The following is a 137,452-nucleotide window of genomic DNA, read 5'->3' on the forward strand; positions in this document are numbered from 1 at the left end:
GTTGTACGAGATCTTCAGTTTCTTGGCAATTTCTCGCATGGAATAGCCTTAATTTCTCAGAACAAGAATAGACTGACGGGTTTCAGAAGAAAGTTATTTGTTTCTGCCCATTTTGAGCCTAATCGAACCCACAATTGCTGATGCTCCAGATACTCAACTAGTCTCAAGAAGGCAGACCCCCTGGTTCGATTCCAGGCTGTATCACAACCGGCCGTGATTGGGAGTCCTATAGGGCGGCGCACAATTGGCCCAGCGTCGTCCAGGTTTGGCCGGTGTAGGCCGTCATTGTAAATAAGAATTTGTTCTTAACTGACTTGCCTAGTTAAATAAAGGTAAAATAAAATAAAAAATTAATAAAAAAAGGCCCGTTTTATTGCTTCTTTAATCAGCACAACAGTTTTCAGCTGTGCTAACATAATTGCAGAAGGGTTTTCTAATGATCAATTAGCCTTTTAAAATGATAAACTTGGATTAGCAAACATAACGTGCCATTGGAACACAGGACTGATGGTTGCTGATAATGGGCCTCTGTACGCCTATGTAGATATTCCATAAAAAATCAGCAGTTTCCAGCTACAATAGCCATTTACAACATTAACAATGTCTACACTGTATTTCTGATCAATTTGATGTTATTTTAATGGACAAAAAAATTGCTTTTCTTTCAAAAACAAGGACATTTCTAAGTGACCCCAAACTTTTGACGGTAGTGTATGTTTCAGTAAAATTGGATTTTTAGCATTTATAGCAATGGTTATTAATTGTACTGCAGGGATGCAGCGTAAGTCGAAGAAAATTGAGGTTGTGGTGGCAGCTGCAGAGAGGTATTTGGGTGGGCGAGACTTGACATCGGAAGAGTTGCAGAGAGTGTTAAGTGGTGATGTCCCATCATTTCAGGTTGAGGGCAAGAGGTAGGAATGAATATATTTAAATAGTGGAGTAGGGTGGTGTTAATTATTAATAATATTTTTGAATTTGTGAGTGTAGTGTTAGATGGTAGAGTATTTTTTATTTTTATTTTTCAAGCAAAATATAAGGGAGTTGTATTCCAGTCTGGTAGGTTGCGGTAATGCAACAAATTGGATGCCAACCGCCGTTAAACCTCATCGAAGAAGAAGAAGAAGAAGAAGAAGAAGATTGAGTGCGATATCTCTTCACACAGAACGTCTTTGACCAAGCCATCAACAACGAATGCTTTGGGGGAGAAGTGAGAGCAGTGACCGCTAGCTGCATGTCAGCGAGATAGAGAAGAGCTAGGAAGGGTAATATCTAAAGGGGGGTTGTGTACAGGGATTTGGGCTGTAACATTATCTCTAGCTATATAGATCCAAAATAACGATTGTAGCTAGCTACGACGAATACGAGGGGACCACCACTCAACAGTGTAGCTAGCTAACGTTACCACGATCTCCCGCATTTTGAGCGATCACCGTGTCTTCCAATACGATGGGGAACACTGCTACTGCCAAGAAAGGCAACGAGCTTGAGAGCGGTGAGTTGGGATGGTCGCTGAGCATTATCAATACTGCTAACGTTAGCATGCTAACATTTGCTAATGTAATGTTGACATTTGCAATATTTTATGGAGAACAGTTTTTTGACAATCGGGAGTGTGCACAAGCTCACTTATCCCTGATGTTGTGCACATTTACATTAATTACACCCTCCCCTACACATTTTGCGATGCAGGGTATAGTAATTAGTTTGTGAATTAATCCTAGGTAGCTAGCTAGCGACAAATGAATGTGTAGCTAAATCAAAGATGGTTTAGTAACTATGTGGCTAAATTGTTACAACCTGATCCAGATGCCTATCTAGCTGCTAACATTATAGCTAGTTAGTAAGTTAGCTAGTGTGGGACGTTTTTAGCCCGTTCTCTATTATGTTGTCAGTGGCAACCTTTTTCGGGGCAGGGACTCACTTGGATGGCTACTGTTAGTTAGCAACCAACGAACTAGTTCGCTAACGTTATCTAGACATGGGTAATGTGAACTATGTAACAACAATGTTGCTAACTAGCTATATAGTTATTACCGGGCAACCAAAACGCAATTATCATGCAAGATAAGATTGTAGCTACCTAACGATACCGGGGGATTAGCTGGGAAAAGGCCTAACCATAGCCTCTATATTGGTATCTAGACAGAATAGGTTGCTAGCTAGGTAGATAGCTAGCTATCGAGTTGTATTGAATGCCATTCTGCTGTCAGGAGCTACCTAGGTAAGGTCAATGAGAGCTAGTTTCATGTCAGCGTTAGCTAACGTTAGCCACCACCAGGCCCGTGAGACATCACCAAGCCAGAGTAATGTTTAATGCCAGCTACTGTAGCAGTAACGTTAGCTTTATAGCCAGTCAGCTAAAGTCTTGACCATTTGACGGATGGCGGTCTCACGTTCTTATTGAGTAGTTATGAAGGCCTGTTGTTTTGCTATTGCATTTGTAGGTTCCAGAGAGCTGTTTTAGCTAATTTGTAATCTTACTAGCTAAAGTAAAGAGATGATTTATTAGCAACCAGAAGTTCACTGCACTCCAATGCTGCAAATATAAACGGTATACTTTTTATTTATTTATTACATGTTAGATTAACCACACTAAGGATAAGTAGTTTGAGGATAAGTAGTTGTTTTCAGTGATCAGGCTCTGCCTCTACCTCCACATCTCAGTCTTGAGGTGCTACATATATACAGCTTTCCCTCTACCCCCTTGCGCACAGCTAAACAGTGACCAAATATGGTGAAGAAATGACAAATGCCCTCTTCCCATTCATAAAACCAGGCCCGTAATACAACCTCCCCAAGTGATTTATCTCACAAGTATTTTTTGTCTTTGTTTAATCTTAGTGATGTGAAGGTCCACACAGACACAGATACACACATACACAGCACAGTTTGTCATTGACTGGAAGGGCTTGTCATCAGACCTTCGTCAGAGGATAAGGGGTATTACAAGCTTTGACGCAACTAGCCCTGGGGTTGTATTAATTGGTAATGGTACGCTTATGACGTACGTATGCTGTTAATCAATGCACAGCATACTGTGATAAAACTTAAATGTTTCCCCATGAAGGCCTATACAGTCAGGAATATGGAGACATTGGTTTGTGTACAGATCTACATTTGTGTGGATTGCATGCAGCAAAGTAATCTCACGCAAGTGAGTCCAGGAAATGTGACTGACTTCCATCCACTTCACTTTTTGTAGACTAAAATGTATGGTCATATTTTAACATGAAACATATTTATAATAGGTAGCACTTTAATGCATCTGGGTTGTTTAAAAGCTTTGTCACTTTATGATGCTGTTAATCTGCTCATATGAGATTTATTGAACTGTTGGAAGAGACCAGGCAGAGGCACATGAACCTGGCCAGCCTCTGGTATCTTCCCAGTTTCAGGAATCAAGCAATGTTCTTTGATCTGATCAGTGCAACCAAAGCCTGCACTGTGCTGTCTGTTTTCCTGCTAGTGTTGACATGACATGAGCCCCAGTCTCCCAAGCTTCTAGTGTTAAACCTGTCTAAGCTGATACAGTTCCCTGAGCTGCTGCTGCTGCTACAGATTTGTCTGGCCTGTTGCTGTTCACAGAGCCAGCAACCTGGTTCCTGATAATAGCCAATGTGTGTGTTGCGCTAGCCTGCTAACCACCTCAGCACCTTTGACTCATTGTCTTGGCTCTTGGGAGATGTCAAAACACTCCCAGTTTGGCAGGTGCATGCTGAATAGGCTAATTCTGATACTGAATTCTGAGGCTTGTTTTCACTGTTCCATGTCACAGCCTTCCATATTTTTAAATATGTTAGCCTCACATTTTCAATGGAAAATCATTACATTAGCCAACCATGTTCTTGAAATATTAGCTTAGTGGTGCTCATCTATAAAAACTGTTCTGTACTACTGTACTCAGGTGTACGTTCTACTATACAATACTGGACTTGGTGTAACAGATGTGATCGCGGGCCTCCCGAGTGGCGCAGCGGTCTAAGGCACTGCATCGCAGTGCTTGAGGAGTCACTACAGACCCGGTTTCGATCCCAGGCTGTGTCGCCGCGACCGGGAGACCCATGAGGCGGCGCACAATTGGCCCAGCGCCGTCCGGGTTAGGGGAGGGTTTGGCCGGCTGGGATATCTTTGTCCCTTCACGCTCTAGCGACTCCTTGTGGCGGGCCTGGCACATGCACGCTGACTTCGGTCGCCAGTTTCCTCCGACACGTTGGTGCAGCTGGTTTCCGGGTTAAGCGAGCAGTGTGTCAAGAGGCTCTCGACCTTCGCCTCTCCTGAGTCCGTACGGGAGTTGAAGCGATGGGACAAGACTGTAACTACCAATTTGGATATCACGAAATTGGGGAGAAAAAGGGGTAAAAATAAATAAATACAGATTTTATCGTACTTCTTAACTCTTGTGTTGTGTAATAAATAAATAAATAATTTCTAGACAACGATCCCAGTTGATTGTTGTTTATTCCTGTGACAATAGACAAAGGACAGCACATCAGATGTGCATAGCTTGATGATGTTGATGGCTGCAGATTTTAGCATGGAAACAACTGTGTATTAGCTGGGAGCTAATGCGACCATTACATTTTATAACATGCTAGCTAAATCACTTGTACAGCAATAACATGCATACAAAAGCACATCACTGGAAGCCCCCAATATCTAACGGGTACTGTACACGTGTGTGTGTGTGTATATATACATCAGGAAATGTACATAGTGAACCCGTACAAATTGTAAATTCGTAAATAGAATACATTATTTCACAACGTGACCTACCTCTTGCATGAATTATCAGACTGGGAAGAATTTACGTTCGCGATCTCCCCCTATCTGCAAGCCTAGCCAATGACATTACACCTTATTGACATCTGACTTGAACCAACCGGTTAGAATACATAAACATTAAATACACATTTCTGCAGTGGTAAGTGGAAACATAACCGTTACATTAGCCTAGGTTGGATTCACATTCTGTACAGTAAACCATAACCAGCTCTGGTGCCTTGTCAAAAATGTAAACATTTACATTAGCTACGTGGTCGTATATTGTCTTCTTGAATGTCATACAATACAGTAGGGCAGGGATGATACCAGTATCGCGATACTCCGTAGCATCGTGGCAAGGAAACAAAACATGAAGTGGATGTACTTCTATAGGGAAACAGCCCTAATGTTGGAAATTAACATACTTATGTTGTCATCCAGAATCACATGGACAGTGGGGAGAACAAGTATTTGATACACTGCTGATTTTGCAGGTTTTCCTACTTACAAAGCATGTAGAGGTCTGTAATTTTTTATCATAGGTACACTTCAACTGTGAGAGATGGAATCTAAAACAAAAATCTAGAAAATCACATTGTATGATTTTTAAGTAATTAATTTGCATTTTATTGCATGACATAAGTATTTGATACATCAGAAAAGCAGAACTTAATATTTGGTACAGAAACCTTTGTTTGCAATTACAGAGATCATACGTTTCCTGTAGATCTTGACCAGGTTTGCACACACTGCAGCAGGGATTTTGGCCCACTCCTCCATACAGACCTTCTCCAGATCCTTCAGGTTTCGGGGCTGTCGCTGGGCAATACAGACTTACAGCTCCCTCCAAAGATTTTCTATTGGGTTCAGGTCTGGAGACTGGCTAGGCCACTCCAGGACCTTGAGATGCTTCTTACAGAGCCACTCCTTAGTTGCCCTGGCTGTGTGTTTCGGGTCGTTGTCATGCTGGAAGACCCAGCTTCGACCCATCTTCAATGCTCTTACTGAGGGAAGGAGGTTGTTGGCCAAGATCTCGCGATACATGGCCCCATCCATCCTCCCCTCAATACGGTGCACTCGTCCTGTCCCCTTTGCAGAAAAGCATCCCCAAAGAATGATGTTTCCACCTCCATGCTTCACGGTTGGGACGGTGTTCTTGGGGTTGTACTCATCCTTCTTCTTCCTCCAAACACGGCGAGTGGAGTTTAGACCAAAAAGCTCTATTTTTGTCTCATCAGACCACATGACCTTCTCCCATTCCTCCTCTGGATCATCCAGATGGTCATTGGCAAACTTCAGACGGGCCTGGGCATGCGCTGGCTTGAGCAGGTGGACCTTGCGTGCGCTGCAGGATTTTAATCCATGACGGCGTAGTGTGTTACTAATGGTTTTCTTTGAGACTGTGGTCCCAGCTCTCTTCAGGTCATTGACCAGGTCCTGCCGTGTAGTTCTGGGCTGATCCCTCACCTTCCTCATGATCATTGATGCCCCACGAGGTGAGATCTTGCATGGAGCCCCAGACCGAGGGTGATTGACCATCATCTTGAACTTCTTCCATTTTCTAATAATTGCGCCAAAAGTTGTTGTCTTCTCACCAAGCTGCTTGCCTATTGTCCTATAGCCCATCCCAGCCTTGTGCAGGTCTACAATTTTATGCCTATTGTCCTTACACAGCTCTCTGGTCTTGGCCATTGTGGAGAGGTTGGAGTCTGTTTTGAGTGTGTGGACAGGTGTCTTTTATACAGGTAACGAGTTCAAACAGGTGCAGTTAATACAGGTAATGAGTGGAGAACAGGAGGGCTTCTTAAAGAAAAACTAACAGGTCTGTGAGAACCGAAATTCTTACTGGTTGGTAGGTGATCAAATACTTATGTCTTGCAATAAAATGCAAATTAATTACTTAAAAATCATACAATGTGATTTTCTGGATTTTTGTTTTAGATTCCGTCTCTCACAGTTGAAGTGTACCTATGATAAAAATTACAGACCTCTACATGCTTTGTAAGTAGGAAACACTGCCGATTTTGCAGGTTATCAAATACTTGTTCTCCCCACTGTGTTTATTTTCCAAGCTGTAGCACACAATCTTTTACATACAGCAGGTTTTTTAAGTACCAAAGAGTTTGGTCTGCTTTGGGTTTTCATTTTTGCCATGGAAAAAATATTGTGATACTGGTATTGTTCAGGCCATACAGTATAGTCTACTTGTCAGGCCAGGGTAATGTGGGATATTTAGGGGTTCAACACACAGAGTAGCCTATATAAAAATAACTTCACATTGATTGAAGCATTCTGTGTACTACAGTAGATCTTTGTATTTGTACAGAATTTTCCATACGATCCTAGTCACGTAATTTTGTCATGTATGTTGTGACTTTTTCATACCCACAGGAGTCCGTTTAATAACCTTTCTTATTACAGTCTTGTGTTTTTCTGTGTCAAACTAAATCACAGGATAAAAATGACAACTCTCTCTCTTACTGTCTCTTTCCTTCGCTGTCAACTTCTGTTGTTCTTCACTGCATATGGTCCATGTTTGTTGATCTGATATACTTGTTAGTACATAAATCTATCTCTCTCTGTCTTTCTTCCACATCATCCCATCCATGTGGGTGATTGTTCCTGCAAATCCTTGGGTGATCTATAGAGACTTTTGGTATGCCCATTCTTCCACTAGATGCCCAAAATGACAGAAGTCCGAAGTTCTGAACCTTGCATGCATTGATTCTATTGTAAATGAACCCAATCTTGGCTTGTAGTAGAGGTTCACTATATGCTTCGATCTATGTTCTGCCAAAACCATTACCTAAACCTGTATGTTTTTGTCATCTGCATTCTGTCATTCTGGATATCTGCTATGTTTTTCCATGTATGTTGGTTTGTCCTTGCTCGTCAAAAACAATGCTGCGAGTGTCAAAGCCTTTCCCTGAACAGTATTAGGCCCTAATGCACAGTCAGTGCAGAAAGAAAGTGATGCTCAAGAGCTCTTCATGCTTCATGAGAGACCAGTCTCTCCTCCTGTCTTAGTGAATTCTTACATCCCCCTCTCCATTTAAAAAAGAGAAACATGACATAGTGCTCTTGGCATCACTTCTTACTTAGACTGCCTGTCTTGGTTGGTGTGTGTGTGTTTTTTGTATCATTAGAAACAGAACTGTTTTGTTGTTGCGTTTCCCTTTACTCCGTACATGTATTTTGTGGATGTTCAATGCAGATGGGCATTTGGTTAGTTAGACCTTACCTGTCTTTGTCGCCATTAAGTCCCACTTCATACTGATTTTGTCACTATTGATCCCCAGCACTGTTCTAGAATTCCCACATAAGGTTCCATTAAGATTTCCTTTGTACTTTGTTGCCCGCTCCATGCAATCCAAAGTCATTAAATAGGAATCAATCATTATGCATTGACCGACAATTCCTTCCGGTGGGCTAATTGTGCCTGTGTTTCTACCTTTCTTCCATACAGTGAAAGAGTTTCTAGCCAAAGCCAAAGAAGACTTCTTACGGAAATGGGAATGTCCACCACAGGTGAGATGTTTTCAGTGCTCAGAGGCCTTGCCTGGAGCTACAAATCCAGGGTTTGGGGACTCTTTCTCATTTACTTTTTCTGCTATTCCTCACATTCTATCTCTTGGCCTTCTCAACCGTATTGGGGGAGAAGGTCCAAGGTCCTTCACCAATGTGTTTTGAGAGTGGATGTGAAGAATATCTAAGTTGAACTGAGTAAAAGCCTTGGACTGCTGCTGTGGTCTATCCATTAGGTAGGCCTAAACCACTTCCTATGATTTGTGTTACCCATTCCAGAGCACGACGGGCCTAGATGACTTTGACAGGCTAAAGACCCTGGGTACAGGCTCATTCGGAAGAGTCATGCTGGTCAAACATAAAGGAACAGAGCAGTTCTTCGCCATGAAAATACTGGACAAACAAAAGGTGGGTGCCCAGTGGAAAATAGCTGGCCTTTTGTAACATATTGCAGGATGGGTAACTCATGTATATTTGCGCAGACTTGGCAATTTATCACCTTGCTACGGGAAGAGGATGAAGAGATGCTATTTTAGGGGATAAAAGGGGGCAACAAGTGCAAAGCCGTGGTCGAGTGGGTAACATTCCCGGCAGCAAGCACATGTATGCATCCCTAATGAAAACCAGGGTTCAATCTCTGTCTCCCCCCTTCCACCTATGTCTCCCTCAGTGGAGGCTGCAGAGGGGAGGACAGCTCATAATAATGGCTGGAACGGAGCGAATAGAATGGCATCAAACCATGTGTTTGATGTATCTGATACTATTCCGCTCTAGCCATTATCACACGCCCGTCCTCCCCAATTAAGGTACCACCAACCTCCTGTGGTCTCTCTCCATACTCCCATCCCATCAGTTTTCACCTGTCTAAATGAAGCATTCAAAATATACTAAAAGATAGCGTGCAATTCCACTCCCTTTAAAATAAAAATAAAAGGGGGCAACAATGATATAAAACACTGTAGATGTTATATGGTAGCATAACATAAGTACTGTATCATTGTGTAGTGTAATGTCTGCCTGGCTCCTCCCATCACTAGCACACATATGATCTGACCTGTGAGTGTCTGGATTATTATTATATCATTTCTCTTTTAATTACTGACATTTTAAAAGCTGCCCCCCTCCCCCAACCTCTGTACTGTTTTGTCATGCCATCACTAACAGTAAACAAAAATGTAATTTGTCGGTCAAGACAGTTGTCTGATGATCACTTCTTTGTCTATTAGGTGGTGAAACTCAAGCAAATAGAACACACGCTAAACGAGAAGAGAATATTGCAGGCTGTGTCTTTTCCCTTCCTCGTCAGACTTGACTATGCCTTCAAGGTACAGTTCACACAAAAAAAGGCTTATAGTGTTTTTCAATCTGGCCATTGAGATCTGGCCTCTTTATTAGGCTATTCAGTTATTATCATCTCAGTATCTGTATGGATTTGTTTACATCTGTTTGTGTCCCTCCACAGGACAACTCCAATTTGTACATGGTGATGGAGTACGTTCCAGGAGGAGAGATGTTCTCACATCTAAGACGAATCGGAAGGTTCAGGTGAGTGTCTGTCTGCTGAACTTTCTGTGCCTCAATACAAAACAAGGTTGATTCCAGATTGTTTATAGATGATTGTTGATTGAAAATTTATATTTTGGATAATTTTGTAACCTATACTTTGTTTATTTCAGTGCTTATGTAGTTGGTAGTTAATTAAAACTCTTCATTTTCTGCCATTATATCATCAGTTAAACGGGTTCTTCTGTCTTTTCTTCCATCACAGTGAACCACACGCACGGTTTTATGCAGCCCAGATAGTACTGACGTTTGAGTACCTCCATTCACTTGACCTTATCTACAGAGATCTGAAGCCTGAGAACCTTCTAATCGATCACCACGGCTACATCCAGGTATGTGGGACCGGTGCTTGAAGTGGATCATTTTTATTTTACAGCACCACTGTTCAAATTTTAGAGCCACTATTTCATAAGAGATGCTGGTATTCGAGCAGTAGAACATTTGAGGTGCCAGTACTGTATACCGGTGAGCACAGACCCAACTCGAGCACTGTGCGTGACACATCACTCCCTGTGGACTGTACTGTAGTGTTGGGTTATATTTTCTCTGCTATGTTGCTTTACTGACTGTACATGTTCTTGATGGTCAGGTGACCGACTTTGGATTCGCAAAGAGGGTAAAAGGCAGAACCTGGACGTTGTGTGGAACTCCAGAGTACCTGGCACCCGAGATCATCCTCAGCAAGGTGGGAGTCCTCACACACACACAAAAACACACACACAGTACATGAAATTACTCCATTTGAAGACATGGAACATAATTTGTTGCCCTGGATTAGATATGTGACTATGAACTACATTGTCATTGTGCTTTGTGTAGGGTTACAACAAAGCAGTGGACTGGTGGGCCCTGGGGGTCCTTATATATGAGATGGCTGCTGGATACCCTCCCTTCTTTGCTGACCAGCCCATTCAGATCTATGAGAAGATTGTGTCTGGAAAGGTAAGGACAAGTCCATTTTACAACCTGGCCAACCCATTTCACCTGCAGTTTAACACATTTTGAACACCTGTCTTGTTCTCATTAAGTAAGCTGAACTCAGTGGGAGCCTGAGTGGCGCAGTGGTCTAAGGCACTGCATCGCAGTGCTAACTGTGCCACTAGAGATCCTGGTTCGAATCCAGGCTCTGTCGCAGCCGGCCGCGACCGGGAGACTCATGGGCGGCGCACAATTGGCCCAGCGTCGTCCAGGGTAGGGGAGGGAATGGCCGGCAGGGATGTAGCTCAGTTGATAGAGCATGGCGTTTGCAACGCCAGGGTTGTGGGTTCGATTCCCACGGGGGGCCAGTATAAAAAAATAAATAAGTATGTATTCACTAACTGTAAGTCGCTCTGGATAAGAGCGTCTGCTAAATGACTAAAATGTAATGTAAATGAGTTAACTGTCCAATGAAGGCTTGTCTGGCTTTTGGCTTATGTTTGTTGTGAAAGCCTCTTCCGTCTTAAATCAATCACTTGCTTTAGAGGGCTAACGAGGAGCAAATGTACATTTGTCAATACATCACCATTTAGACAAACCTTAACATGTGTCCCCCTGTAGGTCCGCTTCCCATCCCACTTCAGCTCTGACCTGAAGGACCTGCTGAGGAACCTGCTGCAGGTGGACCTGACCAAACGCTACGGCAACCTGAAGAACGGCGTCAACGACATCAAGGGACACAAGTGGTTCGCCACAACGGACTGGATCGCCATCTACGAGAGGAAGGTACGTCAAGGCTATGTTGGAAGATGAGGACAATCAATGCAAAGTTAAATTGCTCTTTATAACACCTAACTTTTATGAAACACACTATTTTATTGATATCCAGTAGCACTTTCTTGAGCATTGTAGGATTGGGCCATTTTTACGATTGCATGTTCACCTTTTCTGCCCCAGAGTAGCGAACTCAGCAGGATGATGGACTTGTAAATGTTGACAGAGGTTTGTAGTCTGTCCATCCTTTGGCCTGATAAACTTTTTGCATATTCTGCAAGTGGCTTCGGTCTGCTGGCTCACCTTTATTATTTGGCCTGAAACCGAACAACTGCCAAACAGGCGAAGATGTGCTTTTTTTCCCCCCACCAAGTCAGCCATCGTTTTTTTCTGATTTAGCTTAAGGCAGGCTATACTATAGTTACTAAGGGAAATCCCTTCACAGTCAAACTGTCGGAAAGTAGCCTTATCATTTTAAATTTTAGTAATTTAGCAGATGCTCTTATCCAGCGCGACTTACAGTTAGTGAGTACATACCTTATGGAGAAAGAATGTCGCAAATGCACTTACTCAGATGATCAAGATGAAATAACAATAGCCTACACTTGATGTGGCTTTAATATTCATTTTTTTTAATGTAGGCTAATATAACTGATATCCGAGTATTTTTATGGACAAGAGAAACAAGCCCTACCGATTTGATACTCATTCTGCAGCCTAGACTAGATTAAAAAAATAACTAGGCCTAACACTTGTTTTGAACAATGATTTAATTAGATTGTTTGTGGCTTTTGTAACAATTTAAATGAAAATAATGACATTATGCACCAAATCACAGTTATGGTATGTGTCCTTTATATTGCGTTCTTTCCGCCAATTGACCCCTCTGAAGAAAAACATTTGACGATACTATCGTATATCAACGATGTTTGGACAGGACGATGGGATGATGTCATTACAGACATTGCCCAACCCTAGAGCATTGTGATCTTGCAACAATAGTCTTTATGGAGTCATAATAATGTTTTCTATTTGACTCACTAGAATAACTTCATAAAGTAGTTTGCTGAAAGGAGGCCTTACCTAGGCATCTCTAGAAGAACTGGCTTTGTTTCCTCTAAGGCAAACTCCCTCACTCTGCTCCTGGTTGTGCTGCTCTCTGTGTTTTCAGGTGGAAGCCCCGTTCATACCAAAGTGTCGAGGCGCTGGAGACACGAGCAACTTCGACGACTACGAGGAGGAGGAGATCCGCGTCTCCGTAACGGAAAAATGCGCAAAGGAGTTTTCCGAGTTTTAGCTTGTGCGAACGTGGATATATCAGGGCTAAAACACACATGAAAAATAAGGGGATCTTTGCACTCTTCTAAAGACTTTGGGTTGGAGCAGAGACCATTGTTCAACTATTACTACGTAGTTCCTTCATTCCACAAGGCTGAATGAGGTCGCCATGATCCTTGGGTGCCGATGATAACACCTTCACTGTCACACACACTTGCATATTAAAGCAGACACGTCACCTTTCTTTTTTAAACCCCTCTACCCACTCTGTTTTTGAACTTTGTAGCAGTTGTTGTTGTCATGGATGTTGTGCTCCCCTTTACAGCTGTGATAGTTTTTGATTTAGGAGGAAAACCAGAAACCAGATTTATTATATGAGACAAAGGCCAATTGAATATTATAAGTCCACGCAGTGTAACTTCAAACCGATTTGCCTGTGGCAATATCGCACATGATTGTGTGGTTTTGTAGGGCATTGCCTCTAGTTGTCAAACGTTTATATTCTTAGTCTGTTACAAGTCTGAGATGGTTTTCAAGAAAAAAATAGGACAATGTTTTGGCCATCTTTCAGAAATATTATTTGTCCTTTGTGTATAATGTTTGTCACTCTAAGACATTTTAAACACCCTTGAGTGTTAAGAGCATGACCAAAATACAACTCATTGGGTGACCGAGGAAGAGAGGTCCCTTCCTTTCTTTGCCTTTTGCCTTAGAGAGCCAATTCCAACACCCCCACAAAGTGCCCATTCTCTGGGTCATTGGTATTCTGGCCCTGTAACAGGGAAGTCATTGCAGAGAATGGCGAACCCAATTACAAACAGAAATTAACAAAACTGTGATTGTTGTTTCTGTTTGTGCCAGAGAAATTCTAGAATTTGTTGAATTTATAATCTCTCCTTTTAATTTACCATATTTTAATCCATGGATTAAAATTGAAGGCTTTTTGGTCCCTAAAATGTAAGATCCGCTAATAAAAAAGGACCCTTTTATAAATTAATCTGTGGAGCTCCAAATGCGTAAGTGAAATATGGTGTACTCTTTAAATTGATCAGTTCAGTGTGTATAGTGTTGTGACTTTTGCCTCAACATTGTTAGTGGACCCAGTACACACTTCATAACAATATATTGATGCTAAGACGTTTTACAAGCTTCTCAGAAGGGATCGCAAAACAATTTGTTTTCCATGTTTTTCCCCTATTGCTGTTCTTGACCTCTCTCCTTTCCTTGTTTGTTTCATTCTTATGACAGAATGTAGAGTTGCAACTTATAGGTATGCATATTGTTTAAAATGCTTGATTTCAAGGTACATGTTTTTTCTCACAGACGTACACTGGCAAAAAAAACTACTAAAAACAAGACTGCTCCTTTGTATCACATAATCCAGTCATTGTTCAGCTCATTACATTATACGTACAGTATATGCATTGTTTCATATGTTTTTATTTATACACATTAGAGATGCTAATAAATTTTATTTTTTAAAAGTGTCAAAGTTTGGAACGTTTTTTTTGCCCATAACAGCATACTGCTCTAGGAGTGTTCATATGTGGGTTTTATTTTTGTCAAACTATAAATCAGGACAACATCCAAGAGGCTACATTGGATACATCACACATCATGACTGAAATGTTCATGTACTTTTTAATTACTACTACATTTACCAAATATGAAGTATTCTAGCTGTATTGGATCATTTGCGCATATGCCCACTTAGTTAAATCGCATAACAATAGCAATCATTTCAAAGAGCGGCGGCAGGTAGTTTAGTGGTTAAGAGCGTTGTGCCAGTAACCGAAAGGTCGCTGGTTCTAATCCCTGAGCCAACTAGGTGAAAAATCTGTCGGTGTGCCCTTGAGCAAGGCACTTAACCCTAATTGCTCCTGTAGGTCGCTCTGGATAAGAGCATCTGCTAAATGACAAAAAATAAAATTAAAATTAAACCAAATATAAAAAATTAAATAAAAAGAGTTTGGCTATAAATGAAGAAAGTAATTCAGAGGAAATTGTGTCAATCTTCGTTTTACTGTTTACAATTCACAAATGTTTACCTTTCCTGTAAAAGCATTTGTATGGTAATGGAAGATGTGTTAAATGTAGAATTCAAGCTGAATAGAAGCTGAAGTAGTAAGGATAGTACTGTATGTATGGTGGGTCTGATAACTTTAGTACACCGCATTCTATCAACAATGAAATATGCCTAAAACATGCTTTCAGTGGTGCTATCCAACTCCTGACACCAATGTAGTTAATTAGGGGGTACCCTGACAGGGACTCAAACCCTAGTCACTGTGACTAGTTCCAAACCAAATTATACCCAGGGTAAACTGTTTAAGAGTCAAACTGAAGCAAACAGAGCAAAATGAACGAAACGGGGAGCGACCTACCCGAATTTGTCCAATAGAAACTCTCGTTTTCGTTGCAAAACGTTTCCCGTTTGGATTAAACGTTGGAAAACGTTTTGCAACAGAATCGGCGCAATGAATATACCCCAAATCTCTTGGCGAGGACGCCAAATCGTCTTTGGTTTTGTTTTGAATGCCTAAAGCCACCGTATCTACTCGTGGGCGTGTGGGTAATGTCGTCTATAACACACGTGCCTAATTTTCTTATGCCAGTTCAAACGTTCAAAGATGGCAGGCCTGGAATTATTGTCCGACCAAGGATATCGTCTTGATGGAAGAAAAGCTACTGAGCTGCGCAAAGTACAAGCTCGTATGGGTGTATTTGCCCAAGCTGACGGGTCTGCATACATAGAACAGGGAAATACCAAAGCGCTGGCAGTTGTGTATGGCCCTCATGAAGTAAGTTTCTTGCTAAGCTAGCATGTTAACTAGATAGATAACAAATAAAATACAATTTTATTGACACGCTAGTTTGCATAGAACTGAGATGTATTAACTATGGAAATTACTTTAGCTCGGCTAGCATTTGAGCTCAGTTTATTTATCCTAAATATAATATTGTTCCTAACTAGCTACATAGCTACAAATGTGTTCAGCCTCCTTGTTCTAGTCTAGAGCTAAACTAGCCAGTCTGCACACTTCCACCTCTGCCTAGGGTCCAGACCTCTTGGCAGACATGGTAGTATACTCACATACAGGGAGACTACACTCTTCCACTTATGGAGAACTTGGGGCTATCTTACTGCTGCCACCAATGCAGCGATTGAGAAGGAACAGTTGTATCAGGACTTGAAGAACCAGTGAGGTTGCAGGCCTCACTCACCTGTGTGCATTGTCAAATCAAATCTTCTCTGTTCTCCAGGTGCGAGGGTCCCGCAGCAAGACCCTCCATGACCGCGCTGTCATCAACTGCCAGTACAGTATGGCCACCTTCAGCACAGCGGAGAGGAAGAGGAGACCCCACGGGGACCGCAAGTCCACAGAGATGAGCCTTCACCTCAAGCAGACTTTTGAGGCAGCAGTGTTGACTAATCTGTACCCACGCTCTCAAATAGACATTTATGTCAAGGTACCACAATATTTCAGATCTGAATGAATTATGAAATTGGTTGTGGTGGAATCTGCACTATTAATAAAATGGTGAATGAAAGTGGTTGTATATCCAGTCTTTGGGATTTGGAACTAATGTTAAGTTTTACTCTGTTAGTTTCATGTTCTCAGGGGTGTATTCATTAGTTGTTCAGAGTTTTTCTTCTGTTGCATAATGTTTTGCAACGGAAACTATTTATCGTTGACTCTAGGAACCAAACAGAAGCAAACTGAACAAAATGGGAAGGGACCAACCTAAATGAGTCCAATAGAAACACTCACTTTTGCAACAGAATCCAACTAATGAATAGTGTAGAGGTTTCTTCATCAAATTGAACACTTAGACATGGGGCTTGATAAGTCAACCTGACTTGAATTGAAACACTTCACACTCTCTCTTCCCTGTCAGATCTTGCAGTCAGACGGTGGGAACTACAGTGCGTGTGTGAACGCCGCCACTCTGGCAGTGATCGACGCGGGTATCCCCATGCGTGACTATGTGTGCGCCTGCACTGCAGGCTTTGTGGACGAGACGCCGTTGGCAGACCTGTGCCATGCTGAAGAGAGTGGAGGGGGCACATCACTGGCCTTGGCATTGCTTCCCCGTGGTGGGCACATCGCCCTGCTACAGATGGACGCCCGACTCCACCAGGACCACCTAGAGACACTGATGGAGGCGGCCATGACGGCCTGTAAGGGTGTCAGCAAAGTGTTGGATGAGGTGGTGAGACAGCATCTTCAGGAGGTGTCTGCACTGACCGGAGAGTGATGTGGTGTAGCTTGGACTTTGTGGTAGATTGGCCTATTTAGTCATTTAGCAGACGCTCTTAGCCAGAGCGACTTAGTTAGTGAGTGCATACATTTTTCATACTGGCCCCCCGTGTGAATCGAACCCACAACCCTGGCGTTGCAAGCGCCATGCTCTACCAAATGAGCTACAGCCTATAGTGAATGGCCTGGGGAGGTGGAGGCGCAGATAGAGGATTAATGTTGTATTTTTTTAATGTACACTCATGCTCTGCTTTTGTATGAAATGCCTTATAAACAATTACATTTAAACCCATTGATGTGTTCTGTCTGTGTTTGAGTGATCCATAAGTGGACCGAGAGGATTTGTGGACAGAGCGAGCCATAATGTAAGTCTACATAAGAATCTGGGATCGGATAAATCAATCAGTCAGCAGAAATAAAACTGTATTGGAGTGTAGCATCATATGGGGTGTATTCCTTAGTCGAATTCCGGTGCAAAACGTTTGGCAACAGGATCCGACTAATAAATACACCACTGAATTAGTTCTGTTAATTTATTTAGGTAATTCATCTCCAAACCAACATGGAGAGTCAGTCACAAATGCCAATGCGGTAATCTCTGTTTTGATCGTTTATTGGCTAAAGCGGAAGTCGGTCCGTCGCACAATAGTCCGATAAGAAACAAGGAAAAAAGACCGGTGGAAAATCTATAGTAGTAAGGGACAGGCTAGCTGCACCTGTCAAATATTGGGCCTTTCCCTTGTGCCCGAAAGGTAGGCTCTGATAACTACACATTTTGTAAAGGTACTAAATTCATTGTTTAGTTTAAAATAACTGAGTTGCGGATATCTGCGCGTGCAACGTAGCTGGGTCTCTGCTGCTTAGTTAGCCAACTAGCTAGCTAGCTAACATCTGCTAATCGATAATCATGGACCATATTTCTTAGCACTGTTTATTTATTTTTATTCTGAAGGTTAGCAGGTAGCTAGCTAGACTAACACTGTAGATGCCTACAATGGCGCGAGGGGATGACTAAAAACTACATTAATATTATTGAATGGGGCTTTGTTTCCAATGGTCCAGCTGAGCCAGTCTGAGAGGTACAAGGCAACAACAACATGGGACTGCTGTCTGACCCAAACCGAAGGCGAGCCCTGACCAACCTTCTCACCCGTCTCAATGCACCAATATGGTGAGTCCTTCCTGGCAGAATATCAATGATAGAGTATTGAAGAATTTGCTGGGGAAGTGGAATGTAACAGGGCATCCTCTTCATGCACCTAATCCACTTTGTACCATTTACCTCTAACTGTGTATGATGCAAATGCTTTGAACTGATATAAAGATGTCTCCCCAGTGTTATGTGCTACCTGGCGGGTGTGGCATGGTTCATGGGCTTGGCCTTCGAGCCGTTCACCCTGCGCACCTACATGTCAGAGAATGCCATGGGCTCCACTATGGTGGAGGAACGCTTCCCAGCAGGCGAGAGGGCTCTGGCCACCGGCAGGGAGTTTGCTGCCCACAAGAAGAAAGTAGGGTGAGTCAGACTAATAAGCCTTCGTCGTATAGCCTATCACTAGTGTTAGGAGTTTATCTTGTTCATGTGACCAGGAAAAACTCTCACCCCTAGTGATCACTAACCCCAACTTTGGGATTCAGTGCTTATCCTACCTATCACAAATCCAGCTATAATAATGATAACCCCTCCCACAATATTCCTTCTGTGTTTCACCAATTTTCTTCTCCCTTCCTCTCTTCTCTCCGTAGTGGGATGCCGGTGGATTGGCTGGTGAAGACCATGCAGTCTCGAGGGCTTGAAGTGTTCACTCAGAGCTTCACCCGCAAGCTTCCCTTCCCAGATGAAAACAAAGAGAGATATGTGAGTGTGGGCAGAGACAAAGATGTCTACATATTAAACATAAGCTCCTATTTTATCTTGGTGCACACACACACTCTCACACAGACACATTCCTTCTCTGTATCTCTACACAGGCTTTAATTTCTTCTCTTTCTCTCACTCATCCTTCTCTCTGTTTGTCTCGGTCAGATGGTGCGGGGCACTAACGTGTATGGGATCCTGCGGGCCCCCAGAGCCCCTCGTACTGAAGCCCTGGTGCTGAGTGCCCCCTGTAGTGAGGGAAACAACAACAACCAGGCAGTAGGCCTTCTGCTGGGCCTCGCCCAGTACTTCAGGAGTAAGCATACTACTATTACTTACATTTACACACAGACCATTGCCAAAGCTTGAATTGATCTGTCAATGATTGGTCTCTTCTCAGGTCAGATCCACTGGGCTAAGGATATTATCTTCCTGGTGAATGAACATGACCTGATCGGCATGCAGGCCTGGCTGGAGGGATACCACCACACCAACACCACTGGTCAGTACACTGGCAGTACCTGCATCTCTGTAATGATGCAACATTTACCTGGAGCTAACCCTGCAGATAGCACTACTGGGTGATCTGAAAAGTCATAGTCAATCGATCAATAATAATAATAATACTTTTTACAATCTGTAGAAACAATGAGAATAAAAGGGTTCAGAACTTTTGTGAAACATCTCAGTACAGTTGAAAAATATATGGCAAATAGAAATCCAATATGGATGGTGTTAAGAGATAGATGGGAGGTGTTGACTGGGGCTGAAGGATGGTACTAATAACAACTAATAACAACAAGATAACTAATGTAAAGCATACTGTGGCCATAATAAGTATATAGGTTACAGGTTGAGAGCTTTTGTGAAAGAGCACAGTTAGAAAGATATGGCATATAGAAGCAAACCCGATGGACATCATGAAAATGATTGGAGAGGTTGAGGGTGGAGGAGGTTCAGGAGTAAAAACAAACAAAATGGAATTATTGTAAACTTGACTGTGTATATATTTATATATATATATATATATATATATATATATATATATATATATATATATTTATATATATATATATTTATATATTTGCAAAAAGAACATGGGGGATTGGAAGTGATGCAGACAATTACATTGATGGAAGTTACAATCCATCTGCAATATTAAAGCTGATCTACCCCCAAAATATTTTGTGTTTTTTTTAAAAGTAAAAATAAATGATGTAACCCTGTAATGCACCAGTCGTAGAGACACCATTATGGACTCTGTATGTATTCTCAATGTCTCTATACCAGGGCTCTCCAATCCTGTTCCTGGAGAGCTACCGTCCTGTAGGTTTTCCCTACATTTCTAATCTAGCACACCTGATTCTAATAATTAGCTGGTTGATAAACTGAATCAGGTTAGTTACAGCTGTCCAGGAACAGGGTTGGAAAACCCTGTTCTATAGAATCAACCCTGGCACCACTGTGCCTCTCGCTGGATCCCCCAGGTGGTGACTGGTCTCCACTGCAGGGAAGAGGTGGCTCCATCCAAGCAGCTCTGTCTCTGGAGCTGAGCAGTGACGTCATCACCAGTCTGGACCTGGTTCTGGAGGGGCTGAACGGCCAGCTGCCAAACCTGGACCTGGCCAACCTCTTCTACGCCTTCTGCCAGAAGATAGGGGTCTTATGTACCATCCAGGGCAAGGTAGGGAAGAAATCCAAATGCCAGTACTTATTGAGTAAGTAAGGTATTTGACCTAGTTGCAGAAAGTACATACTGTAGATGTTTAATGCTTTCAGAGAGGCCTAATAATAGCACACCATAGACGTTTTGTCTTGTGACTTCCTCTATGCCAGGTAAGGAGAAGCCAGTAATGACATGATGTAATAACATGTTTAATTGCCTGATTGTCATGCTGACTGTCCTCTCTCCATCCAGCTCCAGAGGAACGACTGGGACACCACATCGGGCTACAGCCACGCGGCCCAGACCATGATGTTGATGGTGTTGAAGCAGGCCAGTGGGCGGCCCTGGGGGGACCACGGCCTGTTCCTCAGATACCACATAGAGGCCGCTACCATCAGGGGCATCAATAGCTTCAGACAATACAAGACAGACACCACCACCATCGGCAGGTCAGCTACTGATGTCCAAGCTTCAATTCAGATGATCAGAAAACCTTTGAATTCATCTCTTGTCATTTCTATGGAGACATTTTCACAGTGAAAATTCCATGGAAATGAACCTCTGTGTGTGTCCCTCAGGCTCCTGGAGGGGATGTACCGGAAGCTGAACAACCTCCTGGAGCGTCTGCACCAGTCCTACTTCTTCTACCTCATGCCCTCGCTCTCTCGCTTCGTCTCCATTGGTTACTACATGCCCGCCTTCGGCCTGCTGGCTGTCATTCTGCTGTTGCGTGTATCCTTGCACCTCTGGGACAATAGGGGATTCTATTTTTATTTAACTGTTATTTAACCAGGTAGTCCCATTGAGGTCAGAATACCTTTTTCCCAAGGAAGACCTGGCCAAGAGAGGTGGAAGGTTGAGATGCGCTTGTGTTGGAATTAAATGGACATAAAGGATATTCATTTTGGTCTATTCTCTATATTAGTCAATTACATAAAAAATACATTAGGTTAGTCAAAAGGCCTGATGGGGGTTCATGATATGCATGCGTAGTTAAGCTGAATGTTCAACTTAATTAAAGATGGAATCCGCAGTAGGGGAAACAGTACCACTGTCCGCCCCAATGCCGTTGTTATTGTTTTTGTTTTGTGAAGGTGAGGAGCGTCGCACAACGTGGTAAAAGAAATTGCAGTACATTCTGCTCTTCAGCGCGCGTGCGATGATGTCCATGGGGCAAACGGATGTGGCAGTTTCACCATTAAGGATTCCAGCTTTAAGTCATGATGAGATTGCGCTGCATGAGGCTGTGTATATGTTGATGATGGTTTAATGTACTGGTGCTCTGGTGCCTATCAGTATTGTCCTTAATGGCAGTAACAGGCCTTAGACCTGTGGGTTCAGCTAGGTGCTTCTCCACCAGGAACAGAGGAGGGGCTGGCTGGGGGAGAGCAGGTCAGTCATGGAGTAATAAACAAGCTGTGTGTGTGCGCGCGCCTCTGGCACATGTATGTAATGTGTAACTATAGTATCTACCTTTTTATATCTCTAGAAGTCAACAAAACCAATTGGTCTATGTCAGTATAATTGACTCTTTCCTCCGCTGTCTCCATCAGCCCTCCAGCCCAGGGGTCCTGTCTATCCTGACTCCAGTAGTGATCAGTCACATGACAGGGGTGGCTCTGTACACCCTCCCTATCCTCTCTCAGGAGATGGCTGTGCAGCACTTCCCTGTGTCTGAAACGGAAGCTGTGGTCCTCACTGCTATAGCTATCTACACAGCAGGCCTGGCCCTGCCACACAACACACACAGGTACACACACACACCCTCTCATCTCTCTCACATATACAGACATACAAAAACACAACCTGCATCAGCCATTTTATCTCACAGACTAAATATGCATATAATATGCCAGGTTTGAATTTTAATTTAGGAGCACCATTATGCCTAGAACAAAATCACCCAGATGATAATTGTTGCAACGCTTACTTCACTGTACTTGTTACCTCAAATATTTTTAATTGTGCTCCTACATTTCTTTGTGTGCTCACATGCTACTTGTAAAAAAGGTCAGCGTAGAGCCCTGCAAGGTTTTACGCGTATTAAAATGTATTTTATCCGTCCACTGTGTCCACATTGTGAGCAGATTATCTAGTGCCTCCCTGTATGCAAATTATTTGACCGAAATTCTTTCAAAATAATATGAATACATTTATTTTAAATCAATTACTGTATTGTGATACCTGTCAATGATTTTAGAGGATGGTATAATGATGATTTAAATGGTTTGAACATCCAGATCTGTTTACACTTCATTGATATCCAGACACAATGCATGCCTGACTACCCACGGAGGTGGCCAGGAAGTTCTGATCACAATCAGATCACGATGTGTCTTTTAATCGTTTACACCTGTCTATAATTTTGGTCACAATCAGAATGTGGACAAGATCAGGACAAAGGGCGCATGTTAGCACCAGGTATAAATGGGGCTTTTATCTCTCGCTCTCTTTCTCCCCCAGGCTTCTGCAAGGAGAGGGCACAGAGCAGGGCTGGAGAGTGCTGAAGCTGGTGGCTCTCCTCTACCTGGCCGTGTTACTGGGCTGCACTGCCCTTATCAACTTCTCCCTGGGCTTCATCCTGGCTCTGTCCCTGGTGCCCATCGCTGCCTTCATCACACCACACACGCCCAAGTAATATTCTCATCACTCTCACACACCCACAACTTTCTCCCGGTGTTGGGTGATTTCTTATAGAAGTAATAATTCTCAATATGTTGTGTTCTCAGTGATGTTTCACTCTCTAGTTTAATGTCTGAGTGCACAGTGCAGTGTTAGTTCTATTGTCCCTGTGCGTGAAGATAGTGTGTGTGTGTGTGTAATGGCTCCCTCCCCCTCTTGTCGACTGTCTGAGTGCTGTATTAATGTTTCTCCTTCCAGGGTTCTGTAGTAATGTCTTTACCCTCTCCCCAGGGCTCTGTCTGCAGCCATCATGGTGCTGTTAAATCTCTCCCTACCAGCGTTGTGTAGTAACATCTTTACCCTCTCTCCCCAGGGCTCTGTCTGCAGCCATCATGGTGCTCCTGAGCCCCGGCTGCACTCTGCTCTACTGCGTCTTCCTCTTCCAGGAGTTGCAGGAGACCCCTGTCTCCCTGCAAGACGGTTGGATGCTCTTCCTGTCCGTCATCTCCCAGGGCATCCTGGACCACGCCCTCTATGGCTCATTGGTCTATCCACTCCTGGCTCTGCTGATCTACCCCTGTTGGTTGCTGCTCTGGAACATCCTCTTCTGGAAGTAAACAACAGGTAACTGGGGGAAGACTGGTCCCAGACCTGCCTTTATATGGGAACTATCTATCCTGAGATGTGAAACTGGTCTTGCCTTTATGGAATGAAGGTGTTTCCCCAAGGAGTAGACTGACTTGCCCAGAAGGAATAGGAAGGGGGAGTGGTTAAGTGTATTGGGTTGGGCTTGTGTGGCGGAATTACAACTAAAAGGTAATATTGGGTTCAGGGCTTGTGTGCATGGGATTGGTTTGGTTTGGTTTATGGTACCTGAAGGAATAAATAATGCCCTGTTTGCTTTTTGGTTATGTTATTGGGCCTGAGTGGATATTCTAAGGGATGAAACTGAACAAAAATGTTTAAGGAAGCAGCATCCTTAAGCCAACCTCTTGTGCAACTGAAGCCCTCCCGAAAACGTCCATAATATACTGTATGAACTAAGAATTGTCTTTGCTTTAAAAGTTTTTTTATACTTGTTTGTTTCAATTAACTTTATTTGAACCATGTGTACAGACACTCATTTATAAATGCTCAAATAAAAACGTAACTCAAACTTGATCAACGTATGTTTATTCAGCCAACACCATTTTATACAGACATAACATTCCGTCACTATCACAGTTTAGACAGAGAAACGTATGACAAGTAGGTGAAACGCATCAACATTAATATCGCCAAACATTGTTAAACACTAAATACAATGTTATACAAATAAAATCACTTTAAAACCCTGTCACTCCGAAAGACTTGCCTCATAGCAACCAATACCCCTTCTACCATCAAACCAAATGTCACCAACCAATGACCAGCAAGACCTGGGCCTGTATTCACAATGTATCTCAGAGTAGGAGTACTGATCTAGGATCAGGTCCCCCATCTATATAATTGTGATCTTAAAGACATCTGATCCTAGACCAGCACACCTACTCTGAGAGATTGTGAATACGGGCCATGATTTTAAACTGCACTTTCAGTACTCAAAGTATCAACTTTCCCAGTTAGCCAACTTAAAAATATACCATATTCTCTGATCTGAGATATCAGGGATGAGGGAAGCACCACCCACCCCTATGGAATAAATATAGAACTATTCCACTCCTCCCCCCCACAAGGCAGAGGTTTCCGACTGCCATCATGTCCACAGAGGAGAGTCAAAAGCCAGCTCTCAATGACTATACAGGTAGTTCCTTTTGTGAGCCACTGCAAGTGGAGTTCCATATGTGCTGCAGCGTCAATACAGCGTCCATATACCTCTAGTGTCCGTCAGGCTGTGAGGTTTGTCATAGTATGTCAGTAGTGGGTTTTCACCTAAGAAGCAGTAAATTGGTGTGTCAGTTGTATAAGTGTGTGTGATCAGTCGTCCAGGCTATGGTATAGGTTGCGAGGCAGTCAACTGATCAATGCACCAATCTCCCCCTGCTCCACTCTTCTTCCTTTCTCCTTTAACACAGACGGAATAAAGACAATACTGTAGTTTAGAATGTAGGTGATGTGTTCTGTCTACTCTATGCCATAGATACAGTACCTGTTGTATGAGGCTGTGCTCCCCCGAGTCAGGTCTGGCTGTACTGCAGATCTCACAGCCTGGTCGGGAAGGCTTGTTGATAAAGGTGCAGGAGGGACACGCCCATTCTGTCTGCATATCAGACGGATAGAGAGAGCGAGAGGATGAGTGAGTCTTTCTGTTAGTGTATTACTTGAAGTGATGTTCAGTATACTAGCTATATGGAACATAAGGTTTCTATCAGGGAAAGTATGTCCTCAACTATCATCTTGCGTAAAACAATGAAAGGGTGCTCGAAGCCAAGAGCCGATCACATAAATATGAAAACATTGGGTTTGTACCTGTGTTTTACTGGCTTTGCAGGGTTGATCTGGTTTATTGTTGATCTGCAGAGTCTCCAGGTTGAGGGCCTCTTGGATCTCGCTCATACCCAGCCTGTCAGCCGCACCTCCGGTGCTCCCTACAGCCAATCACAACAATGGAAAATGAGTTTGGTCAACCCCCTTTATAATAAAGCATCACATGCATCTATAGTTGCATGGTGACATACAGTTGAGCAGACACGTTTTTAGGATTTCCACACATGCAGCGTCTGAAAAACTATTGGCCTTTTATAAATGCATTTCATGCAATTCTACGTCCTTTACATGATAGACATTAGCAGAACATTTTTTAATACCACACAAATAGCCAAATGCAGCCTACTGTGCAACTCGCTATTCAGGTAGGATGCAATTTTGGAACTTTATTTATACTTTCATATCATTGTAGGCCTATTTATTAATCTAAACCAGTTCTTTAACCCTCTATGGCAGGGCTCTCCAACCCTGTTCTCGGAGAGCAACCCTCCTGTAGGTTGTTTTCTTTTCAACCCCAGTTGTAACTAACCTGATTCAGTTTATCGGACAGCTAATTATTATAATCATGTGCACTAGATTAGGATTGGAGCGAAAACCAAAAAAGAAACCAGCCTTCAGCCCTGCTCTAGAGTCTAAACCTGGGGGACGGTTCTACTAAGCTAACATATGGAATTGTTGGTCATACCAAGGATCATTTAGATATTTTATTTAGAATTTTAGGACCCCTTTAGGTATAAAATATATTTTTTAATTATTTGATGAAACATTGAATTTGGCCTTACTGCTATTTGCCCATAGAAATGCATTGAATAACAGATTCATACATGGAAAAACAGTTCCAAAGAAAATCTAAAGGAAGTTTGTTTTGAAGTGTCTGTCCTATATCAGAGATATAAGATCAGGAAACTATTATTTTTATTGGACAAGTATTTAACCCCTTTTTTTTTTGGCACTAAACTACACTGAACAAACGTATAAATGCAACAATCTCAAAGATTTTACTTAGTTACAGTTCATATAAGGGAACCAGTCAATTGAAATGAATTAATTAGGCCCTAATCTATGGATTTCACATGACTGGGAATACAGATATGCATCTGTTGGTCACAGATACCTTTAAAAAAAGGTAGGGGTGTGGATCAGAAAACCAGTCAGGATCTGGTGTGACCACCATTTGCCTCATGCAGCGCGACATCGCCTTCGCATAGAGTTGAACAGGCTGTTGATTGTGGCCTGTGGAATGTTATCCCACTACTATTCAATGGCTGTGCAAAGTTGCAGGATGTTGGCGGGAACTGGAACACGCTGTTGTACACGTTGATCCGGAGAATCCCAAACATGCTCAATGGGTGACATGTTTGGTGAGTATGCAGGCCATGGAAGAACTGGGACATTTTCAGCTTCCAGGAATTGTGTACAGATTCTTGCGACATGGGGCTATGCATTATCATACTGAAACATGAGGTGATGGCGGCGGATGAATGGCATGACAATGGGCCTCAGGATCTCGACACGGCATCTCTGTGCATTCAAATTGCCATCGATAAAATGCAATTATGTTTGTTGTCTGTAGCTTATGCCTGCCCATACCATAACCACACCACCACCATGGGGCACTCTGTTCGCCCACACAACGCCATACAAGCTGTCTGCCCACTGCCCGGTACAGTTGAAACCCAGGATTAATCTGTGAAGAGCACACTTCTCCAGCGTGCCAATGGCCATCGAAGGTGAGCATTTGCCCACTGAAGTCGGTTACGACGCCGAACTGCAGTCAGGTCAAGACCTTGGTGAAGACGACGAGCACACAGATGAGCTTCCCTGAGACGGTTCCTGACAGTTTGTGCAGAAGTTCTTCAGTCGTGCAAACCCACAGTTTCATCAGCTGTCCAGGTAGCTGGTCTCAGACCATCCCGCAGGTGAAGAACCCGAATGTGGAGGTCCTGGGCTGGCGTGGTTACACGTGACGTACGGTTGTGAGGCCAGTTGGATGTACTGCCAAATTCTCTAAAACAACGTTGGAGGCGGCTTATGGTAGAGAAATGAACATTCAATTCTCTGGCAACAGCTCTGGTGGACATTCCTGCAGCCAGGATGCCAATTGCACACTCCCTCAAAACTTGAGACATTGTGGAATTGTGTTGTGTGATAAAACTGCACATTTTAGAGTGGCTTTTATTGTCCCCAGCACAAGGTGCACCTGTGTAATGATCATGCTGTTTAATCAGCTTCTTGATATCCCACACCTGTCAGGTGGATGAATTATCTTGGCACAGGAGAAATGCTCACTAACAGGGATGTAAACAAATTTGTGCACAACATTTGAGAGAAATAAGCTTTGTACATATGGAAAATCTGTGTTCTTTTATTTCAGCTCATGAAACATGGGACCAACACTTTACATGTTGTGTTTATATTTTTGTTTGTTGTACTTCCATATACAGTGCATTCGGAAAGTATTCAGACCCCTTGACTTTTTCCACATTTTGTTACATTACAGCCTTATTATAAAATGGATTAAATAGGTTTTTTTCCTCATCAATCTACACACAATAACCCATAATGACAAAGCAAAAACAGGTCTTAAAATAAACGTAAATATTACATTTACATAAGTGTTCAGACCCTTTACTCAGTACTTTGTTGAAGCACCTTTGACAGCGATTACAGCCTCGAGTCTTCTTGGGTATGACGCTACAAGCTTGGCACACCTGTATTTGTGGAGTTTCTCCCATTCTTCTCTGCAGATCCACTCAAGCTCTGTCAGCTTGGATGGGAAGCGTCGCTGCACAGCTATTTTCTGGTCTCTCCAGAGATGTTCGATCGGGTTCAAGACCGGGCTCTGGCTGGGCCACTCAAGGACATTCAGAGACTTGTCCCAAAGGCACTCCTGCGATGTCTTGGCTGTTTGCTTAGCGTCGTTGTCCTGTTGGAAGGTGAACCTTCACCCCAGTCTGTAGAGCATGTTTTCATCAAGGATCTCTCTATACTTTGCTCCGTTCATCTTTCCCTCGATCCTGACTAGTCTCCCAGTCCCTGCCGCTGACAAACATCCCCACAGCATGATTCTGCCACCACCATGCTTCACCGTAGGGGTAGTGCCAGGTTTCCTCCAGACGTGACGCTTGGCATTCAGGCCAAAGAGTTTAATCTTTGTTTCATCAGACCAGAGAATCTTGTTTCTCATGGTCTGAGAGTCTTTAGGTGCCTTTTGGCAAACTCCAAGCGGGCTGTCATGTACCTTTTACTGAGGAGTGGCTTCGGTCTGGCCACTACCATAAAGGCCTGATTGATGGAATGCTAAAGAGATGGGAGAACCTTCCAGAAGGACAACCATCTCCAAAGACAAACTCTGGAGCTCTGTCAGAGAGACCATCGGATTCTTGGTCATCTCCCTGACCAAGGCCCTTCTCCCCCGATTGTTCAGTTTGGTCGGGCGGCCAGCTCAAGGAAGAGTCTTGGTGGTTCCAAACTTCTTCCATTTAAGAATGACGGAGGCCACTGTGTTCTTGGGGACCTTCATGCTGCAGAAATGTTTTGTTACCCGTCCCCAGATCTGTGCCTCGACACAATCCTGTCTCGGAGCTCTACGGACAATTCCTTCGACCTCACGGCTTGGTTTTTGCTCCGACATGCACTGTGGGACCTTATAGAGACAGATGTGTGCCTTTCCAAATCATGTCCAATCAATTGAATTTCGAGTCTCATAGCAAAGGGTTTGAATACTTATTTACATAAGGTATTTGTTTTTTATTTTTAATAAATCTGCTAACATTTCTAAAAACCAGTTTTCGCTTTGTCATTATCGGGTATTGTGGTGTAGATTAATGAGATGTTCTTTTTTTAAAATCCATTTTGTAACAAAATGTGGAAAAAGTCAAGGTTTGAATACTTTCCGAATGCACTGTATACTTCCATTCATTTTTTAAACTGGCACCAGGCTACCTTCAGGTGAGGCTTGTGGGCATACTAGAGCAAAACAACCGACGTATGTGTTCATGAGAGACTCACTTTTCCATAGAGGGGTCATATTAGTGTGTAGCCCAAACCGTTCGGACGCTACTGGCAGATCGGCGGTACCGACTTCAGACGAGTCCCGTGACACTTGTGGGGGTAGTAGAGCAAAACCACCGACGTGTTCGTGAGTCTCAACTCTCATAGTTTCTAGGCCAAACCGTTCAAACGCTAGAGATGTTTCTTCGTGAGAAGACTGATTTTCGGGATGTCTCATGGTCTAACAAACACTGCTGTAGCTCTGCCACCTTTCACCGCAGATGTGGAAGGTCGATATCGGTGTTTTTAGACCCATGCAGTGGATTTAGACCCATGCAAAACACATATCTCTAGCTTAAACAGACAGATTTTAATGGGGATTTTTACATTATGCCAATTAGATTTCTGCGGGGCCACGGAAATGGACTCGAGGGTTAAATATGCAAAACGTGTTTTGTTTCATTCTGTTGAGACATTTTCGTTGGCTAAATTGAGTTAGATCTTTTTAATTGTGTGCTCTGTATTTAGTTTAAGATATTATAAGTAGGCCTTTTGTTAAATAAATATAATTAGCCTATTGCTGTCATTTGTTGGGTAAGGTGGGCACTAACCTGTTCAAAACTTTTTTGTGAAGCTTTAAACCAGTTCACAAGTGTTTTGTTTCATTCTGTTGAGCCATTTCTTTGGCCAAATTAAGCTCCAACAGTAATGTGTGTGCCACAATATAATATCCTGCTCGTATTTTCCCTTGCTTTTGATATTACCCTAATAAAGTTTAGAAATGTTTGTGAAGGTGTAGTGTGGCTATTAGCCTATTATACACTATATATACACAAAAGTATGTGGACACCCCTTCAAATTAGTGGATTTGGCTATTTCAGCCACACCCATTGCTGACAGGTGTAGAAAATTGAGCACACAGCCATGCAATCTCCATAGATGATTATTAGCAGTAGAATGGCTAGTAGAGTGACTTTCAACGTGGTACCGTCATAAAATGCCACCTAAAAATGGTTTGGGGCTGTTTTTCATCGTTCGGGCTAGGCCCCTTAGTTCCAGTGAAGGGAAATCTTAACACTACTCTAGACGATTCTGTGCTTCCAACTTTTGGACAACAGTTTGAGGAAGGCCCTTTCCTGTTTAGCATGACAATGCCCCCGTGCACAAAGCGAGGTCCACACAGAAATGGTTTGTCAAGATCGGTGTGGAAGAACTTCACTGGCCTGCACAGAGCACTGACCTCAACCTCATCGAACACCTTTGGGATGAATTGGAACGCCAACTGTGAGCCAGGCCTAATCGCCCAACATTAAATAAAATTGTATTGGTCACGTACACATCTTTAGCGGGTGTAGCGGAATGCTTGTGTTCCTAGCTCCAATAGTGCAGTAGTATCTAACAATTCACAACAATACACCCATCTATAAGTAAAATAATTAAGAAATATATAAATATTAGGACGAGCAATGTCGGAGTGGAATTGACTAAAATACAGTAGAATAGAATACAGTATATACATATTAAATGAGTAAAGCAGTATGTAAATATTATTAAAGTGACTAGTGATCCATTATTAAAGTGACCAGTGATTCCATGTCTATGTATATAGGGCAGCAGCCTCTAAGGTGCAGGGTTGAGTAACCAGGTGGTAGCCGGCTAGTGATGGCTATTTAACAGTCTGATGGCCTTGAGATAGAAGCTGTTTTTCCAGTCTCTCGGTACCAGCTTTGATGCACCTGTACTGACCTCGCCTTCTGGATGGTAGCGGGGTGAACAGGCCGTGGCTCGGGTGGTTGATGTCCTTGATTATCTTTTTGGCCTTCCTGTGACATCGGGTGCTGTAGGTGTCCTGGAGGGCAGGCAGTGTGCCCCCGGTGATGCGTTGGGCAGACCACACCACCCCCTGGAGAGCCCTGCAGTTGCGGGTGGTGCAGTTGCCGTACCAGGCGGTGGTACAGCCCGACATGATGCTCTCAATTATGCATATGTAAAAGTTTGTGACGGTCTTAGGGGCCAAGCCAAATTTCTTCAGCCTCCTGAGTTTGAAGAGGCGCTGTTGCGCCTTCTTCACCACACTGACTGTGTGGGTGGACCATTAGAGATTGTCAGTGATGTGAACTTGAAGCTTTTCACCTTCTCCACTGCGGTCCCGTCGATGTGGATAGGGGCGTGCTCTCTCTGCTGTTTCCTTAAGTCCGCGATCAGCTCCTTTGTTTTGTTGAGGGAGAGGTTATTTTCCTGGCACCACTCCGCCATGGCCCTCACCTTCTCCCTGTAGGCTGTCTCTTCATTGTTGGTAATCAGGCCTACTACTGTTGTCATCTGCAAACTTGATGATTGAGTTGGAGGCGTGCGTGGCCACGCAGTCATGGGTGAACAGGAATTACAAGAGGGGGCTGAGCACGCACCCTTGTGGGGCCTTTGTGTTGAGGATCAGTGAAGTGGAGGTGTTGTTTCCTTCCTTCACCACCTGGGGGCGGCCCGTCAGGAAGTCCAGGACTCCTGTACTCCCTGTTCACCCATGACTGGTGACCCATTCCCGACCTCACTAATGCTTGTGGCTGAATGGAAGAAAGTCCCCGCAGCAATGTTCCAACATCTAGTGGAAAGCCTTACAAGAAGAGTGGAGGCTGTTATAGCAGCAAAGGGGGGACCAACTCCATATTAATGCCCATGATTTTGGAATGAGATGTTCGACGAGCAGGTGTCCACATACTTTTGGTCATGTATTGTATTTTTTTTATATTAGTATAATCCAGTAGTCTATGCATAAAATGCCCTAATGCATTTAGTGCTCAAATCTCTGACAGCTGAAACATAAAGTAGACAATTATTGTTTTAGGAAAGTAAAAACCAATACAAAAATAGGCTATAAAGTTTTGCATATGCTACACATCGAAACACAAGGATTAGTGTTTTTGTAATTTGTTATAGGCTGTTTTTAAGGACATGTAAATGTGGCTCATTTGGCCAATATCCCTCATTTATTGATGTACACTGGCTGCGTGGGTGGACGCCTTAATAGGTTACTCACCCAATGCATATGGATGACTGGTACATTTCTCCAATGTCTGAAATGTTAATATTACCTAACGGAAACCGTGATATATATAGTACATACACTGAGTGTACAAAACATTAAGAACACCCACTCTTTCCATGACTGACGACATGAATCCAGGTGAAAGCTATGACCCCTTATTGATGTCAATTGTTAAATCCACTTCAATCAGTGTAGATGATGGGGAGGATTTTTAAGCCTTGAGACAGGTTGTGTATGTGTGCCATTCGGAGGGTGGATGGCCAAGACAAAATATTTAAGTGCCTTTGACCAGGGTATGGTAGTAGGTGCCAGGCACACCGGTTTGTGTCAAGAACTGCAACGCTGGGTTTTTCATGCTGAACAGTTTCCTGTGTGTATCAAGAATGGTCCACCACCCAGCCAACTTGACACAACTGTGGAAAGCATTGGAAAGGCAAACTGTCAGCCAACCATATAAATATAATCCATAGATGGCAGGTCCCATTTAAAAATCAGGACTGGCAGCTATTGCTAGTGTACCCATGAGTTTAACAGTCAATGTGCCAGGGTTAGAGGTTCCTAAATCCTTCTATGGATTATATCTATGGCCACAACGCAACAAGCTGTAGCCTATATTTGGTGCGTGTGATAACTTAATCCACTGCTATTTTTTAAAAACCGATTTATCTTCTGTAGCTAAATTATGCTCTCTGGTATAGTATTTTGAATTATTTTGTTCAGACAAGAGTAATATAATGTTGGGGCAAAACAATTTTGTATAGCCTAATTTTGGCAAAATTATTTCAATTGACTTCCCGCGGCTATTAGTATGTGCACTGCTGTGTGCGTGCGTCTGTCGGTCTATGTTTGTGTGTGCGTGTAAGTGCATGCCAATAGGTAAACTTACCCTGGGAGTTGTGGCTGAGCCTGGAAGGCAGGGTGCTGTAGCCCCTCCAGTCCTGGGACGCAGGCCTGTTGCTGGTAGGTGGAGGTGGGGTGAGTAGGGCGCCCTCCTGGTCCTGCTGGAACAGTTGGCGGGTGAGGCGGGCATGGCGGGCTGAGACCAGGTAGAGGTAGGCCATGTCCCCATCCCTCTGGACCCCATACGAGGCCAGGGACCTGGGCTCTGTGCACAAACACTGCCCTATCACCCAGCGCTGCACGCAAGGGTGGAAGCCATACTCCAGAAACACCTGATAGAGAGAGAAACGCACAGACATTAGAGGAGAGAGATTTGTGAACATTTACATTTGCCTATGTAGCCCAAGTACTCAAGCAAACAGAAGACCACAGAAGTTTTGATCTGACCTGCTGCTTGAGTGCTGCGACGGTCATGTGTGGGAAGACTTTCACTGTGACGCAACATGAAGAGGAAATGTCCTCCACTGCCACAGACAAACTGCAATACAGAAATGGCACCGTTAACACAAATGCTCCTTGTTCTGTTGGACAACTTAACTTAATTCCCCCCTAAACCTAAATCTACTGCCTGTTACTTCTTCTCACCGTATCTCTCCTTCTGCGTAACTCTTTTCAGACAGTTGGATAGTGAGTGCCGCCTTCTGGTGAGCCAGAGCAGACGCATGCTGAGCAGCAGCCTGGCTCTCGCCTGCTTCGATCGCCCGGGCAAGCTCCAGGCACAGCTCCTCTTCAGAGAGAAAACAGGTTAAATTACTAATATTATAGAAAAATGTATAATGTACTGTATGTTGCCATGCAAGTATGGTAGAAAGAGAGTGGAGGAAGCATTTGTGCGCTCACCAGTGAGTGGTAAGGAGGCTGTCCGGCGCTGTTCTAGAGCTACTGCTGCTGTATGCTGTAGTCGGTCATCCAGAGGATGTGGGGAACTATTTGCAGCAACTACAGTGAGAGAGAAAGAATGGTCAATTGTGAGAGAGCATTCTATTGTATTAGCCATAGTTTTGGGTTCTAGGAGGACACTCTTCTAAGACACAAGACAGGAATGCAGCTAAACAAGGAAACTAGAACAGAGAGAAAGACTGCCATGCCCTCTGACCTCTGTGTGCCTCTCTTAGTGATGACATCACCACGGTGGCCCACTGCTCAGCCTCCAGGTCGCAGCGGAAGTTGAAGCGGATGCAGTCATGAGGGGGCGTTGCCAGACGAATCTCGTGAAGGTGTGGAGACTTCACCTCATACTGCACAGAGCGCAAGTCAAACTCTGCAATGAACTGAGAGAAGAAAAAATAAATAAATATATATATAGAGAGAGAGAGAGAGAAATATCTCACTTAGATCTCTTATCTTTGTGGACTTGATAGATATGGACTTACTTGACCTACTTATTGAGGGACAAACTGGAACCCCTGTGCCAATGTGCTCACTTTGATGTTTAGCTGGAATAATGTGCCATAAAGAACATTTGGTCTCCTATTTAGAATGATTCTTCCCTTGTTTAGATAAACACAAGGACAGATATTTGTAAACATCACACGACATCGTTTCCCAGCAATGGAATTACTGTATCATTTGATTAAACAAGATTCCAATTCAGTAGCTATGACAAAAAGTATTTTCTGTAAACGGACATTGCTCAAACCAACAGACCAATGTTGTGTTTGCAATTTATTATGTCAACGCATGCATGACATGTGTCAAGATACCTAACTAGGTAGCTAGACGTTACAGTGCAGTGTCACTTACCACACTACGGCCGCTTCCGCTACTGTCCCTCAGTGCTAGCCGAAACTCTCCAGCCTTGCTGGGGTCCATGCTAAGCTGAAGACGGAGAGCCTCATCGCCAGCTCCGGGGAGGCAAAGCGGTCGAATTCCAGAATGGCAAACCGACACTCGTACCGACATCAAGACGGTGTTGCAGCTAGCCAGTGCGGGCCCACCATGTACAGACTGGAATGGGGCTGGCACAGGCGTTTGAGCCCAACCGCCCGCGCTTAGTGCCATCTCCCAACAACAAGAGTTGGGAACGACAGGTGTATATTAACCCCTAAAGCACAATGCTATGTCGATAGTTGTGAGTCTTGATTTTAACAGCCTACCTGTTAGTAAAGATATGGCGTTTCATTACAGCTAGCTATCTGTTTATCTCCTAGCTAAAAACGAAATTACCAACAACAACAAAATCAAAACAGGAAGTTGCGTGGGTCGTCCTTTATTTACCTCCGATAGAAACCGGCGTTGTTCATAAATATTAAGTTATGGTCCGATAGCGAGATTAACAAATAGCCTTTGAGCAACGTGTTAATTAATGCAACGTGAATTAATGTTCTATTAGTATATTAACAATAATATATCATTGTCAATGAGTCTATTATTGATCACGAGGGGAAAAACAAACAATTATACTTGAAGTGAGGCAAATACAGTAATGCCTTCACTACAGATCCAGCAAGGAAATAAACACAAATTAGATCAAACTACATAAACCTGGACTTTTCCACCAGACTGTGCCTTTAGGACACGATGTCTGTCTCAAAATTCCTGCTGTAACTGACTTTATAATATGTGACTTATTCACAGAACTGAAATTGTCATGTGTTGGTCTGCGTTCACTACTGTAATATTGCTTTCTTGCAATCATTCCCATGGATTTAAAAAACATATTTGATAAACGATATATCATTATTTCACTATTAAAATGTGTGGGAAGGAGATGGTGGGAATAAGGATGGTTGATGTTTGTGATGACAGGTTGAAAGGTGGCAAGGAAAATGAACAATGGTGAAATGAGAGTGAGTGAGAATGAATAACCACCCACATAATATCACTGGGAGCTGTTTTGTTTGGTCTCTTGTCTCAGTCTCAAGGGCACTATTTAGATCTTGAGTTGAGGCACACGTTAACAGAGTTTTTTTGGGGGCGTGTTAATAAACACCAATTGGAATAACACATTAACACACATTGATTCAATGCACGTCCCAAAAAGTTTTCTTAAAAAGTACTGTACAGGAGGTCTGAAACCAGATTGGTGACATATATTCCAGCTGAAGGTCGATTGAAGGAGCACCACTTTTACAAAAAATACTGACCTGGTCTACAAACACTGGTACTAGGCACCAGTATCAAGTAATATAGATTGCCTTGGGACGGAGCTTCACTCCCACTCACTTCCTCAGCAACAGCAGGGGAAAAGAACAGCAGGGAGCCATAGAAGTGGACAAGTCAAAAGATCAACATCTCATCAGATCTGTCTGAGAGGACCAGAAGGTGTGGGAAGAGGAATGTCTGTCTTATGCCTGAGAGAGATCTGCCCCAAGGTGAGGAGCATCAAACAGACAGAGCTGGAGCCCTTGGTGAGACGAGCAACCCAGATCAGAACAGAACTCACACAGGTAAGATCTAATAGTTCAGCCACAGAGCTGATCTGATGTTAACAACCTTCATACTGAAGTCACATGCATCATGTTATATTATTTCAGACATCGAAGGGCTAGATACATGTTGACTTGTGCATGCAATGCAGTGCATTTTCATGTGAAACACAATAGTATACAACTAATGAATATCCATTGACTTACACTACAGTATGTCATCTGTTTCTGATAGGAAGTGAGGAAGCCTTATAAGGATGTGATAGACATCTGCTGGGGAGACCCACACAGAGGAGGGGTCAAACCCTTAACCTTCGTCCGACAGGTAACATCATTCTAACCTTTGTTTCTATCAGAGTTTCCACTGCTAATCCTGCCTGTATATCTATGGTCTATTTGTTAGCTGTTTCTCTTTAAACCTTTGTGTGTGTGTGTGTGTGTGTGTGTTTATGCATGTGTGCACGTGTGTGTGTGTGTGTGTGTGTGTGTGTATCAGGTTCTTGCAGCCTGCCTCTACCCTCAGCTGGTCCAAAGTGATAAACTGCCACTTGATGTTAGACAGAGGGCCCAAAGCCTGCTGAGCGCATGTGATGGGGGGAGTGTAGGTAAGGAGGACTGCAATTGGGCCTATGGAACTAGAGTACAGTATGTCTACACTTTGAAAGTGTTAAATTTTTTGAATGTAGTAAGGTGGCCGATCATGACTGTCAATGTACAAAAATATAAACGAAAATATAAAACACAACATGTAACAATTTCTAAGATTTAACGAAGTTACAGTTGATAAGGAAATCAGTTAATTGAAATAATCGAATCTATGGATTTCACATGACTGGGAATACAGATATGCATCTGTTGGTCACAGAACCTTAAAAAAAAGAAAAGTAGGGGCGTGGATCAGAAAACCAGTCAGTAGCTGGTGTGACCACTATTTGCCTCATGCAGTGTGACACATCTCCTTCGCATAGAGTTGATCAGGCTATTGATTGTGGCCTGTGGAATATTGTCCCACTCCTCCATCTGGCAACAGCTCTGGTGGACATTCCTGCAGTCAGCATGCCAATTGCACGCTGCTTCAAAGATTGAGACATCTGCGGCATTGTGTTGTGTGACAAAACTGAACATTTTAGTGGCCTTTTATTGTCCCCAGCACAAGGTGCACCTGTGTAATGAATAATGCTGTTTAATCAGCTTCTTGATATGCCACACCTGTCAGTTGGATGGATTATCTTGGCAAAGGAGAAATGCTCACTAACAGGGATATAAACAAATTTGTGCACAGAATTTGAGAGAAATAAGCTATTTGTGCATATGGACATTTTCTGGGATCTTTTATTTCAGCTCATGACACATGGGACCAACACTTTACATGTTGCGTTTATATTTTTGTTCAGTGTACATGTGATGTGTGTTTACTTGTGTTTATAAAGGTATTTGAAATCTCTTTTTTCTTTATCTGCCTTATCAGGCTCATACACGCCCTCTGGTGGTATCTCTTATATACAGTGCAGCGTGTCCAACTTCATCTCTCGACGAGATGGTGGTGTACCATCGTCCCCCGAGAATATCTTCATGACCTCTGGCTCCCAGAGGTCAATAATGGTGAGAATCATCTTCATCATCACCATACCCGTCACCATACTAACCATCATTTTAATAATAATAATAATAATCATCATCATCATCATCATCATGTCTGTCTCATTCATCTTTCCCTCTCTATTTTATGATTTTTTTCTTTAGCTGGTGCTGAAGCTGTTGGTCCACAATCAGGCCTCACTCCCTACAGGTGTGTTGACTCCTGTGCCCACATACTCTTCTTTCAAAATGGCGTTGCAGGGGCTCGGTGCAGCCGTTGTTCCCTACTACCCAGATGAGGAGCATGGCTGGGCACTGCAGGTGGAGGAGCTACGCAGAGCGCTACAGGTCTCTAAGGGTGTCTGCAACCCTGTTGCCTTGTACGTCATCAACCCAGGAAATCCTACAGGTAACAAGTTTGTCTGGTTCCATGATGGTCGATACAGTATTACCCCACTATTTGTCCCAATGAAGAATGTAAATTAAACCTATTTGCGGGCAAAGATACCACAGCAGCCATAATGGAGGATGTAATTTGTTTTGTTTTGTTGTTGCTAGGTCATGTTCAGAGCAGGAAGTCTATTGAAGAGGTAATCCGATTCGCTGCTGAGGAGAGGCTCTTCCTCATGGCTGATGAGGTGACTTCCTGTCTGTATTTTCTCCTGGCAAATCACTTATTTTTAGTCACAGACTTTTCACTTCTCTCCAAATTGACTATTGTTTTTCTCTGTCTTCCATTCACCATTCTCTGTTTAATTTGATCCACAGGTGTATCAGGACAGTGTGTTCGGGGAGGGCAGTGAGTTTGTCTCTTATAAGAAGGTTCTGTCTGAGATGGGGCCTCCCCTCTCTAATACAGTGGAGCTGGCCTCTTTCCACTCAGCATCCAAAGGCTTCATGGGAGAGTGAGTACAGCAGAACTGTCTGTCTATGGCAATTGATTAACAGATTCACACATCCTGTAACCTAATGTACTCTACAATGATCTGGTTCTTATTACCCCATTAGCTACTTAACTACTTAATTAAGTCATTAGCTACTAGCCTACTACTTCCTTTGAATGGTCAAATACTTTCAGCATGAGCTGCCAACACAAACTCAATAGTGACAAAAGTACATAAAATAGCTGGCAGTTCCCTAAGAGATCCACTTCAGGCTTCCTGTGGTGTACAAACCTGTTCTGAACCCAGCAGGCCAGTGTTTGACCACTACCCTGTATGTCTCTTCTCCCTGCCCAGGTGTGGGCTACGAGGTGGGTATGTGGAACTGGTGAACCTTGACCCCACCGTCATGAGGTACGCCTACACCATCTTCTCCACTGACAGCTGCGCGGCAGTGACTGGTCAGCTAGCCCTGGAGCTCATGGCTAACCCTCCCAGGCCAGGGGACCCCTCATACCCGGTCTACGCCCATGTGAGACGCATCAAAATAGGTCACAAACTACAGTATGACGTTAGGCTTAGTAGATAGCATATGCCATGTAACAGTTAGTCATAAGTAGTTTAATGATAGTGCTCTGCAAGCATTGATGTCTCTAAAATAAGAAATAGTTCATCAAAATCAAACAACTTCATTTATTTCTGTATTCACAACAGCATCTCAGTGTCCCATACAATACGCTCTCCCCCCTGTCCTTCCTCTCCCTGTCTTCTCTCCCATCTCCACCAGGAGACCCAGTCTATCCAGGCCATGCTGGTCCATAACATGAACTGGGTCCCGGAGGTTCTGAACAATATTTCAGGGATCAGCTGTCAGCCAATGATGGGAGGGGCTTTCGTATTCCCCCGGCTGTATCTACCCCAAGGAGCCATCGAGAAGGCAAAGGTTAGTCATGGGACAAATACTAAACTGTATGGTCGGGTAGAGCACTAGAATGACTACCGTTTTGTCATATGGGCATTTCACAATACATTCACTCTTTGGAGGAAAAAACAAATTAGACATCTGATTAATTCTAAATACTCTGGAGTTAAAGATTTGATCTCTTATCTTTCTTTATACACTACCAGTCAAAGGTATGGACACATTCAAAGCTTTTTCTTTATTGTTACTATTTTTTACATTGTAGAATAATAGTGAAGACATCAAAACTATGAAATAACACATATGGAATAATGTAGCAAACACATTTTATATTTGAGATTCTTCAAATAGTCACCCTTTGCCTTGATGACAGCTTTGCACACTCTTGGCATTCTCTCAACCAGCTTCACCTGGAATGCTTTTCCAACAGTCTTGAAGGAGTTCCCACATACAGTGGGGGAAAAAAGTATTTAGTCAGCCACCAATTGTGCAAGTTCTCCCACTTAAAAAGATGAGAGAGGCCTGTAATTTTCATCATAGGTACACGTCAACTATGACAGACAAATTGAGATTTTTTTTCTCCAGAAAATCACATTGTAGGATTTTTAATGAATTTATTTGCAAATTATGGTGGAAAATAAGTATTTGGTCACCTACAAACAAGCAAGATTTCTGGCTCTCACAAACCTGTAACTTCTTCTTTAAGAGGCTCCTCTGTCCTCCACTCGTTACCTGTATTAATGGCGCCTGTTTGAACTTGTTATCAGTATAAAAGACACCTGTCCACAACCTCAAACAGTCACAATCCAAACTCCACTATGGCCAAGACCAAAGAGCTGTCAAAGGACACCAGAAACAAAATTGTAGACCTGCACCAGGCTTGGAAGACTGAATCTGCAATAGGTAAGCAGCTTGGTTTGAAGAAATCAACTGTGGGAGCAATTATTAGGAAATGGAAGACATACAAGACCATTGATAATCTCCCTCGATCTGGGGCTCCACGCAAGATCTCACCCCATGGGGTCAAAATGATCACAAGAACGGTGAGCAAAAATCCCAGAACCACACGGGGGGACCTAGTGAATGACCTGCAGAGAGCTGGGACCAAAGTAACAAAGCCTACCATCAGTAACACACTACGCCGCCAGGGACTCAAATCCTGCAGTGCCAGATGTGTCCCCCTGCTTAAGCCAGTACATGTCCAGGCCCGTCTGAAGTTTGCTAGAGTGCATTTGGATGATCCAGAAGAGGATTGGGAGAATGTCATATGGTCAGATGAAACCAAAATAGAACTTTTTGGTAAAAACTCAACTCGTCGTGTTTGGAGGACAAAGAATGCTGAGTTGCATCCAAAGAACACCATACCTACTGTGAAGCATGGGGGTGGAAACATAATGGTTTGGGGCTGTTTTTCTGCAAAGGGACCAGGACGACTGATCCGTGTAAAGGAAAGAATGAATGGGGCCATGTATCGTGAGATTTTGAGTGAAAACCTCCTTCCATCAGCAAGGGCATTGAAGATGAAACGTGTCTGGGTCTTTCAGCATGACCATGATCCCAAACACACCGCCCGGGCAACGAAGGAGTGGCTTCGTAAGAAGCATTTCAAGGTCCTGGAGTGGCCTAGCCAGTCTCCAAATCTCAACCCCATAGAAAATCTTTGGAGGGAGTTGAAAGTCTGTGTTGCCCAGCGACAGCCCCAAAACATCACTGCTCTAGAGGAGATCTGCATGGAGGAATGGGCCAAAATACCAGCCACAGTGTGTGAAAACCTTGTGAAGACTTACAGAAAACGTTTGACCTGTGTCATTGCCAACAAAGGGTATATAACAAAGTATTGAGAAACTTTTGGTATTGACCAAATACTTATTTTCCACCATAATTTGCAAATAAATTCATAAAAAATCCTACAATGTGATTTTCTGGAAAAAAAATTCTCATTTTGTCTGTCATAGTTGACGTGTACCTATGATGAAAATTACAGGCCTCTCTCATCTTTTTAAGTGGGAGAACTTGCACAATTGGTGGCTGACTAAATACTTTTTTCCCCACTGTACGCTGAGCACTTGTTGGCTGCTTTTCCTTCACTCTGCGGTCCGACTCATCCCAAGCCATCTCAATTGGGTTGAGGTCAGGGGATTGTGGAGACATGGTCATCTGATGCAGCACTCCATCACTCTCCTTCTTGGTAAAATAGCCCTTACACAGCCTGGAGGTGTGTTATGTCATTGTCCTGTTGAAAAACAAATGATAGTCCCACTACGCCCAAACCAGATGTGATGGCGTATCGCTGTAGAATGCTGTGGTAGCCATGCTGGTTAAATTCTAAATAAATCACAGATAGTGTCACCAGCAAAGCACCCCCACACCATAATACCTCCTCCTCCATGCTTTACGGTGGGAAATACACATGCAGAGATCATCTGTTCACCCACACCGCGTCTCACAAAGACACGGCGGTTGGAACCAAAAATCTCCAATGTCCATTGCTCGTGTTTCTTGGCCCAAGCAGGACTCTTCTTCTTATTGGTGGCCTTTAGTAGTGGTTTCTTTGCAGCAATTCGACCATGAAGGCCTGGTTCACACAGTCCCCTCTGAACAGTTGATGTTGAGATGTGTATGTTACTTGAACTCTGTGAAGCATTTATTTGGGCTGCAATTTCTGAGGCTGGTAACTCTAATGAACTTATCCTCTGCAACAGAGGTAACTCTGGGTCTTCCATTCCTGTGGTGGTCCTCATGAGAGCCAGTTTCATCATAGCGCTTGATGGTTTTTGCGACTGCACTTGAAGAAACTTTAAAAGTTCTTGAAATGTTCCGTATTGACTGAGCTTCATGTCTTAAAGTAATGATGGACTGTCATTTCTCTTTGCTTATTTGAGTTGTTCTTGCCATAATATGGACTTGGTCTTTTACCAAATATGGCTATCTTCTGTACCTACCTTGTCACAACACAACTGATTGGCTCAAACGCATTAAGAAGGAAATAAATTCCACAAATTAACTTTTAAGAAGGCACACCTGTTAATTGAAATGCATTCCAGGTGACTACCTCATGAAGCTGGTTGAGAGAATGCCAAGAGTGTGCAAAGTTGTCATCAAGGCAAAGGGTGGCTATTTGAAGAATCTCAAATATAAAACATATTTGATTTGTTTAACACTTTTTTGGTTACTACATGATTCCATATGTGTTATTTCATAGTTTTGATGTCTTCACTATTATTCTACAGTCGTGGTCAAAAGTTTTGAGAATGACACAAATACTAATTTTCACAAAGTCTGCTGCCTCAGTTTTGATGATGGCAATTTGCATATACTCCAGAATGTCATGAAGAGTGATCAGATGAATTGCAATTTATTGAAAAGTCCCTCTTTGCCATGAAAATGAACTTAGTCCCCAAAAAAACATTTCCACTGCATTTCAGCCCTGCCACAAAAGGACCAGCTGCCATCATGTCAGTGATTCTCTCGTTAACACAGGTAAGAGTGCTGACGAGGACAAGTCTGGAGATCACTCTGTCATGCTGATTGAGTTAGAATAACAGACTGGAAGCTTTAAAAGGAGGGTGGTGCTTGAAATCATTGTTCTTCCTCTGTTAACCATGGTTACCTGCAAGGAAACACGTGCCGTCATCATTGCTTTGCACAAAAAGGGCTTCACAGGCAAGGATATTGCTGCTAGTAAGATTGCACCTAAATCAACCATTTTTCAGATCATCAAGAACTTCAATGAGAGAGGTACAATTGTTGTGAAGAAGGCGTCAGGGCGCCCAAGAAAGTCCAGCAAGCGCCAGGACCGTCTCCTAAAGTTGATTCAGCTGCGGGATCGGGGCACCACCAGTGCAGAGCTTGCTCAGGAATGGCAGCAGGCAGGTGTGAGTGCATCTGCACGCACAGTGAGGCGAAGACTTTTGGAGGATGGCCTGGTGTCAAGAAGGGCAGCAAAGAAGCCACTTCTCTCCAGGAAAAACATCAGGGACAGACTGATATTCTGCAAAAGGTACAGGGATTGGAATGCTGAGGACTGGGGTAAAGTCATTTTCTCTGATGAATCGATTGAAACGATTGTTTGGGGCATCCGGAAAACACCTTGTCCGGAGAAGACAAGGTGAGCGCTACCATCAGTCCTGTGTCATGCCAACAGTAAAGCATCCTGAGACCATTCATGTGTGGGGTTGCTTCTCAGCCAAGAGAGTGGGCTCACTCACAATTTTGCCTAAGAACACATCCATGAATAAAGAATGGTACCAACACATCCTCCGAGAGCAACTTTTCCCAACCATCCAAGAACAGTTTGGTGACGACCAGTGCCTTTTCCAGCATGATGGAGCACCTTGCCATAAGGCAAAAGTGATAACTAAGTGGCTCGGGGAACAACATTTACATTTACATCATTTAGCAGACGCTCTTATCCAGAGCGATTTACAGGAGCAATTAGGGTTAAGTGCCTTGCTCAAGGGCACATCGACAGATTTTTCACCTAGTCGGCTCGGGGATTAGAACCAGCGACCTTTCGGTTACTGGCACAACGCTCTTAACCACTAAGCTACCTGGCCAGGAAACTCCCCAGACCTTAATCCCATTGAGAACTTGTGGTCGATCCTCAAGAGGCAGGTGGACAAACAAAAACCCACAAATTCTGACAAACTCCAAGCATTGATTATGCAAGAATGGGCTGCCATCAGTCAGGATGTGGCCCAGAAGTTAATTGACAGCATGCCAGGGCGGATTGCAGAGGTCTTGAAAAAGAAGGGTCAACACTGCAAATATTGACTCTGCATAAACTTAATGTAATTGTCAATAAAAGCCTTTGACACTAATGGAATGCTTGTAATTATACTTCAGTATACCATAGTAACATCTGACAAAAATATCTCATAACACAAGCAGCGAACTTTGTGAAGACCAATACTTGTGTCATTGTCAATTTTGACCACGACTGTACAACGTAGAAAATAGTAAAAAATAAAGAAAACCCCTTGAATGAGTAGGTGTGTCCAAACTTTTGACTGGTACTGTATATCTCAGAGTTTTCTGTTTCCCATTGCAGGTAGTAGGGATGCAGCCTGACCTATGGTACTGTAAACGGTTACTAGAGGAAGCAGGAGTGTGTGTGGGGCCAGGGTGTCAGTATGGACAGAAGGAAGGCACCCACCACATCAGGTACAATCCTCTCTCTGTCTCTCTGGCAACTGCTTCTGGACATAGAAATGTCACCATAAAACATCTCACACTCCAGTAGTCAATGGTTCCATATCCAGTACTCATCCTATCCAAATTGACAGGGCAGCATAGCATTAGCCTCATCATTCTATTTAAACGGTTATACTTCCCCACTGATTTCTCTCTCTGCAGACTGTGTGTCATGACCCCAGTGGAGACCATGGAAGAGGTACTGAAACGCCTGAAGAACTTCCACCTGCATTTCCTCAAGGAGTTCTCCTGAAAACTGGCTTCACCTAACCTCACCTCATAGCCCAATGATGAATAATACATTTAACTTCACAAACAGAGTACAGAGAATCAAAATAGCAACCAGTAACCTCATTTATAAAGTTTTTATATATTTTGACAGACCATATTTAAATAATACAACGTTAAAAAAAAAACTTAAAAAACATGACCTACGTAGAAAAATTATGGATTTGGATAGTCCAAAGATGGTTTGTAGATGTTCAGTAGATGTTCAATAACTGTCAACAGCATTTCAGCTAACTATCCACAAACCCTAACCCTTATCCTAAGCCTAAACTTAACCCTAACCCTTATAATTTACTAACCTTAACCCTTACCCTAATTCTAAACCTAACACTAACCATAACATGCAGTTGCTTATCAACTTATAGTTTGTTGATAGTATGACCATCTGTAGATCATCTATATGGGACTATCCAAATAAAGTGTGACCAAATCCGTTTTACTGGCCTGCTACATCAGACTTTTGCCAAGCGTGAGAGGCTCCTATTCATTTCAACAAAACCTGGGCGTGAGCGGCTTTTAACATAATTATTATGCTTCAAGTCATACATGTACACAGAAAAAGCATATTTTCCATATTTTGTCAAACTTTGGCATTAGAGAATGAAAATACCTGTCTCAGACAGTGTAGACCCCCCCCCCTAAATACTCAGAAAGACTCTTCTTAACAATAACAACTTTACCTTGTTAGGACCTGCCATTGTGGGGCAGAGATATTGGAACTAAGGGGAAAGTGTAAATGCTGTCAAAGTTGACATTTTTGAGGTAATGATAGATTTTGGCCATATTCACTAACATCCGAATGTATACTTAAAAACACGTACCTGTAAAATGGCAACGTCTATCATGTCAATTCAATACTTACTATGACTGTGATATGTGGTTGTCTCACCTAGCTATCTTAAGATGAAGATGAATGCACTAGCTGTAAGTCGCTCTGCATAAGAGTGTCTGCTAAATGACTAAGATGTAAAAATGATGACAAACTTTTTAAAGCATTGGATGCAATCTGTGCTGAGTTACTCCAATGGCATTTCAAGGGGAATTTAGCCACCCTCTAGTTTGTCAGGATAAAACACTTCATCAAGGACATTTATTATTCTATAACATATAACAGTCTTAGTGTCATATTCAATAAGTATATACAGTTGAAGTCGGAAGTTTACATACACCTAAGCCAAATACATTTAAACTCAGTTTTTCACAATTCCTGACATTTAATCCTAGTAAAAATTCCCTGTCTTAGGTCAGTTAGGATCACCACTTTATTTTAAGAATGTGAAATGTCAGAATAATAGTAGAGATCATGATTTATTTCAGCTTTTTATTTATTTCATCATATTCCCAGTGGGTCAGAAGTTTACATACACTCAATTAGTATTTGGTAGCATTGCCTTTAAATTGTTTAACTTGGGTCAAACGTTTCAGGTAGCCTTCCACAAGCTTCCCACAATAAGTTGGGTGAATTTTGGCCCATTCCTCCTGACAGAGCTGGTGTAACTGAGTCAGGTTTGTAGGCCTCCTTGCTCGCACATGCTTTTTCAGTTCTGCCCACACATTTTCTAGAGGATTGAGGTCAGGGCTTTGAGATGGCCACTCCAATACCTTGACTTTGTTGTCCTTAAGCCATTTTGCCACAACTTTGGAAGTATGCTTGGGGTCATTGTCCATTTGGAAGACCCATTTGCGACCAAGCTTTAACTTCCTGACTAATGTCTTGAGATGTTGCTTCAATATATCCACATAATTTTCCTTCCTCATGATGCCATCTATTTTGTGAAGTGCACCAGTCCCTCCTGCAGCAAAGCACCCCCACAGCATGATGCTGCCACCCCTGTGCTTCACGTTTGGGATGGTGTTCTTCGGCTTGCAAGCAACCCCCTTTTTCCTCCAACATAACGATGGTCATTATGGCCAAACAGTCCTATTTTTGTTTCATCAGACCAGAGGACATTTCTCCAAAAAGTACGATCTTTGTCCCTATGTGCAGTTGCAAACCGTAGTCTGGCTTTTTTATGGTGGTATTGGAGCAGTGGCTTCTTCCTTGCTGAGCTGCCTTTCAGGTTATGTCGATATAGGACTCGTTTTACTGTGGACATAGATACATTTGTACCTGTTTCCTCCAGCATCCTCTCAAGGTCCTTTGATGTTGTCGCACCAAAGTACGTTCATCTCTAGGAGACAGAACACGTCTCCTTCCTGAGCGGTATGACGGCTACGTGGTCCCATGGTGTTTATACTTGCTTACTATTGTTTGTACAGATGAATGTGGTACCTTCAGGCGTTTGGAAATTGCTCCCAAGGATGAACCAGACTTGTGGAGGTCTACAATTTTTTTTCTGAGGTCTTGGCTGATTTCTTTTGATTTTCCCATGATATAAAGCAAAGAGGCACTGAGTTTGAAGGTAGGCCTTGAAATACATCCACAGGTACACCTCCAATTGACTCAAATGATGTCAATTAGCCTATCAGAAGCTTCTAAGGCCATGACATCATTTTCTGGAATTTTCCAAGCTGTTTAAAGGCACAGTCAACTTAGTGTATGTAAACTTCTGACCCACTGGAATTGTGATACAGTGAATTATAAGTGAAATAATCTGTCTGTAAACAATTGTTGGAAAAATTACTTGTGTCATGCACAAAGTAGATGTCCTAACCGACTTAACAAAACTATAGTTTGAGTGGTTGAAAAAATAGTTTTAATGACTCCATCCTAAGTGTATGTAAACTTCCGACTTCAACTGTAAATACAGTAAAACTACAAATAGGCCTACTGACTAAAGCTGAATGTTTTAAATCCCCTCAGATTCTCAACGATTCTATTAAACACATCAATCACACTTTACTTACTGACTATGTGATATACATAATACGGCTTTAGTCAAATTAGACAGAGAGTTTAACAATCAGAGATTCTTACAATTTTCTCAGAATATTAATAAAATATCACAAATTTAACAAAATTGACAGCATTGTAATAGTTACAGAATGAAATGACTGTGCTAAGATCTGAATAGCAGTTTCAAGGTTGTGTGAGTAACTACTATTCTGCCAGCAGCACAAATTATGATGTCACTTATGTATGGTAATAAAGAAACCTTCAAAATAAAAGTCCACATTTCAAAACATTGCAATGTCAATAACTCATTCAAAATATATTACATTGTAATCAATGGCACTTTTTTATGTTGCTTATAATGCAAGGCGCAAGTTTTTAAAAAGAATGAAAAAAATAGATGTTTTTAAAAACATTTTTTAAGAGCACTATTGAAAAATACAATGTTCATGGTATATTTATATTGTTGGGCTGTAGAGATTATTTTTTATTTGTGCCAGTGTAAAAGTGGGGTTGGGAGTACTTAGTAGGGTCTGTAGAATCTATAGATGTTGTTATTTCGTGGTGGACTGCAGAATAGAGTGTTGCTGGCCTTTTACTCCATCCATTCCATTGGCCTCAATGCCGACGCTTAGTAAACTTTTGGAAAAAATTGTGTTTGACAGATACAATGCTATTTCACAGTACACAAATTAACAACAGACTTTCAGCATGCTTATAGGGAAGGGCATTCAACATGTACGGACTGACACAAATGACTTATGATTGGCTGAAAGAAATGGATAATAAGAAGATTGTGGGAGATGTTTTGTTAGACTTCAGTGCAGCTTTGACATTATCAATCATAATCTGCTGCTGAATAAACGTATGTGTTATGGCTTTACATCCTCTGCCATATCGTGGATTGAGAGCTACCTATCTAACAGAGCACAGAGGGTTTTCTTTAATGGAAGCCTCTCTAACATAAACCAGGTAGAGTGTGGTATACCTCAACACAGCTATCTTGGTCCTTTACTGTTTTACATTTTTACTACTGACCTACCACTAACCTTGAGTAAAGCCTGTGTGTCTATAATAATAATAATATAATAATATGCCATTTAGCAGACGCTTTTATCCAAAGCGACTTACAGTCATGTGTGCATACATTTTTGTGTATGGGTGGTCCCGGGGATTGAACCCACTACCTTTGCGTTACAAGCGCCGTGCTCTACCAGCTGAGCTATGTACGCTAACCTAACGTAGCAGGCGTAAAATAAACTCCTGAAACTAGATCCCCTACATTAGTGGTATTCAAATATTTTCAGCGGGAATTTCTGGGTACCCCATTTTTTCCCAAGGAATTTCTCATGACCTCACCCCAAATCTAATGGCACAGCCTTAAAATCGATAAACTTCAATTACTTGCATTTTCATTTCTTGTCAAAATGAAAAGAAACCAATAAATATATTTACTCAATAGCATTTTATTTTTCAAATGATCTTTTAAAAAAACGTTTGTATGTTGTCCCATACAATAATCTTTACTCTTAATTTTTTCGCAACATTGAATACCACTGCCCTACATGCTGGTCTTGATGAGAAGAACAAAAACTGTTGGGGGAGGTTCCCTTCTACACTGTTCAACCAATCCAGTAAACGTGGAGGAGGAGTTAAGATGGAGTGTTGCCTTGTTAACATCCAAAAGCAGTAGTTGTGTCACAGGCTCTCTTTCCATTTCCCCTGAAAACTGGAACATCCGGTTGTTAGGGACTCAGCAGGGGAAACACTCTTTTCACGCAACTTTGATACGGAAGTGACTTTTTCGTAGCAGGTTAGGAGAATTAACGTAGCTGACTAGGAGACTGAGGTTAGGGTTAGGTTTAGCGAAAATGCTCTCCTAATCTGCTACGGAAATCACTTTGTATCGAAGTGCCATGCAAAGAGAGTGTCCTGTCTGGACAGAGGCTAATGGACGCTGATGACTCAACATTATACATGTCAGCTACGACAGCAAGTGTAAGCACTGCAATCCTTAACAAAGAGCTGCAGTCAGTTTTAGAATGGGTGGCTAGTAATAAGCTCGTCCTAAATATATAAAAAAACTAAAGCATTGTATTTGAGACAAATCATTCTCTAAACCCTAAACCTCATCTAAATCTTGTGACATAATTAATAATAATTATGGGCCCTGTGTAGCTCAGTTGGTAGAGCATGGCGCACTCACTAACTGTAAGTTGCTCTGGATAAGAGCGTCTGCTAAATGACTAAAACATTATTATTATTTTTTTTGCAATTGAGCAAGTTGAGGAGACTAAACTGCTTGGTGTAACCCTAGATTGTAAACTGACATGGTCAAAACGTATTGATGCAACAGTTACTAATATGGGAAGAGGTCTGTCCTTGATAAAGCTCTGCTTTCTTGACACCACAATCAACCAAACAAGTCCTATAGGCCCTAATTTTATCACACCTGGACTACTGCCCAGTTATATGGCCAAGTGCCACAAAGAAGAACACCGGCAAACTACAGTTGGCCCATAAACGTACATTTTACATTTGAGTCATTTAGCAGACGTTCTTATCCAGAGTGACTTACAGTGCATACATTTTCATACTTTTTGTTGTTCTCGGAGGGCTAATATCAAGAATATGCATGTCAATCTCTCCTGGCTCAAAGTACAGGAAAGATTGACTGCATCAATACTTGTCTTTGTGAGAGATATTGACGTGTTGAAAGCACCAAACTGTCACTTCAAACAGCTAACACACAGCTCAAACACCCATACCTGAAAAGACATGTCACCAGGGGTCTCTTCACAGTCCCTAAGTCCAGAACAGAGGCTGGGAAACTCACAGTACTAAATAGAGCCATGACCACATGGAACTCTTTTCCACATCAGGTAAGCAGTAAAATCAGATTGTAAAAAAATGTCTGAGTGTCTGCGGGTTTTTGCTCCTTCCTTGTACTTGATTGATGAATTAAGGTCACTAATTAGTAAGGAACTCCCCTCACCTGGTTGTCTAGGTCTTAATTGAAAGGAAAAACCAAAAACCAGCAGACACTAGGCCCTTCCATGGAATGAGTTTGACACCCCTGGTTTAGAGGCATGTGAGTAGACGTCAAGTTGGTCACACACATTTCCTTGGTGGCAGCATGGATATTGCCATTTATAATAATAATAATATGCCATTTAGCAGACACTTTTATCCAAAGCGACTTACAGTCATGCGTGCATAATTTTTTTTTTGCGTATGGGTGGTCCCGGGGGATTGAACCCACTACCCTGACGTTACAAGCGCCATGCTCTACCAGCTGAGCTACAGAGGACCACATTTATCGGCAGAGTAACACACCTTGTGCATTCTACTATTACAACTCTCTACAGCAGTAAACTGAAAGCCCGACTGAGTTTCTGAGTTAGTTGGACCCCCTGGTCTGTATTGATCCCATACTGGGTCTGTATTCGGACCGCGGTCTGCCTATTGAGTATAGCTGGCCTAGACCAAAGATTATCTGTGCCTAGGTCTTTATGGACTTGAACATACAGTGGGGGAAAAAAGTATTTAGTCAGCCACCAATTGTGCAAGTTCTCCCACTTAAAAAGATGAGAGAGGCCTGTAATTTTCATCATAGGTACACATCAACTATGACAGACAAAATGAGGAAAAAAAATCCAGAAAATCACATTGTAGGATTTTTAATGAATTTATTTGCAAATTATGGTGGAAAATAAGTATTTGGTCAATAACAAAAGTTTCTCAATACTTTGTTATATACCCTTTGTTGGCAATGACACAGGTCAAATGTTTTCTGTAAGTCTTCACAAGGTTTTCACACACTGTTGCTGGTATTTTGGCCCATTCCTCCATGCAGATCTCCTCTAGAGCAGTGATGTTTTGGGGCTATCGCTGGGCAACACAGACTTTCCAGGTTGTGGACAGGTGTCTTTTATACTGATAACAAGTTCAAACAGGAGCCATTAATACAGGTAATTAGTGGAGGACAGAGGAGCCTCTTAAAGAAGAAGTTACAGGTCTGTGAGAGCCAGAAATCTTGCTTGTTGACCAAATACTTATTTTCCACCATAATTTGCAAATATACTTGCACAATTGGTGGCTGACTAAATACTTTTTTCCCCCACTGTATAAATATAATTATCTCTCTAAATTGAACATCAGTCATATCACTAGAAAAAAAAATAGGATTCTAGATGTAAATGCATTGGCTTCAAAAAGCAAATAGGCTATAACACACATTTACGAGTTTTAAACTAGGCAAGAAGATATCAAATTATAATGTATGATTAGGCTATAGTAGTAGTAGTATACAGTGGATCTTTTTACAAATATCAAGTGATAGTGGACCTTTGCAGTTGGTGCTGCACTTTCCTGGAAACCATACGTTCATAACTCCATAGACATTCTTGTCTTTGGAGTTGTGAAATCATAGCTAAGGCTATAAAAGTCTAGCCTGGTAGAACCAGGCAAATAGAAGTATGCCTTTATCATAATAAAATACACTTTTACTGGATGGTAAGTGTTTGTTGACATGAAAATGTGGAGTAGGTTGTATAGATCTGTAGGGAAAAAATCTAATTGAATCCCTTTTTAGATTTAATTTTAAGGCAGCAAAATGTGTGCAAGGGGTCTGTAGACTTTCATTAGGCACGGTATGCAAACACATTCTACTGGGCACAGACATCAATTCAACGTCTATTCCACGTTGGTTCCACGTCATTTCATTGAAATGACATGGAAACAACGTTGATTCAACCAGTGTGTGCCCAGTGGGATGTCAGAAACCTACAGCCTATTATCGGAATATTCCAAAGCTACCACAACAAGGGTGAAAGAGAAATAGGAGAGGGATACGCTCTTAATTAATAAACTGCTGTAATTGGCAGCTGTTAAACCCATTTCTTCACAGCATGTGATTTCTGTGTAATGCTCAAATGATGACATTCCAGTGGAGTGACTTTTCATTTTTAAACATGAAGCCTAAAGCTCTCACTTCTTTTGAAGTATCCATCCTTTAACAACTAAAGCATCAATGGTTGGCCTAGTAAGGCATGCCCCCACAAATTAACTTTTAACAAGGCACACCTGTTAATTGAAATGCTTTCCAGGTGACTACCTCATGACGCTGGTTGAGAGAATGCCAAGAGTGTGCAAAGCTGTCATCAAGGCAAAGGGTGGCTACTTTGAAGAATCTCAAATAGAAAATGTATTTTGATTTATTTAACACTTTTTTGGTTGCTACATGATTCCATATGTGTTATTTCATAGTTTTGATGTCTTCACTATTATTCTACAATGTAGAAAATAGTAAAAATAAAGAAAAACCCTTGAATGAGTAGGTGTGTCCAAACTTTTGACTGGTACTGTATATATGCCCAGTGCTACTCAGTACACTGCAGAACTGTGGTCCTATCCAAGTTCTTATTTATTATTACAATGTGCATAAAACTCTGGAAGATAATGTCTCCAACTTAAATGACACCATTTCCATAAAAGTACCTTGGGTGAACTGGAATATAATGTCTCTAACTTAAACAACACTATCTTCCAGTCCAAATGGTGCCTCTTTAAATAAGATTAATCTCCACACTGTCCTCGCTGTAAAACAGAGACGGGTACTCCATTACACATGACATGGGCCTGCCCTAAACTTGAACAATGGAGACTGGAGATTGAAATAATTTTACATGAGGTCCTTCATAGGGAAGTAGACCTACATTTAACTCCCATGATGCCAATCCTTGGGGATCTATCTGATTTACAACTTACTTCTCAGAGATTGAATAATTGTTTTAGTTTAGCTATGACTGTGGCTAAAAGATGTATAACTTTTAAGTGGAACCATGAGGATCCTCCCAATATCACTCAATGGATTAATGAGGTCAATTAATGTATGCCACTAGAAGGTAATCCACAGTCCTTTCATAAGACTTGGGATCCCTGGTTAGAATATACAGAGTCATTATAGACATTTAATAATTGATATGTGTATGATATGTGATCTGAGGTAACAACTAAAATGGCGTGATGGCATATGAATGCAGATGGCATGATGTGCAATTGGGATGTACTGTATCTATATTAAATGTTAGCTTTTTGGGGGGTTTGTTTTGTTTGTTGTACTTGTATAATTGAATTTCACATTAATGTCTTATTGAATTCTATGTAGAAAAAAATCTAATAAACACAATTTTCCACAAAAACAAACAAACAATGGCGATGAACCAGATATATCTGTTTTAGGCTTACTGGAATTTGCCTGGGGCAACTTTAAAGCAGGCTCAACTTGCAAAACTGATGAGTTTACTGGTTCCTCTGCAGGAAATAACTTTGGGGGGGAGCTTTACCCCTACTCACTTCCTCACCAACAACATGAGAAAAGTTCAAGGAGCCATAGAAGTCGACAAGTCAATAGGCATCTCATCAGATACTATTCCATTTGTCTGAGAGGACCAGCAGGTGTGATAGTAGAATGTCTCTCCTCTGCCTGAGAGAGCTCTGCCGCAAGACGAGGAGCATCAAACAGACAGAGCTGGAGCCCTTGGTGAGACGAGCCAATCAGATTAGAGCAGAACTCACACTGGTAAGATCTCACAGTAGCCTATCCTAGCCCTATATAGAACGTGGAATGCTGTGCATAGGGTTAACAGTATCCCAGCCACACACGTTAACAAATTGCTGTAAATTTACAGCAAAACTTTCACAGTTAGCTACTGTAATTCTATATTACAGTACTGTAATTCTATATTACAGTACTGTACTGTAAAAAGCAATGCATTATAGGCACTTAACAGTGTTGCGCTGCACTGCTGTAAAAGTACTGTATTACCTGTTTTGCTGTATATTTATAGCAGCATACTGTGAATTATGGTGTATTGTGGAAAATGTTGTGGGCAGCGAAAGAACCTCTGGCTCATGGACATATTTTGAGGCATGCCTTGTATTTTGTTGCACCCATTAGTGAGAATGTTGTACCCCACAGAATATACAGTACCATATTTTTGTTTTATATATATTTATCCTATAAATCTACAGTAACTTACTGGCTAGTGTGCTGCCAGTAATTTACTGTAATTCAGTACCATACTGTATTTTTTAAATCTAAAAACCTTTTCCTGTAAATCTACAGTAATTTACTGTAATTCAGTATTGCCCCCACAGAATACAGTACCATACTGTAACTTTGGAGCGCCAAAAACCTTTTGTGGCTGCATGCTATTGTTTTGGCTTATTAACACATTAAGAGGCTATACTTGTTGCACCCGTTAGTGAGAGTGCTGTACCAATTTAAGTGATATGCGGTAGTAGTTCCCTAACAATTAAATATATAGGGAATAGATCAGAGTGGAAGCAAGTCTCAAACCTTTAATGATTGACTGTTTAGTCATGTCCATTTGCTCTGTTTTAACCTTAATCTGGCCCTGCCAGTAGTCATGACAATTTAGAAGCCTTTGTTAAGGCCTCTACAAGTGCAAGTGATATAATGCACCAAATATTCATTGGTATGCTGTAATATATAATTACATATTCACTGTTAGCAATTGCTGTAATTCTATTACAATACAACTTAACAATAAAGTACTGTATTGCTTTTTTGCTGTATATTTACTGCAGCATTCTGTAAATGATGGTGCATTGTGGAAACATTTTGTGGGAGGAGAAAGAATCGCTGACTCATTAACATATTTGGAGGCGTGCCTTGTAAGACGGCTATATTTGTTGCACCCATTAGTGAGAATGCTGTACCAATTGAACTGATATATGGTAATAGTGCCATTACAATTTGATGTGTAGTGCATTCGAAAAGTATTCAGACCCTTATGACTTTTTCCACATTTTGTTACGTTACAGTCTGAAATTGATTAAAATACTTTTTTCCCTCATCAATCTACACACAATACCACATAATGAGAAAGCGTTGAAGGTCCGCAAGAACACAGTGGCCTCCATCATTCTTAAATGGGAGAAGTTAGGAAACACCTAGACTCTTCCTAGATTTGGCCGCCCGGCCAAACTGAACAATCGGGGGAGAAGGGCCTTAGTCAGGGAGGTGACCAAGAACCCAATGGTCACTCTGACAGAGCTCAAGAGTTCCTCTGTGGAGATGGGAGAAACTTCCAGAAGGACAGCCATCTCTGCAGCACTCCACCAATCAGGCCTTTATGGTAGAGTGGCCAGACGGAAGCCACTCCTCAGTAAAAGGCACATGACAGCCTGTTTGGAGTTTGCCAAAAGGCACCTAAAGGACTCTCAGACCATGAGAAACAAGATTCTCTGGTCTGATTGAAGTGGATTTAACAGGTGACATCAATAAGGGATCATAGCTTTCACCTGGATTCACCTGATCAGTCAATGTCATGGAAAGAGCAGGTGTTCCTAATATTTTGTGCACTAGTGTATAGCCTAGGCCTATACACAACAAGCTCTTGGGTTTGTAAAATATGATCATGATTTAAAACGTTTCGAACTGCAATATAATTGTTCTGAAACTCAAGCCGACCCTCAGGTTGAAATAATGTTTTCATTCCACTTCCCAGCTAATTCCACCTGCCAGCGGGAAGAACTGTGGATATTCGACCCAGTGCAGGACTCCTATTGTGTTTGTTTACATTTACTTGGTTCACAAACATTGGAGTAAAACAAGCTTATATTTTGGGTTCTGAAGGGGTATGACGGTTGAACTATGCTCATGAGGCATTTATAAGTTATATTCTATTCCACTCCAATCAGCTAAAAACAAGAAGAAGTGGCTTCAGTGGGCACGAGATCACCAACACTGGACAATTGAGGAGTGGAAAAACATTGCCTGGTCCAACGAATCCCGGTTCCTGTTGCGTGTCAGGATTTGGCGTAAGCAGCTTGAGTCCATGGATCCATCTTGCCTGGTGTCAACGGTACAGGCTGGTAGTGTACTGGTGTGGGGAATGTTTTCCTGGCACACGTTAGGTCTCTTGATACCAATTGAGCAACTATTGAATGCCACAGCATACCTGAACATTGTTGCTGACAAAACCCAATAGAGCATCTTTGGGATGAGATTGAAAGGGCTGTTCGCAGCATGAATGTACCGCCGTCAAATCTGCAGCAACTGCGTGATGCCATCGCGTCAGAAGTGACCAACATCCCTGTGGAACGTTTCCGACACTTTATAGAATCCATGCCCGAAGAATTCAGGCTGTTCTGGAGGCAAAGGGGGGTCCGACTCAGTACTAGATGGGTGTATCTAATAAACTGCCCATTGAGTGTATTTTAATTCAGTCATCTCGGTTTTAATCTTTTTATCCTTCGCTTGTTTGTAACAATTGCCTAAGACAACTAAGGCACCTAAGGCAACTTTGTTTTTGTAGTCAACTTCGTTCTGAGATAGATAAACATCTTGATTCTATGTTTAGCGAAGATCGTCTGTGTATAAAGTGATGCACAAGGGCTAAAAAGCATCTGACAACGCACTTAGCTGTTCTACTAGTGGTCTGAGGCAGTCAGTCAGTAAATAACGAGCGTCTTCCAGTGCAACTTTAGTAACAATGGTTGTAGGTAAGGAGGACTGCAATTGGGCCTACCGAACTATGTCTAGTCTACAGTATGAAAGTGTGAAGTTGTGGCAGATCATGACTCTCAGTATATACTACCAGCATTAACTCCGACTTCTAAGGGTTAGGGTTAAGTTTAGGCATTAACTCTGAATTCTTAAGGTTAGGCATTAACTCTGAATGGGTAAGGATTAGGATGGGCTTAAAACAAAAATTTCAAAAGCATGCAACCTTTGGCACCAGAGGCAGATGCTTTCTATCGCTGGATTAAAACAAAAATCTCAAATACAATCTTTTTATTGCTGGATTAAAACATGCAACCAGTCAATAAATAATATAATAATACTCGTAGGAAAGGTTTATCTTTAGCTCACAATCTGTGGATACTATATGATTAGAAAGGTTAAAAATGTATGTAAAACATCACAGCACAATTGAAAGATATATGGCACATGGAAACCAAACGAGGGTGGTCTATGGTGATAGGTGGGATGGGCTGAGAGTGGCTGAGGGGTGGGATTAAAGAGCTTATGTTTGGTAATGTATTATTGTTATGTGATTGCTTTATATAAAAGTACCATGTATGTAAAATGTATATGTAGCAGAAAAGCTGTAAAAAAACTAAAAATATGGTTGTCCTCCGAAGAGGGGTGGATGGGTTAATAAAAAAATAAAATAAAAAAAAAGCTACCTTTGGCACCAGAGGCAGATGCTTACGCCCATCCACAACACCTTAGCAAAACGAAACCTACTTGAAGGTAACAGTGCTCACTATTGCCTCTAGTGGCCGGTTTGGACGTCATCTCCCGACGTCCTCAGACATGGATGGACGTCGAATACTGACTTGTATCATGGGTGACCTGGCTGGTATATGTGATGTGTGTTTACCTGTGTTTTTTTCTTCTTCTGCCTTATCAGGCTCATACACGCCCTCTGGTGGTATCTCTTATATACAGTGCAGCGTGTCCAACTTCATCTCTCGACGAGATGGTGGTGTACCATCGTCCCCCGAGAATATCTTCATGACCTCTGTCTCTCAAAGGTCAATAATGGTGAGAATTATCTTCATCACCATCATGATCATCATCATCATGTCTCATTCATCTTTCCCTCTGTATTTTCTGCTTTCTGTTTTTAGCAAGTGTTGAAGCTGCTGGTCCACAATCAGGCCTCACTTCCGACAGGTGTGCTGACCGCTGTGCCCACCTACTCTTCTTTTAAAATTATGTTGCAAAGGCTCGGTGCAGCCATTGTTCCGTACTACCTAGATGAAGAGCATGGCTGGGCAATGGAGGTGGAGGAGCTACGCAGAGCACTACAGGTCTCTAAGGGTGTCTGCAACTCTGTCGCTTTGTACGTAATCAACCCGGGGAATCCTGCAGGTAACGTGTTGTTCCGGTTCCATGATGGTCGATACAGTAGTACCCCACTATTTGACCATATGAAGAATATAAAGTCAACATTTTTGCAGGCCAAGTTAACCCAGCAGTATTTATGGATAGTCTCATTTGTTTTGTTGTTGCTAGGTCATGTTCAGAGCAGGAAGTGTATTGAAGGGGTGATCCGATTCGCTGCTGAGGAGAGGCGCTTCCTCATGGCTGATGAGGTGACTTCCTGTCTGTATTCTCTCCTGGCAAATTACTTATTTTCAATCACAAATATTTCACTTCTCTCTATATTGACTATGTAGTGCGTTGTTGTTCTGTCTTCCACGCACCCCTCTCTGTTTCATTCGATCCACAGGTGTATCAGAAAGTGTGTTCGGGGAGGGCAGTGAGTTTGTCTCCTATAAAAGGTTATGTCTGAGACATGGGGCCTCCTCTCTCTCACACAGTGGAGGTGGCCTCTTTCCACTCAGCATCCAAAGGCTTCATGGGAGAGTGAGTACAGCAGCAGTCTGTCTATGGCAATAGACTAACAGATTCATACATTCAACTGACGGTGGACTGTAATAGGAGGTTTTGTAATTGACTGGTTCAAAGTTCAGAATGCCACCATGGCGCATTTATTAGAATGCTGCTGGATGAATGAGGAAGTATCCAATTATCTGATTTATTTCACACACACAGCAGAGGCAGGGGGGCGAGGATTTGATGATGGATTTTGTTGGCTTGTAAGGCCGGTAGGTAGGGTTGTGGTGGTTGATTCTTTCATGCACAAAGGGAAGGAAAATGGAATATGCCGCCCGTGGCATCACCATGAAAGGATTTGCCGTTTTGAGAAGGGGGTTAAATGGTAAGGTGAGGAGTGAGAAAAAGGCTGAGGAGTGGTAATTTGGGAGAGAGAACAGCTGTAGTGGGAAGGGGTGTGGCCTGGACCAATTAGAGCAATTAGTCCCATCAACAGAGGAGTGGTCTTCAATACACACATTCTATAGCCTACTGTACTCTACAATGATCTGGATCGTATTACCCCATTAGCTACTTAATTAAGTCATTAGCTACTAGCCTACTACTTATTTAAAACTGTCAAATACTTTCAGCATGAGCGTTAGAGCAAACATGTATTAGTGCCATCTTAGACAACGTATGAGCTGCCAACACAAACTCAATAGTGACAAAAGTACATAAAATAGCTGGCAGTTCCCTAAGAGATCCACTTCAGGCTTCCTGTGGTGTACAAACCTGTTCTGAACCCAGCAGGCCAGTGTTTGACCACTACCCTGTATGTCTCTTCTCCCTGCCCAGGTGTGGGCTACGAGGTGGGTATGTGGAACTGGTGAACCTTGACCCCACCGTCATGAGGTACGCCTACACCATCTTCTCCACTGACAGCTGCGCGGCAGTGACTGGTCAGCTAGCCCTGGAGCTCATGGCTAACCCTCCCAGGCCAGGGGACCCCTCATACCCGGTCTACGCCCATGTGAGACGCATCAAAATAGGTCACAAACTACAGTATGACGTTAGGCTTAGTAGATAGCATATGCCATGTAACAGTTAGTCATAAGTAGTTTAATGATAGTGCTCTGCAAGCATTGATGTCTCTAAAATAAGAAATAGTTAATCAAAATCAAACAACTTCATTTATTTCCGTATTCACAACAGCATCTCAGTGTCCCATACAATACGCTCTCCCCCCTGTCCTTCCTCTCCCTGTCTTCTCTCCCATCTCCACCAAGAGACCCAGGAGACCCAGCCTATCCAGGCCATGCTGGTCCATAACATGAACTGGGTCCCGGAGGTTCTGAACAATATTTCAGGGATCAGCTGTCAGCCAATGATGGGAGGGGCTTTCGTATTCCCCCGGCTGTATCTACCCCAAGGAGCCATCGAGAAGGCAAAGGTTAGTCATGGGACAAATACTAAACTGTATGGTCGGGTAGAGCACTAGAATGACTACCGTTTTGTCATATGGGCATTTCACAATACATTCACTTTTTGGAGGAAAAAACTAATTAAACATCTGATTAATTCTAAATACTCTGGAGTTAAAGATTTGATCTCTTATCTTTCTTTATACACTACCAGTCAAAGGTATGGACACATTCAAGGCTTTTTCTTTATTGTTACTATTTTTTACATTGTAGAATAATAGTGAAGACATCAAAACTATGAAATAACACATATTTTATATTTGATATTATTCAAATAGCCACCCTTTGCCTTGATGACAGCTTTGCACACTCTTGGCATTCTCTCAACCAGCTTCACCTGGAATGCTTTTCCAACAGTCTTGAAGGAGTTCCCACATATGCTGAGCACTTGTTGGCTGCTTTTCCTTCACTCTGCGGTCCGACTCATCCCAAGCCATCTCAATTGGGTTGAGGTCAGGGGATTGTGGAGACAAGGTCATCTGATGCAGCACTCCATCACTCTCCTTCTTGGTAAAATAGCCCTTAGCCTGGAGTTGTGTTGGGTCATTGTCCTGTTGAAAAACAAATGATAGTCCCACTAAGCCCAAACCAGATGTGATAGCGTATCGCTGTAGAATGCTGTGGTAGCCATGCTGGTTAAATTCTAAATAAATCACAGATAGTGTCACCAGCAAAGCACCCCCACACCATAACACCTCCTCCTCCATGCTTTACGGTGGGAAATACACATGCAGAGATCATCCGTTCACCCACACCGCGTCTCACAAAGACACGGCGGTTGGAACCAAAAATCTCAAATTTGGTCTCCAGACCAAAATACAAATTTCCACTGGTCTAATGTCCATTACTCGTGTTTCTTGGCCCAAGCAGGTCTCTTCTTCTTATTGGTGGCCTTTAGTAGTGGTTTCTTTGCAGCAATTCGACCATGAAGGCCTGGTTCACACAGTCCCCTTTGAACAGTTGATGTTGAGATGTGTCTGTTACTTGAACTCTGTGAAGCATTTATTTGGGCTGCAATTTCTGAGGCTGGTAACTCTAATGAACTTGTCCTCTGCAGCAGAAGTAACTCTGGGTCTTCCATTCCTGTGGCGGTCCTCATGAGAGCCAGTTTCATCATAGCGCTTGATGATTTTTGCGACTGCACTTGAAGAAACTTTAAAAGTTCTTGAAATGTTCCGTATTGACTGACCTTCATGTCTTAAAGTAATGATGGACTGTCATTTATCTTTGCTTATTTGAGCTGTTCTTGCCATAATATGGACTTGGTCTTTTACCAAATAGGGCTATCTTCTGTACCTACCTTGTCACAACACAACTGATTGGCTCAAACGCATTAAGAAGGAAATAAATTCCACAAATTAACTTTTAAGAAGGCACACCTGTTAATTGAAATGCATTCCAGGTGACTACCTCATGAAGCTGGTTGAGAGAATGCCAAGAGTGTGCAAAGTTGTCATCAAGGCAAAGGGTGGCTATTTGAAGAATCTCAAATATAAAACATATTTGATTTGTTTAACACTTTTTTGGTTACTACATGATTCCATATGTGTTATTTCATAGTTTTGATGTCTTCACTATTATTCTACAGTCGTGGTCAAAAGTTTTGAGAATGACACAAATACTAATTTTCACAAAGTCTGCTGCCTCAGTTTTGATGATGGCAATTTGCATATACTCCAGAATGTCATGAAGAGTGATCAGATGAATTGCAATTTATTGAAAAGTCCCTCTTTGCCATGAAAATGAACTTAGTCTCAAAAAAACATTTCCACGGCATTTCAGCCCTGCCACAAAAGGACCAGCTGCCATCATGTCAGTGATTCTCTCGTTAACACAGGTGAGAGTGTTGACGAGGACAAGGCTGGAGATCACTCTGTCATGCTGATTGAGTTAGAATAACAGACTGGAAGCTTTAAAAGGAGGGTGGTGCTTGAAATCATTGTTCTTCCTCTGTTAACCATGGTTATCTGCAAGGAAACACGTGCCGTCATCATTGCTTTGCACAAAAAGGGCTTCACAGGCAAGGATATTGCTTCTAGTAAGATTGCACCTAAATCAACAATTTTTCAGATCATCAAGAACTTCAAGGAGAGAGGTTCAATTGTTGTGAAGAAGGCGTCAGGGCGCCCAAGAAAGTCCAGCAAGCGCCAGGACCGTCTCCTAAAGATGATTCAGCTGCGGGATCGGGGCACCACCAGTGCAGAGCTTGCTGCAGGCAGGAATGGCAGCAGGCAGGTGTGAGTGCATCTGCACGCACAGTGAGGTGAAGACTTTTGGAGGATGGCCTGGTGTCAAGAAGGGCAGAAAAGAAGCCACTTCTCTCCAGGAAAAACCTCAGGGACAGACTGATATTCTGCAAAAGGTACAGGGATTGGACTGCTGAGGACTGGGGTAAAGTCATTTTCTCTGATGAATCCCCTTTCCGATTGTTTGGTGCATCCGGAAAACACCTTGTCCGGAGAAGACAAGGTGAGCGCTACCATCAGTCCTGTGTCATGCCAACAGTAAAGAATCCTGAGACCATTCATGTGTGGGGTTGCTTCTCAGCCAAGAGAGTGGGCTCACTCACAATTTTGCCTAAGAACACAGCCATGAATAAAGAATGGTGGTACCAACACATCCTCCGAGAGCAACTTCTCCCAACCATCCAAGAACAGTTTGGTGACGACCAATGCCTTTTCCAGCATGATGGAGCACCTTGCCATAAGGCAAAAGTGATAACTAAGTGGCTCGGGGAACAAAACATCGACATTTTGGGTCCATGGCCAGGAAACTCCTCAGACCTTAATCCCATTGAGAACTTGTGGTCGATCCTGAAGAGGCGGGTGGACAAACAAAAACCCACAAATTCTGACAAACTCCAAGCATTGATTATGCAAGAATGGGCTGCCATCAGTCAGGATGTGGCCCAGAAGTTAATTGACAGCATGCCAGGGCGGATTGCAGAGGTCTTGAAAAAGAAGGGTCAACACTGCAAATATTGACTCTTTGCATAAACTTAATGTAATTGTCAATAAAAGCCTTTGACACTAATGGAATGCTTGTAATTATACTTCAGTATACCATAGTAACATCTGACAAAAATATCTCATAACACAAGCAGCGAACTTTGTGAAGACCAATACTTGTCATTCTCAAAAATTTTGACCACGACTGTACAACGTAGAAAATAGTAAAAAATAAAGAAAAACCCTTGAATGAGTAGGTGTGTCCAAACTTTTGACTGGTACTGTATATCTCAGAGTTTTCTGTTTTCCATTGCAGGTAGTAGGGATGCAGCCTGACCTGTGGTACTGTAAACTGTTACTAGAGGAAGCAGGAGTGTGTGTGGGGCCAGGGTGTCAGTATGGACAGAAGGAAGGCACCCACCACATCAGGTACAATCCTCTCTCTGGCAACTGCTTCTGGACATAGAAATGTCACCATAAAACATCTCACACTCCAGTAGTCAATGGTTCCATATCCAGTACTCATCCTATCCAAATTGACAGGGCAGCATAGCATTAGCCTCATCATTCTATTTAAACGGTTATACTTCCCCACTGATTTCTCTCTCTTCAGACTGTGTGTAATGACCCCAGTGGAGACCATGGAAGAGGTACTGAAACGCCTGAAGAACTTCCACCTGCATTTCCTCAAGGAGTTCTTCTGAAAACTGGCTTCACCTAACCTCACCTCATAGCCCAATGATGAATAATACATTTAACTTCAGAGAAAAAAATTGCAACCAGTAACCTTGTTTATAACATCTTTATCGTTCAACAGACCATATTTAAATACCCATTTATTTTTTAACAATAAATTCACGTGAAAACAATTATATGCAATCGTTCTTTTGACCAAGGCATCTTGACACCGTCTCGCTGTAGTTCACACATCATTAGACACTCATTAAGAGTCAGATTCATTCAACTTCTGCTTTTCAAAAAGCAAATATACCATCGTCCATAATCCAGTCAAACAAATTGATTTCTTCTTCCCATATCATGTAGAGAGCAACCACAGTATTTACAGTGGTAATGACCCATTTTACTGTAGCATTAGTTCACTCCTATTAAAAGTGGCTCTTGAAATATTGTTTAAAGAGCCAAACTTTCAGGGCATAATGAATTTTCATGAACTCCATTGTAACTCAGTGTTCCCATTCATCCAAACCTTTTCTCATTATATCTCAGGTGAGCTACTAGAGGACATTTAGAATGGGGTAGTGAACTATGGATAGTATTGTACAGTTAGATAACCGATATTACACTGTCTTCTCAGATTTTTTGTCAGCAGACCCACTTGCACACAAGCAAACAGTGCCCCTACCATCTTGCTTTGGTACTTTTTTCCTGACCAGAAAAATCTATGGACCCTTGCTATGGGCAGAGTTTTTCCAGGTCACAAAGCACTACTTCGCAGTACTTTGACATTCCTGTATTCCAATGCGAGTTAATCAGTCTACCTCAGAGTCACTGTGGCCCCCGTTTGGCTGGGGGTCTGTATTGGACTCTGTATTGTTCAGCAGCTCCACCAATAGCGTGATGAGCTTGCCGTCCTGTGTGACGTAATTGGCTGAGCTGTGTGGGCGGAGGTTGCGGTACAGCATGGTCTGGATGGAGGAGCGTAGCTCCCACAGCAGCTCCCAGGTCTGGACAGACAGCTCACAGCGTACCAGCGACCGCCCCGGGAACGCCACCTCCACACGGTCACCATTCACTGAGAGAGGCAGGAGGAGAGGTGGGAGATAGAGTTAATGACAGGAAATGGGAATCTTTCCCTTTTCCGCTATCTGACTGGCTTCTAACATCCTTTATACCAATGTTTTTTGCAAGAGGATGGAATTTTACTTTATAATTCCACTTTCAATAGACATTGGTATCGATAAAGCAAGTGAGGCCCTCAATGACATATCTGTAGCGTCACTGCAAGTCTATGTGCAGTAGTTGGTGATATCTCTACATTACCAACAGTTTAATGCCACTGGGATTCATAAAGTGGTACTGAATTGAATTATACCTCTCTCAGTGATGTCACAGTCGGTGAGCAGCAGTAGTGCGAGGGGGTGGGCTGCTGAGGAGTCTCTGATGAACACGTTACCGTTGGACTTGATCGCACTGAAGAAGGTCAGCCAGCGACTGGGGAACTGCTCCTCTCCCCTGGAACAAGACAAGAATGGGTTGTTAATACACACACACACCATCAAAATATTGGCCAATATATGAGAACACACACATACACTATATATGCAAAAGTATGTGGACAACCCTTCAAATTAGTGGATTCGGCTATTTCAGCCACACCCCTTGCTGACAGGTGTATAAAATCGAGCACACAGCCATGCAATCTCCATAGACAAACATTGGCAGTAGAATGGCCTTGGCACCATCATAGAAAAGGCACGCAGAGGCCAAATTGAGGCCAATGCGGAGGGCTCCATATAGCACCACATTGACATGATTGATTGACGGTAGGTGAGGGCGGGAGGTCCTGTATAAACACAAACTCACTTCCTTCACAACAGCTCTGTGCTGCTCCAAGAAGCGCAAGAAGTATGAATGTCCTGACTTCTGCAGAGGCCGTAACACCGTAAATGCTGCACGGCCAATGCAGACATCAGATTGACCATGCAGGTTTATTTATTATTTTGGTACTTTTTACCCCTTTTTCTCCCCAATTTCGTGATATCCAATTGGTATTTAGTCCCATCGCTGCAAATCCCGTGCAGGCTCGGGAGAAGCGAAGGTCGAGAGCCATGCGTCCTCCGAAACATGACCCCGCCAAGCCGCACTGCTTCTTGACACTGCTCGCTTAACCCGGAAGCCAGCCGCACCAACGTGTCGGAGGAAACACCGTACAGCTGGCGACCGAAGCCAGCGCGATGGGACAAGGACATTCCAGCCGGCCAAACCCTCCCCTAACCCGGACGACTCTGGGCCAAATTGGTCTCCTGGTCGCGGCCAACTGCGACACACCCCGGGATTGAACCCGGATCTGTAGTGACGCCTCTAGAACTGATCAGTGCCGCTGCGCCACTCGGGAGGCCATGCAGCGCTTTTAACACACACACCGTAAGACACACACCTGTTGACGGAGGAGCGGTGTATGAGCACCGGGCCGCTCTGCGTGCGGAAGCACAGGCTGTTGGGGCGGAAGCGACCTTTGGTCACTGCTCCTCTTTTCACCTGAGGCACAGAAACATAAGTGAGTCAGGATGCTGTGTGCATAGCTTAAGCTATAGGAACCTGCAGACTACTGTTTGAGATTTAGATGTGTACCTGTATGAGATTGGGGTAGAGTCCAGCCAGCAGCACAGCCTTCACCAGCTCGTCCTGGTGGCTGTGTTGGTTGTAGAGGGAAGAGGATCTCTGGCAGTCAGCTGAACGCACCACCAGCCCAGCCTCAAGGAGGTTCTCACTGAACTGGGAGGTCAGACCTGGAACACACAGGAGACATCAACGATTAATATAAACGTATGAAAATATATGGAAGACACTCAACAACCTGGGTCAGCCCGATAACTGATTGAACCAATGACGAGGGAACTGAGTTTTACCTGGTCAGTTCACAAGGTAAGGAAAAACCCTACAGCCAGGAGTTTACCCAATGTCTCTGTCTCTCTCTCACCATTGATGAAGCGCAGGCTGGCTCCAGACAGTGTGTATCTGTCCAAGTAGTCCTGTCTGGTCTCTCTGTCTCTCTCCTGCTGAACACTCCTCCAGCCCAACACAGCTCGACTGAACACCAGGTAATCACTGTAGCTGGAGCCTCCCAGGGCATCCTTAGCCTGGAGGGAAAAGGGAATTTTGCAGTACATCATGTTATGTAAGTAAAATTAAACAATGACTGCCCAGGTGGACGTGGACTGAGTCAGTGTCTGACCTTAGAGACCAGGGCTCTGTTCTGCATGCTGTTGTGGAAAGGGTCTCTGGTGAGACAAGCTGCGACTGACAGCAGGGGCAGGACACAGCGGAACAGAGCAGCAAGCACCAGCACCTTCCCCAGGCGTGGGTCACAGGCCAGACAGGCTACTCTCTCCCCCAGGGGAGTCAGGGCCTCTGTCTTGTCCAGAACACCTAGGGAGAGGGAGGGGAGAGGAGCATGAAAAACATCCCTGTAGACCACAACAACACCAATAAGAACACGCACTAATACATCGTCTGTTGAATGATCTCAAACCATTTGAACAACTAAAACACGATTTGCTAAATCCCAACTGAAACCGTCTGGATGCAAATTATTTTCATCATGTGAAGACAGATCTTTAGAGAGTCTCACCAATCTCTTGCAGGTTGCGAACAGCATCTGTCACAGCTTCTCGCTCTGGGCTGTCCAACACCTGTGACAGGAAATCCACTGCCTGGAGAGACCCACCAAGAGAACATCAATATATGTGACAAACGTGCAGAGACCTCACAATTACATTGACTGGCCCTTACACCCCTACATCTCCATCGTTCCTCTGTCAAATCCCTTCACCTTGCAGTGGGGGCTGTGGATCTTGGCCTGTACCACCAGGCTCTCCAGAGGGGTGCGTAGGATCTCAGGCACAGGGAAGGTTGTCATTGATTCCAGGCGTTGCCGTGGGAACAGGTGGTAGGCATGTCCGGGCTGGCATCGCCCCGCCCTCCCTCTACGCTGAGTGACGTTGGAGCGCGAGATCCAGACTGTGTCTAGACATGACACCTGGTGACCAGCAAGACAGAGAGGTTTGCAACACCACACTAGTATATTGTAGTCAATCACCAGTTGGATTTGCACTAGCTTGGCGGCTACTGTAAGTATTAGGAATGTTTTCCATACACTATTTTTTTTAAAGGCAACAGGGATTTTTATGAGATAGCACTATTGTCCTCTATTGAGGTGCTTTAAGATACAGTTTCTGCATGAATGTCTATATTATCTATTCACTGTGACAGAAGTGACCGTCACCTACCTTGGTCCGTGTGTCGTAGTTCTGCTCCTTCTGAGAGCCCGCGTTTACTACGTGAACGATGTCATCGATGGTGATAGAGGTCTCAGCGATGTTGGTGGCCAGGACGATCTTCCTCCGGCCCTCAGGGGGGCGCTGAAACACAGCCTGCTGGTCGCCCACCGACATACTTGAGTGTACTGGACAGACAGAGAGGATGGGTCACTGACATACTTGAGTGTACTGGACAGACAGAGAGGAGGGGGAGCAAAGACATTACTTTATTATAATCCAGTCATAAGAGCGTTCCTTGTGCACTGCATTTTAATTAGGTACAGAATTATTTCCTAACCATGTCACATTGTGACCTGACCAGGAATAATACAGGTAGCATGTTGTGAACAGGCAGCAGGACAGAAACTAAAGACAGACCCCTTATTCCAGTCCTTACATGGTAGGATCATTTGAGAGCCAGAGCGGAAGGTTGGTTTCTCCTCTAGTCTCTTCTGGACAGCCTTAATGTCCTGCCAACCTGGTAGGAAACACAGCACTGCACCTGGAAGAGAAATCATCAATGAATCAATCAACCATCAGTTGGATCGGACCTTAGCAAAACAGACATGGAGAGATAAGGGGAACGTAGAGTAAAACTAGGGGAGTGTTGAAGCGTTGGTTACCTGGCTCTCCCTGTCTGTGGATGTGCTCTATCACATTAGCTACTAAGTCCAGGTCTGGCGTGGCATCATCCTTCTCCTAAACATCGAAACAGTCAATTTATGAACACAAACATATACAGTACCAGCCAAAAGTTTGGACACACCTACTCATTCAAGGGATTTTCTATATATTTACTATTTTCTACATTGAAGAATAATAGTGAAGATATCAAAACTATGAAATAACACATATGGAACCAAGTAGTAACCAAAAAAGTGTTAAACAAATCAAAATATATTTTAGATTCTTCAAAGTAGTCACCCTTTGCCTTGACGACAGTTTTGCACACTCTTGGCATTCTCTCAACCATCTTCACCTGGAATGCTTTTCCAACAGTCTTGAAGGAGTTCCCACATATGCTGAGCACTTGTTGGCTGCTTTTCCTTCACTCTGCAATCCAACTCATCCCAAACCATCTCAATTGGGTTGAGGTCATCTGATGCAGCACTCCATCACTCTCCTTCTTGGTCAAATAGCCGTTACACAGCCTGGAGGTGTGTTGGGTCATTGTCCTGTTGAAAAACAAATGATTGTCCCACTAAGCGCAAACCAGATGTGATGGCGTATCGCTGCAGAATGCTGTGGTAGCCATGCTGGTTAAGTGTGCCTTGAATTCTAAATAAATCACAGACAGTGTCACCAGCAAAGCACCATCACACCTCCTCCTCCATGCTTCAAGGTGGGAACCACACATGCTGAGATCATCCGTTCACCTACTCTGCGTCTCATAACGACACGGCGGTCAGAACCAAAAATCTCAAATTTGGACTCATCAGACCAAAGCACAGTTTTCCACCGGTCTAATGTCCATTGTTCGTGTTTCTTGGCCCAAGCAAGTCTCTTCGTCTTATTGGTGTCCTTTAGTAGTGTTTTTTTTGCAGCAATTCGACCAAGAAGGCCTAATTCACGCAGTCTCCTCTGAACAGTTGATGTTGAGATGTGTCTGTTACTTGAACTCTGTGAAGGATTTATTTGGGCTGCAATTTCTGAGGCTGGTAACTCTAATGAACTTATCGTCTGCAGCAGAAGTAACTCTGGGTCTTCATTTCCTGTGGCGGTCCTCATGAGAGCCAGTTTCATCATAGCGCCTGATGGTTTTTGCGACTGCACTTTCAAAGTTCTTGACATTTTCCGGATTGACTGACCTTCATGTCTTAAAGTAATGATGGACTGTCATTTCTCTTTGCTTATTTGAGCTGTTCTTGCCATAATATTGACTTGGTCTTTTACCAAATAGGGCTATCTTCTGTATACCACCCCTACCTTGTCACAACACAACTGATTGGCAAAGCTGTCATCAAGGCAAAGGGTGGCTACTTTGAAGAATCTCAAATATATTTTGATTTGTTTAACACTTTTTTGGTTACTACATGATTCCATATGTGTTATTTCATAGTTTTGATGTCTTCACTATTATTCTACAATGTAGAAAATAGTAAAAATAAAGAAAAACCCTGGAATGAGTAGGTGTGTCCAAACTTTTGACTGGTACTGTACATATGAAAGAAAACATGCAGGAATGTACAAGCACCGTCAATTAGTCAGTTGCACAGAGTCAGTCAATCACATCCAAGACTTAAAATCTGAAAATTATAACACTCTAGTATTGATAAACTACTAAAGTCCACCCCTCAGCAGTTAGCATCTTCCTCACCCGTCCCTGCAAGTCTGTCCTCGCCAGGGGCGGCGGTGGTCTCCCCATCTCCCTCAGGACCTCCTCCAGGTACCGATCCCTGACGGGGTGCATGAACCCGGGCACACTGACCACGGGGCAGCCCCCGAAGTACTGGGCTAGCCTCTGGTTGTCCCCCGTGGCACTCATCAGCACCACGCGGAGGTTGGGGTTGTCCCTTAGGGCGGGTCGCAGCAGGGCCAGCAGTAGGTCCGTATTGACGTCCCTCTCGTGGACCTCATCCACCACCACGTGGCTAACCCCCCTCAGGGAGGCGTTACCCTGCAGCTTCCTCAGTAACACCCCCACCGTCAGGAAGAGAAGGGCCCCACCGCTGTGCTCCGGGGGACGGCTCTCCAGACGCACCTAGAGAGGTTGGGGGGTTCACGGGAGAGTGAGTGACAGCAGGAACGTCCAATGAACGAGAGAAGTTGAGCTACAGTAGAGGGAGTGACAGCTCAATTGTCCAATGAATAAGGGAGGTTAGTGGTTAGTAGGGCCAGGACAATACCAGTATCGCAAAAATGTTTCCATGGCAAAAATGTAAATACGAAGCAGACCAAACTCTTTGGTCTTTTAAAAACTTGTCTGTCTTTAAATTATTGTGTGCTACAGCTTTGGAAATAAATAAATGTGACTGAATGACAACATAATGATGTTTGTTTCCAACATCAGGGCTGTTTTCCTAAAGAAGTTAAATCCATTTCATGTTTTGTTTCCTTGCCAGGATACTAACGAGTATCGCAATAATGGTATTGTCCCGGCCCTAATGGTTAGTTAGTGTAATGGTGATGAGTGATTCTGGTGACAACAGCATTTGATCTAGTTATAACAGTATGCTCCCTGTAACTCACCTGATACCCTACAGAGCGTTTGAGGGCGGGACCCATCTCGTGGGCAACACGGTGAGCCACTGACACAGCGCTAATCCTCCGAGGCTGGGTGACCAGAATGTTACACTCCGCCCCATCCCCGCTCCGCACACGCCCCTCCAGCAGGAAGCGCGGGATACGCGTCGTCTTGCCACACCCTGTCTCCCCAGCAACCACGATGACCCTGGAGGACTCCACCGCTGACACTACACGTTCCCGGTGGGCGTCGACCGGGAGCTCCACCCCCAGGCCAGGCCCTGCCCTCTCCCACTCGTCCTGTAGGTCTGCGCTCAGCTGCTCGGCCTCCTGGGTAGAGAGGGGCCGGTATGGCCTGCCTGTGATGGCGTCTGTGACGAGGTCCTCTTCCTCCTCTTTGTCCTGCTGGTTCAACCTCTGCTGGCTTCTCTCCTCCTCTTCCTCCCACAGCTTCTGCATCTCTGTCGCCACTGGATACTGGACAATTCATGAGCACAAACACAGAGGCTATGAAGTAAATTCCTGGCCAGTGACGTTAGCTACACAGACTGATTTTCCAGTGGTGATGATGCAAGATAACCAACCTGTGTGAGGTATTCTCTGGCGCTGTGCTCTAAGTACTCAGGTATCTCCAGAGGACAGGGCCGTCTGTCTCTCTCCCCCGCCTCACGCATCTCCTCCTTGTGGTACTTAGCATGGGTCAGAGGTTGGTTGTCCTCATCTAGCAGCTCCATTTCCTGGAGAGAGTATAGAAAAAGTTGAGCATTGAGCACCAAACGGAAGAAAATAGAATAAACTGGATGCAATAAGACACTCATTTTCGTATTCCTTTTTACATTAACTTTCCCTTCCATGCCCTAATGAACACAACCCTGGTATGGGAATGCATGCGTGAAAACATAATCTAACAGACATATTATAAACAAATGCATCAGTAATTCTCTGTGCTCTTTCATCTGTGGTCCTCACCTTCAGTTTGAAACAGGCTAGTGCAGCAGCTCTCCTCTCTGCCTCCACTCTGCGAAGAGCCGAGGCCCCAAACGTCATCTCCTCTGGCCATCGCATGGTCAGCTCACATCTCTTCACCTTACCGCCCACCGTCTTGTACTGCACCAGCTCCTGTAGTAGAGAAGAGGAGAGAGTGAATGACAGTTTTAGCATGACAGTTCAGAGATGAGTGGCTGAGCTTTAGACAGGTTGTATGATAGCTTATAACAAGTGTTATGACAGGCTGTATTATGGTGCATGTTGGACCTATAGGAGACAGAGACAGTTACTGACCCTGAATCTGTTGGAAGACGTGGCCACCTGGATGACTCTGGTCAGCAGAGCTTTAGGATTTATGAACATGGAAAGAGCCTGGGAGAGCTCGGAATTCTCCTCGGGTGCCCTGTAAACACCAACATGTGCAGCACAATAAACAAAACATTCAAATAAAAAGTGAATCGAGTCCCATGCAAAAATCAGCAAAGTATAAACCATAATACATTGGTACTGAGTATGATCCATAGTAACAGGAGGATGGTAATACCTTGATTGTCTGTGAGGTTCCAAGGATCCATTCTGGAGGTCTCTTCTAGGCACATGGACATCATCTGTCCACCGACACTCCTCCGGGTCCTCTAAGACTGATAGTGGTGGCCCTCGCCCTTGTCCCACACTCCTCCTGGCCACCTGATTGTCTGGACCCAGCACACCCATCTCCTGGGGAGAAATAAGTGAGGAAAGACAGAAGGAACAGATGGGGTGGGCTAGCATTGATGAAAGCAATGCACAATACTCCTGGTACAAAGTGAGACAAATCCTGCTGTAATTGTTTAAATAAAGGGCAGGTCTTTTCTCTTACTTTCAGCTTGTGACAGGCAGCAGCAGCAGCATATCGTTCAGCATCAATCTTCTTGCGAGCAAAGCCCTCCACCTCCATTTTGCTGGGCCAGAGGAGTGTGACAGTGGCTCTCTGAAAACAAACACGTATAGCGACAGTGAAACAATTATTAGACAATGGACTTTGTTTGGGAAGAGGCGTCATCTGTCAAACAAGATGTGTTGCAATCACAGGCGGCACCTTAATTGTGGAGGACGGGCTCATGGTAACGGCTGGAACGGAATAAATGGAACGGTATCAATCACATCAAATACTTGATTTCCATATTGATACCATTCCATTCACTCCATTCCAGACATTATTATGAGGCGTCCTCTCCTCACCAGCCTCCTGTGGTTGCAATAGTCCACCTAGTGCCTTGTCTCTCTGACCTTGAGACCCCCATCCTCTGTGCAGTGATACTGGATGTGTTGGGAGAGGTCAGACACCCCAAGCGACCGGGATATGGTGGTAAACAGCAGGCTCTTCGGTTCAGGGAACTCTTTCAGGAGCTCACTACCTGATATGAATGATGAAAGATGGAGATCAATTCCTCAGCTAGCTACCTAGATAACTTAGCAAGATATCACTGTCATACAACCTGAAATAGAGACATGTAGCTAACTAGCTAATGACAGTGTAAGCAGGTTTTCGGTCACTAAGTTAACTAGCTAGCTTTCGCTGACGATTAATACTGTACGCATGTCTCAAGGTGCTTTGCTTCGGCTTGGAGATGGCACCGGTGTCAACTCAATTCAACAGCATTTCTCACTCACCCCGTCTTGTCTGGGCCGCTGACGCTGCAGTGTCCTGATAGCTCCTGGCTTTTGTCTTGTACCACCGGACCCGATTGTAATTTTGTCCAATTGTGCTCCCTGCATCCAAAGATTTCCCAAGGTTACACAACGCTCTGAGTCGCACGAGTACTGAACTGGGTAGCGCCATGTTTAAACTACAAACGCCGGCTGCTTCGCACTTCCTTAGTGACAACACGAAATAGGTAATGACACGTGCCTACATTGCCACCTTCTGGCATGGAGTGGAAAGGTGCCACTCCACAATTTATTACTGCTGTAAAGTGGCATTTTACAAACAGAAAAATTACCATTAAGAAAGTACAGTTAGTTTCTATTCATTCATTAACTCATTAATTAATTAATTTGACCAGACAAGTTCTTTAAAAGACCCCCCTATAACTACTTGTCTATAATAGGCCATCACAATTGCCGTAAGGCAATGCCAATGGGCCTTAAATGCCCATTGTCTTAAATGCCCATATGGCAATTATTATTACAGTTAGAAAATTACTGTATAATGCCAATCGGTCTTCAATGCGAACCACCTGTCACAAACTGATAAGCAGCTGGAGAGTGGATGGTCTGATCCCAGCCAGGCCTGGTGATTAGAGGTTGTCTTGGGTATATAATGGTCTATGAGCTCAGACAATATACCCTTGGCTTAGGAGAAAGATAATTGAGAAATGATGGAACTGACCCTTGTTTTGGTAGTAGAAGTCACTGCAGGTGAGTAAGCATTAGAAGTATCTTTTTAAATTGTTCATTCAAAAAGCTGTAACAGAAAAGTGAGAAAGAAAAGAGTAACTCAATTCTTAGAATCCTATGTGATTTAAAAAAACATGGATTTTTAGCTCAGAAGATAGGGCATAGTGGAGTGTCTCATTACCTAAGCGAAAACTATTTTTGTGATGCTTTTTGAGAGACCACATACCGCCAGTCTATACTGTAGTCTCAGGCTGTGGAATACCACTTACACTTACCCCCCCCCCCTGCTAGTGTCGTGAACAGGGAAGAAGCCCGGCCCTACAGCTACCCATGGCAGGTAAGACTGGGGTCCAAACACATTAAGGCACTTACATCACACATAAAACAAAAGATAAGACAGTACATCACATAACATTATTACACCACTACATATGAGCAATACAAAATGTATAATACCACCATACAACAATATTACAATGTACGCATGTGTAGAGTGCATGTGCTACCGTTTGTGTGCGTATGCGTGTGTCTGTACCTGTGTGTGTCTCTTCACAAAACCCTCTGTTCCATAAGGTGTATTTTTATCTGTTTTTTACATCTGATTGCATCAGTTACCTGATGTGGATTAGAGTTCCATGTAGTCATGGCTCTATGTAATACTGTGTGCCTCCCATAGTCTGTTCTGGACTTGGGGATTGTGAAGAGACCTCTGGTGGCATGTCTTGTGGGGTCAGCTTGTCAACACTTCTTACAAAAACAAGTACCGATTAAGTCAATCTCTCCTCCACTTTGAGCCATGAGAGATTGACATGCATATTATTAATGTTAGCTCTACGTGTACATTTAAGGGCCAACCGTCCTGCCCTGTTCTGAGCCAATTGTAGTTTTCATAAGTCCCTCTTTGTGGCACCTGATCAGACGACTGAACAGTAGTCCAGGTGCGACAAAACTAGGGCCTGTAGGACCTGCCTTGTTGATAGTGTTGTTAAGAAGGCAGAGCAATGCTTTATTATGGACAGACTACTTTTGTATTAACATGTTTTGACCATGACCGTTTACAATCCAGGGTTACCCCAAGCAGTTTAGTCACCTCAACTTGCTCAATTTCCATATTATTCATTAGAAGATTTAGTTGAGGTTTAGGATTTAGTGAATGATTTGTCCCAAATACAATACTTTTAGTTTTTGAAATATTTAGGACTAACTTATTTCTTGCTACCCTTTATGAAACTAACTGCAGCTCTTTGTTAAGCGTTGCAGTCATTTCAGTCGCTGTAGTAGCTGACGTGTATAGTTTTGAGTCATCCGCATACATAGACATACTCTCTCAACCATACACATTTTCAACTCCTCATTAATCCAAGGGGATTCAACAGTTTGGGTGCATGCTGTCACGATCGTCGAAAGGAGTGGACCAAGGCGCAGCGTGATATGAGTACATACTTTAATAGGTACTCACGAACCAAAACAACAAAACGATACGTGAAGTCTAAGGTTAACAAACACAAACCTACACAGAACAAGATCCCACGAATCACAAGTGCACAAAAGGCTGCCTAAGTATGGTGCCCAATCAGAGACAACAAGCAACAGCTGATTCTCGTTGCCTCTGATTGAGAACCACCCCGGCCAACACAGAAACACATAACCTAGAACAGACCATAGGAAAACGAAACATAGACTCTACACAAAGAAACTAACACCCTGCCTCAACATACAAGAGTCCCCAGAGCCAGGGCGTGACAGTACCCCCCCCCCCCCCAAAGGCGCGGACTGCGACCGCGCCAACATAAACCCAACAGGGGAGGGGCCGGGTGGGCATTCCTCCTCGGAGGCGGATCCGGCTCCAGGCGTGACCACCACCCTCTAACAACCCCCCCGTAGCGCCCCTGGTCTGGTCTGGCCCCGCTGGCTGGAGCTGGACTGGACATCGGTGGAGCGGATTGCTTAGGCTCCGGTGTGGAGCAGCTGACCGGTACCTGACCAGGCATCGGTGAAACGGGCACAGGCTGTGCCGGACTGACGACGCGCACCACAGGCTTGGTGCGGGGAGCAGGAATGGGCCGGACCGGGCTGACGACGCGCACCACTGACTTGGTGCGGGGAGCAGGAACGGGCCGGACCGGGCTGGCGACGCGCACCACAGGCTTGGTGCGGGGAGCAGGAACAGGCCAGACCGGACTGACGACACGCACCATTGGCTTGGTGCGGGGAGCAGGAATGGGCCAGACCGGCCTGGCGACGCGCACCATTGGCTTGGTGCGGGGAGCAGGAACGGGCCGGGCCAGGCTGACGACGCGCACCACAGGCTTGGTGCGGGGAGCAGGAACAGGCCGGACCGGGCTGGCGACGCGCACCATAGGCTTGGTGCGGGGAGCAGGAACAGGCCGGGCCGGGCTGGCGACGCGCACCATAGGCTTGGTGCGGGGAGCAGGAACAGGCCGGGCCGACGACGCGCACCATAGGCTTGGTGCGAGGGGCAGGAACAGGCCGGGCCGGGCTGGCGACACGCACCATTGGCTTGGTGCGAGGGGCAGGAACAGGCCGGGCCGGGCTGGTGATGCGCACCATTGGCTTGGTGCGAGGGGCAGGAACAGGCCGGGCCAGGCTGGCGACGCGCACCCCAGGCTTGGTGCGAGGGGCAGGAACAGGCCGGGCCGGGCTGGCGACGCGCACCATTGGCTTGGTGCGAGGGGCAGGAACAGGCCGGGCCAGGCTGGCAACGCGCACCCCAGGCTTGGTGCGAGGGGCAGGAACAGGCCGGGCCGGGCTGGCGACGCGCGTCACAGGCTTGGTGCGAGGGACAGGAACAGGCCGGACCGTACTGGGAACACACACCACTGGCCTTGTGCGGGGATCAGGAACGGGCTGGACCGGACTGGTAACACACCTCAGTACCTCTCGCCGTGCCTCTACACTTTCCTTCCCTCTAATGACCAATGGCCCCAGTAACCTGGTGGCCTTCTCTCCTCGTCCACAAACTCGCCCTTTATCTGCCTCCAGCAGCCCCGTCGTCCATGCCATGTGCCCCCCAAAATTGTTTTATTGGGGGTGCCTCTCGCCTGTCCGACGACGGCCCGGTTGGCGCCGCTTCTCCTCTCCTGCCTGGGTCTCCCCCTTCATCGCCCTCCGGTAACAGACGGCCTCCTCCTCCGTGATCTGCCCCCAACTGAGGAGGACATCTACTAACGTTACCTCCGGCGTTGGCTCCTGGACACGCTGCTTGGTCCTGTATTGGTGGGATCTTCTGTCACGATCGTCGAAAGGAGTGGACCAAGGCGCAGCGTGATATGAGTACATACTTTAATAGGTACTCACGAACCAAAACAACAAAACGATACGTGAAGTCTAAGGTTAACAAACACAAACCTACACAGAACAAGATCCCACGAATCACAAGTGCACAAAAGGCTGCCTAAGTATGGTGCCCAATCAGAGACAACAAGCAACAGCTGATTCTCGTTGCCTCTGATTGAGAACCACCCCGGCCAACACAGAAACACATAACCTAGAACAGACCATAGAAAAACGAAACATAGACTCTACACAAAGAAACTAACACCCTGGCTCAACATACAAGAGTCCCCAGAGCCAGGGCGTGACACATGCTTATTAGTAACTGGAATAAGCAATTTCATAAATGTGTCAAGTGCAGCATCTGGTTGCTCCTCATTACACACCACAAACCAGCAAATATTCTTTACATCATCAACATAAAAATCACTACAAAACGTATATTAGGCCCAGCCTTTGGAACTGTGGTTTTCCTAGATATTGCTACTATATTGTGATCACTACATCCGATGGATTTGTGATCCTGAATGGCGCAGTGGTCTAAGGCACTGCACCGCAGTGCTAACTGTGCCACTAGAGATCCTGGTTCGAATCCAGGCTCTGTCGCAGCCGGCCGCGACCGGGAGACTCATGGGCGGCGCACAATTGGCCCAGCGTCGTCTAGGGTAGGGGAGGGAATGGCCGGCAGGGATGTAGCTCAGTTGATAGAGCATGGCATTTGCAACGCCAGGGTTGTGGGTTCGATTCCCACGGGGGGCCAGTATAAATAAAATAAAAAATAAATAAAAATGTAATCACTAACTGTAAGTCGCTCTGGATAAGAGCGTCTGCTAAATGACTAAAATGTAAATGTAAATGTAAAGCAAATTTCTGCAGCATTAGTAAAGATGTGATCAATACATGTTGATGATTAGCTCTAGCCTGGACAATTATATGCCAGTCTGCACAGCGCGCTATAGACCCGAGCATATCGGATTTTCTGCTGGAATCACTGAATCACTGGACCTTAACACCGGATCATCGCAACTAGCTAGCTGCAACCAAATGGCTGTTGTTGTTGTTGGCCTATCACCACTGTCCCGAAGCAAGCACCAGTTACCCTTGAGCTAGCCTCGAGCCAGGCCCATCTCTCGGCTATCTACCTCTCTGTCAACCGGACAGGACTTCCTAGTGTTGACACTAGGAGCCCCGCCGATCCATCACGACTGGTCTGCCGACGTAATCGTCTGATGTGTTTTCAACAGGCTTCCCGTTGTGACGACCACGAAGATTAATCTGCTAGCCATGCAATCAACAGCCGTGCCTCCTGCTCGCCTGTGCCGCAGCAACCACCAAACTGCTCCCGGACTCACCTATTGCTGTTCACTGGACCTTATGATCACTCAGCTATACAGCTGATGCCTGCTGGACTGTTCCTTTATACGGTACCCAATCCTGTTTATCTGTTTAGCCTCAGCCCAAACTTTCGTCGCCATTACCAGCTGTTGTTTTAGCTCTCTCGAATAACACCTGTGATTGCTTTATGCCTTTCTCCTCTCTTTCGGTTAATTGTTATTGTACTATTTCACTGTAGAGCCCCCAGTCCTGCTCAACCTGCCTCAGATAGCTCCTTTGTCCCACCCCTCATACACGCGGTGACCGGCTCAATTCTCTTTCATTGTTATACAACGCTTAGGTTTACATCCACTGTACTCATATCCTTCCATATCCTTGTCTGTACATAATGCCTTGAATCCATTCTACAACGCCCGGAAATCTGCCCATTTGATTCTCTGTACCCAATGCACTAGAAGACCAGTTCTTAAAGCCTTTAGCCGTATCCTTATTCTATTCCTCCTCTGTTCCTCTGGTGATGTAGAGGCTAACCCAGGCCCTGTAGCCCCCAGTATCACTCCTACTCCCCAGGCGCTATCATTTGTTGACTTCTGTAACCGTAAAAGCCTTGGTTTCTTGCATGTTAACATCAGAAGCCTCCTCCCTAAGTTTGAGTTATTCACTGCGTTAGCACACTGTTCTAGCAGTGTCTGAATCCTGGCTTAGGAAGGCCACCAAAAATTCAGAAATGTCCATCCCCAACTACAACATTTTCCATCTAGATAGAACTGCCAAAGGGGGCGGAGTTGCAATCTACTGTAGAGATAGCCTGCAGAGCTCTATCATACTATCCAGGTCTGTGCCCAAACAGTTTGAGCTTCTACTTCTAAAAATCCACCTTTCCAGAAATAAGTCTCTCACTGTTGCCACTTGCTACAGACCCCCCTCAGCCCCCAGCTGTGACCTGGACACCATATGTGAATTGATTGCTATCCTCAGAGTACGTACTGCTTGGTGACCTAAACTGGGATATGCTTAACACCCCGGCCGTCCTACAATCTAAACTAGATGCCCTCAATCTCACACAAATTATCAAGGAACCTACCAGGTACAACCCTAAATCCGTAAACATGGGCACCCTCATAGATATCATCCTGACTAACTTACCCTCTAAATACACCTCTGCTGTCTTCAACCAGGATCTCAGCGATCACTGCCTCATTGCCTGCGTCTGTAATGGGTCCTCAGTCAAACGACCACCCCTCATCACTGTCAAACGCTCCCTAAAACACTTTAGCGAACAGGCCTTTCTAATTGACCTGGCCCGGGTATCCTGGATGGATATTGATCTCATTCCGTCAGTAGAGGATGCCTGGTTGTTCTTTAAAAGTGCTTTCCTCTCCATCTTAAATAAGCATGCCCCATTCAAAAAATGCAGAACTAAGAACAGATATAGCCTCTGATTCACCCCGGACTTAACTGCCCTTGACCAGCACAAAAACATCCTGTGGCGTACTGCATTAGCATCGAATTGCCCCAGCGATATGCAACTTTTCAGGGAAGTCAGGAACAAATATACACAATCAGTTAGGAAAGCAAAGGCTAGCTTTTTCAAACAGAAATTTGCATCCTGTAGCACTAACTCCAAAAAGTTTTGGGACACTGTAAAGTCCATGGAGAATAAGAGCACCTCTCCCAGCTGCCCACTGCACTGAGACTAGGAAACACTGTCACCACCGATAAATCTACGATAATCAAGCATTTCAACAAGCATTTTGCTAAGGCTGGCCATGCTTTCCACCTGGCTACCCCTACCCCGGCCACCAGCTCTGCACCCTCCGCTGCAACTTGCCCATGCCCCCCCCACTTCTCCTTCACCCAAATTCAGACAGCTGATGTTCTGAAAGAGCTGCAAAATCTGGACCCCTACAAATCAGCTGGGCTAGACAATCTGGACCCTTTCTTTCTAAAATTAGCTGCCGAAATTGTCGCAACCCCTATTACTAGCCTGTTCAACCTCTCTTTCGTATCGTCTGAGATCCCCAGAGATTGGAAAGCTGCTGCGGTCATCCCCCTCTTCAAAGGGGGTGACACTCTAGATTCAAACTGTTACAGACCTATATCCATCCTGCCCTGCCCTTGTAAAGTTTTTGAAAGCCAAGTTAACAAACAGATCACCAACCATTTTGAATCCCACCGTACCTTCTCCGCTATGCAATCTGGTTTCCAAGCAGGTCATGGGTGCACCTCAGCCACGCTCAAGGTCCTAAACGATATTATAACCGCAATCGATAAAAGACAATACTGTGAAGCCGTCTTCATCGACCTGGCCAAGGCTTTCGACTCTGTCAATCACTGCATTCTTATTGGCAGACTAAATAGCCTTGGTTTCTCAAATGACTGCCTCGCCTGGTTCACCAACTACTTCTCAGATAGAGTTCAATGTGTCAAATCGGAGGGCCTGTTGTCTGGACCTCTGGCAGTCTCTGTGGGGGTGCCACAGGGTTAAATTCTCGGGTCGACTCTATTCTCTGTGTATATCAATGATGTCGTTCTTGCTGCTGGTGACACTCAGATCCACCTCTACGCATACGACACCATTTTGTATACATCTGGCCCTTCATTGGACACTGTGTTAACAAACCTCCAAACGAGCTTCAATGCCATACAACACTCCTTCCGTAGCCTCCAACTGCTCTTAAATGCTAGTAAAAGATAAATGCATGCTTTTCAATCGAACGCTGCTTGCACTAGCTAGAATCACTACTCTCGGCGGGTCTGACTTAAAATATGTGGACAACCACAAATACCTTGGTGTCTGGTTAGACCGTAAACTCTCATTCCAGACTCACATTAAGCATCTCCAATCCAAAGTTAAATCTAGAATCGGCTTCCTATTTCGCAACAAAGCCTCCTTCACTCATGCTGCCAAACATGCCCTCGTAAAACTGACTCTCCTACCGATCCTTGACTTCGGTGATGTCATTTACAAAAAGCCTCCAACACTCTACTCAGCAAATTGGATGTAGTCTATCACAGTGCCATCCATTTTGTCACCAAAGCCCCATATACTACCCACCATTGTGACCTGTACGCTCTCGTTGGCTGGCCCTCACTACATATTCGTCGCCAAACCCACTGGCTCCAGGTCCTCTATAAATCACTGCTAGGAAAATCCCTGCCTTATCTTAGCTTATTGGCCACCATAGCAACACCCACCCGTAGTCTGCACTCCAGCAGGTATATCTCACTGGTCATCCCCAAAGCCAACACCTCCTTTGGCCGCCATTCCTTCCAGTTCTCTGCTGCCAATGACTGGAACGAACTGCAAAAATCTCTGAAGCTGGAGACTCTTATCTCCCTCACTAACTTTAAGCATCAGTTGTCAGAGCAGCTTACCGATCACTGCACCTGTACACAGCCCTTCTGTAATTAGCCCACCCAACTACGTCATCCCCATATTGTTATTTATTTTGCTCATTTGCACCCCAGTATCTCTATTTGCACATCATTTTGTGGAGACCTATCTCTCCAGTGTTAATACTAAATTGTAATTATTTTGCACTATGGCCTATTTATTGCCTTACCTCCATAACTTACTACATTTGCACACACTGTATATAGATTTTCTATTGTGTTTTTGACTGTATGTTTTGTTTATCCCATATGTAACTCTGTGTTGTTGTTGTTTTTATCGCACTGCACTGCTTTGCTTTATCTTGGCCAGGTCGCAGTTGTAAATGAGAACTTGTTCTCAACTGGCTTACCTGGTTAAATAAAGTTGAAATAAATAAATAAATAAAATAATTCCTGTGTGGTTTGTAACTACCCTGGTAGGTTGACTGATAACCTGAACCAGGTTGCAGGCACTGGTTACAGTTTGAAGCTTTTTCTTGAGTGGGCAGCTTGATGAAAGACAGTCAATATTGAAATCACCCAGAAAAGATACCTCTCTGTTGATATCACATACATTATCAAGCATTTCACACATATTATCCAGATACTGACCGTTAGCACTTTGTGGTCTATAGCAGCTTCCCACAATAATGGGCTTTAGGTGAGGCAGATGAACCTGTAGCCATATTACTTCAACAGTATATAACATGAGATCCTCTCTAAGCTTTACAGGAATGTTTTTCTGAATATAGACCGCAACACCGCCCCCATTGGCATTTCTGTCTTTTCTGTAGATGTTATAACCATGTATTGCTACTACTGTATCATCAAAGGTATTATCTAAGTGAGTTTCAGAGATAGTCAGAATAAGAAAGTCATCTGTTACTAGCAAGTTATTGACTTCATGAACATTGTTTCTTAGGCTACATATGTTAATGTGGGCTATTTTTAGCACTTTTCTGGTATGCTTGATTGTTTTTTATTGTTTTACTGGGAAGCTTATCAGAAGTAGACATGCTCATGTTATTTATATTTGAGCTGATCGTGCAGGGTGAGCTGCACACAGTGAACTTCCTACTAGGGCACACCGCCTCAGTGCTAACAGTATAACCCTGGTTCATAGGCACAGTATTACTGCATACAATAGCTGTAGGATCAACAGATGCATTCAGGGCAGTTAGGGGAACATACTGTAAATTATGTTACTAAAATTGTGTCTACCAAGGCTCCTGGGATAATGTACATTTGCTCCAGCATTATGACAACTCAGCGACAGAATGGTAGGGATTAACTGAGCTGGTCTTGGGTCCTTGATAAGTCATTGTCTCAACACAGCCTTGAAATGCGTGTCCAGGAGCCAAGATGATTTGGATGGACTCTGTCATTCCTGTAGAGCATCTTCTATTTCCAGAAGCTGTCAAAGTTATCTTTAAAAGTAATTGCAACAGAGCCAGGTGTGTAATGCCAGTAGCCTGCTGGATCTTTCACACCCGCAGCCCAACGATGGTACCGGACCTGAAATAATTGGCCGCTTTTTGCAATCTTTCAATGCTAAAATCTGTTCTTTAAAATACATTTTCAAAAGTTCAGAGCTAGCCCTCCTGATGTCATTTGACCCCACATGGACTACGACGTCGTCAGCTCCCGGCATCTGTCGTAGAATGGTCGGAAGCAGCCTTGTAATGTCCTGTACTCGTGCTCCAGGATAGCACAGAGTTTTTGCCTCGGCAACCAAGATGTTTCTTACAATAGGACTGCCGATGACGACAGCATGTTACTGTTTAGAGCCATGTTTGGGTTTGCCACTTATTCTTAAGTTTCTTTTGAGTCGTTCTTCCCCACCTGCGGAGGTAGGCTCATCACAGATAACTGGGTCATGACAGCTGCACACTGCATTACGTCCAGCATGCAATATGCCATTAAATTGGCTGTAGGATTTCTATCAAATATAGTAACATACTAGGCATTTGAGGATTAAACAGAAACAGATTGAAAACCCTTATATATCCTGGTGGTATATGAAACCCTTCCAAATACTGTTTCCATAGTGTTCTCCTGATGTTCCCGGAGGAACACTCTTACATACCCATCCATCTCAAGGCCACAGCATGAGCAACACTAACACTGATACTCTTTCTGCACCTCTGCCAGGATGTGGCACTGTAAGACTATAGGCTTTGCATGTCAGCGGGAAAAGCAACAATACAGTTAGCTACACTGAACAAAAATATAAACGTAACATGCAACAATTTCAAAGATTTTACTGAGTTACAGTTCATATAAGGAAATCAGTCAATTTAAATAATCTTTGGATTTCACATGACTGGGAATACAGATATGCATGTGTTGGTCACAGATACCTTAAAAGAAAGGTAGGGGCGTGGATCAGAAAACCAGTCATTATCTGGTGTGACCACTATTTGCCTCATGCAGCGAGACACATCTCCTTCGCATAGAGTTGATCAGGCTATTGATTGTGGCTGTGGAATGTTGTCCCGCTCCTCTTCAATGGCTGTGCAAATTTGCTGGATATTGGCGGGAACTGGAACACGCTGTCGTACATGTCAATCCAGAGCATCCCAAACATGCAGTCCCAACACCTTACCACTGCTACACCTGGCTATCAGCGGAGCCTTGTCTGGCAGCGAAACAGTTAATTCAGCTTGATTTACTGCCTTTTAATAAAACATAGCTAATATGGCTGACTTGCTTAAACAAATGTGGTTTCTATTGATCATTGAGATGTACAAACTATGGCATAAGGGGACGACAAACGGGTAATAGGCCATCCGTAATTTCGATTAAGACATTAATGAGTGAGCTAGGACAGATGTAGTCAATATAACTATTTGTTCAGCACTTTTGAAATGTACAGCGACAGAATTCAGAACATGGGCCATTCTTACAGTGTTCTCCCTGTACACCAAGTCAGAACCGTAGGATAAATAAAGGGGGCATATAAGCAGACAATGAAAGCTCTTACAATAATAAATGATACATTTTCTCTAAAACAGGTTATAGGCTACATGTGCACCACCAAGTCAGAACAGTAGGCGAAATACACAACATACACTTAGTATTACTTTCTTAGCTATAGTATACATATCTCCCTGGCATATTACATAATTTATGCAGCAGCATACAATAAATATTTGGACTCACTTTGTTGTGCTGTGCTCACTTGAACAGGAAGGTGGCGCAGTGGTCCATCGTGGGCAAATTTTGTCATCAAACTTTGTCATCAAAGTCCGGTACTCTCTGGATTTATGGTGCTTTCAAGACAACTGGGAACTCTGAAAAAAAACAAGGTTGAATCATGATGACGTCAGTGATCTTCAGGTCGTAGCTCTAGAAAGAGGCCAGAGTTCCCGACTTACAATTCCGAGTTGGATGACCGTTCAAAACGTATTTTCCCTGACAGAGCTTGTTTTTCCCCCAGAGTTCCCAGTTGTCTTGAACTCACTGAAGTCAGATTACCTAGTTCCGAGTTAACAGTTGTTTTGAGCGCGGCAGAAATCATGCTGGATTGACAGCATGGGCAATGTTGAATGTTTATAATTTTAAGCTTGGAAAAGAGACCTTTAAACCCAGACTTGGACCACACACCCACTCCACTGAACAGCAGGCTAGTGATTGCTTTGTAGTGCTTGCAGTTTGCCACTGATTCCTTCCAAACCACTCATTGTTGAATTTGCGATTTCCAACTTGTTGTGTAATGTTTTTCCAATGGCCGATGAGCACCGATACGTTTTATCTATAATTTCTCTTTATTATTTCTCTTCATATGACAAGGAATTAAAAAGGATTTGCCAGTAGATTGTCAACTTGATTCATGATGATGACTGCTAGCTAAGATTTTGAAAGTATGATGTTGACATGATCAGTCCAATCAAAGCTACTGTAGATATACCGTGATTTGACGTCATTTTATCTGTGGCCAATGACCTTGAGCCTTCTTGGATGGGCACTTCTAATGTAACTCTATGGCAGCACCCAAGGGGCTTGAATTTTCGAGCTCTACCCTTAGATTTGGCACTGACGTAGTTTCCCCATGAGTGACTGTAAGGGTTGGTATGAGGTGTGACCCAGGTGCGGTGCAGGATAGACAGTAGGCAGAGATGGTGAAACAAGAATCTTTACTGGTGGTCCCAAAACCAGGATACAAAATAACGGACTTGTCATGATAAAATAAAGGAGAAGCAAATTGGTCTCCAAAAACAGGCTGACAGCAAACATATGAAATACTAACTACGACTGAAAACAACAGTGAAACAGGGAGAATGCTTCTCAAGAACCTGTACATACGTCTCGCGATCAGACACTGATTAGTACTGTTTGGCATCGAGAAACTAACAGAGAAAACAGAGCAAGGGAACACAGGGAAGTGAGGGCATAAATACACAGGTGAACAGGTAGACACAGGTGACACCAATAAGATAATAATTAGTTCAGACTGTGAGTGAGGAGATGCCTAAGGTTGTCGGAGGATGACACCTAGTGGGTCGCTCCAGAACTGTGACCCCCTCCTGTAACAAGTGACAGAACACTGAGCCAATCATGGCGCAACTAGAGAACATTACCAACCCCTACGCTCTGTATTTTCTGCTGGCTGCCCCACCACCACCACAGAAATACTGAGCTAGGTTGAAACACCTGCATTTTGGAGCTGCCTTACTCAACAAAGCAAAGATGTTTGTATGTAGACTTTATTAACTCAATGATGATGATTATTTTATTTTTTACATAGTTTGAAAACTGATATGTGACATTAATGCCAAAAGAACATGCAAAACAGGCTAAAAATGTGGTGCTTTGCCCAACCTGCTCTCAATGACGGGCCTTTTATTGTCCCCAGCACCAGGTGCACCTGTGTAATGATCATGTTGTTTAATGAACTTCTTAATATGCCACACCTGTATGGATTGTCTTGGCAAAGGAGAAATGCTCACTAACAGGGATGTAGACACATTTGTGCACAACATTTTTTAGAAATAAGATTTTGTACGTATGGAACATTTCTGGGATCTTCTATTTCAGCTCAAGAACTATGGGACCAACAACTTTACATTTTGCTATATATTTTTGTTCAGTGTGGAAACATTAACTTTAATTCAAAATACAATATGACTTCTAGATTTATTTATCACCTGTGTGCTTCCATCTGTTCTGATCCAGGTTGCACATGTACAGATTGATCCTGGTAGAGCATGACATGAAGACAGAGGAAGGCTATGAGCAGTCCATCATGGTGGAAAAGATGATCCTCCATCCTGACTGGAGCGATAATTGTGTCTTCTGTGGGTAAGAAAGAGACATTCAAGGACCTCATGATTTGCTCAGGCATACAGTATAGTGCAAACAGGTTCTAATAAAAATGTCTGTAAACTTTTTCTGCGATATCACCACTGTGTCAATGGGAAGAGTGACTAACCAGAGTCACTTTCATAGACATGCAGCTGAATAAGTAATGGCAGACAGTGTTAACTGGCAGTGTGCCACAGGATAAAACATGTTGTACTGTACTGTGATGATTAGGTTACTTGGCTAAATTTCCATTAACAGAAAGCCCATATTGTATTGATGATCATGATTGAAGCTGAGTCATGAGACCCTCACAGTGGTGTCCTTGATGTTTTTTCTTTTACATTATAGGAATGACATTGCCCTCCTGAAGCTGGAGAGGAGTGCTATGATCAATGACAAGTTCCAGCTGGCCTGCCTTCCATAAACTGATGCCATCCTTACCCACAACCAGCCCTGCTACGTCACAGGCTGGGGGCGCCTCTACTGTAAGACTCAAACGGGTGCCCATGTAAATGTAAAATACTGATTGTTTACTTCAACTGTTGTCTCACTTTATTAGGCATTCTGTAGGCCTCTAATGCCACTTAGCTTCTAAATCAATGTAGATATTCTGATGGAAAACATAACTGGCGGTCCGCGGGTGGTTTTATTTGGACCCCCATATTTTATTGTTGGATATAAAATACTTTAAAAACACCAGGAAATCAGCTCCAAGTGATTTTAATGTATGAAATCTGTTCCCAAGTATTCCCACGCATAATAGAGACACACGTGATCGTATACAGATGTAAGCAAAGTTTTAAATTATGTTTTAGTCAAACATTATATCTAGATGTTATCATCTCAACTACTAACTGTGTACAGTACGTTTTTCTGTGACTTGTGTATGCAGTAACATCAGACATACTTCAGATTATTTTCAATGTGGCTACTGGCTTCTTTCCATCTTCTTGTGTCTCCCCAGGGTTACTCAGGTGGGGCTCCTGAACTGTCAGGGCAGAGAATGTAGGTGGTACGTCCAGGGGGGTCACCAGCCATGTGAATGGTAAAGGCTGCAACACCCCCCAAAAACCTACTGTCTTCACCCACGTTGGCTCATTCATTCCTTGGATCAGTCAGGTGAGTTATGACTCATAACTTATGAAGCCTCAGGCCTAGGCTGTGTAGCTGCTGAATAAGATCACATACAGTTTACATACACCTTAGCCAAATACATTTAAACTCAGTTTTTCACAATTCCTGACATTTAATTATAGTAAAAATTCCCTGTCTTAGGTCAGTTAGGATCACCACTTTATTTTAAGAATGTGAAATGTCAGAATAATAGTAGAGAGAATGATTTATTTCAGCTTTTATTTCTTTCATCACATTCCCAGTGGGTCAGAAGTTTACATACACTCAATTAGTATTTGGTAGCATTGCCTTTTAATTGTTTAACTTGGGTCAAATGTTTCAGGAAGCCTTCCACAAGCTTCCCACAATAAGTTGGGTGAATTTTGGCCCATTCCTCCTGACAGACCTGGTGTAACTGAGTCAGGTTTGTAGGCCTCCTTGCTCGCACACGCTTTTTCAGTTCTGCCCACACATTTTCTATAGGATTGAGGTCAGGGCTTTGTGATGGCCACTCCAATACCTTGATTTTGTTGTCCTTAAGCCATTTTGCCACAACTTTGGAAGTATGCTTGGGGTCATTGTCCATTTGGAAGACCCCATTTGCGACCAAGCTTTAACTTCCTGACTGATGTCTTGAGATGTTGCTTCAATATATCCACAAAATGTTCCTTCCTCATGATGCCGTCTATTTTGTGAAGTGTACCAGTCCCTCCTGCAGCAAAGCACCCCCACAGCATGATGCTGCCACCCCCGTGCTTCACGGTTGGGATGGTATTCTTCGGCTTGCAAGCGCACCCCTTTTTCCTCCAAACATAACAATGGTCATTATGGCCAAACAGTTCTATTTTTGTTTCATCAGACCAGAGGACATTTCTCCAAAAAGTACAATCTTTGTCCCCATGTGCAGTTGCAAACCGTAGTCTGGCTTTTTTATGGCGGTTTTGGAGCAGTGGCTTCTTCCTTGCTGAGCTGCCTTTCAGGTTATGTCGATATAGGACTCGTTTTACTGTGGATATAGATCATTTTGTACCTGTTTCCTCCAGCATCTTCACAAGGTCCTTTTCTGTAGTTCTGGGATTGATTTGCACTTTTCGCACCAAAGTACGTTCATCTGTAGGAGACAGAACGCGTCTCCTTCCTGAGCGGTATGACGGCAGCATGGTCCCATGGTGTTTATACTTGCGTACTATTGTTTGTACAGATGAACGTGGTACCTTCAGGTGTTTGGAAATTGCTCCTAAGGATGAAACAGACTTGTGGAGGTCTACAAAAAAAATTCTGAGGTCTTGGCTGATTTCTTTTGATTTTCCCATGATGTCAAGCAAAGAGGCACTAGGTTTGAAGGTAGGCCTTGAAATACATCCACAGGTACACCTCCAATTGACTCAAATGATGTCAATTAGCCTTTCAGAAGCTTCTAAAGCCATGACAAGCTGTTTAAAGGCACAGTCAACTTAGTGTATGTAAACTTCTGACCGACTGGAATTGTGATACAGTGAATTATAAGTTAAATAATCTGTCTGTAAACAATTGTTGGAAAAATGACTTGTGTCATGCACAAAGTAGATGTCCTAACTGCCTTGCCAAAACTATAGTTTGTTAACAAGAAATTTGTGGAGTGGTTGAAATACGAGTTAATGACTCCAACCTAAGTGTATGTAAACTTCCGACTTCAAATGTAGTTGAAATAATGGCACCTGAGAACTTGTAGGAATTAACTGACTGTACCGTGGTGCAGCAGAACTGGTGCAACAACACATGGATGGTTAAGTGAGTTGGTGTAAAACAAGTGGTACTGCATAGGATGACCTTTAATGTAATGTATCTTTTATTTGCAGACAATGGCTCAAAATGGGGAATAAACTCCCCATATACACTGAGTGTACAAAACATTTCCATGACAGACTGACCAGGTGAATCCAGGTGAAAGCTATAATCCCTTATTTATGTCAATTCTTATATCCACTTCAATCAGTGTAGATGAAGGGGAGACATGGATGTGTGCAATTCAGTGGGTGAATGGGCAAGACAAAAGATGTAAGCGTCTTTGAATGGGGTATGGTAGTAGGTGCCAGGCGCACCGGTTTGAGTCTGTCAAGAACTGCAACGCTGCTGGGTTATTCAAACTCAACAGTTTCCCATGTGTATCAAGAATGGTCCTCCACCCAAATGACATCCAGCCAACTTGACACAACTGTGGGAAGCATTGAAGTCAACATGGGCCAGCATCCCTGTGGAATGCTTTCAACACTTTGTAGAGTCCATGCCCTTATGAATTGAGGCTGTTCTGAGGGCAAAAGGGGGTGAAACTCAATATTAGGAAGGTGTTCCTAATGTTTTGTACACTCAGTGTAAATCCTAGATGATAAAATGCATTATAATAAAAGGTGTTAATTACTGTTCCTGTTTATTTATAACAGTCTATTGGACAAAATATATCAACATAATGGTAACAATCTACAATACAAGATTAAATGTATTTATTTAACAAAGTGATAACATTGAACTCAAAATTAGTCTTAGGCATAAGTGTTCAATTCGTGTTAGATCCAGCAGCATTTTCAGAGGTCCTCATAGCACAACAATGGAAGCTTTAGCATTCTAACCCTCATAGTAACCTTGACCTCAGATGCCAGAGGTCATGTGTCAACCTCAAAGGTCAGAGGTTATGGGTCAGAGGGGTTCCAGGTGAAGAAGTCCATGCCCCAGAGCTCCTCAGGCAGGTAGTCCTGCTCCACAGGGGCACTGAAGGCAGGGTTGTACTTGTAGCCCTTAGCATAGCCCAGGTCCTTCATGAGTTTGGTGGGGGCGTTGCGAAGGTGCAGGGGAACAGAGGGCAGGGGTCCCTTATGGTTCCTCAGACTGGCCTTCACGTTATCGTACGCCTTGTAGATTTCTACCGACTTGGGAGCCCTGGCCAGGTACACCACACACTGAGCCAAGATCACCTGAGGGTGGGAGGGAAGGAAGGAGCGAGGGGAGGAAAGAAGAAAGGGAGTAGAGAGAGAATGACCTTTATTAGCGTTTTGATATGGCCAAATATCAAAAGGCATACCGGATACCAGGGTCAGAAAATAAAGAGTTACTCAGGTAAAATCCAATTTCTCTGTCTTTATTGTATCCACAACATAGTAAAGAGCTGATATTTAACAGAGGCAGATACAGTGGGGAAAAAAGTATTTAGTCAGCCACCAATTGTGCAAGTTCTCCCACTTAAAAAGATGAGAGGCCTGTAATTTTCATCATAGGTACACGTCAACTATGACAGACAAATTGAGGAAAAAAAATCCAGAAAATCACATTGTAGGAATTTATTTGCAAATTATGGTGGAAAATAAGTATTTGGTCACCTACAAACGAGCAAGATTTCTGGCTCTCACAGACCTGTAACTTCTTTAAGAGGCTCCTCTGTCCTCCACTCGTTACCTGTATTAATGGCACCTGTTTGAACTTGTTATCAGTATAAAAGACACCTGTCCACAACCTCAAACAGTCACACTCCAAACTCCACTATGGCCAAGACCAAAGAGCTGTCAAAGGACACCAGAAACAAAATTGTAGACCTGCACCAGGCTGGGAAGACTGAATCTGCAATAGGTAAGCAGCTTGGTTTGAATAAATCAACTGTGGGAGCAATTATTAGGAAATGGAAGACATACAAGACCACTGATAATCTCCCTCGATCTGGGGCTCCACGCAAGATCTCACCCCGTGGGGTCAAAATGATCACAAGAACGGTGAGCAAAAATCCCAGAACCACACGGGGGGGACCTAGTGAATGACCTGCAGAGAGCTGGGACCAAAGTAACAAAGCCTACCATCAGTAACACACTACGCCGCCAGGGACTCAAATCCTGCAGTGCCAGACGTGCCAGACGTGTCCCCCTGCTTAAGCCAGTACATGTCCAGGCCCGTCTGAAGTTTGCTAGAGTGCATTTGGATGATCCAGAAGAGGATTGGGAGAATGTCATATGGTCAGATGAAACCAAAATAGAACTTTTTGGTAAAAACTCAACTCGTCGTGTTTGGAGGACAAAGAATGCTGAGTTGCATCCAAAGAACACCATACCTACTGTGAAGCATGGGGGTGGAAACATCATGCTTTGGGGCTGTTTTTCTGCAAAGGGACCAGGACGACCGATCCGTGTAAAGGAAAGAATGAATGGGGCCATGTATCGTGAGATTTTGAGTGAAAACCTCCTTCCATCAGCAAGGGCATTGAAGATGAAACGTGGCTGGGTCTTTCAGCATGACAATGATCCCAAACACACCGCCCGGGCAACGAAGGAGTGGCTTCGTAAGAAGCATTTCAAGGTCCTGGAGTGGCCTAGCCAGTCTCCAGATCTCAACCCCATAGAAAATCTTTGGAGGGAGTTGAAAGTCTGTGTTGCCCAGCGACAGCCCCAAAACATCACTGCTCTAGAGGAGATCTGCATGGAGGAATGGGCCAAAATACCAGCAACAGTGTGTGAAAACCTTGTGAAGACTTACAGAAAACGTTTGACCTGTGTCATTGCCAACAAAGGGTATATAAAAGTATTGAGAAACTTTTGTTATTGACCAAATACTTATTTTCCACCATAATTTGCAAATAAATTCATTAAAAATCCTACAATGTGATTTTCTGGATTTTATTTTCTCAATTTGTCTGTCATAGTTGACGTGTACCTATGATGAAAATTACAGGCCTCTCTCATCTTTTTAAGTGGGAGAACTTGCACAATTGGTGGCTGACTAAATACTTTTTCCCCCACTGTATACGGACAACTCTTGGTTGACCTTGGTGACAAGATTTAAGTGTTTTCTCACCTCACACTCTGGCATCCCGATGAAGTGGCAGGCCTGGAAGGCAGATACAGCCTGGGGAAGGGCAGAGGGATCTGCCATACCTGAACAAAATGGACAGGACATCCAGTCAGAACACACCATAACCTTGTCTAGACCTCTTTGAGTTGTAAGGGATGACTTCCATGGCTCTGACAGACACAGAACACATTAAGGTAGACGCTAGAGAAACACAAAGTTGGCGAGGTGCAGACCAACGGAAAATAGACTCAGAAAAAAAGAAAGTAGCATACAGCTGCCAGGGCCAAAATAAGATTCCCCTGCGGTGATACCAAAGATGCTAGATCATATTTGTTGACATAATAGTTTGGTACAGGTAATTAGTGCTTGAACAACATGGTTTAAAAAAAAAAGCACATCCTCCTCCTTCCGGTTTTTTCTGAGGGTGCGCCAATGCAATGGTTTATGTAATTGGGTCAACAATCACAATAACTGATTAAACAACAACAATGGTTTGATGTAAACAGAGACAAAAAAAAAAAAGACAAAATAGTATCACACACCCACGTCTTCACTAGAGAAGCGGACTAGTCTGCGAGCCACGTACAGAGGGTCCTCTCCTCCCTCCAGCATGCGGCCCAGCCAGTAGAGGGAAGCGTTCTCGTGGGAGCCCCTCATTGATTTGTGCAGCGCTGAGATGCAGTTATAGTGCTCCTCACCTTAATATAACAAACACAACAAAGTATGGGTGGATGGGTGGGAAAATAACCATATAGATATAGACAGAAATAGAAATCCATAGAAATGCACTATATATACAAAAGTATGTGGACACCCCTTCAAATTAGTGGATTTGACTATTTCAGCCACACCGTTGCTGACAGGTGTATAAAATCGAGCACACTGCCATACAATCTCCATAGACAAATATTGGCAGTAGAATGGCCTTACTGAAGAGCTCAGTGACTTTCAACGTGGCACCGTCATATTAATGCCCATGATTTTGGAATGAGATGTTTCGACGAGCTGGTGTCCACATGCTTTTGGTCATGTAGTGTACATATAACACAACACAACAACAAGTGGGGAGGGAAGGGGTTAGGTGAGGATGAAGAAAAATAAGACGGATCCATAAAGATATAAATAATACTAATGATATTTCTAAAGACAGATCATTGTCCAGGTGGTGTGTTATCGCCTTGTTTTAGTAACAGTACCCCCCCGGGCCAATCCCCAACGTCGTCACACACACACCTCTATTTTATTAGTCAAGCTGAGGGAAAGTTTCATCCCCCCTGGTAGAGCCCCATAGAGAAGCAGCATACACTAAATCTCTGCCCTGCCAACAGCTGAATCTCTGTTATATAAGAGGGCCAGTGGAAGGGATGTCTTGTAGTCTTACATTTTAGTCATTTTAGCAGACACTCTTATCCAGAGCGACTTACATTAGTGAGTGCGTACATTTTCATACTTGTCCCCTGTGGGAATCGAACCCACAACCCTGGCGTTGCAAGCTCCACGCTCTACTAACTGAGCCACACGGGACCATATGTTTCTTAGAATATTTCTACCTGTATCAGCAGACCTGGGTTCAAATACTATTATATGAGTTTTACAGGCACAATGGAAGAAATGAAATAGTCCTAAAAGTACAAACCCTTGCCCCATCTTGTAGCCTATTTGTAAGAACAAAAAAAATACTATTTGAATGCAGGTCTGATCCCTCGTGATCCATGGGAGGGGTGGGTTTGTTGCCAAGCTGTCCCTATGGTTTTCCATCCATCTCCCTCCAGTCCACACCCATACCATCTGAATCAGAGATAGTTGCTACTCAGAGTGACATGAGGCCTAAATTGGGCAGAGCTTCACTGGCAGCTTTCCAAAGCAAAAAGCAATACACAAAGGTTACTGGTTAACTGTAGAGGGCTTAGAAACAAATCCAGACAAAAGCCTGGTTGACCCAAGTCATTTATTTTTTTAGATCAGAAAAAATAAGAAACCTGCACACTGCTCTTGATAGTATCACTGCTCTTTAATAAGCTTTACGTATCAACCTCAAGGCCTTCGTCAGAGCTTTTGTGAGTTAAATTAAAAAAATTAGCTCCCTTAAGTAGACATAGCACCACCCACATCCGTTCAATGCATCGAATGGGGTTGGAGTCGAGGGAAAATAAGTGTTACCAAATATAACAATGTGCATTTCATAAATATTCCAACAAAGTGTGTACATAAAACGCATCAAACACGTCTGTAAAACCACAATGAGGACATAGACCCACCAAGCAAGTGTTCATAAATCATTCGCTACAGCGCAAGAAAAACGTCAGAGTAATCTGAAATGGTGGCATTAATTCATGTTCACATTTACAACATAACATACATAGGCATTTCATCATTAAGACCTTTAGGACATAATGTCTGGAGGGTGAAAATCCAAAAGCATTCTCTTTTGCTCAGAGTATTATTTATATCACCTCCCCTGTCTGATATCTTAACGTTCTCTATGCCACAAAATCTAAGGTAGAAATGTCATGCTTTCTCTTGATTGAACTTTTATGTTCACTAATTCTCTGTTTGAGAGGACGAAAGGTTTTACCTACATAACAAAGCCCACATGGACATTTAATCATGTAGATGTATGTGTTAACCATTTTCCTGTATGTGGGTGGCAGAAATATTCACATTTCATCATATTGTTGCACTGTGCGCAACCTCTGCATTTATAGCTACCATTCGGAAGAGAGCGTAAAAGAGCCTGGCTCATTTTCTTTTGTGGCTGGCAGTTGGCATGTACCAATTTATCGGGTAAATTGCGACCTCTCCTATGTACAATAAGTGGTGGATTCTTAAATTCAGCTGGAAAAGCTGGGTCCAATGATAAAACATGCCAGTGTTTCTTAACAGCATCTCCCACTTTGCGCCAGTTCAAAGTACAGTTGAAGTCGAAAGTTTACATACACTTAGGTTGGAGTCATTAAAACTCATTTTTCAACCACTCCACACATTTCTTCTTGTTAACAAACTATAGTTTTGGCAAGTCGGTTAGGACATCTACTTTGTGCAAGACACAAGTAATTTTCCCAACAATTGTTTACAGACAGATTATTTCACTTATAATTCACTGTATCACAATTCCAGTGGGTCAGAAGTTTACATACACTAAGTTGACTGTGACCTTTAAACAGCTTGGAAAAATCCAGAAAATGATGTCATGGCTTTAGAAGCCTCTGATAGGCTAATTGACATAATTTGAGTCAATTGGTGGTATACCTGTGGATGTATTTCAAGGCCTACCTTCAAACTCAGTGCCTCTTTGCTTGACATTATGGGGAAAATCAAAAGAAATCAGCCAAGACCTCAGAAAAAAAATTGTAGACCTCCACAAGTCTGGTTCATCCTTAGGAGCAATTTCCAAACGTTCATCTGTACAAACAATAGTACGCAAGTAAAAACACCATGGGACCACGCAGCCGTCACACCACTCAGGAAGGAGACCTTGTGAATATGCTGGAGGAAACGGGTACAAAAGGATCTATTTCCACAGTAAAACGAGTCCTATCGACATAACTTGAAAGGCCGCTCAGCAAGGAAGAAGCCACTGCTCCAAAACCGCCATAAAAAAGCCAGACTACGGTTTGCAACTGCACATGGGGACAAAGATCGTACTTTTTGGAGAAATGTCCTCTGGTCTGATTAAACAAAAATAGAACTGTTTGGCCATAATGACCATCGTTATGTTTGGAGGAAAAAGGAGGAAGGCTTGCAAGCCGAAGAACACCATCCCAACCGTGAAGCACGGGGGTGGCAGCATCATGCTGTGGGGGTGCTTTGCTGCAGGAGGGTCTGGTGCATTTCACAAAATAGATGGCATCATGAGGAAGGAAAATTATGTGGATATATTGAAGCAACATCTCAAGACATCAGTCAGGAAGTTAAAGCTTGGTCGCAAATGGGGTCTTCCAAATGGACAATGACCCCAAGCATACTTCCAAAGTTGTGGCAAAATGGCTTAAGGACAACAAAGTCAAGGTATTGGAGTGGCCATCACAAAGCCCTGACCTCAATCCTATAGAAAATCTGTGGGCAGAACTGAAAAAGCGTGTGCGAGCAAGGAGGCCTACAAACCTGACTAAGTTACACCAGCTCTGTCAGGAGGAATGGGCCAAAATTCACCCAACTTATTGTGGGAAGCTTGTGGAAGGCTACCCAAAATGTTTGACCTCTCGTTGCTCCCATCCTTGGGCCTTCCCATGCATAGACCTGGTTGAGCTGGTAGTCCTCTGTGTTTCATTGATATTTCTTGATCTTTGTTGCTTGTAGGAAGTCTCTGTATTTCCCAATGGACTGGTTGATTGAGTCGTCTATGGCTGTGAAGTTTGGGCCTAGAATCTCCTTCATTATAACCTTATGTTCACTGATCTTAACTTCAACCTCTTTTACTTCCTTCGACACATGTTCAATGATTAATAGCATTAAAATCTAAAGAACATTTGTTGAGGATTTCACCCATTTCTGAACTAAAGTTGTCGTTTTTCCCTATTGTAGGCTCCTTCTGTATTCTCAGTCCTCTTGGAATGCGCTTGTTGCGCCAATACTCACTAAGAGTGGTGCCATGCAGGAACAAACTAGTCTCTTTCTCTCAGTCTCTGGAGTTGGATTTTAAGTTCTCCAGTAGAGTGCAGAGCTAGGTTGTCCATGTTGGAGGTAGGGAAGAGGATCTTATTGGCGTCTACGTAAAAATGTATGCACACATGACTAAGTCGCTTTGGATAAAAGCGTCTGCTAAATGGCATATTGTGTGAATGAGAGGGTACTCGCACAATGCGTGGTAAGTGAGTTGATCTCTCTGATAGTGGATCCATTGTCTACTTGGTATGTCCTTTTCCTTTTCGTGTTTACTTGCGCTCGTAAATGTAAATGTACAGTTAGACCTATAGCTGGTAAAACCATCCATCCTGTATGTCCAGCTAGATTTGACATAACAATTAAGAGGCTGCTGAGTTGGGTCTAGGCTATATTTGTGTTCCTGTTGTATAGTTAACGTATATTAATCATTTCTGGGGCATCTTCAGAGGAAAGTCTGGTTAGATTTTAATTTGGCTAGCTCCTTTAACCCCATAGGCTTACTTAGGTTCTGGATTGTCTCTGGAGGCCCCCAGTCCCCCCAGGCCAATTAACCCACTGTTGTGGTGATGCTCTAGCCTGGTCCTGTCTGTCTGTCCCATCTTAGCATCATTGTATGGCGTGACAATGACCATATGAGCTGGCAAAACAGCACTAAACCCTCCATATCCCAGCCCACATCCTGAGGCATTAGCCCACATCCTGAGCCATTAGTTGTGGCTGATAAAATGATTGTTGGGGCTGTCTTGTTAGACTTCAGTGCAGCTTTTGACATTACTGATCATAGTCTGCTGCTGGAAAAACTTATGGCTTTACACCCCCTGCTATAATGTGGATGAAGAGTTACTTGTCTAACAGAACACAGAGGGTGTTCTTTAATGGAAGCCTCTCAAACATAATCCAGGTAGAATCAGGAATTCCCCAGGGTAGCCGTTTAGGCCCCTTACTTTTTTAAATCTTTACTAAACGACATGCCACTTGCTTTGAGTAATGCCAGTGTGTCTATGTATGCGGATGACTCAACACTATACACGTAAGCTACTACAGCAACTAAAATGACTGCAACACTTAACAAAGAGCTACAGTTCTTTTCGGAATTGGTAGCAAGGAATAAGTTAGTCCTAAATATTTCCAAAACTAAAAGCATTGTATTTGGGACAAATCACTCACTAAACCCTAAACATTTTAGTCATTTAGCAGACGCTCTTATCCAGAGCGACTTACAGTTAGTGAGTGCATACATTTTCATACTGGTCGCCCGTGGGAATCGAACCCACAACCCTGGCGTTGCGAGCGCCATGCTCTACCAACTGAGCTACACGGGACTAAACCTCAACTACATCTCGTAATGAATAATGTGGAAATTGAGCAAGTTGAGGTGACTAAACTGCTTGGAGTAACCCTGGATTGTAAACTGTCATGGTCAAAACATATTGATACAACAGTAACTGATGGGGAGAAGTCTATCCATAATAAAGCGCTGCTATGCCTTAACAACACTATCAACAAGGCAGGTCCTACAGGCCCTAGTTTTGTCGCACCTAGACTACTGTTCAGTAGTGTGGTCAGGTGCCACAAAGACGGACTTGGGAAAATTGCAGTTGGCTCAGAACAGGGCAGCAGGACTGGCCCTTAAAAGTACACGGAGAGCTAACATTAATGACATGCATCTCAATCTTGTTTTTGTAAGAGGTGTTGACAAGCTGAATGTACCGAGGATTCTGTTAAAAATACTAGCACACAGCTCGGACACCCATGCATACCCCCCAAGACATGCCACCAGAGGTCTCTTCACAGTCCCCAAGTCCAGAACAGACTATGGGAGGCGCACAGTACTACATAGAGCCATAACTACATGGAACTCTATTCCACATCAAGTAACTGATGCAAGCAGTAGAATCAGATTTAAAAGAACAGGTAAAAATACACCTTATGGAACAACGGGGACTGTGAAGAGACACACAAAGGTACAGACACATGCATACGCACACATTGTGATATTGTTGTATGGTGGCATTAAACATTTTGTATTGTGGATATATAGTGGTGCAATTATGTTATAAAATGTACTGTTTTATCTTTTGTTTTATATGTAATGTAAGTGCTTTAATATGTTTGGACCCCAGGAAGAGTAGTTGGCAGCAGCTAATGGGGATCCCTAATAAATACAAATAAATAAATACAAATTAGTGTGTTGACACAGCTATATTGGATAAGGCTTAAGGCAGAGGTTAAAAGAGACTGTGATCAAGTCCCCTCACCTTCCCTTTTCAGACACTAATGCACATAATATAAGAGTTATGGCGGGTACTACGTTATCTATGACCACACCAAGAAGTCTATCAATCTCCTAAGTGTCTTCTGACTAACATATTCTGGTTATTCATTGATTCCAGTAAGATGACACTCACAACAACCAGCCCTTGCTTCTAAAGCATCAATCAAGGGCAGTGGGCACCAATAGCACCTGGCAGGCTGGCACCACAGTGACATCAATGATACAGTCACTGTCTGAGGGTTTTAACCTAATTAGCGCTAGCCGTCTGGCCTGGCCTGATTCAGCTAATGTAGAGCAGGGCATATTGAAAGAGTATACTGTACGTGTTAAAGGGCACGGTGTTCTTTGGCTGGATCTGGCTGCATCTCTCAGACTCAGAGCAAAGGGAAAGTTAGTTCTCCTGATAGGACCACCACACAACAGCACATTCCCCATTCCACCAGAGACCTCTGAAACACACCTAAACTATTCACAGGCTTATTTTGCCATCCATTCCCATGAGCTGACAGGGCAGCTGCTGTAAAGCCAACCAGACAGGATGTCACCACTCTGTAATTATCAAATTGAATCATGACAAGTGACATCATTTGTCATCTAAATGTCTGTCAGTCCAGTGAGGGGCAGTGTACAATAACAACCTAGGAAAATGTAAATGTCCACTGACTGCAGTTGAATCAATAGAAAATAATGTATGTTATGGTTGAACCATTGAGGAGCATCAAGATCATCAGTGTGCTGGAGTTTCAATTTAGTGTACAGTTTTTCTCCATGCACCTAGTAGTATGATAGGTGTGCGACTACTATACTATTTTTTATTGAACCATTGGGCTCACCTGCTTTGTCGTAGAGGATATGGGACCTCTGAAGGCCCTCCTTCACATGCTCCTCCTGCACCACAATGTCCTGTGGGGTACTGCCAGATCCTGATTGGCCAGGATGGGCTGCACCCACCAGGGCCTGAACAGCCAGCTGGAGCCCGTTTAGCCCCGCCCGGGCGTCTCCGTCACACAGGTGGGCTATGGTGTCCAGAGCCTTCTGCTCAATATAGACCTTTGGTCTACAAAACATGAAAACAAAAACACATAGAATTATAACAAATAAGAAATGTTTAGCTCTGATTATATTAGGCCTAAGTGGCACAGAGAAAAGTGACAATAACTGTGTCTTTTTGCCATACTGCACATAGAAGCGTTTTCATCCAACATCAAATAGAGACCTTGCTGCTCAGAATTTGACTCCTGCAAACAGGGTGCTAGAGTTTCTGGTTGATCCTCCAGATCCCCCAGCCAACTACCCAATCCTTCATTCCCAGTTCCAAACGGTTGACCCTGATGGAAAGCACCCGGTAGGACGCCACAATGAGACCCTCTCACAGCGGCAGGCCTCCCCTCCAGGTATTTTGACATAAACCAGACCCACACGGGGGCGCACTCTTCAATTTAGCCAAGGCAGCATGGGCAGTGTCCTTGTACCAGCACCTGGTCTAATACCATGTGTCATTCTCAAATAAACCTGTCTCTAAAACAAGTACACAACAGAGATTTGTTCCACTTGGCCACTAGTGATGGGGGGGGGAAATCGCTAGTTACTTATCGGGATATTATTTTTGGCAATATATCTTATTGTTTTGACAATATCGCAATATTATTTTTGCGCTAGTTGGCTGTACCTGCACCAAAATAAAATCACAGTACTGAATCGCAATACATATAGAATCTTGAGAATCGTAATCGTTCTTCGGCACCTAAGTATCGTGATAATATCGTATTGTGAGAGCTCTGGCAATTCACAGCCCTATTGGCCACTAAGCTGACAAATAAACAACCCCTTACCAAAAAACACTTTATGGAGTCAGCAGGGGAGCATCTTTATTGGACTTGGCCTGGGTGATAATGTCATTGCAGGAGCTGGAGAGAAGTTAGCTTAGAACTGAGTGTTCTTCTGGCCTGGGTGTCAGGTGAAACAGACAGGACAGTGTTGAGCCGACAGTCCTGCGATGCAAACACCCTCCATCAGCTCCAAGTGGGTCAGGACATTTAATACTGATCCACATAACTCACACTTAACCCACCATGCCAGGGACTTGCCATTTGACAAACGCATCATTCTTGAGGAGAATTTCAGAGTTTATTGAGTGGCCTCCAGAAACAAAAGACCTAATCATATATCAAAATCTATCCATTTCATTTGGTATCTATTCTAGTCTACATGTGCAATCATCTATCAAGTTGATGTTTGAAGTTCTTCCATTTAATTTCTAATAATTTGAGGTACTGGTAGGGCTGTTACGGTGACCGTATTACCGCCTCACTGAAGGAAGTCATATTCCACGTGACCGTTTGTTTAGTCACGGTAATTCTCCAAACTCTGATGGTGCTGATGGTCATTAGTAGCCTAACAAACTTGCTAACTGCCTGGTACTCAGCACTCTATTGTCCCTCTAATCACTCTGACATCAATGCAAATGTCATCAGAAATCTAATCAAACACTTCATGAGAGCCCATGAGCTCATGTTGCGCAACATTCCTATAGGCTATGCAATTGCATGAGAAAGCAGAGTGATGGCCTCTATTAAAAAGAGGAGGATCCCATCAGCTTTCTATAGGCTAGGCCTACTATATTTATAGTGCCTTCGGAAAGTATTCAGACCGCTTAACTTTTTCCATATTTTGTTACGTTACAGTCTTATTCTAAAATGGATGAAATATGCTTTTTTTCCTCAGCAATCTACACACAACACCCCATAATGACAACGCGAAAACAGGTTAAGGAATTTGTTATGAATGTATAAAAATGTAAAACAGAAATACGTTATTTACATAGAGTACAAGTCAAAAGTTTGGACAGACCTACTCATTCAAGGGATTTTCTTTATTTTTACTATTTTCTACATTGTAGAATAATAGTTAAGACATCAAAACTATGAAATAACACATATGGAATCATGTAGTAACTTCAAATAGCCACCCTTTGCCTTGACAGATTTGCACACTCTTGGCATTCTCTCAATCAGCTTCATGAGGTAGTCACCTGGAATGCATTTCAATTAACAGGTGTGCCTCCTTAAAAGTTAATTTGTAGAATTTATTTCCATCTTAATGCGTTTGAGCCAATCAGTTGTGTTGTGACAAGGTAGGGGGTTATACAGAAGCTAGCCTTATTTGGTAAAAGACCAAGTCCATATTATGGCAAGAACAGCTCAAATAAGCAAAGAAAAACGACAGTCCTTCATTACTTTAAGACATGAAGGTCAGTCAATACAGAACATTTCAAGAACTTTGAAAGTTTCTTTAAGTGCAGTCGCAAAAACCATCAAGCGCTATGATAAAACTGGCTCTCATGAAGACTGCAACAGGAATGGAAGACCCAGAGTTAACTCTGCTGCAGAAGCTAAGTTCATTAGAGTTACCAGCCTCAGAAATTGCAGCCCAAATAAATGCATCACAGAGTTCAAGTAACAGACACATCTCAACATCAACTGTTCAGAGGGGACTGTGTGAAAAAGGCATTCATGGTCGAATTGCTGCAAAAGAAACCACTACTAAAGGACACCAATAAGAAGAAGAGACTTGCTTGGGCCAAGAAACACGAGCAATGGACATTAGACCGGTGGAAATGTGTATTTTGGTCTGGAGTCCAAATTTGAGATTTTTGGTTCCAACCGCCGTGTCTTTGTGAGACACGGTGTGGGTGAACGGATGATCTCCACATGTGTGATTCCCACCGTAAAGCATGGAGGAGGTGTTATGGTGTGGGGGTGCTTTGCTGGTGACACTGTCTGTGATTTATTTAGAATTCAAGGCACACTTCACCAGCATGGCTACCACAGCATTCTACAGCGATACGCCATCACATCTGGTTTGGGCTTAGTGGGACTATCATTTGTTTTTCAACAGGACAATGACCTAACACACCTCCAGGCTGTGTAAGGGCTATTTTACCAAGAAGGAGAGTGATGGAGTGCTGCATCAGATGACCTCAACCCAATTGAGATGGTTTGGGATGAGTCGGAACGCAGAGTGAAGGAAAAGCATCCAACAAGTGCTCAGCATATGTGGGAACTCCTTCAAGACTGTTAGAAAAGCATTCCAGGTGAAGATGGTTGAGAGAATGCCAAGAGTGTGCAAAGCAGTAATCAAGGCAAAGGGTGGCTATTTGAAGATTCTCAAATATAAAATATACTTTGATTTGTTGAACACTCTTTTGTTTACTACATGATTCCATGTGTTATTTCATAGTTGATGTCTTCACTATTATTCTACAATGTAAAAAATAGTAAAAATAAAGAAAAACCCTTGAATGAGAAGGTGTGTCCAAACTTTTGACTGGTAGTGTAAGTATTCAGACCCTTTGCTATGAGACTCGAAAGCTCAGGTGCATCATGTTTCCATTGATCATCCTTGAGATGTTTCTAAAACTTGATTGGAGCCCACCTGCGGTATATTCAATTGATTGGGCATGATTTGAAAGGCACACACGTCTACATAATGTCCCACAGTTGACAGTGCATGTCAGAGCAAAAACCACACCATGAGGTCGAAGGAATTGTCCGTAGAGCGCCGAGACAGGATTGTGTCGATGCACAGATCTGGGGGAAGGGTATCAAAACATTTTTGCAGCATTGAAGGTCCCCAAGAACACAGTGGCCTCCATCATTCTTAAATGGAAGAAGTTTGGAACCACCCGGCCAAACTGAGCAATCGGGGGAGAAGGGCCTTGGTCAGGAAGGTGAACAAGAACCCGATGGTCACTCTGACAGAGCTCCAGAGTTCCTCTGTGAAGATGGGAGAACCTTCCAGAAGGATAACCATCTCTGCAGCACTCCACCAATCAGGCCTTTATGGTAGAGTGGCCAGACGGAAGCCCCTCAGTAAAAGGCACATGACAGCCCGCTTGGAGTTTGCCAAAAGGCACCTAAAGGACTCTCAGACCATGAGAAACAAGATTCTCTGGTCTGATGAAACCAAGATTGAACTCTTTGGCCTGAATGCCAAGCGTCACATCTGGAGGAAACCTGGCACCATCCCTATGGTGAAGCATGGTGGTGGCAGCATCATGCTGTGTGGATGTTTTTCAGCGGCAGGGACTGGGAGACTAGTCAGAATCGAGGGAAAGATGAATGGAGCAAAGTACAGAGAGATCCTTGACCTGCTCCAGTACGCTCAGGACCTCAGACTGGGGCAAGGGTTCACCTTCCAACAGGACAACGGCCCTAAGCACACAGCCAAGACAACTCAGGAGTGGCTTTGGGACAAGTCTCTGAATGTCCTTGAGTGCCTAGCCAGAGCCTGAACTTGAACCCGATCGAACATCTCTGAAGAGACCTGAAAATAGCTGTTCAGCAACGCACCCCATCCAACCTGACAGAGCTTGAGAGGATCTGCAGAGGAATGGAAGAAACTCCCCAAATACAGGTGTGCCAAGCTTGTACCGTCATACCCAAGAAGAGTCAAGGCTGTAATCGCTGCCAAAGGTGCTTCAACAAAGTACTGAGTTAAAGGGTCTGAATACTTATGTAAATGTCATATATTTTTAATATATTAGCAAAAATCTCTAAAAAAAACTGTTTTTGCTTTGTCATTATGGGGTAGTGTGTAGATTGATGAGGGAAAAAAACAATTAAAAATCAGTTTTAGAATAAGGCGTAACAAAATGTGGAAAAAGTCAAGGGGTCTGAACACTTTCCGAATTCACTGTATTTCTCTACTTTCCTAATATTAAGCCCATTGCTTTTCTTAACAACAGGAGTATAGCCTACCTGGCTGGCATGAAAATGAAACACGGGAAAAGCGTCCTCCATTTGCTATTTAAGTGCATAGATGACAAGTATTTTTTCCCCTGTCCCTGTTTCGAGACAGGTGCATGATAATGGTCCATTCTAAATTGAATTCTTTTTCACACATATTATTTAGTATCTGTAAAGACAATATTAAATCAAGAATAGTCTGATGGGTGACAATATTAGCGTATCACTTGTGAATTAGATATGATCACTTGTGAATGATGCCCAGCGTAAGGCAAGATACAATGCCTTTTTCCCCCTACTTTTTCTAATCATAGGACATGTCAAAAATGTTATAAATTGATTTGCATTTTAATGAGGGAAATAAGTATTTGACCCCCTCTCAATCAGAAAGATTTCTGGCTCCCAGGTGTCTTTTATACAGGTAACGAGCTGAGATTAGGAGCACACTCTTAAAGGGAGTGCTCCTAATCTCAGTTTGTTACCTGTATAAAAGACACCTGTCCACAGAAGCAATCAATCAGATTCCAAACTCTCCACCATGGCCAAGACCAAAGAGCTCTCCAAGGATGTCAGGGACAAGATTGTAGACCTACACAAGGCTGGAATGGGCTACAAGACCATCGCCAAGCAGCTTGGTGAGAAGGTGACAACAGTTGGTGCGATTATTCGCAAATGGAAGAAACACAAAAGAACTGTCAATCTCCCTCGGCCTGGGGCTCCATGCAAGATCTCACCTCGTGGAGTTGCAATGATCATGAGAACGGTGAGGAATCAGCCCAGAACTACACGGGAGGATCTTGTCAATGATCTCAAGGCAGCTGGGACCATAGTCACCAAGAAAACAATTGGTAACACACTCCGCCGTGAAGGACTGAAATCCTGCAGCGCCCGCAAGGTCCCCCTGCTCAAGAAAGCACATATACAGTGGGGAGAACAAGTATTTGATACACTGCCGATTTTGCAGGTTTTCCTACTTACAAAGCATGTAGAGGTCTGTAATTTTTATCATAGGTACACTTCAACTGTGAGAGACGGAATCTAAAACAAAAATCCAGAAAATCACATTGTATGATTTTTAAGTAATGAATTTGCATTTTATTGCATGACATAAGTATTTGATACATCAGAAAAGCAGAACTTAATATTTGGTACAGAAACCTTTGTTTGCAATTACAGAGATCATGCATTTCCTGTAGGTCTTGACCAGGTTTGCACACACTGCAGCAGGGATTTTGGCCCACTCCTCCATACAGACCTTCTCCAGATCCTTCAGGTTTCGGGGCTGTCGCTGGGCAATACGGACTTTCAGCTCCCTCCAAAGATTTTCTATTGGGTTCAGGTCTGGAGACTGGCTAGGCCACTCCAGGACCTTGAGATGCTTCTTACGGAGCCACTCCTTAGTTGCCCTGGCTGTGTGTTTCGGGTTGTTGTCATGCTGGAAGACCCAGCCACGACCCATCTTCAATGCTCTTACTGAGGGAAGGAGGTTGTTGGCCAAGATCTCGCGATACATGGCCCCATCCATCCTCCCCTCAATACGGTGCAGTCGTCCTGTCCCCTTTGCAGAAAAGCATCCCCAAAGAATGATGTTTCCACCTCCATGCTTCACGGTTGGGATGGTGTTCTTGGGGTTGTACTCATCCTTCTTCTTCCTCCAAACACAGTTGTTGCCTTCTCACCAAGCTGCTTGCCTATTGTCCTGTAGCCCATCCCAGCCTTGTGCAGGTCTACAATTTTATCCGTGATGTCCTTACACAGCTCTCTGGTCTTGGCCATTGTGGAGAGGTTGGAGTCTGTTTGATTGAGTGTGTGGACAGGTGTCTTTTATACAGGTAACGAGTTCAAACAGGTGCAGTTAATACAGGTAATGAGTGGAGAACAGGAGGGCTTCTTAAAGAAACTAACAGGTCTGTGAGAGCTGGAATTCTTACTGGTTGGTAGGTGATCAAATACTTATGTCATGCAATAAAATGCAAATGAATTACTTAAAAATCATACAATGTGATTTTCTGGATTTTTGTTTTAGATTCCGTCTCTCACAGTTGAAGTGTACCTATGATAAAAATTACAGACCTCTACATGCTTTGTAAGTAGGAAAACCTGCAAAATCGGCAGTGTTTCAAATACTTGTTCTCCCCACTGTACATGCCCGTCTGAAGTTTGCCAATTAACATCTGAATGATTCAGAGGAGAACTGGGTGAAAGTGTTGTGGTCAGATGAGACCAAAATGGAGCTCTTTGGCATCAACTCAACCCGCCGTGTTTGGAGGAGGAGAAATGCTGCCTATGACCCCAAGAACACCATCCCCACCGTCAAACATGGAGGTGGAAACATTATGCTTTGGGGGTGTTTTTCTGCTAAGGGGACAGGACAACTTCACCGCATCAAAAGGGACGTACCGTCAAATCTTGGGTGAGAACCTCCTTCCCTCAGCCAGGGCATTGAAAATGGGTTGTGGATGGGTATTCCAGCATGACAATGACCCAAAACACATGGCCAAGGCAACAAAGGAGTGGCTCAAGAAGAAGCACATTAAGGTCCTGGAGTGGCCTAGCCAGTCTCCAGACCTTAATCCCATAGAAAATCTGTGGAGGGAGCTGAAGGTTCGAGTTGCCAAACGTCAGCCTCGAAACCTTAATGACTTGGAGAAGATCTGCAAAGAGGAGTGGGACAAAATCTCTCCTGAAATGTGTGAAAACCTGGTGGCCAACTACAAGAAACCTCTGTGATTGCCAACAAGGGTTTTGCCACCAAGTAATAAGTCATGTTTTGCAGAGGGGTCAAATACATATTTCCCTCATTAAAATGCTAATCAATTTATAACATTTGACATGCATTTTTCTGGATTTTTGTTGTTGTTATTCTGTCTCTTACTGTTCAAATAAACCTACCATAAAAATTATAGACTGATCATTTCTTTGTCAGTGGGCAAACGTACAAAATCAGCAGGGGATCAAATACTTTTTTCCCTCACTGTACATGCATAATCACATTTGCAGTCATTTTTGATAATGGTGTTTCCCCGCTAATGGAACATTCGCGCTTATAGCCTACTGCCGTGTGCGCATTGCGGCACTTATAATGTGAAGACATAGTCTAACAGTTTATCAACATTTTAAGCTAAACGTTCTGATCTGTTGCGTCAGCCTCATTGCGTAAAAAAGGTTTGTTGATGCTAGTGGTTTGTATTAATTTGGGATCTATCGCATCCCACAACTGTCTCAGACTATGTTTGGAGTATTTATTTCTCGCACAGAATAGGTCAACTTTTGTACTATGGGGGATAATAGATTGACATAGGCTAGTGCTTTTGCTGTTTGCAAGGCCTACTCATCTAGTTGGCTGGCGAAAAGTGGATAGTTCTTCCAATATCTTCAATATGCACCTTGGAATTGGATAAGGACGTGCAGTTGCGTCCCCTATGTGTCTGTCTTCACTTGTAGTCTGTGAGAAAGACCCGATCACGTGATGGAGAGCCATGTGAGTGAGAGGTGCTTCGGAGCACGCAGCACTCTGGGAGAAGGGAATTATAATAATTATATTCAGCCCAAGGGCACAACGGCCACAAAAGGCATGGATTATTTTAGCGGGCATTACGGCCACACAAAGGGTATGCTGCCGGGAAATTCGAAGCATTATCAAGTGCTTGTCAAATTGTGAATGAGAGACTGATGAAGTGTGTACAGCCTGCGCAAAAAACTAAGCAGAGCTCATGCCTTACATGCAACTTTTTTCAAATCATCATTAGAGTCGCATTATGCAGCCTTACAATGTATTAAAAATCTAAACATATAGCCCAACGTTTGTAGAACAACTAAAGTTACATTAATAACTCTAAAGCATATAGGAGTACCCATTTCTTTGTTAAGTGCTCAACACAGAAATAGCCGCATGTGCGCACTCCCTCAAATCGTTTGGAGAAAATATCCTTTGTATTTTATTCAGCTTGGTTCAATTTTATTCTTCATACTATAAAATAATATAAAATAATGCCACGGAATTCTAAGCAAATCTTGTCTGCTAAATGAACTAGTGTAGCCCGCAGCCGTATGGCATAGCCAGATGAGGACCTAACATAAGGACAACTCAGAGTATGCTATTCTGTCCTTCTGAAATATACATTTTCTTCATATCATGTTTCATTAGACCTGTCTAAAATAAATAATGGATTTATTGTGAAGGTGTAGGCTATATTACATGGATTTATTAGACTATTTAAAATGTAGATGTTCCAAAGGTCTGCATCAGTGGCTTGTAGGCTATGTGTGGAAGCCAGGAGATGCTAAATGTGTTTATGTTAATTAACGGTCAATTACCACAATCACATTTCGTGACCGCCACAGCCCTAAGTACCGGTATACTGATTCTGATCTATGAGCGTAAATGAAACAATAGATCTATATAGTAAATACCTGCGGGTAGATTAATAACATATACTGTTTACATGTTGACATTTAAGCCACTAAGTGTGACATCTGAACTGCATGCCATAGCTATGTGACACCAACAGCTCATTACCTTTTCTACCAACCTTTCAATTCTATTCATGACTTTTGGCAAACAATCAAATGAGAAGAGGAGGGTGATAAGGGTGCGCACATACTAAACTAGTCTTATCTAGCTGTCCCAGTGGGACCTTCCTGAGAAACATGCAGCCAAACATGTCGGTCTCCTCCCTTGGCTTGGACTCAAGACAAGACAAGATGATAGCCCTTTTTTAATTTGATAGGGGTGAGAGAGGGCAGCCAGGGCTGACACCATTTTTTGCTGATGCAGTGTGGAAAATGTCTGATTGAAAATGTTCCTTGGAACAAATGTATAGTTTGATTAATTTGACAGAGCCCTATATCACTCCCAGAAAAATTATAAATCAAAACAAGGTAGGATGTAAAGATGAGATGCAATAGAAAGGGTTGGTCCACCTGAGCGTAGAGATCTGTACACAACCAAAGAGCATTTCACTCCATGGCTTGCACCTGTACCAACATCTTTAAACACAAATATAACATCTAGCTCAATCATCACCACCACTCAATCACACCCATGTTGACCATAAAGGCTCCCTGCCATGAATCTGGCAGACAGTTAAAACTGAGCCCTCATCTGCTGCTAGCAGTTAACAGCTGTCTCACTTAAACAGGCTAGGCTATACCCACACACACCCCTCCATCTCTGTCAACACAGAGAGAGACACACACAGAGAGAGACACACACAGAGAGAGAGACACAGAGAGAGAGAGAGCACAACTGCCAGGGCTGTCTGCCTATAGTCAGCCCTGCCAGTCCATAAATTACCTAAAGGAACACATTTTAAGGCAGGCACAGAGGAGAGAGAGGACCTCCTCCTCGACCAATCAGGGTTCAGGTATCCCAGACTTCCGGATGACATGTGTCCCCGCGGCACGTTCCGTGTGAACGAGGGGCGCATTCCCAGAGGAGGGGGCATTAGCTACTTACTCTGATCCGAGCTCGGTTGAGTCTAACTCGTCTTGATCCATGCCATCGTTGAGATCTTCTCCCAGTACACTGATCCCCAGCGTAGCGACGGCCCTGAGCAGGATCGACCCCATCGCCTCCACAGACAGCTTGTCCAGAACCAGGACCCTGCACCTGCTCAGCAGAGCCGCGTTCACCTGGAACGAAGGATTCTCCGTGGTCGCCCCGATCAGAGTCACCGTCCCACACTCCACATGAGGGAGGAAGGTATCCTACATACAGACAGACAACAAGAGACATAGAAAGAGAGAGAGGAAAAGAGAAGTTGTTGAGCATCCAAAAAGTGGCTCAATATCAAGGGTGAGTCACAGTGCTTTGATTACCTGTGCATGAAATACCATTGGCACTATTCCTCATTAGGTTTAATAGGGTAGCTGTGTAAAAGCATTATAGGGTACATGGTTAAAAGACAAAGCTATATCACGCATGCGCTATGATGGCTATGTTTTCCATCTTAGCACCTCTTTAGCCCGAGCCGGGTGTAGAGGGTCGGCCCTGGCTCTAACTGCCTGTTAATTGTTATCAGGATTTACAGACTAAATTCTGTCATGCAGGATAAAGGGTAGTTCTGTGCCACAGTGAGAGACATCCTTCATATTATACTACACAAAATGAAGATAGGAACAATAAATATCCTTCTTATCAGTTACTATTAGAGTGATACTTGGTTACTATGTTATTGTTACTATAATTTGTTAAACTTTGTAGGTATATTAAAATCATTGTGGCATGCCGTAAGAAGCAATTATTTCGGATCTGATTTTCTATCAACACCCATCTGTCCATTATAGTGCTGAGCGATTAGTGCTTTTTGAGGTCGGTTCGGTTCGATTATTTGAAAAATAATCAAGGTTTTCGATGTTTTATTTAAAAAATAAATGACATTAAATGCACCATGCATTATGTGGGTTGAATGCTGTAACACAGAATAAGACAATTAATAAAAGTCCCATGAAGGTAGTGACTGTCCATTACTGCTTATCACTTATTAAACCATCATTTACTCACATTACTTTAATAAAATATTTCAGTTGTGTATATTACATTTGTTTTATTTGATGACTTTATTTCATTCCAAGTCATCATCTCATCTCTATAGAGCTGCTGCCTTTACTGTTTGACAAAATCACTATTTTAGTAGTTCTTAATAAGGCATACTTTTGACAGCTAAATACCAACTATAAATCATTTAGATCATGTAGAGATACCTTGCGAAGCAACTACTCTCTATCGCTCTCAATCGAGCGTTCTTATGTCCCTTCTCTCTGTCTCCGTGTCTACCACACACAGACCGTACAAGTAGGCGCGCAATGGATTATGCTCATTGTATTTAATGACCACGTGTTCTGTGCTAAACTATGTAGAATATTGGCCAGTTGGAAACTACAACTACATTGCACAGTTCGGGCTTGATCTGATTTAGCTCTTGAGAAACTGTGCATTGAGCTCACAGAAAAAACAGAACGAAATGGAATTCATATAATTTAACCAAAGTTAGTTGTCTAAAAAATGAAAAATAACTGACATTTCGGTTAATCGTTCAGCACTAGTCCATTATGTTAAATTTATAACAAAATATGTTTTAGTCGATATGTACTGGTCAGGGATGTGGACTACAGATGCACATTAAGTACAAACCATTGTTACTATTATTATTACAATGGTGGGTACTGTTACACAATGGTGTTGAGTTGTGAAAGAAAAGAATGGCCATTAACATTCAACATCAATCTGAGGAGTTATCTTGGCTAGTTAGCTGATATGATACCAGATTCTAATTATGTAAACAATCTCTCTCTCAAATGGCTTCAGGGAATCCGATTAAGATTCCACAATTTATCTTTCCATGAATCTGTGGTAGATACAAAGAGGGTGGGTAATGGGTATTGTTTCTGAGGGAATTGGCTGAGTCTTTATTTTGGGATCATGGGATGGACATTCCCATACTAGTGTGGTTGAGACCGCGCAGACAGGCTAGCATGATAGCCAATCAGAAGGGTACAGAGATAATAATATAATATGCCATTTAGCAGACGCTTTTATCCAAAGCAACTTACAGTCATGTGTGCATACATTTTTTACGTATGGATGGTCCTGGGGATCGAACCCACTACCCTGGCGTTACAAGCGCCATGCTCTATCAATTGAGCTACAGAGGACAAATGTGTGGCTGTAGCTTGGGGCAAGGGCTAATAAATCATTTGGGCTACAACTCCATTGAGAGTACACTACTCCAAATGAAAAATGTAATAATTTGAAATATGAAAATAATAAGACAAAAGATGAGTGAAATTAGACCTACACATTTTCATAAAAAGAAATGTCATCATTGGAATTTGTATCTTGGAGTGCAAGATTTACCCTTTGTCATTATAATTGGCTAAAACTTGAGCCCAATTCTTCTTATTGGCTGGAGCACTTTGGTTGTTATTACCTGTTGTGACTTGTTGAAGCGATGGATCTCATCTATAAAGAGGATGGTCTTCCTCTTCATCAGTTTTAGCTCATTCTGGGCCTGCTTAATGACCTCTCGCACCTCATTGGTGGACGTGCTGGTGGCAGAGAGAGAAACGAAGCGGGCCGTGCCCCTCTTCTTACTGCTGCTGGCTATGATGTGGGCCAGGGTGGTCTGGAAGGAAGGACAGAGATACATAAACGTAAGAGTTCATAGTGATACCACCTCTAATTCTTATTCATCTATCTGAAGAAAGCGAGTACTTGTGAATACTTGTCTCATTCAAAACATGATTACTACTAATGATGAAGATAGATACATAACATGATACCCTCTCTTATGTGTGGGGCCCTATGTGGAAAGTATTTTCCCTCATTAAATCCTTGAGAATGCAGGCAGGATCTACTGATCCTGCTTCATGCCACTGTCACAGCATTTTATGTCTGTATTTTAAAGGCCTATAATGCACTTTCCAGTCCCTATAATCCACGGATAGAACTAAGTTCCCTGGTCCCTGTCTAGAAGACCCTGAAGACAGTCATAAATATAGCCTCTACTGTAAATCCTGGAATCCAGCTCCATAAATAAATCTTATGAAACCTGACCCCTGACACCAGGGGCTGACAAGCTGCAGAAATGACCTTATCTTTTATATCTGTCAGTAGGCTTAGCAAGAAAGGGAAAGTGTTAGAGGCATGCTGTTATGATGGCCAGTCAAGTGAGAGGTAGGTGGCCTAATATGGTGTTAACAGTGCAGATTACTCAAGCCTCCAGCCAGTCCCTATACAGTATCTAGGCCTAATGGGAGAATTTCAAGCAGTTCCTATTATGTGACTGACATCCATGTGCATTGCAATAATCACATTAACTCAGTCAAACATCACCAAAAAGCTGCAGAAATGACCTTATCTTTTATATCTGTCAGTAGGCTTAACGTTATGTAGGCACTGGGCATATGCCCTATTGGTTACACATTCCAAGGCTGCGGCAAGGTCTTCCCTGCCCACGGGGGTCTCGTGTTCTTGAGCAATGACCACCTCAGGGGGATGGTTGGTTGAAATCAATATTTGTCTGCTAGACGGATTATTTCCCTAACAAGCTGCAACTGAGCAACACTAATTGGTCTGGTCAAAAACAAAACAAAAACAACGCTGATGCTGATATGAGAAGTTGTTGTTGCTGCTGCTGCTATTGTCAGTCACACACTTCATCATCACTCACTTGTTACTTTCGTTTACAACATAAAAATATAAATTATGTCTATGTTTGCAAAGTAGAACACCACACCTTTCCACATCCAGGCGGTCCCCACAGGATCAATGACGGTATCTCCTGAGAGTCCAACAGCGACCTGAGAAGGGTGTGTTCTCCCACTACTTTGTTTTGGCCGAAATATTCCTCTAGCGTGGTTGGTCGCAGTTTCTCCGCCAGTGGTTTATCGATATTCAGCAGTGCGCTCGCAGGTGTTGTTTCACGCGGGGTCTTTTTCAGTGTGTTCGATACAGGTGGGTCGATGCCAAACTGTCCCATGGCCACACCTGGCCCTGTCTCGCCCGGTGAATGACGTTTAATTCCTTTACTGACAGCAGTGCTGGCACTCGGCTTATTCGATAAAAATGTTATTCGTTCACCTTCAATTGGACCCTTATTTCTGTTGATCTGAAACATACCGAAAACCGGAGAGGACGGCGTGGTACCTTTCCTCGCCTCCGACGAGTCTGTCTTGTTGACAGGTGGACTAGACGCTTCGCTAGAAATGCGAGATTTCTTGAGAGGTGGTTCGTTTTCGTCTTTACTGGTTGATGTCGGACAACTGTCATTGTTTAACAAACATCTGTCCAGATGGGCATTGATTTCTGACGCCGCGAAATCCTTCGAACAAACGGGACATTGTAATTGCTCTGCAACGCTACCTGCGACTTCGCTCGCCATTTTTTATTTCCCGCTAAACTTGACCTCGTCACGTGACCATAACACCGAAACTTTAGAATAATATTATTATTTATTATAGCAGGTATATATATATTTTTTATTTCACTTCATATTTATTGTGTTCACTTGCAGCATGTGAGCCATTTCTGTCTGCCTAGGACAGGGTATAACTTTTATATAAGCATTATGGGATTTGTAGTGTATGGCTCTGTGGTTAGTGGGCTTGAGGGCTTCTGGGCTACAGTTGATTTAAGCCACTTCAGTTTTACAAACAAAGATGCAATGGAACAGGTGACAGATGGAATAAATACATTCTAATTTTCCCCATTATCCAAATGTATATCAACATCTCTTGCCAGGAGTAACATAGCCTACATGCATGTCTGACTGTCTGTATTTTTCTCTTCAGCTCAGACAAGAGGCCCAGCAGCCATGAGAGACAGACACCTGAGGTCCCCCTGCAGAGGAGGACAGAGAGGGCCCACCATAGAGAGAGGGCCCACCATAAAGAGGGGGCCCATCATAGTTGGGTGTCTACCCCAGCCAAGGTGGCCAAGCTGAAGGTAGTCCACCAGCGAGCTGAAAGCCGGAACAACGTAGCCAAGCTGGCCTTCTTCTACTACCTGGAGAGGGTGGAGACCATGCGCTGCTTCTGGGAGCTGAAGCACATTGAGCTGGAGGGAATGGAATGGCATCAAACCCATGGAAACTATGTGTTTGACGTATTTGATACCATTCCACTTATTCCGCTCCAGCCATTACCACGAGCCCGTCCTCCCCAATTAAGGTGCCACCAACCTCCTGTGGTAGGCATATTATACACTGAGTATACAAAACATAAGGAACACCTTCCTAATATTGAGTTGCACCCCTTTTGCCCTCAGAGCAGCCTCAATTCGTTGGGGCATGGATTCCACAAGGTGTCGAAAGTGTCCCACAGGGATGCTGGCCCATGTTGACTCCAATGCTTCCCACAGATGTGCCAAGTTGGCTGGATGTCCCTTGGGTGGTGGACCATTATTGATACACACAGGAAACTGTTTAGCGTGAAAAACACAGCAATGTTGCAGGTCTTCACGCTCAAACTGGTGTGGCTGGCACCTACTACCATACCCCGTTCAAAGGCACTTAAATATTTTGTCTTGCCCATTCACCCTTTGAATGGCACACATACACAATCCATGTCTCAATTGTCTCAAGGCTTATCCTTATTTTACCCTGTCTCCTCCCCTTCATCTACACAGATTTGAAGTGGATTTAACAAGTGACATCAATAAGGGATCATAGCTTTCACCTGGATTAAGCTGGTCAGTCTATGATATGGAAAGAGCAGGTGTTCCTAATGTTTTGTACACTCTGTGTATATGGCAGATTTCATATGTCCTTTTCCTTTGTCATGCCAATTAAGTTTATGGTTGACTGGCACCATCTTGTGTCATAGTCCCATCACTGCAGAATGCTGCAATCTACTGCGTCCCCCTAGAGGTGGCTTTAACTTAACCCCCCAAAAAAGAACAGAACCAAGATGCAGTCAGTGTTTTAGCCACAGGGTGGCATCTCTCTCAACTTTGAAAAAGGAGCCAATAGTTTGACTCCATTCTCTGCTGTACGGTTTAGTTCGGACTTGATAAGAAACCATTATGCAGTACCCCAAAATATAATATTATACCCGTTACAACAAATTCGTTTGTACACTATTATGCATTCTATAAGTAGTCAAAGACCAGTGGTATGGTTCACAATCCTACAGTATAAACATATTTTAGAGCAGTACCTTGGTTTCACCAGAGACAGCCAAAACTTGAGTGAGTGCAGTTGATGGGGGTAGGCTGCTATTCACCAGACCAGTGAACTCTGTTGTCCTGTGGCGAGGCCAAGGGATTCCAGCATCCTTTCCAGACATGCCACACATTGCCACGGTTGTTTTGGTATCTCTGCTACCATACTACCCCCCCAGAGTGGCAGGCTGGCAGCGTTAGCCAGATGATGTGTTGCCAGCCACCAGGAACCGTATGTCCTTTCACAGCCAAAATGTATCATTGTTGAACAGCTCTGCTCTGCTAATCATATGGGGTTGGGTTTTGAGAAAATCACTTTATAGGGAGGACCTAAAGGGACATTTTAAATACAGCTGCATGGCATTAATATACATCACAGGAGGGAAATAATAATTAATTATACATTTATAAACAGTGAATTTTGTAATTATATGCTACTTACAGTGTACATTATAGTGTACATTACAAATGCTCAGCCATTGATGCGTATTGAAAGCAAATCTAATGAAGTTGAAGTACATGAGTACAGCCCAGCTAAAGAGAGTCCCCTGATAATCATCCATTGAAGTATAAAGGCCATTGTCCAATCAAAACAGTAGGGAGTAAGACACCGTGTGAATTGCAGTGCGACATTTAAAACAGTAATCCAATAGCACTGGCTATTTACACATTGATCCAAGTCTCCAAATTTGCATGCAGGCTACAGGACCCCAATAAGGCTACAGGACCCCAATAATCTCACATTCTCTTTCTTGTATGTCATGTTTTCCCTCAGCTCTTGTTAGTTTTACGAGTTACTATGACGTTTGTTGACATGTTGTTTTTATCCATTAATCATTCCCTTGTGCTATTATCATCACCTCTACTACGACAACCAGTGATTTTACCCTTGCAAACCAATATCATTCTCATATCTGCTGACATACTTAGCACCCAAACAGGCAACTTGTACACACATGCCAAAGAGAGCTAACTGTCTGATCAGAAAGTATACTATGGTGAGAAGGAGAGAGAAGGGGAGAGAGTGAGCGAGAAGGAGAGAGAGGCGGGATGTTGAGAGAGAGAGAGGGAGAAGGAAAGAGAGAGATGGAGAGAGAGAGACCGACCTCTCAGCAGGTCTGTCTCTTAGACACCCTTTGCTGTCACCTGTCACTCTTTTGTCAGTGGGTCAAACCCTCCTGTCCTTTGGGCCCCATGGAGCTGAAGGGTGGGGGTTGGTAGAGTTGACAGAGTTGGAGTGGTGGCGCAGAGGTAACCGTTGTAGTAGTGTTTGGGCGTTCCTAAACCTCTCTCTCTCTCTCCTAATCAGCATACTGCTGCCATCTCTCTTAACCTTCCTCTCTGAAGCCTCTGAATCCTCTCTCTTCAAGAGGCTCTCATTGGTCACTGAGATTAAAGACAGAGCGGAGACTGGAAGGAAGAGAGTGAAAAAAGGAAAGGGGTAAAGCAGGTGGAAGTAAAGGAGTGCAGCCATGGAGAGCTTCTTCAAGGGCAGGGACATTTGGCTAATAAGCAGTATGTGTCTGATGGCTTCATACCTCTGGCACAGGCTCTGGGATTTACTCTGCTACAGGAGGACGCCTAGAGAATCCATTCCCTCTAATGTGCAGGTAGAGAAGAAGGCTTTTTGATGTCTTGTAAATAAGAGAAGTGTGGAGTCTGCTTTATGACAGTGGTTGTTGTGAAAATGCTACTCATTGCTATCTCACACAGCACTGGAAAGCATGTAGCACCTGGGTCATGTGACTTACAGATGCAGGATCTTAATTTGATCACACTTTTGTTGCTGAGAATTTTCCTGCACCACAGGAAATGCAGATGAGCTTTGTGATTTATATAAATTCACTGAAAACAGTATTGCGCTTTTCACTGGTCAAATTAAGATCCTACATCTTTAGGACTTTAGCTAGAAAGGCATGGCTTTAGAATGTTGCTTTTACAGTATTTCAGTTTGTTCATTTCAACAGGGCATGCTGTTACTGTAGCTATCAAACAGTATGAAACCCCACAGTTCTGGCACAGATATGATGCTCCATTGGATACAAGTTTGAAGTAGAAAATAGCCCACCTGTACCTGTCAGCACCATAGTAAGATATGAGAAGGCCTTAGGCATTGGAACCTTACACTTTACACGTAACATGACCACGTGCTGTTTCACCAGTTTATATTTCCACTGAAAAACTTGCCAGCAATTCTGTGACAGTTGTAGATGCCCCAGCATTTTTCACTTTCAACACTAACTGAAGTGTATGAAAAATACTTAAGGGGACAAGACAAGCATGTTTTTTATTTTATTATGTAGGCCTACACACTGAAAAGGAAACAGAATTCTGTGTCCATTCATTTTGCCCGGAGTGGTTAGAGCTTCATGTTGATATGGACCCATGATGGAATTATGTAATGGAACATGATCTGTGGTGTCCCCGCTATGTAAGATGCTGACAGTGCAACTGAAGTATATGGAGGATTGCCCCTCAAATGGTGGGAGATTATAAGTGTATATTTATTTTATTTTTATTTCACCTTTATTTAACCAGGTCAGCCAGTTGAGAACAAGTTCTCATTTACAACTGCGACCTGGCCAAGATAAAGCAAAGCAGTGCGATAAAAACAACAACAACACAGAGTTACATATGGAGTAAACAAAAACGTAGTCAATAGCACAATAGAAAATAGAAAATCTATATACAGTGTGTGCAAATGTAGTAAGTTATGGAGGTAAGGCAATAAATAGGCCATAGTGCAAAATAATTACAATTTAGTATTAACACTGGAGTGATAGATGTGCAGAAGATGATGTGCAAATAGAGATACTGGGGTGCAAATGAGCAAAATAAATAACAATGTAAATAACAATATGGAGATGAGGTAGTTGGGTGGGCTAATTACAGATGGGCTGTGTACAGGTACAGTGATCGGTAAGCTGCTCTGACAACTGATGCTTAAAGTTAATGAGGGAGATAAGTGTCTCCAGCTTCAGAGATTTTTGTAGTTCGTTCCAGTCATTTGCAGCAGAGAACTGGAAGGAATGGTGGCCAAAGGAGGTGTTGGCTTTGGGGATGACCAGTGAGATATACCTGCTGGAGCGCATACTACGGGTGGGTGTTGCTATGGTGACCAATGAGCTAAAATAAGGCGGGGATATGCATAGAAGTGATTTATAGATGACCTGGAGCCAGTGGGTTTGGCGACAAATATGTAGTGAGGGCCAGCCAACGAGAGCGTACAGGTCACAACGGTGGGTAGTATATGGGGCTTTGGTGACAAAACGGATGGCACTGTGATAGACTACATCCAATTTGCTGAGTTGAGTGTTGGAAGCTATTTAAATGACATCGCCAAAGTCAAGGATCGGTAGGATAGTCAGTTTTACGAGGGCATGTTTAACAGCATGAGTGAAGGAGGCTTTGTTGCGAAACAGGAAGCCGATTCTAGATTTAACTTTGGATTGGAGATGCTTAATGTGAGTCTGGAAGGAGAGTTTACGGTCTAACCAGACACCTAGGTATTTGTAGTTGTCCACATATTCTAAGTCAGACCCGCCGAGAGTAGTGATTCTAGTCGGGCGGGCGGGTGCAAGCAGCATTCGATTGAAGAGCATGCATTTAGTTTTACTAGTGTTTAAGAGCAGTTGGAGGCCACAGAAGGAGTGTTGTATGGCATTGAAGCTTTATTGCACCCATGACCAGCTCGGAAACCAGATTGCATAGCGGAGAAGGTACGGTGGGATTCGAAGTGGTTGGTGATCTGTTTGTTAACTTGGCCTTCAAATACTTTCGAGAGGCAGGGTAGGATGGATATAGGTCTGTAACATGGGCAAGTTGCAGCGGCATGGGCAAGTTGCAGCGGATGGTGCAGAGCTGGTGGCCGGGGTAGGGGTAGCCAGGTGGAAAGCATGGCCAGCCGTAGCAAAATGCTTATTGAAATTCTCGATTATCGTAGATTTATCGGTGGTGACAGTGTTTCCTAGCCTCAGTGAAGTAGGTAGCTGGGAGGAGGTGCTTTTATTCTCCATGGACTTTACAGTGTCCCAAAACTTTTTGGAGTTAGTGCTACAGGATGCAAATTTCTGTTTGAAAAAGCTAGCCTTTGCTTTCCTAACTGATTGTGTATATTGGTTCCTGACTTCCCTGAAAAGCTGCATATCGCGGGGGATGTTCGATGCTAATGCAGTACGCCACAGGATGTTTTTGTGCTGGTCAAGGGCAGTCAAGTCTGGGGTGAACCAGGGGCTATATCTGTTCTTAGTTCTGAATTTTTTGAATGGGGCATGCTTATTTAAGATGGAGAGGAAAGCACTTTTGAAGAACATCCAGGCATCCTCTACTGACGGAATGAGGTCAATATCCATCCAGGATACCCGGGCCAGGTCAATTAGAAAGGCCTGCTCGCTGAAGTGTTTTAGGGAGCGTTTGACAGTGATGAGGGGTGGTCGTTTGACCGCAGACCCATTACGGACGCAGGCAATGAGGGAGTGATCGCTGAGATCCTGCTTGAAAAGAGCGGAGGTGTATTTAGAGGGTAAATTAGTCAGGATGATATCTATGAGGTTGCCCATGTTTACGGATTTAGGGTTGTACCTGGTAGGTTCCTTGATAATTTGTGTGAGATTGAGGGCATCTAGTTTAGATTGTAGGACGGCCGGGGTGTTAAGCATATCCCAGTTTAGGTCACCAAGCAGTACGAACTCTGAGGATAGATGGGGGGCAAGCAATTCAGATATGGTGTCCAGGGCACAACTGGGGGCTGAGGGGTGTCTGTATCAAGCGGCAACAGTGAGAGACTTATTTCTGGAAAGGTGGATTTTTAGAAGTAGAAACTCAAACTGTTTGGGCACAGACCTGGATAGTATGATAGATCTCTGTAGGCTATCTCTACAGTAGATTGCAACTCCGCCTCCTTTGGCAGTTCTATCTAGACTGAAAATGTTGTAGTTCGGGGTGGAAATTTCTGCATTTTTGGTGGCCTTCCTAAGCCAGGATTCAGACACTGCTAGAACATCAGGGTTGGCAGAGTGTGCTAACGCAGTGAATAACTCAAACTTGGGGAGGAGGCTTCTGATGTTAACATGCAAGAAACCAAGGCTTTTACGGTTACAGAAGTCAACAAATGATAGCGCCTGGGGAGTAGGAGTGATACTGGGGGCTACAGGGCCTGGGTTATCCTCTACATCACCAGAGGAACAGAGGAGGAATAGAATAAGTATACGGCTAAAGGCTTTAAGAACTGGTCTTCTAATGCGTTGGGTACAGAGAATAAACGGGGCAGATTTCCGTGCGTTGTAGAATAGATTCAGGGCATTATGTACAGACAAGGATATGGAAGGATATGAGTACAGTGGAGGTACACCTAAGCATTGGGTAACGATGAAAGAGATAGCATCACTGGAGGTAATGATTGAGCCGGTCTCTGCGTGTATGGGGGGTGGGACAAAGAAGCTATCTGAGGCAGGTTGAATGGGACTGGGGGCTTTACAGTGAAATAGTACAATAACAACTAACCCAAAAAAAGCAATAGGCTAGGCATATTGACATGGGATAGAGGCATAACGCAATCATAGGTGTTATTCGAGAGGGCCAAGACAACAACTGGTAATGGCGACAAAAGTTTGGGCTGAGGCTAAACAGATAAACAGGATGGGGTACCATGTAAAGGAACAGTCCAGCGGGTATCAGATGTGTAGCTGAGTGATCATAAGGTCCAGTGAACAGCAATAGGTAAGTCCGGGAGCAGTTCTTAGGCTGCTACAGCACAGGCGAGCAGGAGGCACGGCTGTTGATTGCGCATGCTAGCGGGCCGGTGCTAGCAGATGGATCTTCGTGGTTGTCACAACGGGAAGCCTGTTGAAACCACATCAGACGATTACGTCGGCAGACCAGTCGTGATGGATCGGCGGGGCTCCGTGTCGACACTAGGAGGTCCCGTCCAGTTGACAGAGAGGTGGATAGCCGGGAGATGGGCCTGGCTCGAGGCTAGCTCAAGGCTAACTGGTGCTAGCTTTGGGACAAGTAGTGATTAGTGGTGATTAGCCAACAACAACATCCATTCGGTTGCAGTTAGCTAGTTGTGATGATCCGGTGTTAAGGTCCAGTGATTCAGTGATTCCGGCAGAAAATTCGAAATGCTCTGGGTCGATAGCATGCTGTGCAGAATGGCCGATAATTGTCCAGGCTAGAGCTGGCTGATAGGTAGTGCAGGCCACAGACAGTGGTGAAGACTGTCTGTGACTAATAGCAATAGCTAATAGCAAGTAGCTAGTTAGCTGGCTAGTTTCAGCCGTGGGTTCTTGATAAAAGGTATGAAGAAATAATAGAATCCGTTCCTCATTGGGTGAGGCGGGTTGCAGGAAAGTATATTTAGTTAAGGATGGAAACTGAGAAAGAGAAATATATACAAAAAAATACAAAAAAATCAAAAAGACTGGCTATTTACACGAGGACACAACATAATACACGACCGCACTGCTATGCCATCTTGGAGTGATGCGTAATGTCTTTGACGTTATGGACATAAACATAATGGTAAATGGGTGATTTGGAAGAGCAAAAGACCATTCAAAAGAGTGAAGCCTACAGTTATATCTCTGTCTCTCTCTTTCTCTGAGAAGGCAGCTAGAGTAGTTCAGTACAGTTTTGTAGCAGCTGTTAGCACCTGGCATCACGTTTAATATCGCAGAGATTTACTATGGGGTGGCTAGACAAGCCAACTGAGGGAGCATTTTTCTGAACTAGTAGCGTCATTAGGAACATCAAATGAAATCGCAGGACACTGTGTGAGAGTACAAAAATCCCTGCTGAAATAGTTCTGTCATACCCACAAGATACCTATGTTTATACAGCCATCCCTTCTGTTTATTGATGTAATGAGACACTTGTATCCTTGTTTACATCTCCTCACAGTTGTTACCATGGTAAACACAAGGTCACAAATCAGCAGTGTGTTGTGTCCACTCCAGGAAAACAATAGGGGGGATGAAGGGGGAGGCGGGGGCTTTTAGTCATTAGCAGTTTTAGCTCTTTATGATTTTTGTCTATAAAAAATGTGATTTTTGTAGTGCTCATTGTAGTGTGGGTTAGTTAAAGCAGCTGAGTAGGAATGTACCTGTTGGTCATCATCACGCGTGGCCATGTAGTTAGAGTGGCGCCTGTCAAATGGCAGTTGCGTGGGTATGAAGCCTTGGAGATCACCCAATTTGCATTTGTGGGGGGAAAAAGGAAGCTGTGCTCTGAGGGTGAACTAGGAATAGAGTTTGTTTTTTATTATAGCATCATGTGTCGTGATACAGTGCAGACAGAGGGGAGTGCACTCTTTCGGCACCAGGGAATGGGTTTCCTTTTTAATCACAATATCCTCTACTGCCTGGCAGTTACCATCCAGCCACCAAAAATAACTCTCCAGTGTACTGGACTTTGGAACTAAATACAATGACATTGTGGCGTGTGATTTAGACGAAGTCAGGCACAGGAGGGTAAATCACAGAATATTCCGTATATATGTCGATACAAAGTACAAGGAGCTCCACCGAGCTCATATAACCTCCACAATAAACAATCACACACAAAGACAAGGGGGCAGAGGGAACACTTATACAGGTACTGATGAGGGGAATTGAAACCAGGTGTGTGTAATAAACAAGACAAAACAAATGGAATGATGAGATGAGGAGCGGCAGTGGCTAGAAGGCCGGTGACAAAGAAACGCCGAAGCGTGCCCGAATAAGGAGAGGAGGCAGCTTCGGAGGAAGTCGTGACAGTACCCCCCCTCTTGACGCGCAGCTCCAGCAGCGTGCCAACAACGGCCTCGGGGACAGCCAGGAGGACGCGGAGCAGGGCGAGCCGGATGGCGACGGTGGAAATCCCGCAACAGGGAGGGATCGAGGATATCCCTCACCGGGACCCAACACCGCTCCTCCGGACTGTACCCCTCCCACTCCACGAGGTACTGAAGGTCCCCTACCCGACGCCTCAAATCCAGGATGGAACGGACAGAGTATGCTGGGGCCCCTTCGATGTCCAGAGGGGGCGGAGGGACCTCTCGCACCTCAGACTCCTGGAGCGGAACAGCCACCACCGGCCTGAGGAGAGACACATGAAACGAGGGGTTAATACGGTAATCTGGAGGGAGTAGTAACCTATAGGTAACCTCGTTGATTCTCCTCAGGACTTTGGACGGCCCCACAAACTATGGGCTCAGCTTCCGGCAGGGCAGGCGGAGGGGCAGATTCCAGATCGAGAGCCAGACCCAATCACCTGGTACAAAAACCGGGGCCTCACTGCGGTGGCGGTCAGCGTTGGCCTTCTGGCGACGCATGGCGCGCTGGAGGTGAACGTGAGCAGCGTTCCACGTCTCCTCCGCGTGCCGAAACCAGTCATCCACCGCAGGAGCTTCGGTCTGGCTCGGATGCCACGTTGCCAGAACCGGCTGATAACCTAAGACACATTGAAAGGGAGTTAGGTTAGTGGAGGAGTGGCGAAGAGAGTTCTGGGCATATTCGACCCATGGCAAGAACACCGACCACTCCCCCGGCCGGTCCTGGCAGTAGGACTGCAGGAACCTACCTACATCTTGATTCACCCGTTCCACCTGCCCATTAGACTTGGGGTGAAACCCAGAGGTCAGGCTGACCGAGACCCCCAGACGTTCCATGAATGCCTTCCAGACCCTGGATGTGAACTGGGGACCCCGGTCAGACACTATGTCCTCTGGAACCCCGTTGTGCCGGAAGACGTAAGTAAACAGGGCCTCCGCCGTCTGCAGGGCCGTGGGGAGACCGGGCAGAGGAAGGAGGCAGCAGGCTTTTGAAAAGCGGTCCACAATGACCAGGATGGTGGTGGTACCCTGAGAGAGTGGAAGATCAGTTAGAAAGTCAATATACAGGTGGGACCATGGCCATTGTGGAACTGGTAAGGGCTGTAACTTACCCGCTGGGAGGTGCCTAGGTGCCTTACACTGGGCGCACACCGAGCAGGAGGAGACAAACACCCTCACGTCCTTTGCCAAGGTAGGCCACCAGTACTTTCCGGTCAGGCAGCGCACTGTACGACCGATACCTGGCTGACCAGAGGAGGGAGACGTATGGGCCCAATAGATCAGACGGTCATGGACAAGAGACGGCACGTACTGCAGCCCAGCTGGACACTGAGGTGGAGATGTTCTGTGCGTACCGCCCGCTCTATGTCCGCGTCCATCGCCCATACTACCGGCGCCACAATGCAGGAGCCCGGGAGTATGGGGGTGTTGTCTATGGGCCTCTCCTCTGTGTCGTACAGTCGTGACAGCGCATCTGCCTTCACGTTCTTCATACCCGGGATGTATGACAGAGTAAACTCAAACCGGGTGAAGAATAGGGCCCACCTGGCCTGGCGAGGGTTCCGCCTCCTCGCTGCCCGGATGTACTCCAGGTCACTGTGGTCCGTCCAGATGAGGAAAAGGTGTTTTGCCCCCTCGAGCCAGTGCCTCCACACTGTCAGGGCTCTGACTACAGCCAACAGCTCCCGATCACCAACGTCGTAGTTCTGCTCCGCTGGGCTGAGCATCTTGGAGAAGAAGGCACAGGGGCGGAGCTTGGGTGGCGTGCCCGAGCGTTGAGACAGGACAGCGCCTATCCCTACCTCGGACGCATCCACCTCCACTACGAACAGTAGTGATGGATCGGGATGGGCCAGTACCGGGGATGAGGTGAACAGAACCCTCAGGTTACTGAAGGCCCTGTCAGCCTCAGCAGACCAGCAGAGCCGGGACGGCCCACCCTTCAACAGAGATGTGATGGGAGCTGCGACCTTGCCAAAGCCCCGGATAAACCTCTGATAGTAGTTGGCAAAGCCAATAAAGCGTTGCACCTCCTTTACCGTGGTTGGAGTCGGCCAATTACGCATCGCTGAAATGTGATCTCCCTCCATCTCCACACCTGAGGTGGTAATGCGGTATCCGAGGAAGGAGACGGACTGCTGGAAAAACAAACACTTCTCTGCCTTGGCATAAAGGTAATTTTCCAACAGTCGGCCCAGCACTTTGCGAACCAGGGACACATGCTTGGCGTGCGTAGCGGAATACACCAGAATGTCATCGATGTAGACCACTACACCATGACCAAGCATGTCCCGAAACACCTCGTTCACAAAGGACTGGAAAACAGATGGAGCATTCATCAAACCGTATGGCTTTACCAGGTATTCGTAATGCCCCATGGTTGTGCTGAATGCTGTCTTCCATTCGTCCCCCTCTCGGACACGCACCAGGTTATACGCACTCCGGGTATCTAATTTAGTGAAAAGGCGCGGCCCATGCATTGACTCGATCACAGATGGGATGAGGGGCAGAGGATAACTATAACGTATTGTCTCCTTGTTCAATGCTCGGTGATCAATGCCCAGGCGCAGACCTCTGTCTTTTTTCTCCACAAAAAAGAAAATCGAGGAGGCGGGCGAAGTGGAGGGACGTATGTCTCCATCGCCTCCATTTCAGCCTGCGACAGGGGATATACATTTATCGCGCAATCCCCCCCCCGCCCCGATGAGGTGCTAATTTGGTTGCCTGCGTTTTGGAAAACGCGTGCGCCAAATCGAGGTATTCAGGGGGGATGCGCTCGGTGGAGGAAGTGTCTGGACTTTCCACCGTGGTTGCACCAACGGAAACAGCTAGGCACCTACCCTGACACTCTCGCGACCACCCCGTGAGAACCCTCTGCGGACAAAAATGTGACGTGCTCTCTATGGGTCCTTTGGGTAACCATCGTGACAGGTGCTGTAACTTCCCTAACGAACCCTGACCCTAATGGTCGACTGTCAAGTGCTTTGATGGGCAGTGGAGTAGATAGGGGAACCAATGGAATACCTAGACTTAGAGCTAACGACCTGTCCATAAAGTTCTCAGCTGCGCCTGAATCGACCAGCGCCTTACACTGGGAAACTACGGGGTAGTCAGGGAAGGTGACGTGTATGGTGCAGTGTGCAGCAGAGGGCTCTGACAGAGTGTGGGTTTGGGCTACCTGGGGTGATGCGAGAGTGCCCTGCCTGTTGCCTCCAGACCCGGAAGGACCCTGACGACAGCGTGCAGTATAATGTCTACAAGAGTGACACTGAAGCTGTCCTCCTCCGTTCTCCCGGATCGCTGCCCCACCCAGCTCCATGGGAATGGACTCCGAGTTGGGGGGTGGGGGGTGAAATTGGCAAGCCACTTCCATGACGTCCTCTAGCAGCCACCAGGTTGTCCAACCGGATGGCCATGTCCACCAGCTGGTCGAAGGTTAACATGGAATCCCGGCAGGCTAGCTCCCTTCGGACGTCCTCTCGCAGGCTGCACCGGAATCCGTCGATCAGGGCCCGCTTGTTCCACCCGGACCCAACCGCTAGGGTCGAAACTCCAGGGCGAAGTCCTGCGCAGTCCTCGTCCCCTGCCTCAGTTAGACCAGACACTCGCCCGCCTCTCGTCCTTCGGGCGGGTGGTCCAATGCTGTTCCTCCTTATCTCCTGACCGCGTTGGCCCACTCCAGGGCTTTCCCCGAGAGTCAGGAGACGAGGGAGGACACCTTCTCCCGCTCCGATGGAGCCGGGCTGATGTTCACGAAGTAGAGGTCCAGCTGCAGGAGGAATCCCTGGCAGCGGGTAGCCGTCCCGTCAAACTCCCTCGGTCAGGATAGATGAATCCCTCTGGGTGATGGAGTGTGGGTGGCCGGATCCGGGAGCTCAGCTGGTCCCGACGGGTCGGGTCCTCTCCTCTCCAGGCGTTGGACGACCTGGAGAACCCGATCCATCGCTTCTCCCAAGCTGGCTAGCATCCTGGAATGCTTGTGGACCCGTTCCACGACTCCAGGCATGGGCTCTTCTCCTGCTGACTCCATGGCGGGTGTGTGATTCTGTGGCGTGTGATTTGGACGGAGTCAGGCACATGAGGGTAAATCACAGAATAAAGGTTTATTCCGTATATATGTCGATACAAAGTACAAGGCGCTCCACCGAGCTCATATAACCTCCACAATAAACAATCACACACAAAGACAAGGGGGCAGAGGGAACACTTATACAGGTACTGATGAGGGGAATTGAAACCAGGTGTGTGTAATAAACAAGACAACACAAATGGAATGATGAGATGAGGAGTGGCAGTGGCTAAAAGACCGGTGACGACGAACGCCGAAGCCTGCCTGAACAAGGAGAGGAGGCAGCTTCGGAGGAAGTCGTGACAGACATTCCCTGGAGAGATATTTTTGGTGGCTGCATGGTAACTACCAGGCAGTGAGGATATTGTGATTATGATAGGGTGATTAAAGAGGAAACCCATTGCCTGCTGCCACAAGAGTTCACTCCCCTCTGTCTGCACTGTTTCACAACACCTGATGCTATAATAAAATACAAACTCTATTCATAGTTTCCCCTCAGAGCACAGCGTCCTTTCTCCCCCACTGATGCAAATTGGGTGATCTCCAAGTAGATGTCCTTGTCCTCCTCACGTACAGTACAGTTATCATTGCCCTGAAATGGCCAGGGTAGACATTCCTATCTTTCATTGAAATTGGCCTATACTCCCAGATCAATCTCCCTGCTTCTCTATGTTGTCCTAATCACATATCTGATACCGCTGGTAACCATCACAGCTCTACTGGCTGGGTGTATTATGTCCTGGAACATTTTGTGCCTCAGCTAAATGTCACATTTAATTCAATTACTGAACTCAACACATTGGACAGGGCTGATTGAATGTGTGGTAGTAGTGTTGAAGAGTAATGTGAGCCGAGAAGCCCAGCAGTGAATCAATTTGTGGCCACCTCACTGTACAATAGGCCTTTAATGTAGGAGTATGTTGGTGAAGAAGAAGTACGAGTACGTTGGCTACTACAGAAGTCATCATACATGATTCCATAGTAATCACCAGTTGGATAGTTTTTCATTGCAAAAATGGGAATGTCTTGATCAAAACATTTAATTGAAATGACGTGGAAACAACATTGATTCAACCAGTGTGTGCCCAGTGTGAGGGCTCCGTTCGTGTTATGGCATTGCAGCATCTGTCTTATGTAACCGTGTACTATATCTCATTGGTCTGTACTGTTGTGCACCGGCTGTTTTTGACAGTGTGTCTCACTGTGTTTCTGTAACAACATAAGAGTAGATGGCCTCCCTCAAAGCATTTTTTATGTAACTGAAGAAAACCATTGAGAATAGCTTTAGTGTAGCCTATCGTTACCCCAGAATAGTATCTCATTAGCAGTCTGTGTCCTATAGTATCATAAAGAGTTCAAAGACACTGAACTTAGATGGCATTGAGGCTCCATAATCGCACACAGGTGAAGCTTAATTGTTTTCAAATAACTGCGGTCACCGATTAATCATTCTTAATCTAGGCATTGATTTAGTTGAAGTTGATCAATGATGCAGCCAATCAGTAAAGCTCCAAAGACAAGATGGAGATCTAGCACCTTCTCCTGTTCTCCTCTCTGGCGTGGTATCTGGAAGATCTGCAGCACTATTAATACATGTGGCTAAGCTTCCCATATGGACAGAACATCCAGTCGACTCGCTTGATACAAATGAACAGTGTCTGCGTTTACACAGGCAGCCCAATTCTGATCTTTTTTTCACTAATTGGTCAATCAGATTGGGTCTGAAAAAGATCTGATGTGAAAAGATCTGATGGGATTGGTCAAAAGACCAATTAGTGTACAAAATATGAGAATTGGGCTGCCTGTGTAAACACAGCCAGTATGGCGTCCTCTATGGTAGATGCCCTTACATTTCAGACTGGCCACTATCTTATAATCATGCCACTGAGTAGTATTTCATTCATTGCGTTCTGTACCCTTTTTTGATAGTTTGGCTGATAAACAAACAAAAAAAAGTAGTTTTCCCCCATATGATCTAGCAATATTAAGACTTTTGGCATACTCTAACCTCTATTCCATCACTTATGAGGACTGCCCTGACTCATCAAAACCATATTGATGTCCTTGGGCCAATCCGACGTCTCCCTTTAGCTTAACTTAGAGCGCCACCTGCTGTCAAGTGTTGAGAAATACAGAATGTGATCAAGCAGAATGTGGCACTTCTAAATCACCAACTACCATTTACTTGGTATTGCATGATGAAATAGTAATCACATCATAATAACCTAATAACACATACATTATTTTAATTTTACACTCCATTCTGCTCAACTTTATACTCATTTAGTCTTGGAGAAACTGGCCTAGTGTTTCAACCCACTATGTTTACAAATGTTAGTCGAGAGAACGAGCGAACACTGGGATGACGGGATAGGGGAACAGAGGAGACGTCTCAGCTGTTAACAGGTGTTACGTTTCTTGGCTGCCACACATGTTTCTGCCCCTTACTTTCCAAGAGAAAGACAGGAATGAGAGAGAGTTGGCAGGCTGGATGGTGTGACAGGGGGGACAGGGCCAGGGGAGAGGAGGGGAGTAGGTGTCCAACCACAGGCCCCCGCACACGACCCTGGAGCGTCCCAGGACAGTGTGTTCTGGGTGAGGGAGGCAGATGTCCATTTATAACGGTGTAGTTTGTCCCCTTGCCAAACAAACGCCCCTCTAATACCACACAGGTCACTCCACCACACAGTATGCTCCCCAGCAGTTTATCCTGTTCAGTATAACACTAGGTTGAAATTAACTGTATTTATGCAGACATTAGCATTATATAGATAGTGAGTGTGCGTGCACGTGTGTGTGTCACTGCTTTCACGCTTGTCCTAGTAGTGTCATGGTATATGTGCTACAGAACTTGCTAATACTCACTACTAATAAGGAGTGTCATGTGATTTAGCAACAGCAGTTGAAAGTTCTTTCCTTTCTGCATCTAACAATAGAGACAATCTGTGTCTTTTGAGTAACTTGGGATGTAAAAAAGAATATGTAGGAATGACAGTTTGCCTTTGCAGATTCTATTTATGTGATAAGCCTTCAGTGTATATCCATTACCCCAATACTGTCTTACAGCTGACCTAGAGAACTTTGTTCTTAGTCTGTGGACCAAGTGAATAGGTGTTCCAAATCTACAGGGTCAATCAGGACACTTGCGCACACACTTGCGCTCGCTCACACTCACTCACTGACTCACTCACTCACTCATTCACTCACACACACACTCACACATGCATGCATACACACAGACACACACACACGTGCGCACACACACATGCGTACACAAAGCCTTGTGTGTGTGTTGGTGTGGCTGAAGTTGTAAATGCTCCGTTTGGCAGACATTGAGAGCGTGGGGAGGGACTTGAGTTTGGGCTCTGTGATGGCTATTGCTCCAGTTTCAATGTAAAGTGTCAGTGATAATATAAACTCGATCTCTGGTTTATGTAATCAGCCCCACTACTGAAGCTTGTTACTCCACCCGGCTTCACCCACAGTTAAATGGCCTTACAGTGCCCCTAGCCTAGTGTAATATGAAGCGCTATTACTGTAAAGCCATACTGACTTTTGGGTAGATCTGAACACTGTTCTCCATATATGGAAAGCTTTCACCGTTTTTCTCAGAGTTTTGTGGTCTGCTACTTCGAGATGCAGTTTACCTCATGCTCCTCCTAGGCCTGTATTGGAGGACAGACATATTTGGGTGAATAATATCCACTGTATATTCTTCAGAGCTCTATATTCTCAGATGTACCATTGAGTGCCACTGTTGATCAACCACAGTGTTAAATTGAATTAGTCAGTAGTGTGAGTATTTGAATATCCAAAGTTGATTTATGAGCAGTGTGTGTGCTGTGCAATAATCCTCTGAGGCAGCCTTGACTTTCCTTTCCCCTCGCTCACTTGCCGGCCAGCTCAATGGAAATGTTTTACTCCATGAAAGTGTTGCATGCGTAAGGTAAGGTAACCCTCTGCGCTTCTCGAAGTGACACTAGCTGAGCCGAATGACCTACGTTGTCGAAATTCATCTGTTGGCATTCAAGGACAGGTGCGAAAGTTAAACCTGCCTCATCAGGGTACTGTGTGAATGCTACTGTGGCTAAGGTTCAGGCACCACACTGACTGGGCTGTATATCTCTTACTTGTTCCTCGCAAGTGAATCTATCTACCCTGGAATGAGAAAGGAGAGAAGAGTGAAACCACCCCGCTTGTGGTGAAATCCGAGCTGAGCAGTGCCTCCCAGCCCCCACACCTCATCCTGACTCCCCATCCCTCACCCTCCACCCAGGCCCCCTACCCGTGATCCACCCCTGGGTCCTGGGACTTACACTGCTGGAGTGTGCCGTTCCTGCTGGGGCTATTTTGGGCCAGGTCTGAGGCCTGGGCGAGAGGGCTAATCTGGATGTCTCCTTAGCTGTATCATTCCTGGATCTAGGATGGGCTTGGAGGGCATTAGTTGGCACACATCTCAATGATACAACAATCATTTGAAGTGTCCTCTTTGTTGAGTTCAAGTGGCATGGTTAAAAATATATTATCTATCTACCACTGAACAAAAATATAAACGCAACATGTAAAGTGTTGGTCTCATGTTTCATGAGCTGAAATAAAAGATCCCAGAAATGTTCCATATGCACAAAACGCTTATTTCTCTCAAATTTTGTGCACACATTTGTTTACATCCCTGTTAGTGAACATGTCTCCTTTGCCAAGATAATCCATCCACCTGACAGGTGTAGCATATCAAGAAGCTGATTAAACAGCCTGATCATTACACAGGTGCACCTTCTGCTGAGGACAATAAAAGGCCACTAAAATGTGCAGTTTTGTTACACAACACAATGCCATAGATGTCTAAAGTTTTGAGGGAGCGTGCAAGTAGCATGCTGACTGCAGGAATGTCCACCAGGGCTGTTGCCAGAGAATTGAATGTTAATTTCTCTACCATAAGCTGCCTCCAACGTCGTTTTAGAGAATTTGGTACGTCCAACCGGCCTCACAACCGCAGACTACGTGTATGGCGTCGTGTGGGCGAGAAGTTTGTTGATGTCAGCGTTGTTAACAGAGTGCCCCATAGGGGTTATGGTATGGGCAGGCATAAGCTACGGACAACGAACACAATTGCATCACCTCATGTTTCAGCATGATAATGCCACATGTCGCAAGGATCTTTACACAATTCCTGGAAGCTGAAAATGTCCCAGTTCTTCCATGGCCTGCATACTCACCAGACATGTCACCCATTGAGCATGTTTGGGATGCTCTGGATCGACGTGTACGACAACGTGTTCCAGTTCCACCAATATCCAGAAACTTTGCGAAGCCATTGAAGAGGAGTGGGACAACATTCCACAGGCCGCAATCAACAGCCTGATCAACTCTATGCGAAGGAGATGTGTCGTGCTGCATGAGGCAAATGGTGGTCACACAAGATACTGACTGGTCTTCTGATCCAAGCCCCTACCTTTTTAAAAAAGGTATCTGTGACCAACAGATGCATATCTGTATTCCCAGTCATGTGAAATCCATAGATTAGGGCCTCATTTATTTATTTCAATTGACTGATTTCCTTATATGAACTGTAACTCAGTAAAGTCTTTGAAATTGTTGCATGTTGCATTTATATTTCTGTTCAGTGTATATACAGTTCAAGTCGGAAGTTTACATACACCTTAGCCAAATACATTTAAACTCAGTTTTTCACAATTCCTGACATGTAATCCTAGTAAGAATTCCCTGTCTTAGGTCAGTTAGGATCACCACTTTATTTTAAGAATGTGAAATGTCAGAATAATAGTAGAGAGAATGATTTATTTCAGCTTTTATTTCTTTCATCACATTCCCAGTGGGTCAGAAGTTTACATACACTCAATTAGTATTTGGTAGCATTGCCTTTAAATGTTTAACTTGGGTCAAACATTTTGGGTAGCCTTCCACAAGCTTCCCACAATAAGTTGGGTGAATTTTGGCCCATTCCTCCTGACAGAACTGGTGTAACAGAGTCAGGTTTGTAGGCCTCCTTGCTCGCACACGCTTT

General features: G+C 43.9%; 7 protein-coding genes and 2 pseudogenes across 11 annotated transcripts; 6 read left to right on the top strand and 3 right to left on the bottom strand.

Moving 5' to 3' along the window:
• The first annotated feature begins 1,156 nt into the window (after positions 1 to 1,156).
• LOC311098637 (cAMP-dependent protein kinase catalytic subunit beta) lies at positions 1,157 to 14,307 on the top strand. Its single transcript, XM_084139168.1, has 10 exons — positions 1,157 to 1,492; positions 8,228 to 8,289; positions 8,566 to 8,694; positions 9,513 to 9,611; positions 9,749 to 9,831; positions 10,055 to 10,181; positions 10,439 to 10,534; positions 10,669 to 10,791; positions 11,389 to 11,553; positions 12,713 to 14,307. The coding sequence occupies exons 1-10, from the start codon at positions 1,447 to 1,449 to the stop codon at positions 12,836 to 12,838; spliced, it is 1,056 nt and encodes a 351-aa protein (XP_083995294.1). The 5' UTR covers positions 1,157 to 1,446; the 3' UTR covers positions 12,839 to 14,307.
• Positions 14,308 to 15,279: 972 nt separating this feature from the next.
• Positions 15,280 to 17,373, top strand: LOC311150668 (exosome complex component RRP41-like). Its single transcript, XM_084188169.1, has 3 exons — positions 15,280 to 15,620; positions 16,084 to 16,290; positions 16,720 to 17,373. Exons 1-3 carry the CDS (start codon positions 15,450 to 15,452, stop codon positions 17,077 to 17,079), a joined length of 738 nt encoding a protein of 245 aa, XP_084044295.1. The 5' UTR covers positions 15,280 to 15,449; the 3' UTR covers positions 17,080 to 17,373.
• Positions 17,374 to 17,723: 350 nt separating this feature from the next.
• On the top strand, positions 17,724 to 24,388 carry LOC311098955 (glycosylphosphatidylinositol anchor attachment 1 protein-like). Its single transcript, XM_084139518.1, has 13 exons — positions 17,724 to 17,833; positions 18,144 to 18,252; positions 18,418 to 18,597; positions 18,828 to 18,939; positions 19,108 to 19,255; positions 19,340 to 19,441; positions 20,427 to 20,623; positions 20,858 to 21,054; positions 21,184 to 21,337; positions 21,926 to 21,997; positions 22,159 to 22,355; positions 23,069 to 23,239; positions 23,601 to 24,388. Exons 2-13 carry the CDS (start codon positions 18,179 to 18,181, stop codon positions 23,842 to 23,844), a joined length of 1,848 nt encoding a protein of 615 aa, XP_083995644.1. The 5' UTR covers positions 17,724 to 17,833; positions 18,144 to 18,178; the 3' UTR covers positions 23,845 to 24,388.
• LOC311098956 (ranBP-type and C3HC4-type zinc finger-containing protein 1-like) lies at positions 24,380 to 35,809 on the bottom strand. 3 transcript variants are annotated; one of them, XM_084139521.1, is made up of 9 exons: positions 35,003 to 35,114; positions 34,726 to 34,900; positions 34,470 to 34,568; positions 34,215 to 34,356; positions 34,017 to 34,107; positions 33,616 to 33,901; positions 25,676 to 25,794; positions 25,356 to 25,466; positions 24,380 to 25,270 (listed from the first exon to the last, which is right to left on the bottom strand). In XM_084139521.1, the coding sequence occupies exons 2-9, from the start codon at positions 34,751 to 34,753 to the stop codon at positions 25,220 to 25,222; spliced, it is 927 nt and encodes a 308-aa protein (XP_083995647.1). In that variant the 5' UTR covers positions 34,754 to 34,900; positions 35,003 to 35,114; the 3' UTR covers positions 24,380 to 25,219. The 3 variants fall into 3 exon arrangements, with proteins under 3 accessions (XP_083995647.1, XP_083995646.1, XP_083995645.1); XM_084139520.1 differs by lacking the exon at positions 35,003 to 35,114 and adding an exon at positions 35,373 to 35,809 and having other exon boundaries at positions 24,387 to 25,270; XM_084139519.1 differs by lacking the exon at positions 35,003 to 35,114 and adding an exon at positions 35,373 to 35,805 and having other exon boundaries at positions 24,387 to 25,466.
• A 1,098-nt stretch (positions 35,810 to 36,907) lies between these two features.
• On the top strand, positions 36,908 to 45,824 carry LOC311150738 (alanine aminotransferase 2-like; the record flags this gene model as incomplete). Its single annotated transcript, XM_084188262.1, has 11 exons — positions 36,908 to 37,018; positions 37,233 to 37,322; positions 37,494 to 37,602; positions 38,466 to 38,599; positions 38,741 to 38,984; positions 39,134 to 39,213; positions 39,344 to 39,480; positions 39,814 to 39,988; positions 40,244 to 40,399; positions 45,429 to 45,541; positions 45,734 to 45,824. The coding sequence occupies 11 exons, from the start codon at positions 36,908 to 36,910 to the stop codon at positions 45,822 to 45,824; spliced, it is 1,440 nt and encodes a 479-aa protein (XP_084044388.1).
• A 9,340-nt stretch (positions 45,825 to 55,164) lies between these two features.
• On the top strand, positions 55,165 to 65,187 carry LOC311098886 (alanine aminotransferase 2-like; annotated as a pseudogene). Its single transcript has 9 exons — positions 55,165 to 55,288; positions 59,141 to 59,274; positions 59,361 to 59,604; positions 59,749 to 59,838; positions 59,975 to 60,102; positions 60,910 to 61,084; positions 61,349 to 61,504; positions 64,800 to 64,912; positions 65,097 to 65,187. The product of its transcript is annotated as an alanine aminotransferase 2-like (transcript).
• Positions 65,188 to 65,266: 79 nt separating this feature from the next.
• On the bottom strand, positions 65,267 to 75,480 carry dhx30 (DEAH (Asp-Glu-Ala-His) box helicase 30). Its single transcript, XM_084188289.1, has 20 exons — positions 75,307 to 75,480; positions 74,923 to 75,050; positions 74,513 to 74,623; positions 74,198 to 74,370; positions 73,948 to 74,056; positions 73,636 to 73,785; positions 73,251 to 73,403; positions 72,673 to 73,143; positions 71,801 to 72,184; positions 70,107 to 70,182; positions 69,881 to 69,985; positions 69,454 to 69,629; positions 68,997 to 69,203; positions 68,796 to 68,877; positions 68,400 to 68,593; positions 68,145 to 68,304; positions 67,796 to 67,953; positions 67,602 to 67,702; positions 66,537 to 66,676; positions 65,267 to 66,236 (listed from the first exon to the last, which is right to left on the bottom strand). The coding sequence occupies exons 1-20, from the start codon at positions 75,473 to 75,475 to the stop codon at positions 65,974 to 65,976; spliced, it is 3,510 nt and encodes a 1,169-aa protein (XP_084044415.1). The 5' UTR covers positions 75,476 to 75,480; the 3' UTR covers positions 65,267 to 65,973.
• An 882-nt stretch (positions 75,481 to 76,362) lies between these two features.
• On the top strand, positions 76,363 to 93,030 carry LOC311098887 (chymotrypsin-like elastase family member 3B; annotated as a pseudogene). The gene is made up of 7 exons: positions 76,363 to 76,369; positions 85,854 to 85,966; positions 86,188 to 86,198; positions 89,212 to 89,337; positions 89,689 to 89,848; positions 90,315 to 90,459; positions 93,001 to 93,030. The product of its transcript is annotated as a chymotrypsin-like elastase family member 3B (transcript).
• On the bottom strand, positions 92,919 to 117,782 carry wrnip1 (WRN helicase interacting protein 1). Its single transcript, XM_084188024.1, has 7 exons — positions 117,126 to 117,782; positions 115,818 to 116,012; positions 113,345 to 113,595; positions 102,973 to 103,196; positions 95,802 to 95,957; positions 95,263 to 95,342; positions 92,919 to 93,401 (listed from the first exon to the last, which is right to left on the bottom strand). Exons 1-7 carry the CDS (start codon positions 117,768 to 117,770, stop codon positions 93,120 to 93,122), a joined length of 1,833 nt encoding a protein of 610 aa, XP_084044150.1. The 5' UTR covers positions 117,771 to 117,782; the 3' UTR covers positions 92,919 to 93,119.
• Positions 117,783 to 137,452: the final 19,670 nt, after the last annotated feature.

The sequence above is a fragment of the Coregonus lavaretus genome, assembly GCF_964263955.1.
Source record: "Coregonus lavaretus genome assembly, chromosome: 23".
Taxonomy (NCBI): Eukaryota; Metazoa; Chordata; class Actinopteri; order Salmoniformes; family Salmonidae; genus Coregonus; species Coregonus lavaretus.

Excerpts from the sequence above, each read along its gene's own strand:
- LOC311098637 (XM_084139168.1), top strand. The coding sequence starts at position 1,447 with ATGGGGAACACTGCTACTGCCAAGAAAGGCAACGAGCTTGAGAGCG. Across the intron at positions 9,612-9,748 it reads GACTTGACTATGCCTTCAAG|GACAACTCCAATTTGTACAT; the intron begins GTACAGTTCACA and ends GTCCCTCCACAG. Across the intron at positions 9,832-10,054 it reads AGACGAATCGGAAGGTTCAG|TGAACCACACGCACGGTTTT; the intron begins GTGAGTGTCTGT and ends CTTCCATCACAG.
- LOC311150668 (XM_084188169.1), top strand. The coding sequence starts at position 15,450 with ATGGCAGGCCTGGAATTATTGTCCGACCAAGGATATCGTCTTGATGGA. Across the intron at positions 15,621-16,083 it reads TTGTGTATGGCCCTCATGAA|GTGCGAGGGTCCCGCAGCAA; the intron begins GTAAGTTTCTTG and ends TCTGTTCTCCAG. Across the intron at positions 16,291-16,719 it reads AAATAGACATTTATGTCAAG|ATCTTGCAGTCAGACGGTGG; the intron begins GTACCACAATAT and ends CTTCCCTGTCAG.
- LOC311098955 (XM_084139518.1), top strand. The coding sequence starts at position 18,179 with ATGGGACTGCTGTCTGACCCAAACCGAAGGCGAGCCCTGACCAACCTT. Across the intron at positions 19,256-19,339 it reads CCTCGCCCAGTACTTCAGGA|GTCAGATCCACTGGGCTAAG; the intron begins GTAAGCATACTA and ends GTCTCTTCTCAG. Across the intron at positions 20,624-20,857 it reads TATGTACCATCCAGGGCAAG|CTCCAGAGGAACGACTGGGA; the intron begins GTAGGGAAGAAA and ends CTCTCCATCCAG.
- LOC311098956 (XM_084139519.1), bottom strand. The coding sequence starts at position 35,630 with ATGGCACTAAGCGCGGGCGGTTGGGCTCAAACGCCTGTGCCAGCCCCA. Across the intron at positions 34,569-34,725 it reads ACTAAGAGAGGCACACAGAG|TTGCTGCAAATAGTTCCCCA; the intron begins GTCAGAGGGCAT and ends CTCTCACTGTAG. Across the intron at positions 33,902-34,016 it reads TCGCAGCACTCAAGCAGCAG|GTGTTTCTGGAGTATGGCTT; the intron begins GTCAGATCAAAA and ends TCTCTCTATCAG.
- dhx30 (XM_084188289.1), bottom strand. The coding sequence starts at position 75,475 with ATGGCGCTACCCAGTTCAGTACTCGTGCGACTCAGAGCGTTGTGTAAC. Across the intron at positions 69,630-69,880 it reads CTCTCAAATGATCCTACCAT|TACACTCAAGTATGTCGGTG; the intron begins GTAAGGACTGGA and ends CTGTCTGTCCAG. Across the intron at positions 68,878-68,996 it reads TCCACAGCCCCCACTGCAAG|GCAGTGGATTTCCTGTCACA; the intron begins GTGAAGGGATTT and ends GGGTCTCTCCAG.
- wrnip1 (XM_084188024.1), bottom strand. The coding sequence starts at position 117,770 with ATGGCGAGCGAAGTCGCAGGTAGCGTTGCAGAGCAATTACAATGTCCC. Across the intron at positions 103,197-113,344 it reads TCAACCGAGCTCGGATCAGA|ACCAAAGGTCTATATTGAGC; the intron begins GTAAGTAGCTAA and ends CATGTTTTGTAG. Across the intron at positions 95,958-102,972 it reads TATCCTCTACGACAAAGCAG|GTGAGGAGCACTATAACTGC; the intron begins GTGAGCCCAATG and ends TGTTATATTAAG.